We start from the raw sequence: 121,896 nt of genomic DNA on the forward strand, positions 1-121,896 counted from the left end.
GAAGCAGGCCTTGTTTTCCCCACGTCTTTAAATGGGAAGGGAGCTGTGTACATCTGCACTTTAATCACTTAAAGCTGGACTATCTGCTGGCAATCCTATGCATTTTCTCGGGCTATTCAAAGCAGTGTATGATATCCTCCAAAATCGCTGTCCTCAGGGGTGTCTTAAGACAATACATCTGCCGTGAACATGTGGACTGCTTGCCTGGGAACCAGCTCTCGAGCAGTGAGGTGCCTACGAGAATGTTCAGCAAACTGACCAAACAGTGACCCTGAAGTGCTTGTCAGAAATAAAGCCGCACTTGGCCTTTGCATAGGAAGAGCTCTCCCTCAGTTTACATCTTTCTGTGTGAATCGCACTCAAGCACAAGCGCACTCTGTCTCCCCCCCCCCCCCCCACTCCCACTCAGCTCTCTTACTGGTCTTTATTTTCCCCATGTCACCATGTCCCTGTCTTTCTTTCCTCCTCTATCTGTCCCACTCTTCCTATCTCCTCTCTCTTTTTTTTCTCTCCACCCTGTCTGTCTCCTCCTCCTCCGGCTCTGAGTAAGAGATGGGAAGGGGAACTTGTAGTGTGGGAAAGTGAGGAGGAGAATGTTTTGTGGGCCCAAGGGTCTCCCTGGTCCCTCTCGGGCTTTTTTTTCCCAAACTCCATCAAAGACCATGTCATTTCTGAAGAGGGACCAGCTGGTCCAAATTATACCAGTTGGAGTAAGAGCGGGGGACTGGACAAGAACGAGTCATCTGGTTATAACCTATTGTTACGTTTAAGGTGGTATGATCTCACTGTGGGAAGCTTGTGTTTATAGGACTCCTCTGTATTTATGTTGTACTCCGAGGGGTCTGATTAACCTTATTATCTAATTACCAAATTCGAGCTAAACTGACAGCTGGTCTGTGTTTCAACTCTCCTGTGGTTTGGTTTTGGAGCATGAATTCAGTCTTACACTTGTGTCTCGCTGTGAATGTAAAGGTGGATTAACCATTTTGTGGCTGTAGTAATTGTATGACTCCGGTTGGACCACCCAGAGAGGACAAAATGCAGGGCTCCTCTCCCAGTCTCCCTCATTTCCCTGTGATAAAGCCATTGTGAGCTGTTGATCCTTGCCACTGAGCGCTTTCTAGGGGGAACCCACTTAATTGCTTTGTTGTAGTAAAGGGGAGCTGCAGTGCTGCTTCATTTGTTAGCATACAAGGACATGTTCATTTGATGGAGGAAACCAGCCTTTAAGCACCCAGTGGTCACCTGGCCAATCCCCCAATGGATAATGACTTCCCCTTCCCCCTTCTCTGCTGTGGTGATTGTGGTTGGATTTTTGTCATAAACTCCTGAGAACAGATCACGCTGTCAGGAAGTGGTGTTGTTGTTGTTCTCTGATTTCTGGGTGTGGATGTTCAGAGTAGATGGGATTCCATGCAAACCATTGTAGGATGTCGCACAGTATTGTCTGGAAGTGTCTTTCTGGATAGTGTCTTGTCTTGAGTTAAGTTACGTACTTATGTACTAGTGTATTATTTGGATCACTCTTTTTTTCTTCTAGTAATAGCAGGATTCCCACGGCTTTGGAAAACCTGGAAAAGTCATGGAATTCTGGCATTCCATTTCCTAGGCCTGGAGAAATCACGGAATTCAGTAAATTCACTGAATGTTATCAAATTTAATTTGGTCATAGGTAGGAGGTAGCGTAGGCTACATCATGTCACAGACCGTGATTGCTTCCTTCCTACTAGATATAGAATGGTGGGGATGGTTGTCGTCAAGCCATGTTGTCAAGATTTCAGTCTCAAATGTTTTAATGTAAGTGTTTTAAGTTAGACTATTGAGTCGTCAGAATAATGGGGTGTCGGACAGAATGAGTAGCCTCCACTGAGGTGACTACCTCATGTAGGTTCACGGGTTGTTTAAGGAGAGGGCTTCATCTAGCTAGTCAAGCTCTGTGATTGATTCGTAAGAAGGCACTCTAAAGCAAGAATATCCTAGGCACACCTTTACAAAATATGACAGCTATGTAAATAATCATAAATAATGCTAACTCTAATGCACATCTGGCTCTTGCCCAAGAACAATGTGTGCAATGCCATAGTTTAAGAACCACTGCTTCCACTTGATGAAGGGAAGACTAATAACAATGCATGTGGGCCTACCTTTGCTGTAAATAAATGTCTGTGTTTTTCCAACTGCATTTATTGATGTTTGCAGGTGGTGTTGCAACTGTTCTCTTTTGATTTTGTCCCCTGTAGTCGCAGATTGGCCTGACATTTCTTCTGTTTGGGGAAACGTTAGTGAATTATCGTGTCCTAGACTAGTATCTCCCTGAAAGGAGATCCAGAATGGGCAGGGCTTGGCTAGGATAATACATAATGTTCAGGAGTCGCGAGATGAATCATGCATGCGTGTTGTAGGCCCTACTGTGTCAAAGTGCACTGAAATTGTGCATTTTCTTAACAGTATTTTTACATCTTTCGCCACAACGTTCTGGCCTGGGATTGGTGACGTAATGTAAGCAGTTATGTATTTATAGGCTGTGAGAAGTCATGGAAATTTCATTCAAGGTCATTGAAAAGTCATGGAAAGGTTTTGGCCATGAAAAAGTGTGGGAACCCTGTACTATGCTAGTTAGTAAGAATCAGAACGTTTGTCTTCCTGTTGGATATTGATGGGCGCCCCATGCTGACCTGTTGAGGCCTTTTAGCTCATAAATTGACATGGATGTGGTTACAGCAAACTTGTTGACTGTATTCAGTAAATCTAAAAATACCTTCTCTCACCACCATACCCATTCCCACAACCACAAAATGTTGTCATGAAGTCACCCTCGCAATATAGCTACTGCTTACATTACCTGCAACAATGTTTCAAGTTAGGTTAGGTACTGTAGCTATCGCTATTTAGACCGAGTAGGGGGCCCAGAAATCTGTAGTCAAAACATGCAATTTTTTACTGTAGATTCATACACTGAAGAAAGGTGAACCTTTAGCAGACATGACATGGCAAAACTGGAATACTTTCTAGAGACAAATGCGCACATATGTATCCATGTTGAATGAATGCAGACATTTACTTATGCCTACAGCAACCTCAAAACGTCGATGCGTATGTGCACATTTATGGGAACACCTTGAGTAATCGTTTTCGAGACTCTTTCTCTAACCTTATCCCTCTGGCTACGTTCAATTAGTGGCCCTTATCTTGTTTGCGTTCAGCCCTCCTAACAGCAAAGTATCCGTGATTGGGCATTCAGACCTCTGTTTATCCCGAGGGCATATCATTTGGGCCTTGAGAAAAATTCTAGTTAACTGCCAATGAATGAATGTTCATAGTCAGACCTTAGGGTCTTTCTTTCTTTGAGTGAGTGAGGGAGAGCCTGACCTTTTGATTATGAAATGTCTTCTTAACAGTTCTACCAACCTTGGCCATTAGATTCAGCAGCACACACTTTAAACGGTCAGATGGTCTCCTCCTGAAGTAGGTTTCTTCTCATGAGTGAGACTGGGTACATGATCATGTGCTGTTCTTTTTGTTAGGGCAAGTTGTGTCCTTTGTAGTTTGTACGCTTCATTAAACTACACTGCAGATGTTATACAGTGTAATTTACTTGCATCTCTGTTTTCAAGGTGTTGTTTTAAAGCGTATCTAATATCAAGACTGTTTCTTTTTTCCAACAAACTCTTCAAAGGCTTCAAAGAGGAGTTTAGAAGTGTAAAAAGGACACCCTTTATCCTCCCCTCTCTTGCAGCCTTTGGCCAAATACAGCTGTTCCCACATGTAAACACATTTTCGCATGACACCACAGTCAAAAATTTGATGACTTCAGTGGGACATCGTCTGCAGTTGGATCTCTCCCTTGAGTGACATGAAGTGTCTGTCTTCTGTGCTTAATGAAGAATTTTGTTTTGATCACAGCCCCTGCTCTCACATGACTTTGTGTTTTCATTTTGGTTTCATTGTTAACTGTCAACTGTTGTTTACTGTTTTGAAATGATAGAAGTTAGATGGACAAAAGCCTGGGGTACAAGACAGCAAAGTAACTAGGCCTATGTGTTCCAAAGCCTTAGTTACTCTGTGAACATGATAAAGTAAACCAAAATGGTCTTTCACGCAATTCCTTTTTGAAAACCTTGCCTAAGATAATGGTATGTTTTTTTGTTATCATTATTATTGTACCATTAACATTATTTGTTTTTTTACAAAGCACATTTATAAATGGCTGTTCTCCTGGGTCACTGTCCACTGGACTTCCCCAGTGGGGCGTAGGTGCAGGGGTCTGTCTAAATGTGCAGTGCATTACTAACTGAAAGGCATGCTGCTTTGAGGGAAGATCATGTTCTTAAAATGGCAGTGGGGTGCTTTTTACCCCTCTGGAGCATGGACAACATAGAACATGGGGTCATTTTTTCCCAATTGGATACCAATGGAGTTTCAGGCTGTATGAACAAATTCTCAACATGATGATTTCCTTTGTTATTATGAAGTGAAGTGGTAGAAATAACAAATAGTATCCGATCTTGGCCCAGTTTGGCCTTTTTTATTTGGAAGACCACAGAGAAACAAACCCTCATAGATTATTATTTTTAGTGAAAGAAGTACTGAATGGTATTTGGCTTCTCAAGACTGTTTTGTCTGAGATTTGTATGACTATAACCCAGCCCCCTGAGCCCAAATAGCTGTCCTATCTTTGTAGAGTTGTGTCATTGTTATACTTGTAATGGCATAATCAAGATATTTGTTTTTGAAAGATCCCTTCCTCCATGTATTTGTTTTGGCAAGTGTTCATGTCCCAAAAGACAGACAACACAAATAAATGTACCACACAGCATAATCTCTTCAGAGCAGTTCAGGATACTGGCTGCATTTTTCAGAGAGTCATCGGCTCATCCTTGTAGAAATACAGTATGTCATTGTCAAGATACATAGGTTATAGAATGGACTCTTGGCAAGTGGCAACTAGTGAGATGCACCCCAGGTGTCTGCCCAAAAACTTCAGATTTAGCTAAATGTCCTTTCAAATTATGTCCCTTTGTAGCCTAACGATTGCCTTTGTATAAAGTGTGCAGATGTTGACTTCATGTGAAACATTTGACAGTCTTGTCTCTGTTGCTATACAGTGTTAAATCAGAAGGGCAGTGCAAAAAAAAAAGAAAATTTGTTGCAAACTTAACGAGGACAACTTGCATTTTCTTTTCCAGTTCTTAGTTATGCCAATAATATGTCAAATTCATTACCCCCCATGCCACATTGAACATGTCTGTTGGAACATTTTTTAAAGGCCTGTGGTTACAGCAAGCTGGTATGTCACTTGTTCTGTATATAATTTCAGATAAAAAAAATAGAAATACCATTCTCACCATTGCACAATATTTGTGATTGCATCACAAAATATTGCTATGAAGTCAATATTTTCATTTTCAACACAAACCGAGAAAGAATGAATACGGGTTCTCCATGTAATTGCACATTCAATGTATCAAAATCACATAAACAGGTCATGGGGTGACATAACAAACTTGATTGTCTTGTATGGTATTTATTGCAGCAAAGGGAAAATCATCACACTGTGATCTTCAGATCAGTATTATTTTGCAATGTGTCACAATATTTATAATGTTTGAATTACACAGTTGATGCAAAGTGGAAGGAAGTCTAGTTCTTAAGTATTGGGATGTGGCCCAGATTTACTGGCTATTTGCCAAGCAAACACATTGTTTGTTCACTGCCCTTCCTGTGTTTTATTGGAGTCCAGTTGTATTTATTGAATTTTGTAAGGGTCACTTCATTTTTCCGGTCCGGAGAAGGAATCGGGCTATGGCTGTAATCGGATTCTTAACATCCTTTGTCTGTTCTAGCTAAACATGATCTCCTCCTGTGGAACAACAAAGCAAATTCTTCACTATGTTGTGACATTCCTTCTTTTCTGTAAAGGTGACTGTGTAGAGTATCGTTACTTCATTACTGATCAGACTATGCAGGTAGAGACACCTAACTATGTTAGATGTGCTCTAAGATGCAAATGGCCAAAAAGAAAAAAAGAATTGTGCTATATAGCAATGTATTATGGTTGGAAATAGGTCGTTGAAGTCAAGGTGTTCAATCACACAGGTAAAATATTACGCGCTGCTCTGGTGATTCACTCTTGAGACTTTCCTTTTTGTTGTTTCTATATGGTTTCTAGCTTTTGTTGCTTACAGTACTTCAGTAGGTCAGAATCTTTCATTTCATTTGGGTCATGAGGCCATGCCATAGCAGCTTTCCTTTTCCTGCATAGAGAACTGTGAGGGGACCACCTCCATCAAATTGCGTCGTCATTTTGTCAATGCTGTCCCCAAACGTTTGCTTTAAGAAAAAACCCTGCCGTATACTGAAAATGGATGCCCTGCTTTAATCTTTGTGTTACGCAGTCTGGAAGCTGAAATAGCAGAGAATAGAATGTTAGTCCAACCCTCATATCCTTGTTCATGCGTATTACTCCGTCACATCATGTTGGTCAGTTGGGTGTTCATCTCTGTTCAGGAACAAACTGATAATGCCTTCCGCTGGAAAGGGAAACTGTTATCACTTGCTTTTCTTAGTGTGCAGTCACGTTGAGTGTAGTTTGGTTGAAACTGCATATTGCTATCTGTAGGAAAGAAACCGTGCTGGCAGAGTTTGTAAGCTATTCACCTGGCTCAAAGCAGGTATGAGCCAAACCTCAGGTCGAAGAGAAGATAACTTTTTTTTTTTTTTGGATGGAACATTGTGTTTTCAGGGACCATTTTGGATGACCTCATTGATGAGAAGTGGCCTATTTTCAAAAAACACTTCCTGTTGTCATTAGAGGAATCCTGTTTAGTCTTACCATTAACATGAACATATTTTTTCTTGGATGTTTTTTTCTTCTTATGTGACCTTATAAAGGTTGTTCTCTTCTTAAATAACTTTGCCACTTCATATGAAATGTTTTAGACTTTTGTTTCTAAAGAGAAACCAGCATGTAGATTAACTTGTATAATTTGGTGCAGGAGATTCACCAGTTATGATGGCAACAGCAGAAACAATGTGGTTTTTTTTTATTTTCAGGAAGGTAAAATTATGTTATCAGTTTAGTGTGATCATTGGATTAGAAGCTTTTTTGTGAAAGCAGATTTGGTTATCAGTTCATTGCGGAGGCTTAGGCTTGAAGAACTTGAGTCCCTCAAGGATTTTTAAAACACACCAGGACCTTTGCCAGGACCTTATTAAAGCAAAAAAATGTAGGAATGTCTTCAGTGGCGGCTCCTAACTCCTAAGTCCTTTGAATAGAAACTCGTCGCTTGAAAGAAGGCTGTGGCCTCTGTGAGACAACGTCAGGGTCCTATCTTTAGATCTGAGGCATGGCCCAGCTCCCCCCTCCCAACCTATCCCCCACTCCAATCTCCTGCCCACCCTCTCCAAGTTCTACAACCTCACAAAACCCCTTTGTCTTTTTTCTTTACATGGGGGAGGGGTTATCCAGTCACTGGATTAGTCTTTTTGTTTGTCATTCCTACTAGTTCAACTATAGACCCCCCCCCCCCAACCCATTTCTCCTGTCTCTATCCTCTCTCTTTACTTTTCCACTCTAGAGCAACAATCTTTTTCCTCTCTTTTCTTCTCTCTTTGATAGTTCTCCTCTGCTCTTCTACTTGCCTGCTCGCTCGCCTGCTCCCGACCCCGTTGCATGCAGAGCTGTTGTGTTGTGCCTGGTGACGGACGCTCCTCTTGATTTGCACTCTACAGGCCTCAGTAGAAGAGCTTAAACACAGCCTCTGTTTGCTGTCCATTCATCAGTGTTTACTTTGAAGTCGAAACTTAACATTCTTGCTGTTGTAGGCTAATTGAAAGGCTAGTGACAGGTTGAGGCTGGTGGTGGTGGGGGGGGGGGGTTGGGTAACTGGGGCCTGGGAGCCTTGAGACTCACCCGTTCGCTGGTCCAGGGCCTCCCTTGTCACCCGATTGCCGCTCTCAAAGCTCTCTCCACCCCAATATCCCCTGTGTGGACATTGGGGGGGAAATAGTGTGTTCCGTGTGTGGGTCAGTTGGGAGCATACCTGTGAAGATGCCTACTCTCCCTGAACCTGCAGTGAGCCGTGAAACCAACGTTTTGACCGCATGAGAGGTGACCGTGTGCACGCCTGCCTGAATCCTCTACCTTTCGCATGAGTTTGTTTTCTCTTCCTGTTGGGACTGTGGGTTTTTGGCCGCACAGGCCCACTTTGAGAAGGAATGATCCTTAAGACGAACGGCCGACCTCCGCTTGACCCGTAAGATTTCATTAGCCAGCGCCCTGCTCGTCTGATACGTGTCTAAACAGGCCGCGGCTCCTCCACGCACGGTGCCCCCAATTTTCCATGTTTAATGGCTCGCAACTAACTCATGACCCCTCTTAACACTCCCTGTGTCCCTCCACCCCTCGAGCTGTGATTAGGGTATTTACAGTCCTATTTACTCAATTTCTCTCTTTGTTTTTCTTAAGCCCAGAAATGTAGAGGCTATTATGAAGAAGTAGACCCCTGCTAATATTCTGTGAGTGGGGTCTTTGTGTAGCCTAAGGATTTGTTCAAGGTCTACTCTCCATTTCAAAAAGCCCCAATGTACATATTTTCCCCTGTGATGTATTTCTTACAACACTTGTCATTATGACCTCTGTGATGGAAGCAAACTTCCTGAGGTTGCTGAACAGAAGCCTTAATTGCATGGCAGGGTTTGCGCAGAGTTTATGGGATTCCTGCAGCGTGCCTCCCTCGGTACACTCTGCTCTTTGAGGCCGGAAATTTAAACTGATACTCAGGAGTAAACTGCAGTTATGCTGAGGGAAACCTGCCAACTCCGCTTCCTCTTGGACCTGACCTTACAAGCCGGGCAGGAAACGTCAAAGTGAAGGGGACCCGTAACGTAGATGGCAAACTGACACTTGTGGAAAAAGGTTGTCAGCTCTCAGCCCTCACATGCTCGTTTGCTGGTATAAAGAAATGTGTGGGCAGGGTTGATAATCCCTAAAGACATGTTTGATATGTTTCTATTTATTTATTTTTTATGTATTGGTTTATAGACTCATGACTGCACTGAGGGGAAAGCACTTTAAATTGAGATCTTAGTGTGCCCTACGTTAAGTCCGTATTCACCTCTCTGCAATATCTTTAGTTTAACGTGCCAAAGTGTATGACTCCGCTTTGTCAAAAGATAGTTACAGTTCAGTTAGATACAGTTATAGTTCAGTTATGCACAGTTTGTACATGACCATGTGACTGATCCATGCATCAATGTGTCGGCATCACATTTCAGGATGAGTGGGAGACAGTAGCCATTGTTCTTTATAGAGAACTGACATCTGGATGAAGCACTCAACTCCCATTCTATTGTGCCTCTGGCAGTGCAGGAAGTCACTCAAAGTGAAGTAATCAGCCATATTTTATCTACAAAATGAAAAGGAAGTGTAGCTAGCTTGGCCTCAACAACTGTAATTACTACTCTATAGGTTGCAGTCTAGTCGCATTGCATGGAGACTCAAGGTGGTAGGCACTGTATTATTATCTGTTTGCCCTTTAGACGTTATGAATCATGCTGTAGTCTGTGCATAAATTTCCCTCACTGCCCACCCCAAGATCAGTTTTAGCCAAAGCAGCTGTCCATAGGCCTTCTTTCCATTTATTTATTCTGTGGCTGTATTTAACTTTGGCTGAGCAACAACCTCTTGTGGGTTAAGTGATGTTCTTTCTTTTTCTGTCTAGTGAGTGAATTGTCTTGTGGGCTCCATGTGCACGCTGTTCCAGGCAGCTACATACGCAGCTTCATACTAATAAGCAAGCTTTGCATACTTTTCTAAGCTTCAAGTAAGCTCACTTAACTCGGACCTTGTCATCGTTATTGCAATCTGCTACATGAAGTAGTCCTCTGAAAAAACTCATTGAAATATGTGTGTGTGCGACTGCGTGTGTGTGTGTGCGCGACTGCGTGTGTGTGTGTTTGGAAGATGTGTATATATAGCCTAGGCCTGGTTTGTGCTGTGAAAGCTGCTGATGGTGACTCAGTATGCAGTTGGGCTGGGCTCTGGTGGTGTATCCCACAAGTAGTCACAGTGTAGAATCACAAATGCCTGGGTTGTTCACCAGTGAACCAAGAATGAAAGTGAAAATCTAAACATTTTTCAGACACTTCATAGTTTTTGAAGTGTTTATTTCAAAGTATCCTGTATATGAAATTGATATTGGAACATCAAAGTATTAAATTGGTCAACACAAGGTTCACAAGTGCATTGACAAAATGTTCTACATGTACCTTTATGTAAAATCTATTGCCGCTTAGCGTTTCATCCTTTCAAAACATAAATACCATCTCCTAGCTGCTTCTTCCAAACTTATGCGGGTTTAGACTAAACAAAGCACAATTCAAAAGCTCCTTAGATATTCATCTTACCCGCTCAAAAGTCAACATGTTCAACAGCAATAAAAGTACAGCTTTTGGCTGAGGGGTTTTCGCTTTTGATTTGTCTATTAGAATAAAACGTTTTCTTTATGGCTCTTATCTGTCTTTCAAAGTGACTGCAGGTGGTATGGGCAATATCTCTTGTCTTTAGAAAGCTGCTATCACCAGAGTCAGCAATTTGTTGTTTGGTTGCCCTACTTTGCAGCAAATCCTTAAACCAGCCTGTAGAATGTTGCAGAAGAACGTTGCCGAAATACTACTATTCCCCTCATACATCCAGGAGACGTCTACTGTCCAGAAACCTTATCGGGGCCTCTTTACTCTTCTCTGTCAGTTCACACTTTCTCGATTGTTTTCTGAAGCCTCTTGATTGCTGTTATCTTCTGTCGCAGTAAGCCATTAAATCAGTTCGTACTGCCTGATGAGCTTGTTCTATCTTAGAACACTCGCGCATACTGGGTGAACTGATTCAATCTTTTTCCGCCCCAAAATCCCATGATGTCTTCAGGGCTTGTTGCACAACAAAATGGCATTTTGCTCAGCGTGTGTCTCGGTAATCAGTGTCTTCACTACCCCACCTGCTCTTCTGTGAGTCCTGGAATGACCAAATGTGGAGTCGGCGGGGACTTCCAGACGCCGACTTGTGGGAAAAGATGTGTTGACCGGGTGGACGGAGAGCATCCCCTGACCCCTTCTGCAAGTGCGGAGGAAGTAGACTCTCTCACTCCACGGGAGGCCTTGAGTTCTGTGGCCTCCTGCTCCTCTTCTTTGTCTCACACTAGAGATGTTGACTCGCCTTGCATTCAGGAAATGATTAAATGCCCGAGGGACAGGACTTTCCTTATTATAGAGATGCCGAATGTGCGTCTGTGGAACATCGACAGAGAAAGACGGTGGGGAGGGGGGAGATGCATTACTAGGACGTGCAGATGCTTGCAGTGTAATTTTAGCCTGTTTTGAGTAAGGAATGATCTTCTTGTGGTCAGAGGGGGGTGCAGGGAATGGGCTGAAAAGGCTGTCTGCAGTAAGAGTAATAAACATAATTATGGAGAGTGTGTCTGACATGGAGACTGATTTACACACCATCACCACCCGCACCCGGCCTGAAACTCTGAAAGTTTGATCCCTTTGTTTGGGCTCCTTTGGTTGCTCCTGTCATTGGTGCTTCAGTGGTTACCTCACCTATACCGTAATTTCCTGACTATTAGCCGCGGCCTCTAAATTGATTTTGTTAAATTTCTTCCGCTATGAGGTTAATACAGGGGGAGCAGTTAATATGGTGTTAATATGGTTTTGTTTCTTTTAACTTGCATAAAACACTGTCCTGTGGCTTATACACAATGCGGCTTATATGTGGGAAATTACTGTATTGCCACATTACAGCAGTTTTGTTTTTTAATTATAGATGGTATAGAACATCACTTGAACAGGCATGAGTGTTCAAGCTCATTAGTAGGCCTATTTCAGATCATGTGTGTCTGCCGCCCCCATTTAAGACTGTGTATTAAACTCTTACAAAGCCAGTGTTTCAACTGTCAAAATAACTTCATTCTTTTTACATTTTCAAGACTGTATACATGACATCAGGTTTATGATAGCTGTTGATGTAAATAACTGTACAATTAATCTTTCAATAATGCCCTTTGTCATTTACCAAAAATAAATCCTACAAATGATGAGGTTTAAAAAAAGGATGTAACGCATAAGCCTGGGATTAGCCTGCACCTCTACCCAGGCCAAAGACACTGATATGAGCCTAGTGCAAGGGGTCCTTTAAATGCAGCCCCCATCCTGCAGGTCCAAGTATGCTATTTGAGGAGGTGGCCCGGACGTCAAGCTTTGGCACCACTACAGTAACTGTTTATGCAGCTGTTCCATGTCTAGCATCCGTGTTAAATCATGCATACATGGCTGCGCTGACTAGAGAAGAACTATCCCTTGCACAATACATTGTTTATTAGTCATGCTTTGTCATGTATTTAACCATAATTATTCCCACGTGCACCTTTCGTCTTCCACCACAGTTAGCTGTGAACTGTTCACTGTGTTCTAAATACATTTCTAGCAGTGGAGTTTCAGATCTCTGACACTAGTAAGCCAGTTAACATGAATACAAGATACAAGCTTCAGATGTGTTTTAGGATTTGCCCTAACTTGGTTTACCATTAACTCTGCACTACAGATGCTATGTTCTGGCCTGTTGGCAACCCATGAGCCGTTGAAGTTAATTGATTTTTTTTCTCATTAAGAGATAAAATGATATCCCGGCAACCTTCTGTTCTGCTAATCAGATTTTTATTAAAGTGTTATTACTTTACTGAGAAAAGTGGATGTTTCCTATTTTTTTTACTTATAATATACTGGACTGTACATTTAGTCATCTATTTTAGATGGCCTACAGGAAAAAAAGTTATACGCTTCGAATCAAACTCGACCTCATCAGATTATCAAATGCCAATATCCTAAGGCTGTCTGCCTCTCAACACACCACCAGCATGCATGTTGTTACTCAGAGCAGAAAAGCCCATTGTTATGACTAGTCAACCACAAAGACTTGTCTGTGAATTACCTCTGATGTGGTTCCTTGGAGACTAGAATGTGTGACCAGTGTTGTGAGTATGTCTGGCCTGCTGTGTGGTATACTGAATGCCAGTGCCCCGAAGCATCCCTTTCATGCTGTCTCAACCTTTTGCGAGAGGGTTTTTTTCAAGAGAGCTCGAGTTAACCTCTGCTATGCATTGTGTTGCCTTTGTGGCTAATTATTGGCAATGGTACTGGTACCAGTCCCTTGCTCATTGACCTGTGACAAACATTTTAAGTTGCTAAAACCCATCAGTCGTCAACCATGAAATATTTCCCAGCTAACCTCTCCACTCCCCTGAGTTCTTGCCTAACCCTCACCTCCCTCTTAAGGCCGGCAAATCAGCCATACATCATGGCCACTCCTCTGGCATTCCAGTGATACTGTAAGACCTTTATAAGATAGGACCCCTCTAACAAGACATCTCTCTGATTGACTTTGTGCTTTGCAAACACGAAGCTTCTCTGTTGGCTTCAAGATGAATGCAAGTTGATCATGAATAGTGGTCCTTTTAAGACTAGAGGTTGACTATTTGCCATTTGTTGTTCTGTGTGGATGTGCTTTGTGTCAATATCAGCTAGTGTAAGAAAGAGCAGGTGTTTTAGCATAGCGGCAGGGGGGGATCCTGCACAGACAGGCAGGAACACACAGTGCTATCTGACCTGGCTGGTTGTCCCACTGACTTCCTCTGTCTCTGAACTAAACACTGGGTGGTCTCTTATGGGTCTTTTTTACTGCCTGTTTTGTCGTTACTTTTCCCACATTGTAACATCTATTTGTAAGAGAAGTGTAGCCAAATAGGGTCATTAAATAGTCTTGTGTTTAGCAACCCACACAAGTTACGTTTTGACGAGAGTGGTACTATTTTCATAGCTGAAAATATTAGAGTTGCAGTAGACTATGAGTCACGCTGGAATTACATGTAAATAAAATATGTTTAATGTTAAGTGTTTATTAATGTTTTATGTGCCTGCTTTATTTTGATCATCCATATTTGAGTTGTGTACCATTCATTTGGGCAGTGAACAGCACTTCACTTCAGCTAGATTCCACATTTTTTCATATCTATCTGCAAAGTGAGAGTTGTGTTGGTTCATGCGCAACATTCAGTTTCTTCGCAAGTGAGAGTGGTGTTAGTTCTTTTGTCACATTCTTGAAACAGTCTTTCAAACCTTTGACCTCTCTTATTTGCCAGTCATTGGAAATCAATTTGCCATTGATTTTCAGTCATTTCATATTCTTCCCCAGGGGTGAATGCCTCAGTGTTACCCAACATAGCCCATTGTCACATCTCACAGCTCTGGGTTTGTATACGCTTTCTTAAGTAACGACTTTGGGGCCCTGGACATTAAACTCAATCATTACCCTCCCACCCCTCTTCCCAGATCTCTATCCCACCCCCTACATGCAGTCTGTGGTCTCACACCCCACAGGGTTCTCCCCAAACAACCCCCATTGAGCAACACCCACTGCACCTACCCCACTGTTGACTCGTCTCCCCTGTGTACACATATAAATACAGTGCCAGTTAAATAAAGAACCAGTAGCCTTACGAATTTGTATTTTGGTGTTTTCCTGAGACCATTTGAATATGCAATATAGCATGTAGGAGTTGAAAAGCAGCATTACTCTTTGGAAGATCAGAGTGTCAAGAGTTGATCTCTCTCTCAGAACTTCTGGGTGTCTCAGCAGGGCGCTAGGACCTTGTTTGCTTCTCTCACTTGGTGGTGTGGGTTACAGGACGTCTGCTTTATGTTGAGGCCTTGTGTGTGTGTGAATTTTAAAGCCCTGCCTGGAAGGCCACTCAGCTGTTTATCTTTACACAAGGCAGGGGTCAGATGGCCTGATAGGCCATACAAAAAACCGCGAGTCTGTGTCTCTGTGTGAATGCCTGTGTGTGTGTGTGTATATGCCACCCTAGGCCTTCTCTGTTTAATGACAGACTCTTGAGTTCCCAACAAGCACCTAAGCCCCCTGCAGACTTGCTGAACTTCCTCTAATGCCTTCACTGTAATTAGTGGGGCATGTGTTACTGAGGTACTGTATCCAGCTCTGCCTGAGGAGGTTGGTACAGGCATAGGCCAACTATTCAACCTAAATAGTTCAGAGCTTAAAAAGCCCAGTAATGCGTAACTAGCGCTGGGTGTCAGTGACCGTTCTGTGGCTGGCAGACACACAAATTCGGTAACGTGACTTTGACCAGTCGTGGGGTTGGGCTGAGAGAGGCGTTCTTGAGGCTTAGACACTCCAGCTGGAGGCGGAACTGCACCACTTAGAGTTAGAAGGGGGGAGGGGCTTGCTCTCATTTTTCCAAATCTTCTTCCCACTTCACATATTTTAGACCCCATTTGACAGACTGTCAGCCCATGATGTTTCGTAAGCAGCCATCAGCCTCCCTCTCTCTCTCTCTCTCTCTCTCTTTCTCTCTCTCTCTCTCTCTCTCTCTCTCTCTCTCTCTCTCTCTCTCTGACGACAAGCCTCGGCGCATTCCTCACATTCCCCCATTGTAATGTGTGCCTCACTCTGCCCCCCCCTCACACTCACTAAATAAATCTCTCAATTTGCTTTGGATTTCATATGTGTCAGGTTATCATAAAATGTCACCTCCAAAATCCCTCGCAGACTCTAAGACACACCATTGCTCTTTGTGCAGTGTGCTTTTGCACTACCTGTTTAATCAGAGGCGAGTGACTCACCCTCAGCTTAGACGTGTTTTTAGGAGGCATCAGCCTTGCTTGGCTGCCTTGTCAGGCACGTCTGTTGCTTGGAGGCTGTATTTTTAACTGGCTAATGAGAGAAGGTGAAAAGACTACCATGCCAAAACTTCGTGCCAAATGTGGGTTTGCTGTAATTGGCCCTAAAAATGCTTATGTGAATGCACTATGCAAGCAATTTTAACTGTGATTTATGTCTGTTGAAAAGCGACGAAATCAATTGGGCAGCAACAAAGAGGATTTCATCCATTAGTAATACATCACTAGTTGGCTTGCATTAATTCTCACAGACTGTTTGGATCGGTTTACAGTTCATCAGCCTATAAAGTAAACCAAGGCGAAGTGCACGATTACTAGAAATATTTGGTTCATGGTATTCCTTCCACACCACCTGATGTCTCGGTATGCTCTCCCTGTCAGCATGCTGTGGGAGTGAGTGGTCAAACAGATGTTCTTTATATCTCCCAGAAGACACTGGGGCAGATGGTGAAAACTGTACTGTAGGGGGGGAGGGGAGGGGGGGTGAAAAATGGTCATACCCACACGTTAAAAAGTCAAAGCCAGCATTGTTCATCCCCCTAGGGAAGAATGTGATGAAGTCATGGGAGGAAATTTTAATTGGGCAGCAGCTTTGGGTCGAGGCCTTCCCCTGGACATTAACCCCCCCACCCCCCATTCCTGCTCCCTCCCCTCCATCCCTTGTCCCACGGCACCCCCTAATCCTCCGCTTTCCTGGGTGACTCCTCTGTCAGTCCCAAGGCCAAAAGGGAAGAACAGAGAGGAAGGAATGCAGCTTGAGGCCCTAAGCAAGTTGCTTCAGCCTATGCACAGCCCTCTGTGAAGAGGCAAACATGGACATACCTTAAAGAGTTGCAACAGCGGGGCAGAGTACAAGTGTCTCAGTAGAGCTTTCTTCTGAGCAGATAACAGCCCTAAATTGCTCTTGTCCTTTTGGAGTTTACGTTAAGAAACTTCATCATGTTTACCACAGAAGAAATCTTTTTTTTTTGTTTTGTTTCAATGACTTTGTCGTCACCAAGGCAGTGTGAATCCAGTGTGTCTCTTCACTTTCCCTCTCCCAGAGGGCATAACTCTATGCTTCACATTTGTGTTTAATTAAGAAGAGCTATTCTTGGAACAACAAAGAGTAATGCGGCCGCATTGCACAGCAGTGAGGGGGTTGCTTGGGTGGTAAATAAATGGGGCTCGTCACCTGTGTGCGTACTTAATGACAGAGCTGGGAAGTGGAGGATTCCTGGGGAGAGGGGCCATAGGGTGGGGGGTTGGGTCGATACGGGGATGGAAGGGTGGGGGTTGGGGGGTGGGAGAGGGGTCCTCAGGACAGAGCCCGGAGAAGTTCTCGTGGGAGAGACAGACACACCACAGATCTTGCGCCCGATCAGAATGGGTGGCCTCAGGTCCCTAAAACCTGTTGATTTCTCACCTGTTCCCAAAGGAGTACAGCAAACAGCCTGCGGCAGTATATTTGGCCATTATCCAAATGTTTGAGTGAAAATGTTTAATGTTTTGGGGGTTTTTTTATTTATAAAGGACTCAAGACCAATTTATTGTTGAAGTTAAGAACTTCCCATTTCCAGAACTGAAGTGCAGATCTGGGTTTGTTTTATGTGTACCCCTATCTGTTAATATTTTTCCACGTCAAAGATGTCGCCCTAAGGCTGGATCTTGTTGATCCTCAGGTAACTGAGATAAAGTGAATGTAGCTTGTAGTTAATTACTTATCACTGCAAATAATCTTCAAGAGAAATCAAAGGTTGTAGAACAGTGTAAATTCAGCTAATAGCTAACAGTTTCAAGCTCGGGAATGTCAGTGTTCAAAGGAATTTTAAAGTCAAAGTACTGGACCTCACCTTTAAACTGTGGCCTGAATTCCTTTCTCAGTCTCCCGTGCTACTTCGGCACTTTGTAATGGGGACACACGTCCGGGCGCAGTCCATCAATAGTTAAGTTGATAGCTGCATCATAAACAAGCTTGTCTTTAAAGTCCTGCAACTTCACAAGAGAAGGGTATTTAGAAATAATTTAGAGCTGAATTGATTAATCTATTTACAAATTCTGAACCTTTGTCCAACCCCCATTTCAGCCATAAAAAATAAAACGTCTGCACACAAAATTTTTCAACGTTTTTTTTTTTTTTTTTTTTTTTTTTTTTTTTTAAGTCACCTAACTCACCTTATGTAGAGGCACCTTGATAAATATTTTGAAAATGGAAGGAATTGTATTAAAGCTCTTGGAAATGGCCTCTATTCCACACTGACAGTTCCCTACACCTCCTTGTTCTCATGTTTGTCTTTTAAGGGCTGCAAAATCCTTTAATCAGTGACTGGTAGCAGTGTCGTGGTGGAACACAATGGACACAGTAATCTGGCAATGAACATGTCAGAGGGAGTTTATCAGTCAGGTCACACATAAAAAGGCTCAAGGACAAGCCTGTCTCTGTTGACTGGTCAGGGGGGCCTCACTCACACTTCAAATTCTCAGGTTGGACATGTGGGCGGTAGCCTCCCTCTTGGCCGAGTCCTAATCAGTTTTCTTCTCAAGGCTGTTTCCTCTCTCTCTCTCTTTCTCTTTCCCTCTCCCTCTCCCTCTCCCTCTCTCCTTCACCTCTCTCAGCAAAGAACGACCTGTGTCTGGAGAGCAATGTGTACAGACTGTTTTACTCTCTCGTTCACTCAACATATTGAGAACGATTGGGGATTGTTTGGATGAAAAGTAGTCCGAGTGGCTGCCACTGCTCTCTCCCTCTGTGGCTCACAAATGATCAGTTTATGTTCTGGAGACAACTCGTCGAGGCCACCGTGATTCGCTCTGAAGTGACGAAGGGTAACAAGAGACCAGAAATGTGCATCTGAAACCCCTTGAGTGAAACGTCTCCAAATGCCTTCACTCGACAGCTCTTTCTCCCTGCCTTGTTTAAAGGACCAGAGAGAGATGTGGTTGGTTTGAGAGACCCTGTGTTTATGGGAACCACACATGCCCTGGCATGCAGCGCGAACACACAACTTGGGTTCCGTAATGACCAGTTAAGCTGAGAAAAACCACAATGTGGTGCTTAGGAGGGGGGGGGGACACTTGGTTGAAATAGGGACATGTATGGATTCTCCCGTTACCTCAAGCATATATTTTGTATTAAAAGACCAGGCAATCAAAAGAAATGATTTTTTTTTTTTAAAAAAGGCCCCTCTGGAGCCATAGCCTGGAGAATAGTGAAGGTGGATTGGAGTTGGGAGTGTTAAGCAGGTCTTAACGCTCCCAGCTTCTCTCCCTCTCCTGCAGTGCCCCTCTCATTAGCTGACCCTTTGTTCCTTTTCTTGCCCGCTGTCTGCCGACGTCCCCCTGGCTTTTGTAGTCTCACTTCTTCACTCGCCCCTCGCTTGTCTGTCTTCAGTCTGTCTTTTGCCTCTCCTACCATTCTTTGAAGTTACCTCCACCTCGCCATCTCTCTCTCTCCCTCTCTTCTCCCTCTCTCTCTCTACCTCTCTCTCCCTCCCTTCCCTCTCCTACTCCTTTCTTTCTTTCTTTCTTTCTTTCTTTCTCCCTCCCTCTCTTCCTCTGGCCACCCCCCACCCCCACTGGCGTCACTGTGCTGTATGGAAAGGCATTCCAGCCAGTTTACCCCATCCCCCACTGTCACCCCCCACTTCTTTTCTTGTCCTGTTCTTCAGAGAGTGCCTGAAGTTGGCAGGTGCTCAACTGTGGACACACACACACACACACACACACACACACACACACACAGAGAGGATCTCGCTTTAGGGAATCCTTGTCTCAAATGCGGTTGAATTACAGAGGGCGGGCGTGGTGTCGTGTGTGCACCAGTGTGTCATTTTAGCCAACAACACAACAACCTGACTTTAAAGCTTTGATAAGAAATCCGTGTGGGAGGTTTTGGCAAATGTGAAGGATTTTTGTATGTTAAGTATTGTATTCATGTGAGCTGGATTGCAGTCAGTGTACTGAGTGAATGCAGCTTATATGTGACGTTCATATTTAATTCGATGAAAGACCATAACGTTGACTCAAATGTGGCTTCTGTGTGAGCAGTCACTCTCAGTATTTGGACAGTCCATACAGCTTTTTCTGACATGAATTGGTAAATTCTTTGTCTCATCAATGTGGTTGATTGTTCTGGAAGGAGTGACTGAATTCCTTTTGGCTGTGGTGCTCTGTGGCTGCCCAGGACTTGAAGGCTAAAGCCATGGATTACGATGCTTCATGGGGCTCAAAACAGACCCGCTCTCAATTGACTTCTTTGAGTTTTCACAATGGGCTTTAAATTGGAAATAAATTGGCATCAACAGATTGGAAGTTTTTTTCCCCCTTCCACCCTTTCCCACCCTCTCAACCCGAGACTGTCTGGATTATCTACCTCAACTTCCAACTGTGAACGTTCTCATGTGGCAAAACTGTGATGTTATTGAAGGAAACTCCTGCTGCTCGGGTCTCATACAGCTGTTGTCCTTTTCTGCCAGCCCCGTAGCCTACAAACCTCCCAAACCCCCCACCCTTACAAATCTGTGCTTGCCGTAATTGGGTTAAGTTCTCACAGCGGTCTTGCATGTGGCCTGAGTGAATTTGGTCATTTACAGTGAAATGCAGATGCCTCTCTGGAGAAGATGCCGTGAGACCAGGCTGATGTAATTGCAAGCCGGGTTCTCATGGCCTGTTCCATGTACGACTTTGTCGGTCTTCGGGACACCTGTGGCTGCTTTTCTCGCAGCTGCAGGAACACAAACTGCGTCGCTTCCCATACTTTAGCTAACCCGACTCTGAGGTCACTCGGTTGACCCAAAGGAAGTTGTTCTGGCGCATACAGGATGTCCATTGCTCTCGCTGGATGACCAGACGGCGAAGACAGTCACAAATCCCCCAGCTGATGAGTTTTGGCAGAGTGTGGCGTTCCCTTTCGCATGCATCACTCACCATACTGTTAAAGTATGTCCCCACGGGCTATAGATACTGAAGCAGTTTCAAATCCTCCACTAATTCCTCCAACTCTTGCACAATCCTCTCTCTCTCTCTCTCTCTCCCTCCTCCCCTCCCCCCACTCATCTCACCATTACAAACTCGATGTCCACAGTGACCACATTGCAGTTCCAATATGTGCCCTCTCCACTTCCATGTTATTTTTTTCCCCCTCTAGCCTGTTAAAGTGGAGCGAGGATCCCATGACTGCCGTGCCTCCGAGGTGGCCCAGTGTTTCCACTGGCCCCTGACCCGTGGCTCCGTGCTGTCACTAGCACAGGCTCAGACATGGCATTGAACTCGTGATGCTCCACTGAGCACCTGTATTCAGCGCTTCAAGTGCTCTTTGTGTGCTTTTCCTCAGAACTCTCCACCATGTTCCAGCCATGAAGGGACTGTGTGTGTGTGTGTGTGTGTGTGTGTGTGTGTGTGTGTGTGTGTGTGTGTGTGTGTGTGTGTGTGTGTGTGTGTGTGTGTGTGTTTCGGCTTGCCCTGCTCTCCTCATCGTCGTGCCAACAGATGCTGTTTGTCTTGTTTTGTGAGGATGCGGGGGCGGCCTCTGAAATGAAATATCAATGACAGAGTCTGTTCCCAAAGGATAGCCCCTTCAGTAGACAGACACCCTCTGCCTTTGGCAAGCACGCATTCCAACTGAAGCCTCTTCAGCTGGTTAGCGGAGCACTTTGTTTTAGCGAGCCATTTGAATGGTTGGTGTCGACCCGCAGGTACTGCAGTGCTGACTGAACTAACCAATGAGAACATGGCGTAGTCTAGCAGTTGTCCAGTGATGTCATCATTGTTATCACTTGTAATTGCAGAGGGTTGTCTGTGTAGCAGACGGGATGTAGGAGGCGTGACCCAGTCAAATTAATTGTGCTGTGAAATTGGATGGCTGTAAGAAATTGCTTTAAACACCTGTTAGAGTTGAAATCACAACCCTCCATTTGCCCCTGTTCTGAAACATTGTCAGTAAAGAAAACACCCTTGCACGTTATATTTGCCCCATCCTGTGGTTTGACTGAAATCGTCGGTCTGCTTCGTGGTATGTGCACTCTCTCTGTATCATGCTCTGTGCACAACTTTGTCCTCCACACCCCAGTCTCCAGACAGACGTTGACTCACAGGCTAAACAAGGTGACTGCATATCCATCTCAGCTTGCTTTAAAAGATAGTGGTGGTTGCACACCCATTCTGTCATCATAGACTTTCAATAGCCTAAAACATTTTTTTTGTGCTTTAGATGAAGTCATTGGGAACTTGGTATTATTTGTTCTTCTCAAAGTGTTTATGTTGCTCTGCAGCCAACAGTCATGGTCTTCCAAACAGAAGACTGTCTGAAGCAGTGTCCCTTAACACAAAACGTTCACCGTGTGTATTTTCTTTCTTTCTCTCTTTTTCTGTTCGGGTCGGAGCAGGTCTCTCTGACCTCTTGTTCTGGAATACCGTTTGAGATATATTTTGCATGACACGACGGTGAACTCACATTTTAGGGCCATGTGTAATCTCCCTACCTCCCGCTGTCTGAATTAGCTTGAGGCTAAAGCCATTACTGTCTGGAGAAACTGGAAAGAAGAATAGGGGATATTTTGGGATTGTTTTGAGGCCCCTTTTCTTTAAGCAGATTTAATAAGCTCATCAGATTTGTTTGCCTTTGATTTGTACCTTCACTCAAGCATGCTGTTTGCTCTGTCTCTGGGTTGAAATCCACCCACACCCTGTTGTAAAAAGAATTCTCTTCCTTTAGTTGAACTTTGACCTTGACGGCTAGATGTTTCAGGCTCTCAAGAGCCGGCAAGTTCACTACCATGGCAACATCGAACCCCACACAGAAAAGATTGTTTGGAGGCAACAAACTTTGCACAGCAATTCACTCACTTTGCTCAGACTGTTTGGTGTCTAAGTAGCCTACAAGCTTTGACCATAGCTAACCATAGGGCTTCACAGTTTGTCTATGTTATCTGAACTTAACCATAACTGTGGGCTCTGCTCACAATGGGGCCACTTTAGCTTTTCTCCTGATCTGTTTAGAGAGGAAATTCTTTGCTTAAGCAAACAACTGTCCCCTTGTCGCCCCGTTGAAAGATGGTGTCATTTTCTTTTCACGAAATATATGACGTGTCTTGGTAAGATTTCCCGGGGCCTATGCAGATATGGTCTGCTGTTCCTGCCCCCCCACCCCCCCTGGCCTCCAAGCACACCTAGCCTGCTCAGGCTTGCAAAATATGTTTGGACAAGCACAGTATTCTTACCGCAGGACCGTGGAAAACCTTCAGAAACTCGTGTCTTAGTGCCAAAACGATTCACTCTTCACGTCCGCAGTTCTTCCCTTCCACCGCCTGGGCCACCCCACCCACCTCGGAGAAAAATACAGCCTTTCATAATTTTTTAATTATTGCATTGTAAGCTATGTCAAATATGTGTTTATTCTCTATTGTTTCAAAATTCTTCTGTTGTGGGTGGTTTCGTACTTAGAGGGAGTTATGTGGGGGATTGAGCAAAATGTTCATGCCATAAATCTTTAAGTGATTTCTGGCATCTCGGCATGAGTGTGAAGTGCCTCTCCGTCATGTCTTGTCTAGTGAGCTTCCTCCTTCTCCCCTTCCTTTGTGTAATCTTTACTGCATGCACAAGTTAGTATGGTTTACAGAGGTGTGCAAATGCATGTCCATCTGATCTTCTATACCACCCTATGTCTGCGTCCCTATTTTATCTCGCATATGCCCCAGCCTCCTCTGTATAGACAGCTCGATCTTATCCCACAACATACCAGGGTCACAGAAAGTTTGCGTCTGATTATCTGGAAGGTGTCTGCTATTTTCATATATTTCTCATATATATGAACATCCTTTGACTAGATCCTACCAAAAGTTCGTACCACCATCAGCATACTATTTCTATATTAAATAGTGTCCTGTTATGCTAATGAACACACATTTAAAATGTCTTTTTAGATATATCATGTCTATGTAGAATGAATGGTGTGAGCGAGCTCCATGGCTCAGTGGAGGAAACTCCTCTTTGCCTTGTGCAGCGTTTCCAAAAGCCAGGACTCATTGACTTCCACTGTGTGCGCTTAGTGACGGTGAAGAAGATGAAACTTGCTCTTCCCCTGCATGTATGTGCTATTGTCTCATATCTGGCTATCTTGTGTCTCCAGGCAAGTCCTTTGACATCACCTACGTGCGCCTCAAGTTCCACACCAGCCGCCCGGAGAGCTTCGCCATCTACAAGCGCACCAGCGAGGACGGCCCCTGGGTGCCCTACCAGTACTACAGCGGCTCCTGCCAGAAGACCTACAGCAAGATGAACCGCGGCTTCATCCGCACCGGCGAGGACGAGCAGCAGGCCCTCTGCACGGACGAGTTCAGCGACATCTCCCCCCTCACCGGGGGCAACGTGGCCTTCTCCACACTCGAGGGACGCCCCAGCGCATACAACTTCGATAACAGCCCCACCCTGCAGGTGAATAAAAAAAAATCAATTATAAACTCTTAAGTAAAGCGACCACCTATATCCCAATATCATGTTCTCTATCATTCTCTTTCCACTGCCTCTTTTTCTCTCTCTCTCTCTCCCTTCCTCCCTCCCTCCCTCCGCTCCAGTCTGGCTCTCTCGTGTTTGCATGTTTGGTGAATTCTTGGCAGCGTTTTCCACTCTCTCTACATGTGCCTTGTCCAAGCGCGCTGTCAGACTGGGGCTGAATTTACAGCTTCAAGATGGCGAGAGACATACCTTGGACTGAGATTCTGCACACGCAGGTGTACGCCGTGACCTGTCTCCAGATGTGTCGCCCCATGTGTTTCCCATAGTGCTGTTTTTTTCTCAGCTGACTTGCCAGAACCGACATTAAGATGATTTAAGCCTGTGGGGAACTGTAGCATGGGAATGTGGCAGCATTTCAGCAAATAAACAGTCAAGTGTCTCAGACCTGCGAAAGTGAAACGGTCCGTGATTATTCATTATCCGTGGATGGTGTCATGACTGATAAACTGTCGTAGTAGTATTTCATTTGAGTTTGCACTTGTCCATACTAGTGTTATTAGAAGTGAGCAAAAAGACTTTCTGTGGGTGTGCTCTAAGAGGGCTCTTAGACGGCCAGTGCTCAGTACAGTATGGTTTAAAATGCTTTGTTTTGGTTGGTGGGGGAGTTAAGGGATTTCCAAGGGCCAGAGGTGGGCCGGGTGGTGGAGTCAGACGGAGGCTGGTCTCTTGTTGCACCGGTCACGGCGCACAGGAAAGCCGGGTCGGACGGGGGGTGGGGTGGAGGGGGGGCTGGGAGTCGAACGAATGGCTGAGGGGCGCGGGTGCCGGTGCGGGGGAAGTTGAGGCAGGCCAGGTGGTCAGGAGCGCAGGAGGAGCTGGACTCTGCCAAGAGTTGCAACATGTTGCTAGGTGACGCCCCCAGATTTCCCACTCCGGCACTGATTGCGTTTGGCAGCAGCGACCAGATGCACAGCTGGAGACACGTGCTGCGCTATGCTATGCTGCGCTGCGCTGTCCTGTACTGTGTGTGTGTGTGTGCTGCTCCTCTGTTTGCTTGAGCACAGGCACCAGCAAACGTGAGCGAGTATTCCTGTGCGAATGGGGAAATCGGACATTAACGGGGAGAGCATGATGGTTGTTATACCATTAGACAGCCACGTGTGTTGTACAGTTTGGAACGGGCCTGAGAGGATTGTATCCATCTGCTACGTCCTATAGCTTCCAGGGAAAAAACTGTTTCCACATCTGTGAGGCCTGGTCTGCTGGGTATGTTCTGCACTCTGCAGACTGAAAGCTTGTCCCCGTGGCATAATGTAGAAATGCTCCGCTAACCGGATATAGATTGTGACTAGTGATGCGCGGGTGGGCTTTTTTTAAAACCCGCCCCAACCCGACTTTTCAGGAGATCCAAACCGCCCCGCCCAATCCGCAAAAATATGTTCGAATTGTGACCCAAATCCGACCCGACCCGCGGAAAGGAAAAAACGCATTTAACGTCTTTCCTAGCCTAATTAGCCCACATGAGGACAACAGCGGGTTACAATGATCGGTCATTTTGACAATCTGCGCTCCTCCACACCATTCATAATCTGCAGCCTAGACATAGCTAGTGTTAAATCTCATCTTCATAACAAGTTTCCATTCATATTTCCCCTTGCGACTTCATAGGCTAGCCTACTTTTGCGTTTAACACTGCCAAGCATTTAACAAGCACAGCTGTTTATTCGTGTAGCCTATGACAGAAGCGAGGTGTTCTCGCATTGTGCACAACCTTCGATATCCCAGATCATTAGGCTCCATGTCCATAAAGTAGCGAATGCGCGATTGACTTTTTCAGTCAGTCACGCATGGCGCAATTGGGTGCTGAATTTAGGAGAAATTATGTTTTGCGCTCGACCACACCTCCTGTATTGCAGGCGCATCGCCACCTAATATGTCGGAAGTTAACAAGTGAGAAATGTGCATTTTTACTTTTTTGACCCGACCCACCCGCAATATTTAGAAAAAACTATTAGGCCTACCCAAATCCGCCCGACCCGCGGGTAAACCCGCGGATATCCGCGGGTAATGGGCTGAACCGCGCATCACTAATTGTGACACTTGAAATCCCCAGTGCAGGGCTTTGAATTCACTTGGGACCTCACTTGTGGTTTAGAAGTTTGTCCAGTCTTTAGGCTTGTGTGTATCTTGGAACGGGCTTTGTCCGTGTACTAGTACGTTGGAGTAGGAGTAGGAAACGGACATATAATCTCAGTTGACTCGTTCCCACCGAATTCAGTGCAGTGTGTTTTGTTGGTCATCTCTGTGTGTGTTCCCTTTTTTTTCCTGCCAGCATGTAGTCTGCCGGTCACAGTTGGCAGGCCCCAGACTTTGTCCTCGTGGTCTTCCCCTTCTCCGACATGAATATAACTGGACTTTTTGTTCCGTGTAACGCTCTACCTCCACCAAACGGACAGATTTAGCCCTGCTGCCAGATACTTCCATATTAGACTTTACTCATGTGGCATAACGCTATTTATACCGAAAGCCCAGACCTCTTTTTTTAGGAATGGATACCTTTTCTTTGGCGTCATATGGCTGTAATGCCTGCGCCATAATGGCGGCATTAGGTGAGTGAAGACAGGACTCTTTTTACACGAGGAATTTAGAGCAGAGCAATTCTGGGCAGAGCGACCGCTCGGAAGCGGTGTCTCTTGCGGTCGACTCTGAACCTCGGCCTAGGACACGCACACGAGTATCACTAGGTCACCCCAGCCACACGTCCCAATCGTAGTAACCACGAGTCAGCGGTGTTGCTAAGTGGAAAGGACGTCGTTTGCTGGGCTATCTGCTGCTTAACTCTGTGTTCTGACAGAGTATGATCTCTTGAGGTGTCCTAGTCGGAGGTGCGGTTGTACAGCCCACGTGTGCTCTGTGCACATGTGCCTGTCCTGCCCTGCTCCTGCGGTCTGTGACGGGCGCAGACTGGTGGCAGGGCACGATAAACAACACCAGGGCAGATTTCAGCAGGGGCCCCAGGAGAAGGCCCTCATGCCCGGTGATAAACGAGATGGTGAAGAGTGTGATTGTGTGTGTACGGCACATGCTAACACTCAGCTGGTGTGTGTCCAGTGTGTGTGTTGTTGGAGACTGACAGATGGAGAGCACAGCCCAGAGGTGCGGGCCCCTTATCCTCGGCCTGCTTTTCTTCGGAAGCATCCCTCCTGCGTCTCTTCCTCTCCCACACACACACACACACACACACACACTGTCCCCCACAGTCCGTATCTCTCTCTGTCCATCTCTCTTCTTATGTTCTTATGTTTTTTCTGGCTTGTTTTTGCTGCTTTTCTTCTTTTCCTCTTTCTCTGTCTCTTTCACTCTGTTTTTTTGTGCCCGTCTTTTTTTTAGCTCACATGATCAGTTCTTTCCTAGGTGCTATCTGTTATTCTCTGAAAGAATCTCCTTCTTTCATAACATTTATCTCCTGGGTAGACTCAGTTTATTTTTGCAATGACATTTTTTGTGTATGACTGGAGAGACTTTGGAAGCTGGTTTCGGTTGAGCGGAGTGGCCAGTGTGAGGTGGTTGGAGGGGTGGGGTGGCGGCGGTGGTGGTGGTGGTGGTGCTGCCCAAATGGGAACATGCCCTGAATCACTGCCGCCCGCCTGCCTGCCTGCCTGCCACAGAGGAGGTGTCAGAATGACTCAGTTACTCAGCAGCCTGAGTTCGCACTGTGCCGCAGTGTGGGGACCAGCCTGCTGGCAACAAGTGAAAGATTCTAAAAGTAGCCGTCGAGCTTGTTTTGGTTTTGTTTACTGGCATTTCTGTAGCTACCTCGGCATGTATGAAATGCTTCTCACTCAGAGCCGCAGGTATTGAGTCCTCTTTCACAATGTTCTCTGTCTTTTTCCCACTAAAATCCCTGCTGTGCTTGTGCATGTTGTTTCCATGTGTTTTTTGTTTTTTCAGTAGACACAAAATATCATTTTGTTCCTTCTGGTTTATTGCTATATAATCAAAGCTTGGCTCCGTATTGCTCATAAGTCTGCAGGCTAGAGCTACCCTCCACGTGATGCTAATAGGTTTGGTTTAGATTAGTGGGCGGTATTTATTTTTCTTTAAACAGCTGCAGAGAGAGACCAGATGGAGTGGAGCTACCCTTTGTCAAAGTCTAGCCTCTCGTTTACCCCAGTAAAAAACTCCCAAAGACTCAGCGTGTTTAAACAAACTTATCCTGTTGTTAACCTCTGTCACATTCATTTTTCTCTCCTGCCATATCAGTACATTTACAGATTAGGCAACTGTTGAAAATTCCCTTTATCCAAGTGTGTTTGAGGGTTATTGGGCATTTCTCATTCTCCCCGTCTGGTAATCTCCGCAGGAATGGGTGACCGCCACAGACATCCGGGTGACCCTGAACAGGCTCAACACGTTCGGAGACGAGGTGTTCAACGACCCCAAGGTCCTCAAGTCCTACTACTACGCCATCTCGGACTTTGCCGTGGGCGGAAGGTGAGTGGTCGTCCCCTCTCTGGTGTCCCGCTTCACGTCCACCGGCGCAGCTGCTCCCGCGGCGGCGTCTGGTAATGAGAATTGCCGGCGGATTACTGGAACAGACGGTGTCTGATTGCCAAAAGAAAAAAAAAAGAAAAAAAGAGCTCGCTTCAAACACTCCCGCACCCGGTCCTGTTTTCCTGTCAAAAATACACACGGCACATTGCAGTCCACCGCCACTTTGGAGCTGGCATGAAAAGCAAGGGCCAGGTTCATTAGTCACAGGGCCTGTTAGTTTAGGCCACATTCACTGGGTGCAGACAGGGGCTGGGCCTGAACCTGGATGGACGGAGGGGTGGACGTGCGGGCGGGCGGGCGGGTGGGTGTGGTGGGCGGCCCGGATGGATGACACTTCATGTCTCCCTCACCCCTCGGCCCCTGGCGAGGCTCCGCCCCCCTGGCACAGTGTGCCCGTGAGCCTGTGCATGTGTGATGACTGTGTACAGTGAGTGTTGTGGGGAGGGATACGCGGGGATGAGCCCTGCCAATGGGGGCGCGGGCCGCTCCGCCGCGCTCCGCTCTACGCTCTACGCCGCGTCTCTCCACCTTAATCTGTTTGAAATGTGGAGCAGATTTCCATTACACAGCCCACATTCCCGGCATTCCTGCCTGGGAGTGCTGGATTACAGAGCGCGGAGGAAGCGGAACGAGGGGCGGGGGGGGGGGGTGGGGGGGCGGTCCGGTCTAGAACGGCGGCGGCGGCAGGGACAGAGATGAGCGATGACCAGAGGAGCGATACGCCCACCTGCCGGCTCTCACGCCCAGGCCCACTGCCCCGGAGACACGGAAGTGCAGCGAAAGTAGAGCGGTCAAAGTGCAAGCGCAGCGCGCAGAAACTGGGTCGTCTGCACTCACTCCAAACCCGTTTACCTGAAACGCACGGAGAGGGAGAGCGTGAACAGGATCAATAGAAATAAAAGTAAGAAAGACTGAGTGAGTGAGAGAGTGGGGGAGAGAGAGAGCACAGCACTAGAGAGGGAGGAGGAGTGAGAGACCGAGAGTGAGTGAGTGCATTGAAGGGTAATGGAAACGAAGGGCGTTTAGAGGAAGATAAACACAAGGTCGACGTAAGGAAACTTTGATATAAGCGCCGGAGTGATCCTATGGAGCCGAGGTGTGGAGTTGCGTTGTGTTGTGTTGTGTTGTGTTGTGGAGCCGTATAGGAGCCCATCAGGTTTTCCAGGCGGCGCTGCCAAGGCACACCTGAGACAATACGGACGAGGCCACGGCACAGCCACGCAAGTCCTCTCTTGTTCAGAGGGGCCCCTGTCAAAGTGTCTGCAGCCGAGAATGTTCCCTCAACCTCTCTTTCTCTCTCACACACACACACACACACATACACACACACAGAGAGAGAGAGAGAGAGAGAGAGAGCAGGAGACGCCAGGACAAACAGGGCATTGTGCGGGCCATCAGCCTGTTGCCGTGATTGGGGAACGGTTTGTGACGAGCGGTAAAATTGATTCAGTAATCTGAAGGCGCACGGCCAGCACACACTGAATGGCGTCTAGTTAGCTTTTTTTTCTTTCTTCCCCCCCCCCCTTTTTTTCTTTTCTTACATCACTCTTTTAATTTGACCTGAATACTGATAGTGAAATGTGTGAAATGAAGTACGGAATGTGGATTAGTATTACAGTTCATGACACTGTGTATTGTCTCAGTGTTTAAAGTTTAGTCTGAGAATTTAGGCTCTGGCTAGCTCTTTATGTTCGCAAATATAGGTCCGCTCAGGCTCGTATGGCTGTCATGCACTAATATTTACACGTGTGGGCCTATGAATGGCTGACCGAACATTTTTATCTCGCTCACATGTCCGTTTTATTTGGCCCTCACGTTTTCATGCTGGCGTCGCTATACAGTTGGACGGCACGAAGAATGTACTTCCTCTTCATATCGGTCGACAGAAACTCAGTGACCTTGATCACCTGGGTGTGTCAACAGCCTGAGATAGGTTATACACACAGACACACACACACATACAGTATTGTTTGCTTTCTTGGTGGAGATTTGTCCGCCTTTTTAGGAATGTATGCGCTGAAAGGTTTGTAAACCTTTTAGATGGATGCCAAACACCTGGCTAGTGCAGCACAAACTGGCAAAAGCCCACGCGCGCCATCCATCACGAGCATACAGCATTCTGTGGAACACCCGTGACTGCAGAGGTTTAGAAACTCAGCCAGTCGTCGGCCATAAGCATGCTTGGCCCATGAACGGCTCTCCCACTCCTGTAACTACAGTAATTTCCCGCATATAAGCCGCATTGTGTATAAGCCGCAGGACACAGCGTTGCAAGTTAAAGTGAAATGCAAGTTAAAAGAAACAAAACCATATTAACTTGCCCCCCTGTATTAACCTCATAGCTGAAGAAATTTAGCAAAATCAATGTATAAGCTGTGGCTAATAGTCGGGAAATTGCGGTAACTATGCTGTAATCCCGTCTCATTTCCAGGTGCAAGTGCAATGGCCATGCCAGCGAGTGTGTGAAGACGACGTACAACAGCAAGCCGTTGTGCAACTGCAAGCACAACACGGAGGGAGACGACTGCGAACGATGCCAGCCCTTCTACAATGACCGCCCCTGGAGGAGAGGAACGGCCGAAAACCCCAACGAGTGCTTGCGTAAGTCCCTGTCAGCCCCTCCCCACCCTACTCTGACCTGCTGCAGGCCTCCAAGAACCCCCCCCCCCCCACACACACACACACACACACACACACACTCCATCTGTTAAGTACAGAATGTCACTCCGAGCTCTTAGTTGCGTGTGTAGCCCCACATTCCTCCCACAGCCACACTGTTCAGCTCTGTTGACACCCTCCCCGCCCCCCAGGAGAAGATGGGTGTACCAGATTCTGAATCCTCTGAGCGGCCATCAGTCTCATCCCGCTTTTAGTGGCCCGACTGAGACGGCTGTGGGAGCGTAGGCTCGTTGGCCCGAGAGGGCTTTATCTCTGCTCCTTTCGAGCAACACCACTTCCTGGAAAGGCATGACTAATCAGCCCATCAGATACAAGACTGTGGAAAACACACACACACACACACACACACACACACACACACACACACACACATGCTCACAGAGTTCTCACAACCTTGCAGTACTGGGAGCCTGTGCTCTCACATTTCACCATTTCATTCCCTTAACTCGGCGCCTGCCAAAATATTTTTCCAGAAGCTGCCCTACCATAACGTCTGATGCGTAAGAGGCATCTGTGTGTGCTCTGCAATATTTCCCTGAGGACCCCAGTTTCCCAGTACTCTTTAGCAACCACTTCTGACGTCTGAAATAGTGTGCCGTTGTCTTGGCCAAGCTCGTTCCTTTGCCCCCTCCTCAGCCCTGTGCGACTGTTAATGTTCCCATCAACTCTTGTGTAACACTTGGATCTGTCCATCTGTCATCACTTATGTTTTTATTTTATCGTTGTTTCTCTCTCTCTCTCTCTCAGCTTGTAACTGCAATGGCAAGAGTTCCGAGTGCTACTTCGACTCGGAGCTGTACCGCGCCACCGGCCACGGAGGCCACTGCCGCAACTGCGCCGACAACTTCGACGGGCCCAACTGCGAGCGCTGCCTGGACAACTACTACCGGGAGGCGACTGGCAGCCGGTGCCTGCAGTGCGGCTGTAACTCCGTGGGTGAGTGGCCCTCGCCGTCCCCACCTGCCACGCCGGCCCATTCCTCTCATGGTCACAAATCCCTCGCCCCTCGTCCCTCGAGTGGCACGGCCCGTGGGCGTTGCTTTTTTTGGGTCTCTGGACGTGTCTGTACTTGTGAAGCACTATAAATGGTCCCTCTTAATCCGATTTCTTTCCCTCTGTTTTTTTTTTCTTCTTTTCTTTCTCTCCTCTCTCTCTCTCTCTCTCTCATCCCCCCCTCCCTCTAAAGGTTCGCTGAGCACCCAGTGTGACCCCACCGGTCGCTGCAGCTGCAAGCCAGGGGTGATGGGGGATAAGTGCGACCGCTGCCAGCCGGGATTCCATACCCTGACCGAGGCAGGCTGCAGGTACTCGCGGTCACTCCGCCACTTCTGTCTAGTGGGCACTGTCTGGACAGACAGCGACAACTGACACTGTTGCATGGCACTATTCGACAACAGTAAAGCGTAGCAACACAGTCCGTGAACAAGTTGCAGTGGACTTTAGCATCTAGAAGCAGCATAGCTTGAAAACAACTTTTTTTTGGAAGTATTGTAGCACTAAGGGTTTCATCCTGAGCATTGCAGATTAAAGTGATTTATTTCTAAGCTCTGTAGCTTAAGCCATTTCATCTATAAGCGCTTTGGCTGAACGCTTTACAGCTCTCAATGTAGTTAGCTAACTGTGTAGCCTGTTCCACAGAAGTGTACTTGCGTCTTTTTTTCTATTGCAGAGGCATATTACTTTACTGAATGTAAGTTTGCAGTGTTTTTGTGAAGTAGTTTTTATTGTTGCCCTAAGGTTTCCTTTGCAATGTAGCTTGAATGTTAATCTTCGTTTTGTAAGAAACCCAACCAGATTTTGAACGAAAGCTCCGTAAAGGAGAGGAGAATTGTATATCCACATGCTCTTTTGATATGAAATGAAAAGGCCTCTAGCATACATGCCTAGTGGGTTTGCCTAGAACACAAGATTATAATATTTATTTTTTTGCATAGTTTTTGACCTAAAGCTATCTGAACCTGCTTGAACTCTTGAGAAAAAGGGAATGACTGTGTACAGTATATGTTACAAAAGGACAACTTAAAGTGTGTTTCGCACACCTCCAAACTCAACTCAAATTCCACAAAATTGTGTTTGTCTTCTATTACTTAAGATTCAACAATAATGTTTTAGTTTAAGCTATATATTGTATCAATACATATTACCGCACACTGTATTGCAAACTCTAGTATACACTTAAATAATACCATAAATTATATTATACATGTGGCAGGCTTCATTTCACTGTTGATTTAGTGTTTCGGTCATCCCATTGCTACAGCATCCATGATATTGACTTAAAAACCTCAACAAACTCCGTATTCCAAGAACACAAAACTCTGTGCAACTCTCACAGAACTTCTGTGGTATCTCCTTTACATTTGTCTGCGATGAGGTATTTAAAGACCTGTTAGTCAGCGGGTGTGAATTTCTACGATGTTAAACATCCCGCCTCCCCCCCCCCCCCCCCCCCCCCCCCCTCTCCTCCCCTCTCTGTGCAGACCCTGCTCCTGTAACCCTTCCGGAAGCACACAGGAGTGTGATGTGCAGACAGGACGCTGCCAGTGCAAGGACAATGTGGAGGGCTTCAGCTGTGACAGGTCAGACACTCCGGGGGTCTACAACAGACACACAGGCACATACCACACACACACACACTCTCACTCACACACTCACACTCACACTCACACTCACACACACACACAAACACACACTGAACGTGGGACCTTGCCTTACATGACCCCTTTTCTGTAAAAAAAAAAAAAAATCCCCTTTAGTTTTTTTTCTCTCTCCTGTTGGTGTTGATGGGCGTCATTTCATGTTATATGTGGATGAGATGAGATTAACAGCCTGTCTATAAAACTGGAATTCGAGTTGGGTGGGGGACGCAGCCAAACACTCACCCAGTTCTCCCCTGCAACTAGTCCTCTGTTTTTAGATCTAATTATGACCGCTGACATACATACCATTTTCTTCACTGAAAGGATTACTTGGTGTGGGTGGGTGTGTGTGTGTGTGTGTGTGTGTGTGTGTGTGTCCGTGTATGTGTGTGTCCGTCTGTCAGAATTAGGTGCATGGTTCCCTCAGCGCCAGTCAGGGGAGAAAATAGCCCATAGATAGCTCAGGCCTCCCCACTGACACACACACACACACACACACACACACACACACACACACACACACACACACAGACACTTGTCTGGCCATCTAGGGCCTCTAAACCCCCCAACAGTCACTGGTGACTAACTGTGGGAGACTTTTGCGTTGTGCTTGGCTATTGTAAAACAGCTATCCACATCACATGCTCTAACCACCACCCACCCAGATCAGCAACAATAACGTTTCTGTGAACTTTACTGTACAACAATGTAATTTTGTCATCATTGCCAAATTACTAGCGACTTTTATTATTATTGACTTGGCCTCTTCACATTTTATTAAAAACCTTAACATTTAGTTTAACATGGTGTTGGCAATCATCAATGCTAACATTTACAAAGTGTGTGCGTGTGTGCGTGTGTGCGTGTGTGTGTGTGTGCGTGTGTGCGTGTGTGTGTGTATGTGTGTACGAGTGCTTTCCCTTTCCTTTTCACCCTGTCCAATCCTCGACCCCCTCCTGTCTTCCCGTCACCTCCACCCCTCTCCTCTTTTCTGCTCACCTAGACACACACACACACACACACACACACACACACACACACACACACACACACACACACACACACACACACACACACACACACACACACACACACACAGGTTGGGTGCCACATTCCTCCAAGTCACCCAGCTGGGCCACACATGGACAGGATTAACCCCCTCGGTGTGTCCCCAGAGGAGGCCCAGTCACCAAGTAGGAAAGAGAAAAGGGGGGAATAGGAGCCCAGGCTGAAAGAGGCAGGGAACAAAAAGCAGAAAGAGAGAGATACAAGCATGAAATCCATCAGTCCTTTATTATCCACCAAACAGAATGATCACAACAAAGGAAGACTATGGAAATGAATTGTTTATATTTGACTATGTAGAACTGGAAATAAAATGTGTTGATAAATAGAGCTATTGTATGTTCATATTGTGTTTGAAGGGAGTTGTATTATGATGACATGATAATTGAAGTGGTGTTTACTAAGTGGTGGAACCGTGTGGTCCGCAGGTGTAAGCTGGGCTTCTTCAACCTGGACCCCCAGAACCCACAGGGCTGCACACCTTGCTTCTGCTTCCAGCACTCGTCGGTGTGCGACAGCGCCGAAGGCTACAGCATCGACACCATCACCTCCACCTTCGACCGCGGTGAGGCTCTGGGAAGGCTTGCCGTGACCGTGCAGAATTTAGTCTTTGAAGGCTGTAGTTGACTTGTTCTGATCGTGTTGGGTTTTTTTTTTTTTCTGGGAATGGGTTTGTGTTTCCTGTTATTATGGTCTTTGAGTGGTCTTGGAAGCCTGTCAAACACATGGCCGTCTTGGCCTGGTTCCTGCCCAAGACATCACACAGAAATGTGGCTCTAGCGTGTGCATTCCTCAGCGTCCCTAATCCCAATTCTTCCTCTTTCTCTCTTCTCCCTCTCCTCCTTCCCCTCCTCTGTTTTTCGCGGTTGTAGGTGACGAGCAGTGGACAGCCCAGCGCAGGGACGCCTCTAGCGCTGACGTCCAGTGGTCTCCCAGCACGCAGGACATCTCTCTCATCTCAGAGGACTACTTCCCCATTTATTTTGTGGCTCCAGGTATGGCTTGTGAAAGGCGATGCTGCTGCTTTTGTCATAACCGGTGCACAGCAGACAAAGGAAATGCATGCATCCATGAGAAGCGATTCACACGCTTGGCTCATATTTTTCCACTCATAGATTCAGTTCAGATTGCCTTGTTTGACTGTTGCAAGCAAATAATGTCGGCAAAAACATTGTGTGCTTTTTCTTCCTACCTCTGATCTAGTTCTATTATGTAGTTAGCCTAGGACAGAAATCTTTTTTAAAGGGTTTATCACTGGTCCCATCTAACTTCTCTGACAGAGCTAACATATACTCTGACGTCCCTACAGAAAAGTTCCTGGGTAGTCAGCTGCTGAGCTTTGCCCAGAACCTAACATTCAACTTCCGGTCGGACCGCCGTGACACCCGCCTCTCAGCAGAGGATGTCGTGCTGGAGGGAGCCGGACTTCGCGTCACTGTGCCACTCATCGCCCAGGGCAACGCCTACCCCGAGGAGACCTACAAGACTTATGTGTTCAGGTGGGTTTTGATTGGACCCAAAGGACGACTGTGTTGTCATACAGAACACCTTTAGTTTGCCACTAATGACTGGGTTAGTTGGCTTGTTTTTAAGGAAAATTATATATTTAAAGTTGGTCACAAGTTAAGACCTAAGTCTTCAGCAGAAATGCTATCCGTAAGGTCTCATAAGCATAGCAATGCAGAAGCTTGGTGTCCTTGTGTCCTCAAAAAGTCATGATTACCAAGATTGATGGCACGAGTTTTCCAAAAGTGTTCAATGACTGGTCAGTGGGTTGGGTGTGGCTGTGTCCTAATGTGCGCTGTGTTGACTCCCCAGGCTCCATGACACCACTGACTACCCCTGGAGGCCCAACCTTGGACCCGGTGACTTCCAGAAGCTCCTGCACAACCTGACTGCCATCAAAGTCCGAGGCACCTACAGCGAGAGAAGTATGTCTGGGCAGAGCTATAGCCCATATACAGAGGTCAAAACGTGCTATAGGCTACACCTAAAGTATACTTACTTTACTATTCTAATTTGGTTGTGGTTTGTGTGTGAATGTGTGTTTGTTGGGACTGGGTCACTGTTGGAAGTCTAAATAACTGATCCATGATTGGCATAATTTGACACGTATTTTGTTTTTTGCTTATGAAAAAGATAATCTATCCATATAGCATTAGTTGGTCAGCTGCATCTCTTTTGAATTTCCGCACAAGGTTACAGTGTAGGTTAGCATCTCATGATTCTTGCCAGCAGCCCTACTGTATCTTTAGACTACTTAACCATAGGATCCACTTCTGTTAGCTTTCCCTTTCATGTCATTTTTATTCAGGTGAATACGCCACATCAGATGGAAATTAACATAATTTGTTTGTTTTGAACAATAGTGGAATATCAAAGTTTATGTGAGCTGTGAGACTCAGACTACATTGCGTTCGTTAAATAGTTTAGGCCTCTGTTTCATAAATAGAACACACGCCGCGATTTCGATCTAACATTTAGGTGCTCTTGTTTTGAGAAGTCCATCACATGACGCTGTATTAGTGCAGGGATATTTGGGCTGGGACATTTGTCTGGTCAGCTTCATTTCACTTAATAAATGAAACAAGCCTGAAGAAAAGAACACCAAGGACATGACCGGGTGAGGTGTCCTCAGTGGTGGAAACGCGCATGTGTCTGGGATGATGTTTTTCCCATCTGATACTACAGCTACCTTGAGTCTGCAAGTAATGCTTCAGGGGTATTAGTAACAATTTTATTTTATTCATAAGAACAACCTAACAAGTAACATAGTTAAAAATCAATTTATTTTCGTAATTGAAACAGGGTGAAGTGGATTTTGTGTAAACAAGAAGCAATTTGAACTGAAACCATTAAGACCAGACAAACCTTGGCGCTCTCACTTGAAGGTTTTGAGACGGGATTAAAAGCAGACAGTCAAAACAGAACACAGAGGATAAGAGATTTAGCTTAAAGCTCTCGTACTTCTCTTAAGACAAAACATGCCTGGGTGTGCCTATGTGTGTTACGGCTCAAAATCATCCGTTTCAGTCATATACTGATAAGCATGTGGACAAAATCTGTTCTTAGTAGACATGAATTCTCAGGAAGTGCCATGGAACATGTTTTTTAGTATGGTGCCACCACACACAGTTCTGTGTGTAATATAGTCAAATGTAGATATCTTATTAAATTATTTGTCTTTTTTTGTTTTAATCTGTATTTATTATATTTAATGTATAGTTGTATTATATATGTTGCCATGATATAGCTATAGATGCTGATGTGGTATTTACAGTGCTGTGAAAAAGTATTGCCCCCTATGCTTAAGTTGACTAAAAAGAGGAATATAAAATCATCTTTTGGAAATGTATCTCAATTTAAAAAAATTAGCTGTATATTCCTCTTTTTAGTCAACTTTAGAAAGGGGGCACATACTTTTTCACAGCACTGTAACTACTACTGCTACTGATGAGCAGACCCAACAAATGGCAAATCGTTGCATGTGGCGTGCATGTATACCCTCTCTTCACTCAAGGCCTCAGGGGATGGAGAATGAATCATACGGTCATGTTCAAGGCCAATACTTTTTCTCCCTCGCCTTCTTGTTTTTAAAAATGTAACCGTTTCTCCAACAGGTGCTGGCTACCTTGATAGTGTTGCTCTGACGACCGCCCGCCGAGGCCCTGGCACCCCTGCCCGCTGGGTCGAGAAGTGCACCTGTCCCCAGGGCTACGTGGGGCAGCACTGCGAGCAATGCGCTCTGGGATACCGGAGGGCCAACCCTGAGCTGGGCCTTTTCAGCCCTTGCGAACGCTGCAATTGCAATGGCCACAGTGATAGCTGTGACCCAGTGACTGGTCAGTCCCATTACGGTTCTTTTCTGGTTGTCTGTTGCTGTTAGTCTTTTGTCAGCTAGGTTTTGCTGCTTTATGTGATTGTTGTTTAATACTTCACCAGTAACTTGTTTACGTGGCAGTATGACTAATGTCACAAAATGGTATGATGAAGCGCATATGTCTTGGGAGAGTCATCAAGCCTCTACCCAGCATTGATGTGAGACTGCCCCCTTGTGGTCGGTGGTGGAAATGACACATGTGCCTGTTCGCAGGAATGTGCGAGTGCCAGCACAACACAGCTGGATTGAGCTGCGAGAGATGCCAGGACGGTTTCTATGGCGACTCCACCGTGGGCACCTCCACCGACTGCACGCCCTGCCCGTGCCCGGGAGGCGCCACCTGTGCCGTCGTGCCCAAGACCAGAGAGGTGGTGTGCACCAACTGCCCCGCCGGCACCACCGGTAAGCACACGTCCTGTAGAACATAGCACTTCACTTGGCGCTGCTGTTTTATTTGGTGTTGTAGCTATTGAGTTGCTGTCTAAAATGACTCCATTGCCAGCAGTAGTTGTACGGTAAATGTCATCAGCATTCGGCTTTGTGGTCACTTCTCCACCTCTGTCCACCCCCCCTGCGCAGGCAAGCGCTGTGAGCTGTGTGACGACGGTTTCTTCGGGGACCCCCTGGGCCAGGACGGGCCCGTGAGGGCATGCCGCGCCTGCACCTGCAGCGACAACATCGACCCCAACGCCGTGGGCAACTGTAACCGGGAGACCGGCGAGTGCCTCAAGTGCATCTACAACACCGACGGGTTCTTCTGCGACCGCTGCAAAGAGGGTTTCTTTGGCAACGCTCTGGCCACCAACCCTGCTGAGAAGTGCAGAGGTGAGTACTCAAGACCCACCTTCACCCAGATGATACTATGCAGGTGCCAGGATAGAGTTAGCAATAGATCATCAGTGCAGATTCAAATAGGGTAATGGAATGGAGGTACTGACATGTGAATCGTACTGTAGATGTAAAGAATCTTGTTTTATCTATGTAATTGTATATGTTTGTTTTAACCTTGAACTTATATACTGTGGCCATACTAAGGCCATAGATGCTGATATGGGCATTAAGTGAAATTGATGGTATGACTGCTACTGACCCGCGTGTTCCTCCTGCCCCCAGCCTGCGCCTGCTCCCCCTACGGCACTGTGGATCAGCAGACCTCCTGTCTGCAGGTCACCGGCCAGTGCCAGTGTCTCCCCCACGTCACCAACCGCGACTGCAGCGCCTGCGATCCCGGCTTCTACAACCTGCAGAGCGGCAAGGGCTGCGACAGGTAACCCCATCTCTACCACCCAACACCCCACAAAATCAGCTCCGTGACCTCGGGGTTTAGCCTGGGGCTTTTGATCACATGGCATCTCCACTCTGCTCTGGTAGAATTTTAGTTAGTAAATCCAGTGGCAGTAGAGAATGTTGTAGAGCTTCTTAAGTCTTGTCACTGTAATGAAGTTAATAGCGTTTGATTTGATGTTTGTAGTATTATTGAGTCTTATGCAGTTTTGCGTATTGATGTGTGCTTTCTGATCTTGCTCCACTCAGGTGCAATTGCAGCCCGATTGGCTCGACCAGCGGCCAGTGTGACATATTGAGCGGCCAGTGTGAGTGCCAGCCAGGGGTCACAGGTCAACAGTGTGACCGCTGTGAGGTCAACTTCTTTGGATTTGGCTCGTCCGGCTGCAAACGTAAGAGTTCTGAGCTTCTGACACCCCTCTCTCCTCCTCCCACCCCTCTTGGGGAGATTCATGTTTATCTTTGGAGTTTATGTTTTTCTCTCTTCTACCTGTCTGCCCTGCCTTAACACTTGACCATCTGACCTCCCTGGCAGCCTGCGACTGTGACCCAGAGGGATCCCAAACGGCACAGTGCAAGGAAGACGGCCGCTGTGAGTGCCGCCCCGGCTTCGTGGGCGCTCGCTGTGACATGTGCGAGGAGAACTACTTCTACAACCGCTCCACCCCTGGCTGCCAGCAGTGCCCCAGCTGCTACAGCCTGGTCAGGGACAAGGTAAACACCTCCGCTCTCGAACGCTGCCAACGGGCCTTCAGGCTGATTAAACGGAAGGCTTAAAGTACAGGTGGCTCTGTGCCTAACAACGGCTGTGATTCCCACCCTCAGGTGAACCAGCAGAGACAGAAGCTGCACGACCTGCAGACTCTGATCGACAACCTCGGCTCGAGTACGGAAACTGTCAGTGATAAGGCGTTTGAGGCACGGCTCAAGGAAGCAGAGAAGGCCATCATGGACCTGTTGGAGGAGGCCCAGAGCAGCAAAGGTAGAATCACTGGCACATTTTATATACTGTGCATGCATGGATGGCTGAATATGTGAAATGATTCATTCCTTGTATGTAATCACTCATTTTCTGAGTTAGTCCTGAAACATTTGATTTAATTCTCATATGATGAAAACTAACATGCTATATCTAAGCCATCCTCTAGATGGCGACAGATTTGCAGTTTATCAGCTCACAAGCCACGCCAATCATCTTCACTTACACCTAGATTAAGTTCTAATCTGTATTTGCAGTACCCAGTTGCAACACTTCAAAAAGCACCTTTTAAGCTGATGCAATCCTATTTGCTCATGTCTCATTCTGCTGTGACCTCATTCAGATGTGGACGAAGGCCTGTTGGAACGTCTCAACAACATCAACAACACCCTGTCTACCCAGTGGAACCGGCTGCAGAACATCCGCACCACGGTGGACAACACCGGCACGCAGGCGGAGCAGGCCCAGAAGCGCGTCCAGGATGCCGAGAGCCTCATCGACAGGGCTCGCCAGGAGCTGGACAAGGCCAAGGATGCCATCAGTAAAGTGGTGCGTGTGAACTCATTCATGATCCTTTAGCTCAAGTAGAGCATGGTGTTATCAACAACATTATGTGTTCGAAGAGTTTGTGTGCAGGAAGCGCACTAACAGAAACAATCATTTGTGTCCATTGTTGTGTAAGCAAATGTTTAAATGAAATAAGGGTGAATGTAACTATGAGAGTGGTACATCCATAAAATTGACGGTGGGGAGCTGCAAGTGATTTATGACTATCTCAAACACAAATGTGATGTGACGTTTTTTTTTGGTTTATTCTAGGACATCAAACCACTCACAACCACTGGAGGTCCAAACAACATGACCCTTCTGGCAGAGGAGGCCCGCAACCTGGCTGACAAGTAAGAGCAGCCTGCTAAGCACACTGACCAGAACTAACTGACCCCGACTCACAACTTGACCCTTACAGTATCTCTCACAATTCACACTATGGTTGAAAAGAAGAACTAACATTGTGGGTGTTTCTGCACAGACATAAAATGGATGCAGATCAGATCGAGAAGATCGCCAAAGACGCTAACGACACATCTACCAAGGCGTACAATCTGCTGAAGAAGACCCTGGATAGCGAGGGGAAGACCAGCAATGACATAGATGAGCTCAACAGGAAGTGCGTTGCTGAAAGACACCTAGACAAAACTTTCTTGCGAAGTCCACCTGTATTAGTCGTCATCAAAAACATTTTTGTTGTGTCTGCACAGGTATACTGAGGCCAAGGACCTGGCAAAGAATTTGGAGAAGCAGTCTAACAAGGTGTTGGCTGAGGCAGAGGAGGCAGGAGACAAAGCCAACAAGATTCTGGCCAACGTCACAAGCATACCACCCTTCGACACCAAATCACTGGAGGTGAGGCAACAGACATCAGTAACGCATTCAAAGCCACAAGCGCTGATGACTGCGTCAACACATTTGCTGATGCTACCTTAAAGCTACCTTTGCTGATGCTGCCTGTGTGTTGCTGATGGTTGTGCTGTCTCTGTTCAGGATGAAGCCAGCAAGATCAAGAAGGAGGCGTCAGACCTGGACAAGCTCATCGACAAGACCGAGAAGGAGTACAACGACCTGAGGGAAGACCTTCGAGGCAAGGAGTCAGAGGTCCGAAAACTGCTGGACAAGGGCAAGACCGAACAGCAGGTGAGTGATTTAAGAACCTGTGTCAAAACAGACAATGGCCTCTCATGGCAATTATAAATGTACAATATTTATACAACTATGTATGTTGTTTGTTTGTATGGCACATTATGCACCGTTCAATACATTGATACAATGTAAAACCACACTGCACGCAATAGGTCACACCATTTCCAAGAAACACAAGAACATATTCTCATTTAAAGTTGACGTCCTCTAGAAGTTAGAAAAATCAAATGACTGAACTGATTTCTTCTTTTCTGAACCCTGCATGTGTCAATAATTGGCTAATATTGGTGATCGTGGTTCCCAGAACACGGTCGCCTTATGATGTACAAACTGCAGCTCCAAATGAGCCATTGTTGTTTACAACTACACCAACCCAAGGCGTCATAAACAGACTCTCAGTTACCACATCAGATCCACAGCTGACGAACCAAAGCTGGGTTGGAATCCTGTTCTCTGCCTAACTCCTTGCTCTGTGGTGTTTGATTCTCTGACAGACGGCGGACCAGTTGCTTGCCCGTGCAGATGCTGCCAAGGCGCTGGCGGAGGAGGCTGCCAAGAAAGGCAGGACCACGTATCAGGAAGCTCAGGACATCCTCACCAACCTCAGAGGTGAGCTCGCTGTGTAGGATGCAGATAAGATATAACACTTTGTATGAATGTAACATCACCCTTGCCTTATCCATTACTATAATGTCTGATTACAATGGCAAGTACCAGCAAATCAGTGGTACATCGCTGTTATGTATTTCTGTTAACACTGCCACTATTAGTTCAATTGTGCTGTAACGAGGGCTTCGACTACACACTCACAATGGGTCTCTCTCTCTCTCTCATGACTAGATTTCGATAAGAGGGTGAACGACAACAAGACAGCGGCAGAGGAGGCCATGAAGCGTATCCCAGCCATCAATGAAACCATCATTGCAGCCAACGCAAAGACCAAGCAGGCTGAATCGGCACTGGGCAATGCAGCATCCGATGCCAAGGAAGCCAAGGCTAAAGCGGAGGAGGCGGAGAAGATAGCTAGTGCCGTGCAGAAGGTGGGTGTCTGCAACAATAGAGGGAATGGAGCATGATTACTGCTCTAGGCCGCCTTGGTCTTGGTGATCTATCTGATGTGGTGGCCCAGTAGAGGCTGCAAAAAAACAGTCTAGTCCAGTGTTTCTCAAACTATGGGCCGCGGACCGGTACCGGGCCGCGAGAAGATTACCATCGGGCCGCCGGCCGACCCTCTCTGCCGCCTTCAAGATGCACCATGCGGCCGCGGCCGCACCCGTTCTTCTCGGTCATATTGGTGCGAGATATTTTCACACAGAAATAACAGGCATATCATATGAAACAGCATAACCTGACCTTTCTAATGACACTAGCCACTAGTTTCTACGACGAACGGTTCGCGAGATAATTAGCGTTGAAAATTACATACAAAAATAAAATGTCACACTCAGTTCTGCGTCATACAGATTCTTCTCTGTGAAATATCTCATGATTTCGGAACTGCCCTATGGCAAACTGCATATCAAAACTAGAGATGTAATTCCAAGGAAATTACGAGTGCATGAAAATGCAAAAATGGTGAGGACTTTTATTTTGAAACAGTTGTGGGTAGAGGAAACAGTTGAACAGGATATGTACTCTTTAAGAGAGCCAGAAAGCCTGAGACAGAGAGTTGCTGCCAGGTGGCTTTGAACACCTGGCTTAAGATTCTAATTGCTTAACGACTTCATTGTGATGTCATAATCCAATGTTAAGTCTATGGGAGAAAAAATGTTTTTAAAAATTCATATAAAATAAACGATAAAGTTTTCAAAGATGAAATTTACATAGCTGAAGTCACCTAAGTAAGACCTACGCAGCGCAGTTTGAATGAAGTCTCTACGTCGAACGGTTGAAGCTGAATTGAACGCACAAAAAGTGTGGAAGAAGAATAATATCGATAACTAGAAATGCAATTCCAAGGAATTACCAGTGCATGAAAATGCAAAAATAGATAGATAATGTAGATATGGCTACTAAGGTGTAGCTAGGGTAAACGTGGTGGTTGCATAGTTTACAGAGAGTTGATAGTGTGAAGGTAGACAGTTTAAAGATGAAACATTCCAGTTCTAACTTAATTAATGATTTCTATTCATGTTAAAATGTTGATTAGCTAACTTAGCTAATGATTTCTAGCAGTTATGCTAAAAATGCTAATTATGCTAGCAATGCTAACTTTACTAACAATGCTAACCAGGTTGATTAGCTAACTTAACCGATGATTTCTAGCAGTAATGCTAAAAATGCTAACCATGCTAAATATGCTAACAATGCTAACCAGGTTGATAAGCTAACTTAGTTGATGATTTTTTGCAGTTATGCTAAAAATGCTAACTATGCTAACTAGCTAACTTGCTAGTGAGGACTTTTATTTTGAAACATTTGTTGCTAGGGTATCCATGGTGGCCACTATCAGGAAACAAGAAGTTACTGCAGTATAATCATGTTGGTTGCTATGGAAACGGTCATAAACACTTAATTTTAATGGTTGCTATGTTGGTTGCTAGGTACATGGAGGTTTCATGTAGTTGACTGGAGGCATAGTGGATGATAACTGACAGTTGGAATGGTTGAACAGTTCAATAGTTGAGTAGTTTCAATGGTTAAATGATTTAATAGTGTATTATTGCAGTGAGGACTTTTATTTTGAAACAGTTGTGGACAGAGGAAACAGTTACCAGGATATGTAGTCTTCTGAGAGACTGTATGCTTAAAGCCAGAGAAACTGACAGTTGGTGCCCAGGTGGCCGGCCACCTGGCGTAAGATTCTAATTGCTGCCATGATGTCATAATGAGCAATGTTAAGTCTATGGGGGAAATTGTAATAGTTTTTAACTAATAGTTTAAAAAGTATAAAAGTTACAAAGTTGAAAAATACAAAGCACACATGGCATAAGCAAGACCTACGCAACAAAGTTTGAATGAAGTTTATACGTTAAACGGTTCAAGCTGAATTGCGTGCGTTAGAAGAAGAATAATAAAAAGTTGAAGAAGCCTAGGAAGAACAGTACAGTGCATTTTCATGCACTGTAATAAGAATAAACAGTATAACAGTAGAGTGCATTTTCATGCACTCTAATAAGCAGGAGATCCTACTGATTCCAATGGCATATAGAATGTATCTGTATAATTAGCGGTAATCACGAGAAATCCCTTTTTGAAATCACATTAAATTTCTGCCTTTTTTCATACCTCCCCATTTCCCCCACTTCAAAATAATGTATTTTTCATAACAGAAGTTTTCAGACCCCTGTTTATGATATGGCAGATGCTTGATATGCCATTTCAGGACCCAACGTGGCAATAGATTGAAATGTTATACGTAGGCCTACTAATAATAATAGCCTAATAATAATGATAAATTATCTATCTATCTATCAGGCTTGTGCAAAATTCAGAATTGAATTGAGAATGACTCCTAAATTCCAATTCAATTCTAGGGTTTGGATTTAATTGAATTGAGGTCAAAAACAGGATGTAGAATTACAATTCAAATTTGAATTAAAGAAGAATTGAAATTCAAAGAAATTCATATACATAATTTAAGGGTAGTGTTGAACAATTAAGTTTCACAAAATGTCAGATATGATCGCAACAAACACACAATTTATTGAAAACAGTAATCAATTACATTTCCAAAGTAACCTTCCCAAAACTGAATGCAGATTCAACACATTCTTCCTGTTATGTGACTGTGGAATTGTCTTGAATTGCCATGAATTGAATTCCACTTCCTGTCATTCCAATTCAAGTTAAAATTCAACTTCCTGTGGGGTGGGGCCAATTCAATTCAAATTCCAATTCATGAATTGAATTCTAAAATTCGGAATTGTGCACAAGCCTGCTATCTAAAGGCGTACATGGTGGCGGGCGGTGGAAGTTGGGGGCATGGGCGGGTGTTCAGAGGGTGTGCAGACGCCTATGCAGGGCCTTGGAACACCAAGGCCTAACATCACAGGGGCCCAGAGCAAAGAAGTTTGAGAAACCCTGGTCTAGTCCATATGTAGCAAAATATATGTCCATCACAGAATGGTTGTGTAAATAGGTGTGTAAATGTTTTGAGTAATAGTCACCAAAAAAGCACAGGAAGTCATGCAGAATCCTTCTTTCACAGGGATCAGCAAAGACCAAGACAGAGGCAGAAAAGGCCTTTGAGGACACCAAGAAACTGGACGATGACGTGGACGGCATGTTGAACCAGCTGTCGGCTGCTGAGAAGGAGCTTGACAAGAAGAAGGCCGAGGCCGACCAGGACATGATGATGGCCGGCATGGTGAGAGAAGCGTCTCCTGGCGGTCACTGCGGTCACACAGGGCAACTCTTCACATCTATTTCACATCCAAAATGATAGAGAGTATTAAGTCAATGTTCTTGTTTTCACAGGCATCAGACAATGCTAAAGAAGCTGAGGTCAATGCCCGTAAAGCCAAGAGTGCGGTCAGGATGGTTCTCAACACAATCAATGACTTACTGAAGCAGCTAGGTAAGCTTGGGATCCTGTACAAACAAAAAAGAGTGGTCATAGTGTGTGTGTGTATGTATGTGTGTGTGTGTGTGTGTGTGTGTGCCTTTCTGTGTAACTCTAAGACTAATCGTGATCAATTTTGCATGTTCTTTTAGGCAACATTGACAAAGTAGACCTGAGCAAGCTGGAGCAGATTGACGGCTCCCTGAAGCAGGCCAAGGACAAGATGAACAGCAGCGAACTGGACAAGAAGCTGAAGGAGCTGGACAGCGTGGCCAAGACGCAGGAGGAGATGATCAGTGACTACGACCGGCAGATCCAAGAGATCCACGCAGACATCGCCAACCTCAACGATATCAAGAACACGCTACCTGACGGCTGCTTCAACACCCCGTCGATTGAGAAGCCTTAACTTCTTCTCCCGGCCTCCCCCTTCTCTCCTCTTCCTCCTCCTTTCTCCATGCCCCTCTGTTCTTGTTTTTACCACTCCTTCCACCACCTGTCTTGGGCAAAAAAAATCGCCACGTTTTACCAAAATAGGTTTTATTTTGTATTTTTGTGTTTTTTTTTTTTTTTTTTGGTTATGTGTCTTACTTGTCTTTCTTTTTCAAGAGAGAAGCCAGCGTTTCAGACTGATGATGTTCACGGTCAAAAGAGGAGACCAGCAGCTTTTTCTCTGTAAAAATTCTGCCATTTTAAGCACAGGAGACGTGAAGGTGACTAAAACGAAAAGGTCACCGCCGCCCGTGCCACCCCGTACCTCCTGGCAGGCTGGCGCTGAGGGGGTGGGGTTGAGAGGGAGGGTAGGGTAGGGCCCCTCGGAGCTGAACAGACACCCACATGACTGCACCACTTCCAGACTCTTCCACACTCCACCCATGGTTCGCTACCCCTCGCCCCCAGCAAACCCCTCCATCTCCGAAGGAATGTCCTGTCGTTTAGCCCATCACTCCAGACAGAAGGACATGCTGGGTTTGGTTGGGATTTTGGGGGAGGGGAAGTCAGTGTTTTTTTTGTTTTGGTTTTCTTTTCTTTTTCTTTTGTATTTTATTTCTAAGACCTGCAGTACAGTATGTGCCATGCCATTGTCTGTGTTACCCCTGCCTCATTTCAGAACTAGCAGTGAAGGAATCGTCTTTCGCTTTTCTGCTGTCAGATATGCCTCCGGTCTGTCCCACGGGAGACCGGCGAAGTGTGTGATGACTGTGGAGAACGTACATCTGGCTTACACCTAGCTCACTGAACAACAGTATTCCACCTGTCCTTTCCGCACCGCCCGCTCCCACACTCTGGAGAGCCTTGTGACTGGGCGGCTACTCCTGCTCTCTTGCTTTTCACGCATGTTCGTACGTGTCGACGATCCACTACGGTTTGAAATTGTCATGTAATTACTTGTTTTTAACACTACAAAAGCATATTTTATTTGTGTTGTTCTTTTTTTGCCGAAGCTGCTGCTTAATACAGGTGTACTGCAAATCACACATTAACAAAAGGCAAAATCCCACACTATGCAACTTTGTACATTTGCGTAGCAAGACTTTATCTGATACACTGGTGCTAATTATTATTTCAAATGTTATATTTTTGTGTGAATGTTTTTTTTATTATGATATAGAGTGAGGACTTGTTATTTGTGTAAATAAGTGCGTAAATGATTCAGGACTGGCTGATTTTACAACCCAAGACCCAACCAGCCACCTCGTATAGATTCACAAAGAAAAATCAGCGGAAACCTCCACGTAATATATAAATATCTAATAAGGTCTGTGGTATAATATGCTTGCTTGTATACATGGCTCAGTGTTGTTGCCTCATAGCTCTGCCATTTTATTTTATTTTTGTGTTAAAAAAAAATTCAGTGGGTGGTTGATAATTATTGAAAAGAGTCTTTGGTAAGCAGAACCTCTTCTATAAACATTGACTGACAAACCCAGCCTCACCTTTGAGTTAGCGTGGTCTTTCCCTACATCCACTGTATGCCTAACATTTCATTTTACTGAATTATATGCTTGAATTAAGACAAATAAGCTTGGTCATGTTGCTAGTTAACCATTTTTATTAGTGTTTTGTGCCTTAATCTTCGGACGTATACTTCACTGAGTCCTAACGTTTTGTGTTCTTGACAAAGGCATCAAATCTAAATTGTACACGTTAAAACCTACATTGTCCTTGATGTCCTCAGATTTCAATCTAAAAGCAGGGAACTTGCTGAGAGGTCCATACCAACAACATACATCCACATGTTTTTCCCCCCCATCACAAAAGGATTTAGTATTTCAGTGTTTTTAGTGAACATTTGTCTTGCAGAATACCCCCCCCCCCCCTCCCATCAGCCCTCACTGCTTAAGTTACAAACCTCTTATGTTAAATAGTGATTTTTTTCTTTTTTTTGAGTTTGAGTTTGCAAAAGACGAGCTCTTCAGTACCACTTTGACTTCCCTTGTCTTGATGAGGTCTCCCAGCCACTGGTGAAAAGATTTGTAACACATACAATTTTTATGTATAAAACAGTATTTCTAATTTATAATGTACCAAGTATTTGTAATCTGTCGTTGTTAAGTATGTGTGTGTGATGCAGTCTTTTTGTGGTCCTTACCTATGGAGGATACTACTGTATTTATCAGCCTCTGTGTATGTCAAGGTAGTCTTTTTACACAAACCCAAAAGGACCCGAGAACACCCTGCTTGTTACCCCATTTGCCTGTAAATCAAATCGTAACATTTGAATAATAAACAATTGTTATTACCGGATTTTGGTATCGTGATTTTATACTGTGTGTGTTTTTTCACAATCACTTTAGATCACTATTCAGTTTTGTCTGTTGTAGTGGCTGACCAGTCCAGGGCCACTTAATTTCAGAGCTCTTGTGCTACAAGTGTGGTTGAATAGTTCCACCCCTGCATTCAATTTAGTGTGAAAGCATTTGAGTGTTACCGATGACCAACCTTCATAGTGATCATGTTTTTAACGTTTTAAAGTCGTCACATGACTGCTCATTCTGTGGGTTGTGGAAATGCATGAAGAGATGAATCCCCTTTGCCCGTCCTTGGTCATAATGTGTTTTCCCAAGTAATTTACATGCCATAAATGCAGTGCTTTCACTGAGGTCATGTGCTCATCTCAAAATATGGATAAAGATGTCCTTGTTTAAAACTCAAGAGGTCACAGCATACTGGACTCGTCACATAATAAGTCATAAGCCAGGCTGTCTCGTGTCACTAAAATTAGACTGACCACAATTTGGACTTTTTGATTATTAATGCGAGTCATTTTTTTCTGTTGCAGAAAACTACTAAGACTACAACTTCACATTTATTGCAGAGATGCCTAAGAGATGTGGACCCTTTTGTCAGACGATCTGATGATTATTGTTGCTTTCCTTTATGTTTAGGGGCATGTTATAGAAATGGGTGTAGTAGACTGGACTAGAAACTCTAAAAGGCTTCAAAAAGCAGACTTAGACTTTTATGTTGTGTCCTGCTCAGGTTCCAGCATACTCTAGGAAACGAGAGAGTGCTTATAATTTAGTTAAAAGTTTATCTAGAAGTGTGCCCTTTAATTTACTGCTCACTGCAGCATTTATTGTAAGCCTGGCACTTCTTCCTCTGAAATGTGCTCACCTGGATAAATGTATCTACTTGCAGAGCATGACATGGCTTGGCTTGCCACTAGGGGATCATTAACTATAATAGTGCTATTTTCTCAACTTGATAAGCCACTTTTAAATTCTACCATTCACCCAAATAGTCCTTTAAAGGAGCTGGAAAATACTGTTTCCATTTATTTTGCAATTGTTATTTCAATGCCCCTAAGGCTCTAGTAGTTAAGGCCTATGTTTGGGTGTATGTGTGATATGGGGTGTGGCGTTGGCAAGGGGAGCTTCATGGTAGACAAGGTGTGTCCAGAGCAGGGCGTGTTTGTGTGTGTGTGTGTGTCTTGCTGGGGCTGCTGATGTCTACGTGAGTGTTCACGCGGTAGGGTGGGGCTCTGTGTGTGTTCGTGTGTCACGGCATTCAAGCACTGAGCAAACGTGATTCAGTTCCTCACCCCTGTAGCACAGCTTCCAAAGCACTGAAGGGTGTGTCTGCTTACCTCTGTGAAATCACTGCCCCGCGGCATTACATTTTTCCCTTAGCTGAAATGCACTCAGGGGCCAATATGACTGTCTGGCTGTCTTTTGTCATTACAGGGTGTGACAGTAAAAAATTACTGAAAAACCTCAGCTATGTCGGCAATAAAAATGCTGAGAATCACATGTAGCAGTTTGAAATGAAACACAGCAAAACAGATAGCCTACAGTAGTTATTCTGAATACGTCTGTTATCTGTCTGGTTAGGAAATGATTCAGTGAGGCGTGAATCAAGGTGTATAAGACCAGATAAATGGCCCCGCTGAGCAAATATGATAAAAGTTCCAGACTCCAGTCTCCAAATAAAGCTCCATGTGTGTTACACCACCCTTACCTTGTCTTTAAAGGGCTCAACCTTGGGCCTCTTGACGATAGAACTAGCACTACAGTTCCTCATATCTTTGTACAGTAGGTACTGTTTGCTCTCCTACATGTGTCCTGCGAATGTTTTCCCAAGGTGTTCACAAGGGAAGTCCTGTCCTTGCATGAATTCCATCAAGTGTGCCCTGCTGTGAAAAGAGATGTTGACTGATAACTGCTTTTGACATTTGTTTTATATTTGTAGGCTGCATACAGGCTAAAAAGGATGAGTTTATCCCAAAACGTTCAAATGCATTTTCTACCTTATGCTATCCTAAATCGAGACATTTTTGTCTTTTTTATTGAGTAACTTTAATTAGGCAACTAGCAACAGGCCTTCAACAGGCTACATCACTGTCAAATTAGTAGCCTATAGGCCTAGTCTAATCTTTAATCACGTCCTGTCAAATTTACAGCTAGCAGAGGGGAAAAAATAATCTAATTAATCCTATCAACCAATTTTTGGAAAAAAATATTTTTTGGAAAAAATTGTTATTCCGATAGCGTGACAATAAAACAGTGTTCGTTACTGTGTTTAACAGAGGGTCGTTGACGACTCTGATATGAAACATTTCCTGTTGGGCACGCACATGCTGATTCATGGATGAGTAAAAGCCTCAGCTGGGACTTGGGGCGCGTGGCGTGTCGGTACATGTCGCGGGAAAGGTGTTATAAGCGAGCATCAGGGACGCACCCGGCATAATCAAGTGTCCGTTGAATTGGAGACGGACAAACCATAGAGTTCAGTTTTGAGATTTATTTCAGTAATATTCATTCGATTTGATTCATATAGTAGCCTTAATATAACTGGCATTGTTCTGGAATATGAGGAGTGTTGGGATATTTCTCTGCATCGTATTTGTCTCCTTCCCTGTCCATGGAACGTATCGACACGGCCAAAGTGAGTACACTACAAAGTTAAAGGAAAAGTAATGTGTGGAGATGTTGTGATGCTGATGAAGCGAACACCCTGGTTTCAGGGTGATACGCATGCTAGTTGACTGGGGACCATTTGAGCGCTAAATCTCAAGGATGACAACTGCTGTTCATTATGCTCATGATAACCTGGTAGTTTCAAACATAGAATAAAATAGGAATTAACAGAACAAAATATAAACAGTAACAGTAACATTTTAATTGTTATTCTTATTTCTATTATCATCTTATTTTTGCAAAGAAAGTGGATAAGATTATTAAATTGCTCTCATGGATTTATGTATATAAGCAAGTGTAAATATTTATTTGTTTTAATATATTAAATTCTACAAAGTAGGCTACTGACCTTTTGCTGAGTCTCTCAACCAACTTTAGCCTATATAGTCAGCTGAAATGGAAATCCAACAATCTTGGTATCTCCCTATGGATTTCCCATAGCTTGAGTGCTGCCTGCTGCTTGTCCTTCACTGATTTTAATTGAATGAAGTTGGGTTTAATAATGTTATTATAGAATGAAGAAACAGTGAAGATAATGGAATTCATATTTTGATTGCATGAAAATGGGCTAATATAATTCGAGACATTTTGTCCTAGTTCTATCTGACATTGCATGGTTAAAATTGAGCTATTGACATTCTTATACTGTGACAACTTCATAAGGTGAGGTGAGATGTTTCTTGAAGTTGTGTTTTTGGACATGCTTGTTCCAATTCAATATACTGTAACTCTGGAGTTCTAAAAATTTGAAGCTCAGGATCTCAGAACTGCATAGAATGTAGAACCTTATCGTTTCAAGGGGACGCTTAGTCTTCTGTTATACATTGAACATTGTAGGTATTATTGTACAGTGTAGGAAAAAATAAATAAAGGGAATAAATATGAATAAGTGTGTCCAAACCTTTGACTGCCTTTGTATCAGTACAGGGCATACAATTTTGTGTCAAGTCTAAACATTCTAAATTCTAAATGCTCAAGTGTCATGTTTGTCATGTTTATGTTCTCCCCCAACAAATACACGTTTACTTTGACTTCAGATCCATTGTTTCCCCTTTTGCTCTTCTGTACTTTTAGTTTTACAATTCTTAGCCCTGAGGGTAGGGGTGAGTTTGGATCGTAGGCGTGTTTTGGGAGGGCAGGCCCAAGCCCAAGCCCCTGCCTGTAGGATGTTTCTGTCCAGTCACCTTTGTGGGTAAAATGAGCGTGTCTGATCCAAGCGCATGGAGGCTGTTAGGGTGGTGCAGACTTTGTATCATCTTTTATCATCAAACTGACTTCATAGCTTTCCTTACCTGTGGGGACCTGTTCAGACCACAGGGACATTGTCATCCGACCATAGTGTTACATAATAGGAAAGAAAGGTAAAAGACATTTGAAAAACAGATTCAAAAAGAAAGTTGAAGGACTCAGTAGTGGGTGAGATCTTGCTGTGTACTGATGGAACTATAGGCCACTTGGCATTCAGTGGTAGCTTTGATAGGCTACTGATGGACTGTGGGCATTCATTGGTAGACTTGTTAGAAATGGGCATGACTTGGTGTTACAGTAAACCTGTATGTGTTTCCCAAGAGATTGCTCAGAAACCACCATGCATGGCTGACGAAGTACTCAGGAAAGTTTATCACATAAATCTCACCACATTGGTGTAAATGGGTGTGGTGTAAGAAGACTTGTGGCAGATGCAAGTAAATATTATTGAAGAATGCCAAGCTGAGTTTGAGGTTTTCAGGACTCTTGCCTACAGGGAGTTTTTATTCCCTGCCCAGAAATCATGTACCACAATCTCACAGTCTTATATAATTTAACACCAAGTGTTTGAATATTTCCCAACACTGGAGTCTCATAACCTGATGATGTGCAGGATATTGCTTTCTGCTGACAAGTAGCATCTTTTCTTCTTTCAACCACAGCTCGCTGCCAGTGCAATGGGAAGGCCCTGTACTGTGTCAAGGACGCAGAGGGGCTGCGCTGTCTGAAGTGCACGGGGAACACTGAGGGGCGGCACTGTGAGAGTTGCAAGGAGGGCTTCTACCACCAGAGGGCAGGCCAGAGCTGCATCTCCTGCAACTGCAGCCCTACAGGTGAGGAGGATGCATTGGAATGATGCTGGAGGATCTCTCCTTATCCTTTGTACTGCACACTCAAATATATTCTGTCAGATCTAGCAAACAAAGCAGGCATACAACATCTTTCTCCATTTCACTCTCCCTTTAATGCGCCAACATTTAGACTAATGTGTTGTTGATATTTAGGCTATTTCTGGGTGAGCCTTTCTGATGAACAGTACCAGTCCTTTAAAAAAAAAAGGTGTTTCTCTTTTCAGGTTCGCTGGGTCCACAGTGTGACAGCGAGGGTCGCTGTAGCTGCAAAGCGGGCTTTACGGGGGAGAAGTGTGACCGCACGCCTTCCAAGTAAGTGTGAGAGCCAAAGAAAAGGCATGATCTGTTAGTCTGTGATATACATGTAGGCTGTGTGCTGTAATTAAGCTTCTTCACTGCTCTTACTGTTGTAGAATGGTTTTTGAGAGTCTGACAACGTTTTTGGTCGCTAGATTCCCACTGTTAATAAAGGCCTTGCAGTTGTTCTAACTCATTGATGTTTTTTCTTTTCAGTTTGAAATGTGACAGTCAGGACTGCTTGCCTTGCTTCTGTAATGGACACTCAAATGACTGTTCTAAAGCAGCTGGTTATTCTGTCCATAACATCACCTCATCATTTCAACAAGGTAAAACATAAATACTGTAGTGACGACTGTGTAAAGGTATCTCTTCATTTAATGAATTATGATTATTCATAAGACTCCCTGATCCATTTAAGGGATAAGATGACAATGGGTTCTAGCATCAATGTAATGAATAGAATCTGTGTGTCCATAGATGATGAGGGGTGGCATGTCGCTACTGCCCAGGGTGTTACCCCACCGAACGTTCATTTCCGCTGGTCGCGTACTCATGGAGACCTAGAGGCCATCTCCAAGGACATCTTACCCATCTATTTCTATGCCCCATGTAAGTGCTCATTCCCCTCGCTTAATGCACATGGAAGTAAATGGAGACATTTGCACTTGTCTCCAACACTTCTACAGGTGTCGGTCCTCCATGTACTGTACGTGGCTATAAATGATTATAAATGATGTCTTTTGTTTCCTCATCCAGCCTCATACCTGGGCAATCAGGCCCTCAGCTATGGCCAGACCCTGTCTTTCTCCCTCCGTCTGGACAGAGGGACACGCCGTCCCTCCGTGTCTGATGTGGTACTGCAGGGGGCTGGACTGAAGGTGTCTGCCTCTCTGGGTGACTTGAGGACGGTGTTGGCTTGTGCCAAGAAAATCACCTACACTTTCAGGTATGGAAAGTTATGACAATTCAGCCAATAAAGAATAAAGAATAAAGAACTGTTTTAGATCATGAACCACATGAACTGCATCATATCTTTCATATCATATCAGTAGTCCCACACAGACAATTAACTCAACTACAGACAGCTGGTAGCAGCAAGCCTCGCCCCACTGAGTCTCCAAGCAATAATAGATTATGTGAACAGCCACAATATTGTGGTTACATTAATTAAACCCTTTCTGCTTTGTCTGCATTTCTTTGTCTGCATTAACCGCTAAGGTGATTAATCCTGTTCTAACTCACTCTCTCTATGATTACAGACTGGATGAGAAGCCTGGCAGCAAATGGCAGCCTGAGCTTTCATCCCTCCAGTTCCAGAAACTCTTGAGCAACTTAACCGCCATCATGATCAGGGGGACGTTTGGGGAAAATGGTGTGTGCTTTTTATTGATGTTGAATAGAATATCAAACAATTGCCTCTGGAAGTTGTTCTCTGAAAGTATTTTTTTTCTCCTCTCCCAAAGGACGTGGTTATTTGGACAATGTGAGTCTTGTGTCTGCTCGTAAGGGCACTGGCGCCCCCGCAGGCTGGGTTGAGAAGTGCAACTGCCCCACAGGGTATGAAGGGCAATTCTGTGAGAGCTGTGCCCCAGGGTACAAGAGACATTCCTCTGACAGCAGCCCACTCAACACCTGTGTGCCCTGTGCCTGCCAGGCAGGAAGCTGCGATCCAGAGACTGGTGAGTGGTCAAAAAAAACGAACATCGTGTTTAATTAAACCTCTCTCACCGACTGATCAAAAAACACACACAGTGACGGAGAAAAGATACATGCGCTCTACTTCACTCTCTGATCTCCAACCGGTGTTTCTCAACAGGAGAGTGCCTCTCATCTGATGACGAGTCCCTCGGGCAGCCCTGCCCGACTGGCTCCTACAACGACCCGCAGAGGCCCAGTACCTGCCTGACGTGCCCTTGCCCTGGTGGCAGCGCGTGCTCAGTGATACCTGGAACCCAGGAAGTGAAGTGTGACCGCTGCCCACGGGGGACCACAGGTTAGTGACTCCAGAGAGAGGAGGAAGTGACCAGGTCTCAGACAGACAGACTACGTGCTGATCTTATGCCAACATTATGGAATCCAGATAGTGATCTTTTGCATTAAGTATTTCATCTTATTTGTGTTATATATAGCAAATGTATGATGCCATTCTTCTCTCCCAACCAGGTTCTCGTTGCCAAGTCTGTGATAATGGGTTTTATGGTGATCCCCTTGGCGAGAGAGGTATCGTGAGACCATGCCAGCGATGCCAGTGTAACGGGCACGTGAACCTCCGCCTGATGGGGGGTTGCCACAGCATCACGGGAGAGTGTTTGAGGTGCATGAACAATACCAGCGGTCCTTCTTGCGAAAACTGCCTGCCAGGCTTCCACCACAGCAACCCCAGAGACACATGCAAAGGTATGAAGTCCATTGTAATGACATGTAGTATATCTGAGGGATAACTTGCCCCTTCATGTTCCGTGCATGTTGATGCTTTAATTGGCGATAGTTTCATTGTTCAAACATTGTTCATTGTTTCAAAGTTTATGTAAAAAATTTAGATTGCCCAGATATCCAAAGAGATGCATAAAACAGTATTAAAATGAGTAATGTAGTGCATATTGGGGAACTCTGTTTATGTAGCATATTCATTCACAAACACCATCATTGTAAGTCCAGAAACATTTTCATGAATTGTCAATGTCATAGTGCAACTCACCAGACATTAGAAGCCTGCTTTAAGACTTTGCGTTGTCTTCTCCTCTCCTGTAGCCTGTGGCTGTGATGCCGTTGGCTCCTACGCTCATGAATGTAGCGATGCCGGCCAGTGCGACTGCAGGCCCGGTTACGAAGGCCTCAGATGCCTTCAATCATCATGCCCATCCTGCTTTGACCCGCTCAAGAGCAAGGTAAGACAGCAGCACTGTGACTCCAGACACAACCCCATATGCATCCCCAACTTATTTTCTTTTAGCAACATCTTCTTGACTTAGAGAAGTCCAAAAAACTTGTTTTTTGGACCAAGAATGACAGACACTGTATGTCATGGCCAAAGTGATAACAAGACCCACCCACTCTCAACAAATAAATAAATCACCTAGTGCTGTTCTCATGGTTGTAATCCCTTCTAGGGTAGTGACCTTGCTTGGTTGTTTAATAGAGTGCAGCCAGAGCCAGATGCAACAGCAATGATGTTTGCTATGCTGGACTCAATTGCCCTGGGAGATTAGTTGACCCCATCGCAAGCGTCCTTGCCAATTGTAGTTGAGTTAGTGTGTCACCTAAAATCTGAAAAACCTCTCGGCACTAAGCCACGGCACGGTCAAAGTTTTAATCCTCTAGTGGGATCAGCCTAATTGCACTGCACGGAACGTTTTCCTCACACCCACAGAGGTATGTATCTGGGACTGTGTGGTCTCCCTCGTAATCACTGACGTTAAGCTGTCAGAACGAGCGGTGCCGATCTGTGAACGCCCACGCTGTGCCCGCGCTGTGCGTACGCTGTGCGTGTGTTCAGCCCAGGGGAGCAGCGACGCTGCAGCGGCCGCTTCTGCTGCCAGACCGTGTGCAGTGTCCTCTTGACCTTGGCAGTGGCTGTGGTGGTAGATATCAGCTATGGTGATAAGATTAATCTGGACGCTTGGCCAGGTGTCCCCAGCACAGGCCTCGCCTTAATCCCTAATGGACCTCTCTTATTCTCATGGATTAAAGTTTTCCGTCGCTACGACGGATTTCCGTCAACCGGAGGCGCTAGATGTCAATGCGCTAAATAAATAAATAAAAAATAAATATATGTGCGTTGGTGCACCTGCGTTGATGAACATTAGGCTGCTACTACTACTACCACTATTAGGCTGCTACTACTATTACTACTATTACTAATAATAATAATCATCATCATCATAATCATAATGATACAATAATAAACGAAAGAAAGGCCTATTGAAACAGAATAAGAACAGTCCTGATTTATAGCCTACATTGGAGCCGCAGCCTATTAGGTTTTTGTAGGTTAAACAAGCAATGCAGAAGTTCAGGAAAGCTGTTGTTTTTTCAGTTTAATTAGTCTATGATTTGGGCTAATTGTTCTTCATAAAAGTAAAATTAAAATAAACAGTTGTTTCGCCAGTTGTAATTGTAGGCTATAGAATAGCATCAGGACAGACATCCACGCACTAGCTGGTCTGCGTTGTTTGCGATGACTTCTTGTCCGCACTTGCTGTGTAGTTCCCCGATCTCATCAAATTAGGCTACTTAGAGGTCGGCAGTGTTGGGGAGCTTAAAGATGAATTGTCAAAAAGAACATGGCTATAGCCTACCTTCGGTCATTATTAATATTAATAGAGTCGGGTGTGCCCGAAACGCAGAGACAGACTACCGGAAAGTGTGTGTCTGCGCCACGCCACTATTAGGCTAGGCCTATCCTACTGTTTAAGTTTAACTGCGAATTTCTCTAAAAATAATTATAATAAGCTAACAAGGTTAACTTATACAATTCAAAATGATCCAGTAGCTTAGGCTGTCTATAGCCTAAAGTTTGCCTAATTTGTCTTCTTCAAAGAGAAAGTCGTAGGTCCGTTTCCATAACGAAACTTATCTAATAGGAGTCCTATTACTGACGCGTGTTCTTATAAAAACGTCTTGTCTTCCAGTTAATGTTCTTGAATGTTTATTGTAACGAACAGCACAAAATATAATTGACACGACCAACATGGTCAGAAAAACCATGGAACATTCATGCCGTGCATCACGTTCTTACCCAAAAACTAAAACCTCTTAAAGTGACATGCACCTAATTAAACAACATGTCACCTAGGGCCTAATCACACTAAGTAAAGTTACACCAAATTATATCCTGACATCAGAAAACATCAGAATTCTTTACCATATTACATTTCAAATCAATTATTCCAAATCTTCAATAACAGAGGCCTATCTGACGGTAAATAACCTATGGCTGTGAGTTTTAATTGTTTTCATGCATGTCTGATAACAGATGAGGAATGTTTTGGAGACATACATGTAGTTTAGGTATAATGCTGGCCCTAATCTCCCCAATTTTCTCCTCCAACTCCCTTAAAACTTTTTGAGAAAATTGGGCTATGGCCGGCCCTGGGAGCGCTCTTAATAAGCAACAGTCTGCAGTATTGAATAGCTAGGCCTACTTTAAAATGTGTTACTTGTAAACGGAGTGTACAATTAGTCTGTATGGCCCTATTTTACGTAGGTCTACGCTAAGGCCCTTTGATTTGTATCACTTGCGTGTGTCAAATTTTTTTTTTTTTGGACAAAAAATTTTCAGTCAGATGATTTTTTTTTCACTTTAATCCATGTATTCTGCTGCCTCACACGACACAAAACCATCACAGTTACCGCATTCAACATCACATGTTATAAACTCTGATGTTTGTGTGCCGGCTACCACTGTGCAGTATAACAATTGTTTTTTATATTTGGGTGTAATGTAGCGATGAATGACAACCTTGATATCGCCATCTGTTTCTTGTGGTTAATGGTGTTTTTTTCCTGTCTCACAGATAGATAACTATGCTGGTAAGGTCCGTGAGATTGAGGTCCTGTTCAATAGTATTGAGAACGGTGGGGTGCCTGTGAATGATGCTCAGATGGAGACAACCGTCCGTGCATTAGAGGAGGTGGTGGAAGGCATGAAGAGGAATGCAGATAAACTCTCAGGTATGGCACACACACACACACACACACACACTGTCACACACAAACACACACACACACAGGCACATACACGCACACACACATTTTCTATCGTTGTTTGTAATCATGCCTAAAATGTCTTTAACTTTAAACCATTTTAGAGATGGAGAAGAGTCTTGAGGAGAGGCTAAATATAGTCAGTGGGACCCAGCTGGAAGAGGACAGAGAGATTCAGTCTTTGGCTAAAACCATTGACGACATCAAACTACAGGAGCAGCAGTACAGGAAACAAGTTTCTACCATTCAGCAACTCGTTGAGAGTACAAAGCTAAAACTACAGCAAGCCAAACAGAATCTTCGGGAAGCAGTAAGTCAACGCATCATGATGTTCAATTATGGCCTGTAGCCTTTCATTTCACCCTTTTATTGTTTGCAGTTGCTTAGAATGTTGGCACAATATTTTTCTGCTCTCTGTATATTCCAAAATATGTTTGTAAGTGATATCATTGTCTCCTCTCCCCTTATTAGGAGTTCCCCTCAGGTGATGCTGCTGCTGGTTCGGACTCTTTGACTGGATTAGTCCAGAAGGCCACTACACTTGCAGACAAGTAAGTCAACATAGCTTTACTATACTATATTATACTATACTATACTATACTATGCTATGCCATACATATAGAGTGCTGTAGTGTACTGTGGTGCTCTGTAGTGTACTATGGAGAACTGTACTTTGCTGTACTGTAATGAAATTGACATATGATCTTTGTTGTTTTCTACAGGCACCAGGGGAGAGCAGATTACATTGAAAAGACTGCCAACAGTGCCCTGTCTGATGCAGAGAAAGCCTTGAACATGATGCGAACAGCTATGACAGGAGAGAACAAAGTGAAGGAACAGATTGTCAACCTGAAGGCTCTGTAAGTCTGTCTTTCTTAATTATGGTAATAAAATAGTGACACAGTGAGACTATGACTTGTTAGAGGCCATCAGATCATTAATATTCTTGATTCTTTGACTCTAACAATGCTAAAAACTATCAGCATATAAAGCAAAAAGAGATGATTGTTGAACTTTGCCAAATGGAAAAAGTGTACCCAAGGCTAACGATCATTTTCCTTTGTAAGATACGAGAAGAAGAGCTCTGAAGTGAAGGCTATGCAGAACGAGGCATCCGGCGTGACCACTACGGCTACGGTGGAGAGTGACATTGCAGCCGACGCTCTGAAGCAGATCTCCTCTCTGGTGATCCCACAGCCTCCCACGGTATGCACCTCTAGTCACTCACACTTGCCTGTGTCATGCCTGACACAGATCAGTACGTTACAGCACTGAGGATTAGGAAGCAGCATACAGTTGGGTTTGTGGCTCCTTAATGCTTTCAAAGTACTATCTGATCGGGGGGTTCTTTTTGAAGTAGTGTTTTGGGCGTTTTAAATCAAAGGGTCCATTCAATGACGTTATAAAATGATGAAATAAATTAAATTATAAAGTTTGGAATGATTCAAGGGCATGAGTCAGCAAATGTATGTGGGGATGAAACAGCATCTCATTAATGGTCCCAGTAACAGACTGAGAAATCTGGGACAGGTCTCCGTGGAGTCCTGTGTGTGTGTGTGTGTGTGTGTGTGTGTGTGTGTGTCTGTCTGTCTGCGTGTGTCTGTGTGTGTGTGTGTGTGTGTGTGTGTGTGTGTGTGTCTGTGTGTCTGTGTGTCTGTGTGTGTGTGTGTGTGTGTGTGTGTGTGTGTGTGTGTGTCTGTTATTTGTTTGTATCTCCTGGTTGTAGTGTGCTCATTTGGTTTCTCCTCTTGTTACAGGAGGACGTGACTAAGCTGGCAGGCAGTCTGAACGTCCTGAAGAAATGGATGGAGGGGAACATGACCGCATATGAGGACCTGCAGAAGGATGTCGATGCTGACCAGAGCAAAGCTGAGAGCCTCCTGGCCAAGGCCAAAGCCGCCCAGCAGGTATAGAAACTCAACTTCAGCATTCTACAATGATGATTTTATTATGGTGTCTGATGGACCCTGGCAAAGGTGGGAAACATGGTTTAGTGGGAAAGTACAGTAAATAGAAATGTAAAAGTCCTACCATATATTTGCTCCACCCATTCACTAAACAAGGAGATTCTAAGTAGCACAATTGGCAAGATGAGTTAATTATTGATAACACCTATTTTAAGGACGTAGGTAGAAACTACATGGTAGCACTTTCATTGCTGAAGCCAGGGTTTGGCACCTCTGGTCCCATGGCATGTGTGGGATTTGTTTTTTTTATCTCTTTGACAGGCACAACAAAGCAAGTGTTGTTTCCACTCTGACACTGTTTCTATGTTCCCCTGCAGGAATATGACAAGCTGCTTGGGAGGGCGGACGCTGCCAAAGCTGTGACCGACCAGGCTCTGGAGGACATCAACGACAACATGAGTGGCGTGGAGGAAGCCCTGGAGAATCTACGAGGTACGTCAGTTACGCTCCTGATCGTTATCTACATTGTGCGTGATGAAGTCCATGAAATCTAGTCATGTTAAGAGGTATTACTGTAACAGAACACACACCTTCTTATTCAGAAATCCAGGGGAATAGTTTGCATTACAGGCACCTTGTTATGTTGTAATTACACCTTTAATTACATTGTAATACACTAATTACGTTCCAATTTAGTGCCCTGATTCACTGTGCAAGTATCTTAACCCTAACTGTTTACCTTACCCTTATATATATATATATATATATATATATATATATATATATATGTGTGAATGGAGAGTGTAGTGTTATTCAAATGATTCATTGTGTTGCATTGCTGGCACCATTATGAAATGTGACTTGGAAAAGATGCCAGTCCGTCAGTTTAAGAGTTTATGTTTGTATTTTCAGGCTATGATGACAAAATCAGTGAGAACAAAGCACTGGCAGAGGATGCCATCTCTAAGCTGCCAGGTATCAGTGCCACCATCAAAGACGCCGTTGACACCAATACCCAGACATTGTCAGTCCTGGACAGTGTGGACACGCCATACAACGGAGCCTTGGGTACCATCAGCACACTGGGGGAAATAGTGACCCGTCTGGAGGTATGAGGAAACAGACTGGGCTCTGCACACATTAACACACTCCAGTTCATATGCAAATATACAGCTTGTGCCAGGGTCACAAGACAGGAAGGAATGGCCACCGGGCCACAATGGACTCAGTGTGTAGAGTCAGCCAGGCCAGGGAACAGTGTCTCATCATCTCAGACATAACTTTTCCATATGGGGAATGCACTTTATTTAAATGGAAAACGGACTTCTCTTTCTGTCCATTGTCCATTAAGTCCATTGTCTACAACTGAGCTGTGGCAAATTTAGAGGAAGGATTTTCCTTCGGCTGTTGTGGGATGGTTGAAGACAAGTCAGAGTCACAGTCGGAGCTAAATGTGTTGATCTGTGGATGACGTGTGGTTCTCTGCAGGGAATGCCTGATGTGGTCACTCTGTCCACGGAGCTGGAGAGAGACGCTGGTGTCCTCAGAGGGGATGTGGACGACCTTCAGGACCGGGCGGACAACGTGCTGGACACGATCAAAGAGGATAGAAAAACAGCAGAGGATGAGAGGGACACAGTGGTACAGGTGAGCAGCTCTCTCTCTCTCTCTCTCTCTCTCTCTCTCTCTCACACACACACACACACACACACACACACACACACACACACACGTGGCAAAACATGTTAACATAATCACACCAACATTCTCTATTTTCTAAATTCCTTAGGTTGCAAACGATGCCAAAACTGCCTTAGACAATGCACAGGGCACCAGAAGTGCTATTGGAGAGACATTCAAGACGGTCACCGACCTTCTAAATGCTTTTGGTAAGTGCATCTGTACCTAAAACAGACTTGTGTATGTACAAATAAGTATAGGGCTCCATTACTGAAGGAAAACATGGCAAGGGATTATAGAACTTGAAATCAACTGTAATGTCTTGAAAACTATTTCTGCAAGTCAGAATGACACTTTCCCATCGGACTGTTGGCCAACCCCAAACTACAAAAGAACTGAATGATGTGGAGAGACAACAAGCTCCAAATGTCAATTTGAGAAGAAATATCTTATCAGATAAAGACTAGAGAATGGAGCTGTGTGGCTGTGCACTAACCTCTCATCCTCTCACCTTCTTTCAGGGTCTACAAGTGGACCTGTGGATCAGGAAAAGTTGGATGAGCTCCAGAAGGCCGTCAACACTGCTACCACCACCGTGAACGGGCAGCTTCGGCCCCGGCTGAAGGAACTGGAGGAAATTGAGGAGCGCCAGAAGAACAACCTCTCCAACATGAGTGCAAGCATCGACGCCATCATGGCCGACATCAAGAACCTGGAGGAGATCCGTGCCAGCATCCCCAAAGGCTGCTTCAACGCGCCGCCCATCGAGAGGCCCTGAGGATCCTCAACCCCATCCTCGCTACGGAGAGGCCTTCGGGAATGTCCACCTGCTGCGTCAGCATGTTACAAATGCCTGGAGAGGGCAGAGTTATTTATATGCACTATATTTTTATTTTCTTTTATACACTTTATATTTTTTGTTTTGTTTAACTTCTGTTGCTTTGTCGTGTAAGTCTGTGGATGTGTAGTGTGTGTGGATGTTAAGTTTCTGTGTGTGCCTGTGTGTGTGTGTGTGTGTGTGTGTGTGTGTCTGCGCTCCAAATTCAGTGCCATGTCGTAGGAAGGCCAACTGTGAAGTTCTGTGAAATGTGCATTATCTAAAATGACCATCTTCACCTACTGTAAAACCAAATCAATTTTAATCACTGTTTGCTTGTGTTGCCACTGTTGTTTTGCAAAACCACTCAGTATTTATTTTGCGTATCATTAAAGTGCGGACTTCTGGGAGAAGATGCATTTCTCATTTCTCTTCTTTTTTTATTTATGGGAACAATTTTAAATATAGCAATTGAGTTCCTTCTTGGTGGTATTTACCCAACCCGACACATTTTGAGACATAAACAGGATAGGTGTCAAATCTTGTGCTATAAGGTAGGGGATTACCCAGTGGCAGAATAACCAAGCCTATTTCACATTACACAGCATTATGCGAAATTCAACATCAAGAATACAAATAAACATTAATAAAACATTTAAAAAGGTGGCTCAGTTATTTTGATGAATTCCTAAGCCATGTCCATACCATTGAATTGGAGTTTGCACTGGCTAGGTGGTCTTGATTGTCCATCATTTTAAGGGATAATGCCAATCCCAATTCATCTGCTTTGTAGGAAGGAGACTGGAGCACACTGATCTTACTTGCAGTCTTTATTGGTGCAAACCAATAATGACTGCAAGTAAGATCAGTGTGCTCCAGTCTCCTTCCTACTTGATTCTCCTGAAAGTCCTACTGAGAAGCACCTGAAACAGCAGACGATTTTGGGTTGATAGAATAGAATAGAATAGAATATATACTTTTTTGATCCCGTGAGGGAAATTCAGTTCTCTGCATTTAACCCAATTTAACCGAATTAGTGAACACACAGCACACAGTGAACACACCGTGAGGTGAATCACACAACCCAGAGCAGTGAGCTGCCTGCCCAACCAGCGGCGCTCGGGGAGCAGTGAGGTGTTAGAGTGAGTGAGCAGTTAGGTGCCTTGCTCAAGGGCACTTCAGCCGTGGTGGACTGGTCGGGGATCGAACCGGCAACCCTCCGGTTACAAGCCCGATGCGCTAACCAGTACACCACGGCTGCCCATGATGCGCAGAGTTCTTCATTTGAACAAGACTCATCTGTTTTGTATTTTGCAATTTTGCCCTAATAAGACTACAATTATACTAATATAATTGTACTAAATTCAAACATTGATAAATAGTCCATGTTGTCGTATCTATGCAGAGACTGGCTAAGAAACCAAGGACCTGTTCAACTGCAGTGGCTGGCAGATTTGGCCAAAGTGGCAGAGAGGAGTCGTCACCCCCTTCGTCTTGAAGGGTATCATGACAATGAGGCAATATGGTGGTTTATGAGGTACTGATGAGCAAAAGCCATGCTCTGAAGATTTTATTATGTTACCACACGCTTTATTGATCATTTCATACATGTTGCTCGGAATGTTGATGCCATTTCATGTTTTCTTGTAAATGTGGGAATGTAGGGATTCCTTTCAACATGTACCTACAAATTTCATGCAAGTTTAAAAATATTACTGAATGTGTGTAGCATTGGTCACAGTTCTATGAAATTCAAGTACTGTATGTCATTTGCAGACTACTCTTTTCCACATTTTCCACTCCACAACCCAACAAAGTTCATCTGTGAAATAAAATTCATGTTACCCAAAACATCAGATACCATCTGATGCCTACCATACTGTAAGTCTATATGTAAAGGACAAATGTGCATAACCTAAATGACACTTGTTGGTGTCAAAGGCAAAGCAGTGAGAGAACATGTTAACATTATTTTCATTGTTAAGGAAATCATTTACTATTATATGGATTTAGACCCTGTTTCTTTTTTACATTCTTCTCTTTCTTAGAGCGTACTGTATTTACAACACTCTAGCATAGGTCGGAATTATTATTATTTTGTGTAACATATTTATCATTTATCATCTGCTACATCCTTCTAGCAGTACACAAACAGATGGATGCAGATTGGTTGGGATAATCTCTCATTTTAAACTGTAACAGGCTAATCCTGGTGTCCAGGGGAACATGACACACTGAAAACCGTACACTCTCATGTTTTTCTTTCTTTTATCACTGCCTGCCTTGCTTCCCTTCCCAGAAGATGGGCTCCCTTTCCGCTGGCGACAGCTGCCCCCCTTCAGTCGGTTTTAATCTTCGCTCTGAATCACAGACCTGTCTGAACGGCCCCTTCCTCCCCGTCCTCCCTGGCCTGTCAGCTAGACACGCTGCTCAGAACAAGGCCTTTTTTTTGTTGTTTTCACGTGTTTGTGTACGCGTCCTTGCAGCGTCCTCTCTGGGGATTCCAATGCTCTCGGAAAGTGGGTGGCTGTGACGATTCCGACCGGCATACGCCAGCCTGGACTTCTCGTCCAGTCGCTTTGTACTCCTCTAGTACGCACAGCCGAGGAATGCCACAAGTGACATGTTCATCTCTTTACTAAGCATCGGAGACATTATCTGAGGATTTGTGGTAGCATTTAAGCAAGCAAACAACAGCGTTGTGTGAAATGATATTTTCATAAAGAGAAAGACGTGTACAGAGGTGGGCAAAACAATGTACATGTATGCATGACGGCACACTGCAGACAGAGCACTGCAGTCGTAAGTGTGCGACAGCAACACCACAGCAATCCAGTTTTCCTATATACAATGACGGTAGATAATAGAAAATGGGGACAGAGATGGAATGCGTCTACGCACAGAGCTCCTCAGCACACACTGCCACAACAGACTACAGTCTACATAAGCAAGGTAAGATCTCATGCGCAAAATAAAATGAAAAAAAATCCATGCATGCACTTGAGGAAAGTATCAATATGAAATTAAAACGGCAGAGCCCAACATTACAGCAGGTAATGCTTCATTACTCCTTCTCACTTTCTTGCCACAAGACCGATCACTTTCTGTCCCCATCCCCTTTCTCTCTCTCTCTTTCTCTCTCTCTCTGTCTCACCCATTGGCCCCTTCCCCAACCACAGTCCAAAGAATCCCGTTGGTGGAGGAAGTCCGTAGAGACAGAGCTCTCTCAGGCACAATACTGTACACTCTCAGGCCCAGTGAGTCACGATGAGACAGTAAGAAAAGCACATGGATACTTAATGCTCCTCTATATGGAAAAGCGACGGCGCAGGAGGAGTATACTGTAAGACCGACACACAGAGACAGACGAGAACTACGGCTGGAAAGGACGCTGCTGCACCCCTCCTATCCTGAGGCGTTGATGTAGAGCTGACTCTGCAGGATGTAGTCGATGACGGGCTGGGAGAGGTAGTCCACCACGTGGCCGTCACCATGCTGGAGGGCCAGTCTGCCGAGAGGAAGACAGCACATTGACATGGGCACTGCAGGACATTGTAGTGGACAATAAGTCAGACTCTAATCTGTATGACTCGACACACAGGCCGCAATGCGGTCAGGCTGTCTTTGCATGGAAAGCTCATTTCATTATTGGGCAAAATCCTTTCGCTATCATGACACCGTGCACATGACCTTAAAATCAAACATGGGTGGGTCAGGGTAACAAAGAGTGTGAATGTAAAAAGAAGGAAGTGCTCTGTAAATGAATGATTTAGGATATTTCCGTGAAAAATCCTAAATCAGAAATCACATTTAAAATCAACCTTTGTCATGTTCCACTTGAGCTTGGCGTCAAAGTGTAAAATAGACCCTAGACTCTGCATTATATGCAATAATATTACTACTATCACTACTTACTCAACCTGTTTCTGCTCGACTGTCTCAAGATGTGCAACTATCACCACGTGTACACACTGCATGCCTGCCACAACACCAAGGCAAGTTAGTGGTGTGCCCTGCCATTTCAAATTAGAGCCCTATGATAGATTCATGATGAACATCACAAGGTAAAAAATGAAGAGGACTCTGGGAGCCAGGATGCAATGGAGCACTTAAAAATCTGTGGCAATCACTATACCAACCTGCTTTTGGTCGAACTGACAATAGACATCGGGTGGTTGATGTCATCTTTTACCACAAGTATGTTCTCCTGTAAAAGTGAAAACAGAATAAATAAGATTCATAAGTAAATAACGTAACACCAGAATAACAAAAAAATATTATATGAATGACATTTGAGCTTAAAATAATATTTCCCTTTCCCTTACATACTAATTCACCTCTGATACAGTAACAGTAACAGTCTGCAAGGCACCTCAATGCACTTGTAGATGTTCCTACTTAATATACAGTAGGTTCGGTGTTTACCTTGTGCTTGCGCAGGACAGACGAATGATTCATTATCCTCTCTGTGTCGGTTCCATCCCGAGGCACCACCACTATCCCAAAGTCTCCCACAATCACCTCCATCTGTAAAACAAAGGCAGCTCAATTCAGTACAGTGTGTGAATGATCAATTGTATCTGATGTGCTGCTGATTCACACTACCACTGAAGCTAAAGAACAAAAGGGCTCTGTTGTTGACACAGTCAACTGTTCTACCCAGTTTCTGGGCTTTCTGTCTCATTGTTCTGGTTTTTGATGGAAAAAGGAACCCCCCCCCCCCCCCCCCCCCCCCCCCATGAAAAAATGTTTTAAATAATCCAATTGTGTAACCGTTCTGTCCGATAAAGAAGAGAAGGACAAGGTCTCCTCAGCTTACATCACTCTCTTTCCACAGGCCCGGGATGCAGAAGGACTCCAGCAAATCACTTCCACACAGCAGAAGGATGCGCAGCTCTGAAAACAGGAACAGTGATCAACCGCAAGATTACACAACAGGCAGGTCAAACCAAAAAACCCTGCAACACTAGAACATCAAAACATTGCAAAAGGGGCACGCACAGTATCAACAGAGAGTAACAAGCAGTAATTGATTGATTTAAACCAGCACAAAGGCACTCTGAAACATCCCTATTTGAAGCCACATAAAAAGCCAGATGTCAAATTTCCGAGACGGCAAGAATCACTTGATTTAATGAGCAGGACTGAGCAGCAGGGGTCACGTCAATATTTCCATCAATTCTAAAGTCTGTCAGGGCATGTAGATCAACGACTGAAAAAAATCTGCTTAGTTCATCTCATGAAGATTAACGCACAAATAACAGTAAACAGTGATTACATGAGTTGAAAAATCCCTTCAAAATACAATGCTGACAATTGAATGATCCCAGCGGGGAGTTTGTGCTTGGAATGACTAGGAACGAGTGACTGTAAATTGTTTTCCTTGAATTTGAAGCATAAAAAACACAAACTCACCAATTTCCTCATATCTCATGGCAGTCCCCAGGTTGGCATTCTCATCTGTTTGAACAAAGGGAGGCCAAGTTTCAGAGATGACTGTGGTTTAGTAGAGAAGACTGCTCATGTTAAATGCATGCTTTTCCTGTTCGACGTGGCCATGAATAATGCACAGCAATTATGAGCTAGATTTTCAGACACTGTATGAGAAGAACAGTATTCATATTCCACCCCATATCAAGATCATACTGATAACATCCTTAGTATTCATCCACATTGAACAGGAATTGCTTCATGTTTAACATATGTATGAGAATGTAAGGGAATATTAATAATATGTGGCTTTAATGGTGAAACCATATACTTGCCCACAAAGGTGAAGCGGTCCATGTTTGGGCGAACACAACAGATTTTGCCAAAGCTTTCACTCATCTTTCCCCACAGTTTAACTGGAAATAAGAGAAGTCAGGTCAAACTAGTGCCAGAGAAGAGTGTTACCACAACACCATGCACATAAAAGCTAAGTGCAAAGCCCTGGACTGAGGGCCAGATGTACTAACGTTTTGCGCCCATTTCAGGCGTAACGTGCGCGTATAAACATGTTGATGGTATGTACAAACACGCCGCAATGAGAGAAACGCGCAGACTGCCTGCCGTGGGAGCTGAGAATGGCTATTTGCGCTTTTCCGTGTCATGCATATTAATTCCTGGGCGGATCAGCTGAAAATGGGTGTAACGCGCAAGTACAGGGGAGGAGAGGTGCTAATAGCGATTGATTAAGTATTCCGCCTTATGTATGAAAACAGCGCACGTCTACTTTGCGTTGAAAAACTTCCGCCTTCTGAAAGCAGGTGTAATCCCAATTGCGGTTAAATGCGTCTATTAGAAAAACGTTTAGAGTCAGCTGAATCAATATTCAGTGCATCAGTTTTCTTCATTATACTATGTCAAAAGCAACCTTAACTTTTGTTTGCCTCTCTAAAATCGTATTTTCTCCTTCACGACATAGCCTACACTTCCCAATCTGTTAGACAGGCATTACTGTAAGTCATATCCGTATAGTCTACCTGCAGTAAATAGTGGACAAGTATTTTTTTTTAAGTGGATTAGTAGAACGTCTAGGCCTACTCTGTCTGTCGCTGCTCATTGACATCTCTTTGTATCATGTATGATCGCTAAACTTGGATTCTTTTTAATATTGCAATATTCAACTGCGCTTGTGGTTCAGCAGCTCTGCACATGCAACTAGCGTTGTGGGGGCGGGAACGGGCGGGGATGATGCGTTTACAAAAACTCGCTGTTAGCGCTGTGTTAGTACATCTGGCTGAGTGTGGTGTAGACTGCTGATGCATCCAAAGCACCTAAAATGCTGACGGAGGCGTCACTTAGGCCTACAGGGGCATTGTTGTTGTCAGGGAGCTAACATCGTAACTACCTCTGAAGTCATATTTGTCAAATCTAACAAAAGTGACAACAATGACAATTCTGCAAATTAATTTCCTGTGTTTCTCTGTGAAAACCTACAGTTCAAGCACTTGTCCTACCAACTCAGACACAAAATGCAATTGGTGTTTTAAAAGACACACAAGCAAGTTAGTCCAAACACAGCACAGTGTAGAAACCCTGGCCAATTGGAGAAGTGCCTTACCAACTGTGGGTTTGTTAGCTGTGTTTCGATTCTGGTAGATGGTTGAGGTCTCATTCTGTGGCTGGCCAATCACGGGAGTTGTAGAGGGTGTGTTCACATTGGAGAGAATACACCCGGTCACTCTCTGTTGAGAAAATACATAGGGTTTGAAATCTTAACAAATTTCCAAATTCATTGTTGTCAGATCACATCCTGGAAAAAATACAAAATTTTACAAAATTACACAGTTCTACATGAATGTCTAGATGCCAGTGTTACATAGGTGTGATGCATGGCTGGTGCAAAGTGACAGATCAACTATAGCTCCCAGTGACAGTTTAGAGTTGCTTAATTGATGTTGAGTGTTGTCTTTAGGCTAATACACAAAGTAAACCTAATTTCCATAGAAAGAAGCTGGTCCTACATTAGCAAGATGTATGTATACTACCTAGATTACAGTTAGCTACCACCACTAAAGGTCATCCCCCCACACACACATCTCTGATACAATACTAATCCCAAAAGGCAAATATATCTAAAACAAGCTATTTCAAGCACCTTGCTTTCACACACACAAATAAACTGGTCTAGGCTACATAATCAGTATAATTTTCATCAGCATCTGGTCAAACAGTTGTTCTGTCTGGTGCAGACTCTGGCTATCACAGCTGAGGATTCATTCATAAGGACTTCCCAGCGATGAATGGCACAGTTGGATCTGCCACCAGATTTATGCAACATTACTGCTTGGACGGAATCTCTCTGTTTCCATGGAAACATACGCTGAATGATGGCACTGCTTAAATAGCCTACAGAACATAAAATGTACATAGGCCTACTGAAGAAAGCTAAAATGAGTCCTTGAAAACATAAAACTATGGAAAACCTAAATCTAGGCTACTGTACTACTAAAAAAACACTGAGTGCTGCTGTAACGCATAATGGTTAAAGAGTAGCCTAATTGATATTACTCATTAGAATATGAAAAGGATTAACAGGGGAATATGATCAGTTGTAGTCATAACTGCTTGATGTTATTACATCAAAAATATATCAGCAACAACAACACACAAAAAAACACTTGCACTGGTACTAATCACCAAATATATGAGGAATTCTGAAACCTACCTAATATGCAAAATTGTTTCAAATATTTACGCTGCGAAACATTTCTTTGATCTATGTGTTTGATCTGTGGTGTCTGCACTCAGACGTTGTTTGATGTTGTGTTACCTTCATGAGGTCTCGGTGGTGCTCCAGCACACTGCAGGTAGTTTGCCATTTGTCCTGGTAACACTCCCAAGGGTCCACCCTGCGCACATGCCAACATGGCATCAGCAAATCATCAACATCACTGAAACTATTCATGAACTTGAAAGATGGCTGGTGATCTACTTCACTGCTGGTAACCATGGTGCTACTGCCTCTCACTTCAAAGGAAGAAGAAGAACATTTACCTGATCCAATCAGAAGACTGGACTGCCAGCTGACACATGGTGAGACGATGTCTGCTCGGGACCAGACCCTGCAAAAGCACAGGCACTTAGCAATTCAGGTGCTATGCAAAGTAAACGAATATACAGTAATATACTACTGTGATTCACAACTCTTTTCAAAGTCATCAAAATCTGACAGTCAAATGCAAAATGTTGATAAAATGTTGACCATGAATTGCACATCATATTTCAAATATCATTAATGTAATGAAATAGCACTGAAACTGAAAAGAGATGTTACAACCTGTGTTGTATAGTCTTGAAAATGTGTTAAATACAACTGTAGATACTTTTCTGTCAAGGCATTTTAACAACCCATACATGAAGCAAACACCAGTGTAATAATAAAAGAAGCACCACCATGAAATACACAAGAAACAGCACTTTATGTACATGTATTATTCATGTTTTTGTTAGCCTTAGATAGGAAAACTAGGACAAGCTTTTCATTAATTCCAGAAAAAAAGGCTCACAAGTGCATCTGATAGATAGCATCTAATTAGAGGGAAGTGCATTATAATGAATATACGTACCACCATTTTATATTTACAGTACATCTAAATATATTAATGTAACATATTTTATCCAAATGTAGGCTGGTATCCCTCTTGCACATCATAATCAAAAGCGCATCAATAATTCCTGCAAGCCCATTTATTTCAAATGTATAATCACTACATTCACATGTGGTGATTTGTTCAGGCAAAGTCAGTCCTGAGCACCTTAAGGGGCATGGCTGAGGCAACACTGGCAAGAAAAAAAGTTATCTTACCGGTTTTCCATAGGAGTCATGAACTGGAGAAATAATTCCACCAATCACTATAAAGCGCCCAGTCTTGTGAAGATGCTCTCTGGCTTTCTCTGCAATTTGGAGACAGAGTAATCATCATGTTTATCCTGTTTATACAGGTCTATTATGTTTAGACTTGTGCCATATGATAACAACCAGAAGTGTGAATAGTTAATAACAAAAAATCTTATTTATTGAAGTGTCAACTTGTTTATTTCAGTCACTGCAATATGTTACTCTAATGTTAACAAATGTTTATTACTTAGACGTGCTTGAAGAAACTCTTTGAATATTGCTAGCAGTTGGACACATAAGCTCAAGGCTTAAAATATAGAGGCATTCAAGAGGACACTATCACAGATGCACAAAAAGAAAATGGCCAGTTGAAACATAAGTGGGGTTTGCAACTTGTACAGCCAACTTGATCTATATGTTTTCAGCTATGTGTTTGTTTTATAGGCTTAACAGAAAGAAATTCAGTTCTGAAAGCCATAGGGTTCTCCAAAGTTGACTCATGGTTTCTTATTTGAAAATGGTTGCACACATCTATGCCAACTCCCTCTGAGACTGCCTGCATTGCTCCCACTGACTAAGGCTAGTGCATCACATGTGACATGCCTGACATTTAGCAACACTCGTTGAAACTCTGATGACAGGCCAAGTATCCAGACTGCCTGAGATGCATATCTCTTGCTACATGAAGTCCAGAGCAAAAATGTTTTTCAGGTCAGATGAACAGTCCACAAGTGATAAATAATGTATTTCTTGTAACTGGAAATTAACACATTGGCATAGCTTGCAACACATGTTGAGACATTGTTGTATGTGTATGTACAATGACATTTGTTGCATGTGAATCTTGAATAAACAGATAAAAATTCATTGTTCAATTAATTAGTGAAATATACTTTGTGTTCCCATAATCTGGCCTACAAGTCAATTCAGAGAACTGATCTCAACTACCTTGTAAAAGCTGGATAGGCCTAGGCTACTATGAAACCTGTCTTTTCCCACTCTGCTTTGAGGTAGACAGAGAAAGAGGAGGATTTGAAAAATAGGTCACAGAAAATATGAAACCCCCCCCCCCCTCCCTCCCTCCCCCGCTTGGGGAAACTCCAGATCCAGCTGCATTTATAGGCATGATATACATAATTTTCGCAGCAACCCTGCCCCTAACAGTTTTCTTTAGCAAACGGAATAATCAATCCAATCAATCCTTTTCTAACAGCATATAATAAGCCAGTGGCATCCTTCCAGTGTCATTTCAGAAGACTAACATGACTGGTTTCTGGACGCCTGACAACCTGACATAGGCCTACATAATGTAATTATCGACGACATATGAACTAATTCCATTAAGTATTCAGGATGTTTTGTTTGTTTTAAAATGAATACTAAAAACATACATTTCTGGGTTCAGAGCACCTGAGGCAAGATCTTCTCAAAAGTAGACTGCCTATTCAAGCCCACTCGTTTTCCAAACAGGCCACCCTTACAAAATGTTAGGCCTATTTGTTAGATAGCCTAACCAAAACCCAAAAAGGACAAAAAGGTATTTAACGGATGTTTTGCGGTTGGAATGGTTGCATCTTCAACGTTGGTCCACGCCTATTGAGGCACTTTACAGTAGCCTAAGTTATCATTTCCTCATTGACGCAGTAAATTAGATGCTTAATACCGACATCAGAAATAATCTTCGATGTTGCTTTTGTGATCAGCGTATAGGCTAAATATAGATAGGCCTATATGCTTTTTAAGCAAACAGTTGGCAACACTAGCCCAAAGCCATCGATATCGATGGCTTTGCACTAGCCCATAGCCTACTCCTCGCCCCCTTTCCACGGGCGTTTTGGTAACTAACAGGCCATGCCGCACTTAAGCTACAATAAACGCCATGTGAAACGGTAGGATTTAAAGAGATGGCTCTGGTCTGTAAGACAATGTTTAGAAACAACACGTAAAAGGCCATTTTGGTTAACGTTAAAGCATGTCAACGACACACAAAGCACAATATTATTCCTTACACGTAGCCAGTTAACGGTGACATATACGGCCCGTCGCCCATTTCAGCACCACACTTAGGACAGCGATTTAGGCTACAAACGCCAACAACAAAAATTGCGCAATACCAAAAATTAACTTAAGCCCAAATTAATCTACGTATAGGCTACGATTGTTGTAGACTGTAGACACTCACAAAGGTGGTGCGCAATAAACTAGGCTACCGATTAAAAAACAGACCCACAAGCTTACCAAACATATGAATATGTCCTTTAGTGATGGGGTTAAAACTTCCGCATGACAGCAGAATAACGTGCGTTTTAGTAGACTCTGTCATTATCCGAGTATTTAAAGCCACTATTAGTTAAGTGGCCGATGTTTTGTCTTTGTTCCTTCCCGACCGCAGCGATAGGCGAGGTTCATTCGGATGCGGCAGTAGGCTATATCCCCGTCTCTTCGACAAGATGCAGGGCGTCACAGTGTATTTCTCAACTGTCCAATTTTTAAAGGCGCCGATCCGCTGTAAGGAGAAACTAGAGTGCAATGATTATTCCACTGCTTAGCCTACATACTGTAGATCTATAGGCTATATTGATAGGCTATATTATAGGCCAGGATTTTCACTGCATGTCTTCATGGATTTACAGCATTTTCGGGTGGTTAATCTCAAGCTCTTTAAGTGTTCTTCGTCTTTATTTGGGGGCCACATTTATTGGTAACCTTCCAATTGGCATATTAGTTTTTCCTCTGAAATAATTTGGAAATGCATCAATGTTTATTCTTTATTCACCAGAATATTTCAGAATTCAGATAATAAATAAAAGGACACTGGCATGATGGTATACCAAATAGGCCTATGTAACAACTTTTGGAGGCTATCACATTCACTGCCAAAAAGCATAGAACCTAGTCTAAATTAAACTGCATCTGTAATAATAATAATAATAATAATAATAATAGGCCTGTAAGTGCCCTACAGAGGGATCTTAACATGAGACAAATGTTTCAGTTCCCTCTATAGTGCCAATTCAAACAATATGTTTGAAGAACATGTCTATAATAGTGCCCTTCTAACGCCGTTCCCTTTGTGTGCCACTCCATTGGAAAAGGGTGCCATTATGGAGTGTTCCAAAGGGTGTCATTTCCAGTACAGAAAGCAGTGGAATGCAGTCATTTATATTACTGCATGTGAGAAAACATAAAGAAGTGCCAACGTAGGTGCTCCTCGTGGATAAAATGATGCAGTGAATTAATGGGTGCACCTAATTGTGTTGATTTAGGGAAGTTTAATGGATGTCCCTGCAGTGGAAAATAGCCTATGCAATAAATATGTGCCTTTACAATGGGATAACTCTGATGTAGGTGCCTTTTTGATGGAAGAATAAAAAAGCATGAAGTGTCCTGTCAGATAGCACTGAGTCACAAAGTGCCCTTGCAATGGCAAGGAACAAATCCCAGTCAAATGAGATGTCCAGGTTGATTACTGCACAGCGTACCAGGTCCAGGCCGATGGGCCCTTACAGTAAGTTTCAGTGAAATAAAGTTGTCTACTCTTTACTGACTACTTCATGTGGTTCTACTTAGGCAGACAGCTGACAAATAATTGTCCAAAAAAATGTCAAACCATATTTTGAAGAACACTCAATGAATGAACATTATGCTACTTGAGATGCTCACGCATCACCGTCATGCCATGAAAAGCCAAGCTCCCCCCATAACACCAGAAAATCTCTGGTGCCACCACTGGCCACAATATTAAACCCAACGTGTGCGGGGGACCTGCAGCTGGCACAGTGGGTTAGTCATACTGTAAATCACATATTAGCCATAACAGAGTACACTGTAGGCTATCAAGGCTTCATGGTCGGTATTGGACCCCGATAGTTGTCGTTTCCGGCTATATGCTTATTATTATTATTGTTATTATATACCATAATTTCCCGACTATTATAGCCGCGGCTTATACATTGATTTTGCAACATTTCTTCAGCTATGAGGATACAGGGGGGCAGTTAATATGGTGTTGATATGGTTTTGTTTCTTTTAACTTGCACAAAACACTGTCCTGCGGCTTATACAATGCGGCTTTTATGCGGGAAATTACTGTATGTGCCTCACTCAAAAGTCCTTACACAGGCTTCAACTCCAAAACTCTGTTGCCAGGCTCCTATATAAAACTAAACGGTATGAACACATGACTCCCGTTCTAGCATCACTACACTGGCTCCCAATATGCTGGAGAATTGATTTCAATGTGTTGCTTGTTACATTTACGGCTCTTCATGACCTTTCCCCTGGTTACATTTCTGATATGCTAGGGCCCTATAGCCCTACATGCGCATTAAGGTCTGCAGGCAAAGGTTATTAACCATTCCTGAGTGACGGCTTGCAACTAAAGGGGACAGATTTTTTTCAGTGTTTTTTTCATGAATGCAATACGCTTCCGTACATCTTTACCGTAAAGCTTTTAAGGAGTTTATTTAAGCTTTTTTTTGTTTTTTTTTTGTCTTGTTTTGTTTTTGTTTTGCTTTGTGTAGTGTTTTGAGTAGGCCTATTGCAGTTTTTTTTATACATTTTCTTTATTCTTGCTAATGTTGATATAATATGGTCTTTTTTTAAAATTGTTTTTAGACATTTCATTTTTGTGCTATTTTTGTTCTGCTTATTCTTTTAATATGCAAAGCACTTTGAAACTAGGCCTATGTTTAGAAAAGCGCTCTATATTAAAGATTATTATTATTAGGCTATCATTCACCTCCTTCGCGTTTCTTGTTGTCTCTAAATATGACGTATGGAGTGTTTTCATTTAACTTCATAGGTTCCACTGATTTCAGAACAGTTAGTCACGACGGACGGGCAGCGGACAGTAGGCCTATGAGATAGACTAGCACTGCTATATTAGTTTTTTAAAGGTTGATCATGAATGCATTAGTTAGGATATATTTCTATTAAGAGGTTGTAGGAAAACAGGTTAGGCCTATAGCAATCATGACGGAAAACCCTAGATTTAATTTCCGGCAATTTCTCACACTGCCTGAAATAAACAAGACTACAGTTAACATCTATGGCAGCACCAATGCCTTAAATACAGCAGTAGAGAAGGCCCGTGAAGAAAAGACATTGGTTATACACCCTTATAGTCCATTCAGGTGAGTAAAACCACAATGACCTTTTGCTATGAATCTTGTTTCTCAAGTGAGATAGTGCTACTGTATCTCTAGCAGCTGGACGCTTGTGTGCTAATATTCATGTTAGCTACGTTACGATAAGTAGCAGCTAGCTGCTAAGCTTTATCCACACATAATGCTCTAGTCTAGAAACAGGAATTGTCCAAGTAAAACAACAAGGTTTTTTGGGGTTTCGAACATGAGTCTTGCATAATGTTCCTTGTGTCAAGCACTTTGGATACAGCTGGGCACGCCAGAGCCTAATGTCATTTCCGCAAAAAAGGTCACGATATTTGCGCCGCTGAAACAGTTCTGAAGAGTGCTAGTCGAGTCACCTCACAGGTTCTATAATCTTTTAGTTATTCACTTCTACTTATTTTCTCATTCTACTCACCTCATGGCCTTTTACACACAAAATAAAAGTTAATCGAAATACATATTTTGTTGTATTGTTTTTACTTAGCAAGAGTGAAAAGCAAGAGCAAGAACAAATAGGGCACTTTTGAACATGTTCAACCTAACTTTGACCGTGTCTTTTTAACTAGTCCTACTGTCAGGTGTGGCGGCGTTTCTGATTTCTTCATAGATCTGTAGCAGCGGGCCTTCACTGTTATCTTGCCAGCCCAATTTTTGCCTGATACTTCCACCAGCATTACAAACACGTGAACAGATAGGCATTTAGTTACAAACTGAACCAGCTTTAGTTCGTGGCAAACATTTAACAGATGCAGCCTAACATAAACGTTAGTAGTGTAGACCAGAGACAATAAGGGCTGCCAAGTTTAACCCCTAAACATGAGTTCTAGCCAGGTTCTAGCCAGGTTGTCAGCTTAGATTTTTTTGTCCATTTTAACACTAGCCTATATTCTTAAAAATGGAAAAAGTTACTTATTACTTACTTATTGCATTTGAGATTCAATTTTAGTCAAGATTAATATGTGATAAATAATGTGTTAAGAATACTATGGACAGTGGCATTCTGGGAAATGTGAGGTGGTCAGCCATTTTTTATTGTGAACATAATTCTTGCCATGATTACTTAATTGAGTGGCATATACTGTACATGGCTGAAAGTGTTGGCACCCCATGCTAAAAGTGACTAAAAAGAGGGATATAAAATCATCTTTTGGAAATGAATCTTAATGCCTTAAGTAATAAAATGAGGATATATCCAACCTTTAAATTTACAATTACTGTCGGGCCCTCCACATCTTTGTTATTGTAGGAAGATTGTAGTAGGATGATTGTATTAGACAGTATTGACTAATGTCATATACTCATACCCATTGTTACTTCTTCTAGGAAATACTGGCTGGTCATCGTGATGCTGGTAACTTTTGTAAATGTGATTGCTGTTCCTTTGAGTGTAAGCTTTTTCACTCAAAAGCATTTTAGTCCTGCATGGATTGCATTAAATGCAATCGTGGATGTGTTGTTCATCATGGATTTATGCCTAAACTTCCGCATTGGGTACCGGAGTGAGGAAATTAATGTAAGTAATGTTAACCACATGATTATAGCGTAGTAGTGAAACAGTGTTGAAGTTACGAAACAGAAGTAACCATCTAAATTTAAAATGAAGGCTACTATTTTACATTATGTACATTTTGCTTTCAAGGATGTTGTTTTGGAAACCGACAAAATAAGGAATCATTATCTGAAAACATGGTTCTTCCCAGACTTAATAGCTGTGTTGCCAGTTGACTATCTAATTCTAATTATTGAGGTGGGTGCAAATCATTTCTCCATAAATCTGACACTGAATTCAGAGTCTTCTTTGCTGAATGGAGTGTTTTTTTTTCCTTCAGACTTTGGGACCTCACCCAGATGCATTTGGAATGGCAGGTGTACGAATGGTGAAACTGATCAAATTAACAAGATTATTCAGCTTGTTACGCCTACTAAGATTCTCCAGGCTGCTACGATATGCTCGGAGATGGGAAGAGGCAAGTGCATCTCATATATTTCCTATTGTTATCGTTACTTTCACTTTTATCTCTGCACAAGTGACCCACTTCTGTGATGTAAGATGACAACAGCATTTCCCAGTTTGATTTCATTTATCCACTCTTCTCTTCAAAGCTTGCAACATGTTGTCTTCCACTTGTTCCACTGTTACAAATAGATGCATCTAACTTGTGCATCGAAAAAGAGATGCACCAAGATAGAATGGGCTGATAACGCTAACCAATATTTATTAGTTTGTTGTAGCCAGCATTAAGGGGACAGCATTTACAGTTTTTCTCAGTCACTTTGGTGCTTTTCTCAGATCAGAATGAAACTTCTCATAACATTACAACATTAGTTCAACCTCCACAACATTTAGTCATTTGTGCACATAGTTAGCCTGGCTAGCGCCTACCACTTCTCAAATGAGACGTGGTCTGGCAACCAGACGTTCATTTTCTCGTATTTGAAAAAATGCCACCCGTTCAATGGGCGCCACGGATGTCTATCAAATGCGTCTGTACATACTGTAGCTCATCATGGTCTTGCTTCCCCCCCTGTTCTGTGATTGGTCCCCTATCTCAGTCAAAAATTAGGGCGGTAGTTTCCAGACTGCCTTAGCAGCGTGAATGAAATCACCGCGCAAGGCAGGATGGGAACACCCTTGTGTCAAGCACACAAGCATTTGAACGGGATGGAACATGCCATCAACAGTTTCAGAATTAATAAGCAATAGATTGACTGTGACGTGATCCCGCACAAAGGTCAAATGTCACCAAGTTATTTGTGCATCATCATCAGGATGGGGGTCTTAAGACTATGTGCCAAGTTTGGTTTGGATGAATAAAAACCTTGCAGAGATATGAGCTAATTTCCTGTTCAACATCCCCCAGAGGTCAAATGTGTTGGGTGTCCTTTTGGGGTGCCTTTTAAAGGTTATGGATCAAATCAAAGATGGCAGGAAATCCAATATGGCTGAAAAAGATATTAAGGATGTTTTAAACTCGGCTTGGCCCAAGGGTTCCAGATACATTGTGAAAAACGGATGAACAGGTCAAATGTTAAAGGGATAGTTCAGGTTTTAAGACACGAAGTTATATGGGTTCCCTGTCAGCAACGTTATGCATCAGCACTGACTTACCCCCCGACAGCGTCCTGTGAGCCGAGATCCAGCCGGTTTTTGATGCTGAAGAAAGTAGTCCGGCAAGTTGCTGGGGTCACGAAAGTAAAGTGTTTTTCTTCTCAAAACCATATGCGTTCCAAAGAGTGATATATTTGCACCACAAAAACGTTGTCCAGGAAAAATTCAAACCTCGTTATCACTTGGCACTATTTTTCTCGATTCCTATCACTGCGCGTGGACAACATTTTTGTAAGCAAATGTGTCACTGTTTTTACCACATTGTTTTGAGGAAAAAAACGCTTTATTTTCGTAACCCCACTCACCCCAGCCAACTGGCCAGACTACTTTCGTCAGCAACAAATTTGGACAGAAACTCGGCCCACAGGACGCTGTCGAGGGTAAGTCAGTGTTGATGTACAGTACTACACTGGTGGTGGGGATGCCATAGAGTTTGATGTGTAAAAACCCAAACTATCCCTTTAATGAACGTTCATGCATGTCCAACTTTGACCTGTTGGTGGTGCTAGAGCTCTCGAGTTTGTGTTGCTTACACAGTATCACCACTTGAACCCAATAAAGAGGTGCTCTGCTGTTAAATTATCACAATATTGACAATATTGGGGAATTATTACATTACACAGGTACACAGGCTTTTCAATGGAAATTTACCACATTGCCTAGGATAGAAGCGCAGCACGTCATTACGCAATAAAGTAACTAAACACAGTAACGTGCAGTGACACATTACCCACAACAGTTGACAGGCCTAGCTGAAAATCAAACCTTCAACTTTTCTGCCTACCTGTACTGCAAATTGACCCAGCACCTTAGCCACTACACTACCAGCATCCTGACAGCTTATTTGTCTTTCATTGATCTATCTTCCTAAATATTAGGTCCATGGCTGGAATGTAGGAGCCGTTGCTACTTTCCTTCAGTTTCTGCATATGGTTGTAATCATCATTTTTATATGCCATTGGAGCGCCTGCTTCCACTTCCTGGTGGCGGTAATCGAAGAATTTCCAGAAAATAGCTGGATCACTCAGGAAGGACTTCAGGTTGGTCTTACATAATACACAATTTCCTTCTTTCTTAGAGAACTTAAAAAAGTGCAATGTGCAAATATAAAACTATTTTATTTTTTTTCTGTTGAACATAGAACAAATCTATGACTTTGCAATACACAAGATGCATGTTTCGTTCACTTTGCCACATGATGACCCTGAACTATGGATCTATTGGAGCTCCTAAGGGTGAGAAAATCTGTACATTCTCATTGTTTGCACACATGTTGCTTGAGATCTCATCACACCACAACTGCCGTCGACCCTGCCTGCCTTTACGGGTAACACCAAGGTTTTTAATATGCTGTAACTGTAAGAAATCCTTTCGTTCAGGGTTTATTATATTTACCTCCACCAAGGAGGTTGTGTTTTCATCAGGGCCTGTCTGTTTGTTTGTCTGTCTGTTTGTTAGCTAGGTAACTCAAAAAGTAATGGATGGATTTTGATGAAATTTTCAGGGAAGGTCTGAAATGACCCAAGGAAGAAACGATTACATTTTTGGAGTGATCCGTATCGTTCCGGAGCCGTTTATGTGTTTCGCTAAGTGGTGTAATGGCATGGTATGGCCATGTGGTGGCGATCTGAATAGTTTAGGTTCAAATGTATGACAACCTAGGAAGAACAATACAATACTCTCTGAGTGCTTTTCTAGTTACTGTATGTTGTGTGGTGTGGTGTGGTGTGGTGTGGTGTGGTGTGGTGTGGTGTGGTGTGTGTGTGTGTGTGTGTGTGTGTGTGTGTGAAAATGTGTGTGTGTGTGTGTGTCTCATACCTGTCTCTCTGGACTTGTCAGTCTCTGTACTGCTGTCCTGTTGCTAGCCCCTTGCCCTTCCAGCGAAATAGATGTTTTTCAAGCATCGTTTTGCTGGCGACCTTAGAGCGATATTAGCCTATTTAAGATGACGCCGTGGTTGTGAAAGCACGATTTTGATGGCAATCTGTTAGAAAAGTCATGTTAGACACACTATGTGCATGAATAGTGTGGTGGACATGTGGAGTGTGAGAGAAGTAATGGAGTAAGTGATGGAGATATTGTAGCTCAGGATAGTGGAGAGTCTCGGCTACTGTGGTCCATTTTCAACTGATGGCTCTCTTAGATGTAACATTGGATTAGATGAGCTGAAGGAGGAGTGGTAGGGGTGGTCGTGAGTCAAGTTGTTAGACATGTGTGGTGAAAATCATGTAGGTCTGGGAGTGTCGTTGAAAGGATATTTCAGAGTTTTGCACATTCAAACAGAATGTGGAAAGGTTATTGGTGCAGTAGGCAGATATCAATGTGTCACTATGCGTACACAATCTTCCCACATATGTAGAATATGTTTTATTAATTTGAAACCTTATCCTTTCAGGTGTCCTACATCTGTGGGTTGATATAATAAGCATGATGGTGGGAACAGTCATGTATGCCTTGCTTCTGGCTCGTATAACAGCCCTGGTGACTAACTCCAGGGCAAGTGAGAATGTCTACAATCAAAAGGTGAGGTGTGCATTATTTCTGTGTACCAGATAGTTTGAGAAATGCAAAATCCTACCATGTAAGGAACTTAGGTTTGCCTTTGTAGTGCCGTACTTTCACATCATCCACTGCCCAATCTGCTAGACTATCTAGGGTATTAAATATGTCATTGCTTACGTACACAAGTATTTTTTTCTTTTTTTTTTAAAGTTGAGTAGAACTGCTACTCTGCATTATATAGCTGCTTGCTGACATTTTATCATCATGTATGGTCGCTAAAGTTTTGATTCTTTTTAATTTTGCCATTAGTTAACGCCATTCAGCTGCGCTTGTACTTGTACTAATTATACTGTTCAATTACGGGCACCGCAAATTGCGTTGGAGGGCGGTGACAGGCGGTGATGAGCCCTGTTTAGCTAATGAAGTATTTCCACGCAAAATAGCAAAACTCACTATTTTGTCTTTGTCTTTGTCTTTATACATTGACACCTTTTGTGTCTATGACTGATTTAATGAGATATGAAAAAGACAAAATTGCAAATCAACAGTACATTTCCATATCTCTCATTTAGCCTACTGCACAGCCATCTTGGGAATTCGACCTCAACTTCCCTCTTGAAAATATAACTTACAAGTACAATCGGAATGTACTAGTACATCTTCTGCGCCATTTTCTAAAACAGTCAGGAAGACAGTATTTAGAACTGTTTACCGTTGTTTATGAGTGATGCAGTGTATGCACTATATGGGAAACTATGTTAGCTTACTCCTTTCTAAAATGGCCATAGACGCTTTCTCAGTGGAAATACTCTCTGAAGTTCTCTTCTAGGCCAATACTACTGTAGGTTTAATCCATGTCCAGGATACTGACCCCAAAGATGTATGCTCCTTAAGCTTGTCATTGTCAGTTTGTAGGAATGATTAGATTTGTCATAACATAGTGTGTCTTGTTGCAAGATGTGTTATATCTGTTAGCTATAAATCATCTAGGGGATGTTGCTGCAATTGACTGTTAGACTGATTTCATTTCAAACCTAATCACAAAATGTGTTTTGTGTTTCCCAGAAAAATGAGTTGAGACAGTATATGCAATTGAGTCGCATACCACTTAACCTGCGCCTGAGAGCCCTTGATCATTTATATAGCCGATACCAGGGAATGTGGTTTGATGAGCGTGATATTCTGATGGACCTCAATGAACCTCTAAGACGGGTAACTTGGAAATTTTGTTCATTTCAGTCTACATAGATTGCTGTGTACCTTACCTGATAAAGTCACATACAGTATATCAGTAAGGCCCAGTTTACTTTAATTTTTATATGTTTTAGGGGATCTGATCACAAGTGGTCAGCAAAGACACATCACCATTTACACATCCTAGATGTACAGCTAGAGATGTTGCTGTGTTAGATTCTGTTACAAATGTCACGTCTGCTACCAGATTCTGTTACGAATGTCACATTTACAGTAATAAAGAACTTAGCACTATATTCTTTCTTTCTTCAATGTTTGTTCTAATGAGCCATACTCTTCTCTTAAACAGGAACTTATACACTACAATTGCTCCCCTCTGATCCAAAGACACCCAGTCTTCCAAGATGCCGACCCTATCTTTCTGTCAGAGGTGCTGGAAATGTTGGAGTTTGAATACTTTCTTGAAGGAGAGCTCATCATTCGAAGTGGGGCAGTGGGTGACTGCATGTTTTTCATAGAGAGGGGCCAAGTACAAGTGGAGACGCCTGAATTCACGAAGATACTGACAGATGGCTCTTTCTTTGGAGGTAACAGATGTCAACTGTCCAGGGGTGCGTTCCCCGAAAGCATCGTAAGCCTAAGATGATCGTAAAGTCCCTCTTACGAACGTCTTAAAGGGATAATCCGGAGTGAAATGCACTTTAGATCAATTTTTCGGACTATTGGGAGTACATACGTTGAGTTGACACCAAAATCATGTCATTCGGATGTATTTTGAGAAAGTTCGAGTTCACCGTTTTTAGTCAAAACTCGTTAGCCTGGAAGTGACCGGGGCAGGTCCTTTCGCCACTACAAAACGCTATTTTTATACCTCTTCTACTGTTCCAAACAACACTACACTTACGTGGTAGTGAGTAGAGGGTCCCTAAAGCCAAACCGAAGTATCCCCACGTCTTTATGTGGTCGGATAGAGAGTCCAGAATGAATTTAATCGAGTCAGTACCTTTCCGGAAATGTTAGTAAAGTGTTGTTGAAGCGTTGCGCTGCTGCCGCCGCGACATTTCCGAGGAGCATCGTGAAAACACTCGTAGATCTACGAGTGCTCCAGAGTTCTCGTTACTGACTAAAGCCCGGCGCCCACCGGACACGTACGCGGCACGCCGCGACAATAAACAAATTAGAACTTCATTGTTTTCAAAGGAGCAAAGCCCACTGGAAACGTCTGCCGCGCAGCAGCCGCACAGAGATAGAAAACTATTCTAAAATCCTGCGCGTCAAGCCCAGACCGCCGAATACCGCTGAACGGCGTGTCCGGTGGGCGCCGGGCTTAAGAGCATCTTAACGCGTAGCAGTGCTAAGCCTATGCCTCAGTGGAGTCACCAGCAGGATATACAGGGGGATTACAGCTAAGAGTATAATTATCCAACTTACATTACCATTATTTATTGTATTTACTTGTGATGATTCAGAGCGTGCAAAATAGCATTCATTCAATGGACATAATGATGTGATTAAAGCGGACAAAAGTAGCCTACAAACAAGTTATAAACGAGACGTTGCCAGAAAAGCCATTATCTTTGTGTAGGCTATCTTATATTAGGCCTAAGTAAAAACATCTAGCTACTTAATTGAATGTGATTATGTCTGTTGCCAGAAAGTTGACGGTGTCATATTATATCGATAGCTGCCATTTTCCCAAACATTAACGACAAGAAGACCTGTGGAGAGGGTTTCATGTGGCTGTTTTGTAAAAGTACAGTTACCTTTTTGTCCAGTTCTCTTTCCAGTCGAGAGGAAACTACATTCGTTGTAGGACCTGCTCGCTTCGAACTGATTGTAGAGTACGTTATAAAGCACACTGAGTGGTCGCAGGTGACGTAGGCTACAGTAGATTACCGCAATTTTGATATTGTGGTAATTTACCACACATTTAAAAAACCTGGTGACTTACCACACTTATCAGGCATAAATCCCCATATTTACAGTAACTTACTGGAATAATCATTTCAAGTATTTTACTGTAAGATATGAAGTAAAGTACTGTAGAAATTGCTGAAAAGTCTAACAGTGTAGGCTACTGTATCGATCCGAAGTTCAGACGGTAGGCCTCGGCCTAGTTGTGACGTGCAGTCACGTGACATCACCATCAAATTAGGGGATATTTCAGAACCATTAACGTGGACAGCTCCCCTTAAGAGCATCTTAAGATCAGTGCACACGCGTTCACGCTACGAGCAGGTTAGGGTTAGGGTTAAACAGTCGAAAAAATCAAACGATCGATCTTAAGATGAATCGTAGAAAACCCTCGTTAAGTGCGTCTTCGTTATCGGGAAACGCACGCCAGCTTTTTTTCTCAGGTCCTTATCTCAGTTTATGTCCTCTGCAAATCATCCACACAAGAATACAGTGTCTGCGGCTTTGACATTTTGACATTTTATTATGACCGCCGCTAGCATAGCTAGCGAAGCGGTCATATAGTTGATGTCAAAGTTTTTTTTTTTTTTTATTTCATTTTTCGTCAACGATTCCCGGGACACCATAACACCGGAGCACATGAAACTTGATGGGCATGTAGCCCCAGTAGACTTCTGTGGAAAAATTTTGTTTCGTCCCCGGGGGTCACTCCACCCCCGCGCTGCCCCCGCCCGAAGCCCAACAATGACAGTTTTTCCTACATAACTACCTGAACCGTGGCACCGAGGATGACAAAATGTTTATGGTATGTTGGTCTCAAGAGCTTGCATCAACTTAGCTTATAACCAGTCATTTGTGATTTGCACCCCCAAGGTAAAAATTGAAAATGCAATGTAATATTGCTTTAATTGCCCCTATCTTCAGATGAGATGTTATGAACTGCACCAAATTTCATGTGTATGATTAACCTGACACCCCCTGGGAATATGCCAAGTTTTGTGGAATTTCATCCATGGGGGGCTATAAAATAAATGGATTTATGTGTACATTCAGGACTGTATTACAAATCGGCCTGTAGATGGTGGTCCCCCGCTGGGGATTTGAAAAACTGTTCCAAACACACATCACAATCTCTGCTAGTTTTTGTCCTAGAAACATATAAGTGACACCATTAGAAACCTTTAATGAACTAGTTTCCAAATATATACGTTTTAAAAGAGAATGGTTGCTCTGGGTGCTGGATGCTACGGTCATACAGACACACACACACACAAACATGCAGGAACAAACACACACACACACACACACACACACAAACACAGACAAGCACAGGCACATACACACACACACACACACACACACACACATAAATACACACACACAGACACATACCTACACACACACGCACCAGCACACACATGTACATAACACATGCACAAATACGCCCACACGCATGCACACACACACACACACACACACACACACACACACACACACACACACAGATGCACAGTACACACACACACACTTCACACACACACACACACACACACACACAGATGCACAGTGTGCACACACACACTCACACACACACAGATGCACAGTGCACACACACACACACACATACATCTTTGAGTATGTTTTGTGAGACCACCGGAGCTGAGAAGTGAGTGTGTGTGTAATGTACTATAGCCTGTGTGTGTGTGTGTGTGTGTGTGTGTGTATGGGTGCGTTTCTGTGTGCCCATGTGTGTATATGTGTGTGTGCTGTGTGTATTCTGTGTGTGTTCTCTTTCTTTCTCGCTCTCTCTCTGTGTCTGTGTGTGTTCTGTGTTATCTGTGTGTATTCTGTGTGTGTTCTCTCTTTCTCTCTCTCTGTGGGTGTATCTCTGTGTGTGCCTGTGTGTGTGTGTGTGTGTGTGTGTGTGTGTGTGTGTATGTGTGCGTGTGTTTGAGTGTGTGCCTGCATATGTGTGTGTGTGTGCACTCGCGCGCATACGTGTGTGTGTGTGTGTGTGTGCCTGCGTGTGTGTGTGTGTGATCTGATATTGAAGTGACAGTGACAGCAGAGAACACAGTGAACATATACACATAGAAACACATACAGTAAAACACACACAAGCAGACACACACACACACACACACACACACACACACACTCATAGACAGAGAAGCACTCATACACAAAAGCAAGCGCACACATGCACACACTCATTTACATACATAAAAGTTACAATAGGGGATGGAGTAGGCGATGGAAACAAAAGCGTGATTGCTATTTGCGGAGAGAATGTGCAAGACTGAGCGGCGGTCATATTGTGTATCGCTTTGTGGTACATCAAGTTGTTGCTGTAAGAGGATAACCCCTTGAGATGAAGCATCTTGTTTTCGAGGGGGTCCTCTAGACATTAGACACACAATACAGCACATGTACATTCACACTCACTCAAGCTCACCCTTATCCCACCTCACCCACCCCACCGATTCCTAGAGTACGAGTCCAGAGGTGCGTTCAAGTTCACCGAACTTAGGTGAACATAGGCGAACGTTCGCAAACAGTATTCCGTTAGCCTTGAGTTTTTGGCGAACGTTTGCTAACAATCGCAAACAGTCTGAGGAGGTGGTGCGTCGCGAACAGGACGTGAGTTTGACGAACACAACAATGCAATTACTGTTAGAATGGAATGTTACAGTTTTTTCCAATCGTTTACACACAATTTTGAAAACAGGGCTCTTTTTGTCTAAACATATCACACAATTAGCCAAACACCACACCCAATCAGCAGAACATAACAGATTGTTAGCAAAATGGAATATTTCTGTCAAAACAATAAACACATTGATAAAACCTTATACTGTTCTCATATCACTAACACATTATTTGAATGATTCTACACTGTGTCCATCTTATACACACCAACACAATAAATTCAAAACACATCTGTAAAAACCCTCTTCCAATATATGGATCTTATTCAGACATATTGTTTGAGAGCATTAGGATAATTTAGATGACAAAAATATTTTGATGAACCCTCATCAAGCAATGCACAAAACTGATGCTGCAGGCAATATTTCTATCTTTCACTGTACCATACTGTATGTTCAGTTACAGTGACAAGTCAATCAACAGAACATGGCAAAATTATAGTTCTTGCTACTGTAAAGTGTAGAAAAATAAAAATCTGTACACTAACAAAAAGTACTAGTACTGTACACTTACAGTCACTAAAGAAAAACTAAAGCAGCAATACAAACAAGTAACAACAATACATAATACTGTAATCATCTCTCTGTCTCTGGATCAGGCCATAAGAGTTCACCACATCACAGGCTATGGGTGCCTCTCATTTGGGCTTTTATACGTCCTGCCTCGCTCCTCTGGCCTCGATCCTCACTGATCGACATAAAGAATGATGGGGCGAAAACAATGGGAGAGTCTATCCAGTGTTAGTTATAGATCAGTGGGAATGCCCCTCGAGGATCGAGCATAACACACCTGAGTGCTGCGTTTTCAATTTTGCACATGTGTGCTTACACACCTGGTGGATGTGATTATTACAGTGCATGCAAATGCACTGTTCTGTTCTTCCTAGGCATCTTCTTCTTCTTCTTCTTCTTCTTCTTCTCCTAACCAGGTCCTAATTCGCTTCAACCGTTTAACGTAGAAACTTGGTTCAAACTTTGTTACGTAGGTCTTGAAAATAAGACTAAGTCTATGTATATTTCAGTTCTGTAAACTTGATACTTTTTGAGATATTAGCAAAATATTTTTCCCCATTGACTTTTCATAGACCTCTGAAGCTGCCCTCTGCCCATATAAGGAGATCCGGGAGTTAATTGAAGCCAACTGCCCATATATGGCAAGCTTTTTTGTAGGCGAACTTCAGAGGTCTATCGCACTGCACTGCTGATTAAGCTGATTTGCACCTGTATCAAGAGCCAGATGCTCAAGGGCCTATCAAGTTTAATTGACAGCCAGTTAAATTGAACCTGCATTATCAGTTCTCTCTGTCTACCCATTCACTCATACACACACACACACACACACCTGACTGCAGTACTTCATATATACCACACTTCTCCATGCACTCCACAACATTCTCACCTTAACCTAACATTTCACTGCATCATAGAAAGCCACGCTCCTTTCATCCACTTAAATCCACTCACACACGCACGCACGCACGCACGCACGCACGCACACACACACACACACGCACTCACACTCAGAGGTGGAAAAGTCAAGCTTCAGAGAGTAAAAGTCCAATCACGTATTGGTTCTATCTGTGCACTTAAACACAGGTGATCTCACCAATTAGCTGCTCTGCCTGGCTGAAGAGTTGTACTACTTAGAATCAGCTGGTTGGTTGGACTTTTCCACCTCTGTCCCTAAGCCACATACAACACACTGCCCCCCCCCCCCCTTCCCTCACCTTCCTCTGTCCATACCTGTTTGTAAATTTAAGTTTGTTTCACATTTTATCTTATGTCTTGCTTTTGCATGCACTGGTAATTTCCTCGAAATTACGTTTTCTAGTTCAATTTGTTCATTAGTGTGGTCATTGGCAAGCCAGGGCTTTATAATGAGAAGGAAGTACCTAACAATCTTTATCTGTGTCTAAGGTGTGAAAATGTGTTTTACGTTTTGACATTCACTGTGTGTAATGTTTCGCAAAAAGTGTGAAGCTGAATTTGTGCTTACTGTTGTACTACTCTGCGCAGGCGTTTTGCTTCTTAAGTGTTAAGTATTGTTAACTGTCTGTTAATCTTAATTTTAGTGTGTAAACGATTGGAAAAAACTGTAACACCAAATCATTCAAAGAAAACATGTGTTGCCAGAGGCGCCTATGTATTTTGCTTAGTGGTGTAATGGCATGGTATGGCCACGTGGTGGCGATCTAAATAGTTTGATTCAAATGTATGACAACCTGAAGAGCAATGCAGGCGGAGGTCTGCGCTCTCTGAGTGCTTTTCTAGTTATGTTCTGCAACCACAGTGTGTTGTTTGCAAAGAGGTGCTTGCAAATTACAGCATCACATTGAGACCAAGCACCCTGTTTTTTTTTTTTTTAGAAAGCTGGATAAACTGTGTCCACAAAAGAAAGCAATTTAAAGTTTTGGTACTGTCTGCAGTTGCTGTAGAACATCTGATTTATTAGCATGTTAGAGGTTCATTCAGAGGAGAATGTTTGCTACTGGTACTGGTTGCTCTATTGTAAATACAGAATGCATACTTGTCGATGTAGTTTTTTTTTTACAATAGGGTCATGCCTCTGTGTACATGCATAATGTCATTATTCCTTTACAGAAGGGTAATGCCTCTATGTTCATGTCAGTCAGAGCACAACATTGATTTTGCGATGATTACAGAAGAAGACATCACATTTTGTAAGCTTATTTTTTCCACTTCTTTCTCCAAATGGATGTACTCCATGGGGAAGACTCTGTGGCCTGCCTGAACTAACACTATGTTCCATTTTAGTCAGGACCACTTTGTCAAACAAACAGTTTTTATTTACCATTTGGTATATTCAATGTCCAATGTGCTTGTTGAACAATGCTGGCAAGTGTGTCCCGGCTCGTTTCCTCGTTGTTCCTCAATGTCTCTTGTCTCGTTGACTCATGTTGTAATCTCAGTTACTGCAGCTGACTTGATGTCATGAACAAAAAGTGTCTGAGATGGCATAAACAGAAAATGAGAGTAGGCAGCATTACTTTTGGGAAATTCTAACTGCCAATCAGATTGTAGGATTCTGGGAGCCAATCAGATTGCAGAATTCCAACAGCCAATCAAATTGCAGGATTCTTACAACCTATCAGATTGTAGGATTCTAGGAGCAAATCAGATTGCTGGATTCTAGGAGCCAACCAGATTGCAGAATTCAAACAGCCAATCAAATTGCAGATTCTGGGAGCCAAAGATGGGAGGACTCCCATATTCCGATCAGATTGCTGGTTTCTGGGAGCCAATCAGATAGCAGAATTCAAACAGCCAATCAAATTGCAGAATTCTGGTAGCCGATCAGATTGGAGAATTCTGGGAGCCAATCAGGTTACAGTATTCCTACAGCCAATGAAATTGCAGGACTCTAAGAGCCGATCAGATTGCAGGATTCTCACAGCCAATAAAATTGCAGGATTCTGGGAGCCAATCAGATAGCAGGATTCCAACAGCCAATCAAATCATGCACATCTTAAGGCTGGCATGAATATCTTTACTTCAGAGCATTGAATTCACAAAACCTGTTGCTGTATTACATAAGTTTGTGTGTGTGTGTGTGTGTGTGTGTGTGTGTTTGTCTCTGTGTGTGTCTTGACGTAAGCAAAACTTAATTAGTAAATCATGATCCACCTATCTACTAATCACAGGAAAAGTCAGTGAACAACACTCTTGCATATGAGCCTTTGCTTGGTGCATCCAGATGTTTTGACATCAGATGCATGAGCATGGCCAGCACATCCTCTGTATTCCTCTTCTGTTTGTATGCAAACTGATAGGGATCCAATTTATCCTGCGTTGACTGTGTAAGTAAGGGTGTAATGATTTAAAGTGACTTAATTAAGGCTGATATCAAAGCCACAGGTCGGTAATCATTACATTCTGTAGGACAGGCTTTCTTTGAGAGTGGAATTACCTGTGATATTTTCCAGGCTGTTGGGACAGCATGCATGTCCAGTGATTGCTGAAATATAGGCTGCCATGCAATAGCCAGCTCCTCACTGAAAGTCTTTAAAACAAAACCACTAATGTTGTCTGGTCCAAGCCTTCCGTGCATTGAGATGTCTAAAAGTTCTGGCTACTTGTGTCACTGAGATTATTACTGTGTCCTCAGGCTGTACTGGGACGGAGCTCAGCTCTTTCTGCCCCCCGTGGTTTCAAAGCGAGAGAAAAAGGTGTTGAGTTCTTCTGCGGTAGCCAACTAATCCATGTACGACGAGCGATCGTGGTTTCTCTGACATCCCAGCCAAGGTTTTCATAGTACTCCACAGTCTCCTGGGGTCTTTTGATCTGGCCAGCTCCTCCAAGTGTTTTCTGTGGGCCTCTTTTGACTTCCTTATTTGCTTTCTCAACTCTTTGTTTATTCCTTTGAACTGTGCTGTGTCCTGTGCTGTAAACTTATGATCAAACTTGACACTTGACTGGTGCATTCGACGGCGGCATTCCGCACTCAGGTTTTTAGCCGCACAATCCAGGGAATACCAATGCACTTGGGGTAATTGGTAATGGTAATTGAACACACAATTTTCACTAGCCCAGCTCCTTATCCACTTTGCTAATTATGATATGATTGAATGTACTGTAGGACACATGGATATGTTGTTGTATTTCCCCTACTAAGTGGATATTAAAATAATCACTTTTCACAATATAGTATTCTTTTTTTTTTAAAGTATATTTTTTGGCCTTTTTGCCTTTATTATGATAGGACAGTGAAGAGGTAGACAGGAAATAAGTGGGAGAGAGAGATGGGGTGGGATTGGGATATGACCGCAGGCCGGATTTGAACCTGGGTCCCCGTGGGCACTCGGACCCGCAAATGGTATAGACGCTGTAGCCTGCTGCGCCACAGCGCCCCCACAATATAGTATTCTTGTCAGTGAATATCTGATTGTGTTTGTTGCTCTTTCAGAGTTATGCATGGTAACAGAAATGAGCAAGCGCCAAGCTACTGTGAGGGCACTGACTGCATGCCGTCTGTACAGCCTTAGTGCTTGTAAATACAAGAAGATATTGGAGCATTTCCCTGACGGGCTGCGAAAGGTTGCCTCTGAGGCAGAGAAACGACAGGAAATCCTCAATGGTTAAAGGTAAGGATGTAAATTGCCTTCATTGTGACATGCACCCTTTGTGTACATCATAATTAATTAGCTATCTATGTTATTTACTAGGGGTGTCACAATTTCAGTCTTAAGTCGGAAACTGATAGAAATTACATTTCGAACTTCTAAATCAGTAATTCATGTCAATGCCCCAATGTCACAACCATAAGGCTTTGTGATCGTGCATCATATTACTAATGTTATTGACAACATTCAAGTAAAAAAATGAATAGACAAGGTATACATTTGAATATTTGCTTTCTTTGCATATCCTGACATTTTGTACTGTACATATTGTGATGGAGAGAGAGAGAGAGAATTTATTTGTTTTCTCCTGTTGTGAATTTCTTTTTCAGTGCATGATCAAAACCTTGAAGAAGAATGATCACAGGCTTTTTAAACCGTGATCCCAATTTCTATTGCCTCATAATAAAGTTTCTTTTTCAAACAATGTATATTTTAATTTATGTTTATTCAATGCATATTTCCCAGGTTATTTGGAGCAATGAAAGGTATCGGGGAAATCTTTGTTTGGAAGATTTGACTTAACATCTGAAATGAACTCTGGGACACTGTGAAACAGACAGCTGTCTCGGGCTGCCACATTTCACCAGACACAACGTTTGTTGGAAAATGTGCTGGTTTCTGGATTTCTGAAAGTACAGACGTTGTGGCCAGTGGAGCCATTGCACGTCCTGACGGGATTGATTTTACATTTACAGTTTTTTCCAATTGTTAACACACAATTTTGAAAACAGGGCTTTTTTTTTCTAAACACTTCACACAATTAACCAAACACCACACCAAATTAGCAGAACGCAACAGGTTGTTAGCATGGAAATTTGAATATTTCTGTCAAAACAATAAACAAATTGATAAAAACCTATACTGTTCTCATATCACTAACACATTCTTTGAATGATTCTACACTGTCTCCATCTTATCTTAACACAATACATTCAAAACACATCTGTAAAAACCCTCTTCCAATATATGGATCTTATTCAGACATATTGTTTGAGAGCATTATAGGATAATTTAGATGACAAAAATATTTTGATGAACCCTCATCAAGCAATGTACAAAACTGATGCTGCAGACAATATTTCTTTCTTTCACTGTACCATATGTTCAGTCACAGTGACAAGTCAATCAACAGAAAATGGCAAAAATATAGTTCTTACTACTGTAAAGTGTAGAAAAAGAAAAATCTGTACACAAATAAAAAGTACTGTACACTTACAGTCACTGAAGAAAAACTAAAGCTACAAACAAGTAACAACAATACGTAATACTCAAATAGTCTATCCAGTGTTAGTTAGATCAGTGGGAATGCCCCTCGAGGATCTAGGATCGAGGAGGCATGTTGTGAAGCACCTTATGGGTGCGTCTCATGCAGCGTTTATACGTCCTCCCTCGCTCCTCGATGCCTCGATCCTCACTGATCTACATAAAGAATGATGGGGGGGAAACAATGGGATAGTCTATCCAGTGTTAGTTATAGATCAGTGGGAACGCCCCTCGAGGATCGAGCATCGAGGATCGAGGAGGCATGATGAGAGGCACCCAATGTCTTCGTTGGCAAGGCAAGACTGCATAACACACCTGAGTGCTGCGTTTTCAATTTTGCACATGTGTGCTTACACACCTGGTGGATGTGATTATTCAATTTGTTCATTAGTGTGGTCATTGGCAAGCCAGGGCTTTGTAATGAGAAGGAAGTACCTTACAATCTTTATCTGTGTCTAAGGTGGGAAAATGTGTTTTACGTTTTGACATTCACTGTGTGTAATGTTTTGCAAAAAAGTGTGAAGCTGAATTTGTGCTTACTGTTGTACTACTCTGCGCAGATGTTTTGCTTCTTAAGTGTTAAGTTTTGTTAACTGTCTGATAATCTTTAGATTTAGTGTGTAAACGATTGGAAAAAACTGTAAGAAATTGGCTGCATATTACGGGATGGCCTGGGTCGCTTCCAGCAGCATGGGCTACGCTGTATGGTCTTTGGCCTAGTACCTACGGCCCAATTACAGCTGCAGGGATATCCTTTACCAACCCCTCTCCCACACGTGTCCTGGGGAGTTTATGTTTGTGTACTTGAAATATGGATATCAGTTGCGTAAAAGACGTTTGGATATTTTGTGTAGCTTGCAGCAATCTCCTCGTTGAGGAGGCCCTAACGCTGTAGAACATAAGACAGAGAAAGCATGCTCTGCGAAGAGAACACAGTTGCATGTCCAGTGTATTCATGCGTCTTTCTTCACAGAAAATAAAGTTTCTTGATGCATTTAAATATTTTTAGATTAGTTAAACCATTATTTTCTTGGGGGTTCTACAGGGGTCCTATGGCCAATCCAGGGGGAGCTGTAGCACCCCCTAGCTCCCACCTGTCACCGGCCCTGCCTAAAATGGTCTCCCCACATTGACACTATCCAGAAAAAGGCCCAACAGAGGTTATACTTCCTGAAGGCTGGCTTACATTGCACGATTTTGGTCTGTTTTAACAGTCGGCGACTAAATTTCCAAAATCGGGCGGAAATCTTGGGAGTTGTACTGAAATCGCAGCGCGCTCCCGTCATCTAAATCGTTTAGTGTAAGGTGCCAATCTTAGCGGTTTTAAGTCCGTCGGAGGCAGTCTTTTTCTAGTTTTGCCGTTACGACAATATCAAACATGTTTGATATTATCGGAAGTCTTTTCAGTCGTGGCTCATGCAAATAGTGACGTGAACATTAAAAACCAATAGTAACCTTGCGCGAACATGAAACAGGAAGGGGCAAAATAGGCGACAGCTGTAGCCTTTATGATTATTTGTTATTTCATTTCTTATAATTTATTAGTCGGTTGTTCTACGTGACAGAACAGCTCTATATCTGTTAGTGATGTCACACATCAAACAATGCTGCAGAAACGCGAAAAAATTACTTTGATATGAGTAGGCTATCATGTGATTTCCTGTGAATGATGACGTGTAGCCTATTGCACGATGGAAATAATTTGAAGGAATCTAGCAGCAGTCTTGTAAATAGTGACCCACAGTCTTTGCAAAATCCTAATCTGAGACTGGCCTGTGACTAGACTGTGACTAAAACCTCAATGAATTGTCTTTAGATGTGAGAGGGTCTGAGACTGTAGTTTTTCAAAAATCTTTTCCAAATCTTTGCAAAGTCTGGCAATGTAAGGTAGGCTTGAGACAACTAAGGAAGTTTAATCTGCCTAAGGAGCTGCTGACCACTTTCTACTCAGCGATCATTCAGTCTGTCTGGTTTGGGTCAGCCACCAAACGAGACAGGGACAGACTGCAACGGACAATTAGGGCTGCAGAGAGGATTATTGGAGCTGAACTCCATTCCGTCCAGGACCTATACCAGTCCAGGGGCAGGAAAAAGGGCAGCAAAAATTTCTACAGACCCCTCACATCCTTGCCACAAACTGTTCAACCTCCTTCCCTCTGATAAAGATACAGGGCACTGTTTGCCAATACCAGATGACACAAAGACAGCTTCCCCCAAGCAGTCACTCTGTCGAACGCTCAGAAATAGCACCCATCCTTACACCTAACAGTCAATCAATCTGTTCTGCTCATCTACCTCATGTGCTCTTCAATCTTAGCCACAGTACTGCTATTAAGACATTATCATTGAACTGAACTGCCTTGCACTATATTGGTTTAATCCTATACCTCAGTCTACTGATGTTGCACTATTGCACTATTCCCACCCTCTTCATTTGTATATTGCATCTTGCTTGTGCCTGTTGAGGTGTCCACGACCATGGCAACCTGACAGGAACAACAAAGAAGGTGGACATTCCCAGCCGCACTCCCCCTCTGGACAATTAGGCCATATTCCCACCCATAGTGTATTTTTATTGCAAATGTACATAGCCTACTGTATTTATTGTTATAGCCTTATTCTACTGCCATTCATTCTATTCTGTGTTTTTATTCTTGTTATGTTATTGTTGAGTGTTGTACTTTGAGAGCAAAGATTAACCAGAGTCAAATTCCTTGATTCTGATTCTGAGATAAGGTAAACATGAGTATTTAGAAGATCCCAACAACAGCTATCACTAGAAAGAAGAGCAAAATGAATCATCCCACCAACAATTGCTGACAGAAAGAGTATCTTAATGTTGATAGAAGGGTGAGTGACAAACCACATTTCAGAGATCTCTGCCTAATTTAATCAGGATTTAGGGGTCTCTTTAAGGATGGCATGTCCCATGATCAATCTAGCACTGAGTTCATTCTAAAATTCTATTAATTGAGCACATAGTATGGAGGTTATTTGACTGACCAGGCTATAGCCTACATTAACACCATAGACCACCATCTCCGATTGGCAAATGGGTCCATGATGGAAAAAAATGATATTGCATCCCTCTTGTGGGCTGGGATTCAAAAACTTGTGCGCATCTTTTGTCAGGAACGTGTAGCGTCAAACCAACAGGGGAAAATATAGGCTATTATAAAATTTTGTTCACAAAATGCGTGATGTGATGATATACAGCGTATGAGACAGTAGGCCTACATTTGTATCAGAAAACATTGCTGTCAATCATTTTGGCAATGTGGGACGACTTCTCAGAAAGCATGCTGATGGTCTGCGACGCGCCTGACTTTGTATTCAAGCTTGGTACCCTCCCCTCTTTGGTCGCTCGAGCTAGTAGTGAGTGACTAGGAACAATATGGCGCCGGGAGTAACTCTAGCTTTTGAACTAGTCGTTGTCTAAAGACCGGCGATCGGGCAGGATGAACCTCTGCGCCCAATATTTACGGTATGTGTGGATGGTGTTTATATATCTGTATCGCAGTGATCAATTGTATGGCTGATTTAACGTATAAACTAAGTAAGTTAGCAACACTGTCGGAAGACAGTATGGTAGCTAACGCTAGTTAGCTAACTGAACATCCTAAGCGGCTAGCATGCTAAATTCTTAGCTGGATACTGTATGTAGGCTGTAGCAACAGTCAGTTGACAGTTCTGGAGTGATGTGGATGAAATGCAGGCTCTACAGTCACCTATAGATGTATTCAATGGATATCAAACATCGAAGAGATCAACTCAATCGTTTACGTTTTATTTTTCGATACTGCGAAAGCAATCAATTGCGTAGAGCTAAGCAGCTAACACCAGGTACCAATGTTAGCGTTTCATGGAAAACTGAAGTGATGGCAATGTTTTTATCCAGCGGTGTAACGTTAGTGGTGGCAGCATTTTAACGGCCGAACAAATAACTAATAGTTACATCCTCCTGGCATGATTTTTGTTTAAACTTGGACTAAATACACGTATATTTGTCGATTCCCTCGGCAAGCAAAATATGTAGACATATCAGTTACATTAGTACAGCACATCTGTCATGTCAACCTGGAGTCAGACATTGCTGTTGTGTTCGTTAACAAGCGCTAACGTTGTATAGCTGCTAGCCATTTGTTTTGAGACGGCTGACTTAAAACTAGCTCGCAAATGACCACCCTGAATTGACCTGTGTTCATAACAAACAAACCAAACAAAATTGGGACAGTCATGTTCAGTAAATGTAAAGTCGCCGCTATGTTGATCTAAGTAAATGTTAGCTCGAGCTCAATGCTAATTAAGGTACCTAGCATATAGCTAATGTTATGAAGACAACGATGCTATGTTACGTTAGTTAGCTCAACGTTACTGATTTCAACGTCTCTGATGTAAATTTACACGAACTCGGGGTACTTGACTAACGCTGTCCAATTGAATGCTTAAAATATCATAAGTTGTGGTGTGCCCACTTGGCTTAACAGTGGTTGTGAGATTGTTTTTAGTCTGAGCATCTTTGTGGCAAGGACTCTGGCTAATGTTAGCTGAATCTATGCCATGTCGTAGTAGACGCTATGCCAATTGACTGTACATTTGTCGCTAAGTTGAGCTCTCCGAGGATTGAGAGACTTGTGTGTAATACATAATGGCGCTAACGAACGTTCAATTAGACCTTTAGTGTTGTTTGTTATGGTATCGCTTTCGGTTGTGAGCTGTACGGTTAGCTTGTGTTAGGAGTGTGACAGCCCTGAATGCTATTCTGCTAGCATAATAGTTTAGCTCGGTAACCTTGAGGTTAACCATGGTAACGTTAACCATTGCCAACATTGTTGGTGTTTTTAGCAGTCGGTAGAGGATTTAATAGTGTAATATACACGATTGTATGTTGGTGTTCATAGGTGAACGTCGGAACACTGTAAAATGAATCTAATGCTGCTGATATTCCATCGTGTGTCATCAGCAGTACATTAGCTGAATAGACGGCTAACTAGATGCCTTGACTGCCCACAACCAGTCTGATGTGGAGGAATGAGCTGCGTTGGATGTATGACAACCGATATAGCATGCAGGTGGCAGTGGTTGAAGTGTTTTATCTTTCTTTACTCTGTATCTGTATGTGATCAAAGTTGTTATTAACCAGAATGCCCTGAATTGCGGGTCGCAGAACTAGACTGGTATCAAAATGTAGATCAAATGTAGATCAACATAAGTGACCGGGAGAATGAAAACTAAATTGTGTGGTTGATTGGTGTTGGCATGTTGACATAGTATGATGTGAAATAACAAGCTGTAAGCAATGTAAGCAGTGCATTTAAGTCAATATCAATATTGTCTATGATCTTATTTAAATCATAAGCGTAAGGGGCCTGTTAATGTCACTGTATCTGCAACGTTTCGCTGGGCCAACTGGAACTAGTAAAGTTGTTTCCAGTAAAACCGGTATAGATGTAACACCAACACGCTGGGTTAAAAAGGTTCGGAACCGTCTTTGGGAGTAGACATAAGTATGCTTAAAACTAACTCTCCAAACTCACGTCCCAAAGTTAAGATACACCTGTCTGATAAGGCCCTTCAAAACATAATGCCCGTCAGTAAACTATGCCTAATTGCTGGAGGGATAACACAATATGCACACTTTCATTTTATAAGTTATTTAGTTTTAAACAGCTTCAGCACTCACTGGCCATACATGAAAAGCTAAAGGCACGACCACTAGTACCCAGACAATTGTGTCATTGCATTGTTAATTATTGCCGTATGATATCCATCATCCATAGTTGACAGACTGTTGTGAATGTGTAGCCTATTCATTTTATTGGTCAAGATTTTGAGGAACAGTATTGTTTTTTCTGCACAAAGATAACGAATTCTAGAACAAACTGAGATCTTTGTATCTGGCTCTACACATTGGAGATATTTTGTTCAATAACCTATGTGTCATAATAACACGATAACCCAACTAAAACACCCTGTTTTCACCGATTAGATTGGTGCTCTTACATGGGAGTAAATGTCTCTGTGTTCATGTATTTAGAATGAGCTGGTTACCTCTGCAGGTTACACTTGTTGTGCTACAGGTGATATCACAGTCTGGGACTGTTTTTTAAGCTCAGTGTGTGGTGTTTGTTGCATAGATCAGCATTTTGCAAATCAGTGTTCAGAGAACTGTCTGGGAGTGTAATGATGGGAAACTGTTAAAATATCAGCATAGGCCCTGATATTGGGTCATCTTGCTCAATTCTCACTGTGACACCATTGGGAAAAACACAGGTGCTAGACAGTATTATGTTCTCCTTGTTTTTCTCCCTGAGATGTGTTGTTGAACATTTAAACAGAATTAAAAAGTTTACAGCTAGACCTATTTCATTTAAAAACAGACTCTTGAGTGCTGGCTTTTTAAATCAAACAAATATAGACTACTGCTAATTTCCACCCTCACACTATTTTTTATTTAATATAATTAAACAGCCATACATTTTTCAGCAGTGAGAAGTAGGAAGATGTTGATAAAATTGGTTTGGCTTTTACCAGAAGCATTTATTGCCTGTTTCCTCACTCAGTTCCTGAAGTGCTACGAGCGACATTAAAATGTGGTGCTGAATTTAAATCCAAATTCAGACAAATTTCTATCTAGGTATTCAGTGCATTAGCTCAGATCAATGGAGAACTACTACAGCAAACGTTACAAATTAACATTAGACTGATAATTCTCGTCACTAAATCAGAACTCCACTTGTAGCTCCATGCATTGTTTGTTATTACAACACTGTTTACAGCGGTACAAAGATAATTTAGATACCCTTTTGAGGCAAGAGCTGTTGTTTCTTACGGAATGCACTGTCCTGGTTTGCATTGAAGTGATTATTAAATGACTCATATGTGAGGTGGTGATAATATGGGATGGGTGGAAATGGATGACTGTACTATACCAAATAAATGCTCTTGCATTAGGCTATTTTCTTAATGGGGTTTTCGTCATTAACACTGCTTTCATGTGTTTGTTGGAGCAGACAGGCAGAAGCCCTGAAGGCTGACATGACCGGTAAGTTTCACTCCAAACACTGATATGCTGTTCATTTTGTGTGGTCTGTAGTGGCCGAGACTGCTTTGCTATTTCTGTGCGTTTTGCCTAGTGATCATCCTCAAGAACATCTGAACATTTTTGGTAACCATGGTGTTACATGTCGTTAACAAACGATCTTGGAAAAGCAGACATTGCATGCTAACTGGATTCTATGTTGTAGATAAATCATACACGCAAAGTATAGCCAAGCAAAAGGAGACCTTTAGTGTTCATTTGATATTATTATTATTATTATTATTCATGCAGATTCAAAGCTTGGTGCCGCCGAGGTCTGGACGTCACGACAGGCACTTCAGGATTTGTACCAGAAAATGCTGGTGACAGACCTGGAGTATGCACTGGATAAAAAAGTGGAACAAGATCTGTATGTGGTTTCATTTGTAATATTTTCATATTCAAATGTGATATGTGTTTTAACCCCTTCTGCATGAAGAATGACAATGGGTTGGTTAATGTGTTCAGGAGATCAATGTCAGAGCGAGAGAGAGTTTGTGCAACTGGGCCTGTTTACTTTTGCATGCTTTGTTCTCTTAGTTCAAGATTTCAACAAGCTTTATTGTCTAATATGTTGCTATGTTAGAAAAAAATATTTTGATTGAAGGCAAAGTGGTGTGATGTGTCAGTAGCATGAGTTTTGTATGTGTATTGCATTGGTAATTAAGGATTTGTAGTGTAACAACTTTTTAGCCAGAGGCACTCTGAACCTGTTGGTAATAGTTCAAAGATTTGGTGGAGGGGGTGGGAGACATCCTGGATGATGAAGTTGGATTTTCATTCCACTGCTTGTATGTAAAGATCAGAAGTCTGTGTTTGTGGAATGTAGTTAGTGTAGAAGTGAACTTTCTCATCAGATGAAGTGGAGTCTAATGGGGATGCTTTTCCCCCTTGCAGCTGGAACCATGCTTTTAAGAACCAGATAACCACACTCCAGAGTCAAGCCAAGAACAGAGCCAACCCCAACCGGAGTGAAGTGCAAGCAAACCTCTCGCTGTTTCTTGAGGCAGCTAGTGGATTCTACACACAGGCAAGTCCTAAGGATTTTCACCGGTGGGGTGGTCCATTCTGTTTGAGCAAGAACAAAAAAAATGTCACTATTTCAGAATAAGCACTGAAGCACATAGGGCTTTGTGATGGGATAAAGACTCAGGTTTAGTTAATGGAAAGACAAGCTTGGATGGGTTTCGTTTAAAGCATGGTCAGTATCCCAGGGGTTTCCCTACAATATGAGTTTTAAGGCGCTTAAGTGTGTTTGTCGAGCATCCAAACCAAATGAATATCCTGTTAATCAACAAGAGTGGATTACCATTTCTGTGATTGATGTGTGACCGATGCACTCATTACCTGGTGGTCATATATGAAAAAAAATGAAGGAATATGTTACAAAATGTAGGCTATTTTAGAGCATCTAGGCCCCCTGAATTCCTAGGGAGAACGGTGCCTTTTAAAGGGAGAAAGTAGTCAAAGTCTTTCTGTTTTTTCCTCCTTCTCTCTCACAGTTGTTGCAAGAGCTCTGCACAGTTTTCAATGTGGACTTGCCATGTCGTGTTAAATCATCTCAGCTGGGTATCATCAGCAATAAACAGAGCAGCACCAGCAGCATCGTGAAGCCCCAACCCAGCTCCTGCTCCTACATCTGCCAGCACTGTCTTGTTCATCTGGGAGACATTGGTGAGGCCATCAACGTGTGTGTGTGTGTGTGTGTGTGTGTGTGTGTGTGTGTGTGTGTGTGTGTGTGTGTGTGTGTGTGTGTGTGTGTGTGTGTGTGTGTGTGTGTGTGTGTGTGTGTGTGTGTGTGTGTGTGTGTGTGTGTGTGTGTGTGTGTGTGTGTGTGTGTGTGTGTGTGTGTGTGTGTGTGTGTGTGTGTGTGTGTGTGTGTGTGTGTGTGTGTGTGTGTGTGTGTGTGTGTGTGTGTGTGTGTGTGTGTGTGTGTTAGGATTATTGAGTAACTGTTGTTTTTTAGGAGGAGGGGTCTTATTAAATCTTGTATGTCACCCATTGACATACAATAAGAGTACACTGTTTTTAGGGTTACGCTATGGTTATGCTATGGCAGATGCCTTTGTCCAAAGCGACATACAAATAAAACAATACTATATTTAATAATAACAATAAAAAACTTTTTACAGCACCATTTATATTGCAGTTGTTGTAGCTATTTACAGTCTCATAGAGAAAAAATGTTCTGTAAGTCACTTCAATGAAGCTTGCAGGTCTGTATTGACTCTTCCTTTGCTTCCCCTTCAGCACGCTACCGCAATCAAACCAGCCAGGCAGAATCCTACTACAGACATGCAGCCCAGCTCGTTCCCTCAAATGGCAAGTGTGGAATTACTTTTTTTTTTATAAACAGGTTTATGACTTACACTTTTCAGTTTCTCTAGGTAATTTATCTCTTCTTGGTTAATCCAACTAAGCATATATGCATTGTAATGAACACAATAGCAGCACTCGCACGTGTGATTTTATCATTGCAATTTGCTTCTGATTTATACTTGTGATGGCATCAGGAGGATAAAGTGGGTTCTCGTTTTTGTTGGGGAGGGAAAAGCATGTTAACATTTGTTAGTTGGAAGTTTAAAATTGCTGTGAGAAGCATCTCACTTCTGTGTTCTGTCCTCATGCAGGCCAGCCCTACAATCAGCTCGCCATCCTGGCCTCCTCCAAAGGAGACCACCTCACCACCATCTTCTACTACTGCCGGAGCATCGCTGTGAAGTTCCCTTTCCCTGCAGCATCCACCAACCTGCAGAAAGCGCTCTCCAAAGCTCTCGAGAGGTAACGCCTGGCGGCAGGATCAGCATTTTAATGTGTAGAATTGTATTGTGTTGTTATTCAATATTGACATTATGTTTTTGAGAGTGATATCCATCGAGCATACATACAGAAATTGGTATTTGCTCTGCACTATTGGCTGCATGGAAAGTGTCAGCTAAATGAATTGGTAGAAACTATTGGACAAAATCTAATGTGATGTCTTTATGTGCAATATGCCTTTAAACCAATTACTGTACACATTGATCAGGTGAGTTTGTTTGGAGGAATTTTAAACCATTCCCTGACTTTTTTTCTTTTCTTCCGCCCTTCATTCCACAGTCGTGATGAGGTGAAGACCAAGTGGAGCGTCTCCGATTTCATTAAGGCTTTCATCAAGTTCCACGGTCATGTGTACCTTAGCAAGAGTCTGGACAAGCTCAACACCCTGAGGGAGAAGCTGGAGGAGCAGTTTCAGGTACCCTTAGGCTGCGTTTAGACTGCAGATCGGATATGCTCAATTCCGATTTTGTGCTCATATCCGATTTTTTTGATTGCATGTTTACATCTACTTTCGCCAGTGACCCAAATCCGATCATGTGTGTTTACATTTGCCAGACACTTGAAATGGCCCGCATGCGCATGGGCTAAAAGTTTCTTGTAGGAGAGTACCAGCACAATCGTAACACTTTTTTATTTTCTCAGTTCAAACTAGCTTTACACAAAGACGATAGACTTGAGAGCAGTGAAACTTGACCAGAACAGAGTCATACATCTCTACTCCATGAAAGTTGAAACAGAATGTAACAAATATGTTGCAGTTTGTTAATAACTTAACTTAACAGTGACATGTACCTTTGTTCCAACCTACGCAGCCATAAAAAAGGACGGTAGGCTACAGTTGTAACAGTGCTAAAAAATCGTGAATCCTATAACATATTTTAACACAAAACACTGCTGGCTTAAACAAAGAACATCTGTTTTCATATATAATCAACAAAAAAAGGTCCAAATGTATGTTAAGCTAGTTGTATGATTAGCCATTGCAAACCATACGGTATTATGCTAGCTCACAATAACCTTTAAATAATATATATATATATTTTGGTCATATCGACTTAATAAAACCTGTTAATATAGTTGATGAACTGCTGATTTCTTACATGTCTGAAGCAATTGGTCCAACACTGATATTTGAAGTTGCTGTGTTAACTTGGGTGTGATCGCGGCACATAAAAATAATCCATAACTCGCAATCATAATTGCTCGCACATGCGCGATAAAATCAGTTAATTTTGCCAGAGACGGGTGTTACAACTAACTCTTTTACTGTCTATGCAACTAACCCGCACAGGTCTAGGTCATGTTTTTTATTTTCATTTCATTGCATTTGCTGTGACTATATACATCAAATGGCACTCATGTTACATTAAAACAGATCGAGGGACTGACGAAATGAATGACATGTGATTGAAGTCTACACGTTCAAATTTCACGAAAACAAACAGAACTGCAGTTGCAATTTTAAAAATAGGTTAATCTACAAATCGCGATGCTTGAATTTGGCACTTTTTTGCTTAATATCTCAGGTTGTAGGCTATTTACAGTAGACCATTCATATTTGGATGGCTATAGGCCTACGATTGTAGATAATTAGGTAGGCTACAAATGTTTTATTCTCAATACATGGTCTACGGAAACGTAATAGTCTATCAAAGTATCAATAGGGCAACTTTTAACACGCTCCGCCAGCGCGCCCACTTGGAATTGTAACCTAACGTCACCAGGCGCAAAATTGTCACAGATTAATGACGTGTGGGACGCATTGCACTGGAATATCCGATATGTCTGTTTAGACTGTAGACACATGCACACAAATCCGATCCATATCTGATTTAAAACCACATACGAAAGGGGCCTGTATCCGATCTGAGGAGATCGGAATTCATGTGTTTTTTTTCTGTTTACACTGTCGTGGCACAGATCGGATGCGTGCCACATGAGAGCAAAAAATCGGATTTGGGCCACTTCAAACTGGCAGTCTAAACGCAGCCTTAGTTCAGTGTTACAGCAACTGTCATAGCAGCTTTATCATCAAACTGAAGAAACTGTTTTCCTCCTCAAGCTACAGATTTTATATTTCTTTGCTGTTTACTCTTGCTCTGTGGCTGTTTTAAGTTGATAAAGAAATTGCCATGTTTAAGGTCCTCAAGTGCTAACTTCATCTGCTCTGAATGGCAGCCCTCAGAATCTTGACACACGATACATATGCTTAAATGAAATGAGAATCCCATGAAGATAAAGATAAAGATTTCTTTGACTATTTATTCTTAGCTTGGGTTGTTTTTCTGAATGGATGATTGTAGTGCATTTTCTAAACATAATTATTTGATAAATACTCAGTTATACAGTCATGAGTATGTCGTCACATTTTCTATTTTGTGTGCTTGTCCCTGGCAGCGATTGATTCTCCAGAAAGCGTTCAGCTCCCAACAGCTGGTCCACATCACAGTGATTAACCTGTTTGAGCTGCACCACCTGCGGGACTTCGCCAACGAGCCGGACGAGCAGAGCTACAGCTCAGACGAGCAGATCAGCTGGTTCCAGCTCCTGGGCCTCTTCAGTGAGTTGTGCCACCTCGTTGGCTCATTAATTTATAGAAGAATAAACATGTTTGTTGTTTGTTTTTTTGTTGTTGTGATGTTTGGCTTGAAAGAGCTGCCGATAAAATGTGTGTGTGCTCTGTGCTGCTCTAACCCACGCCTGTGTTGTTGTTTACCTCCAGTGTCTTTCCTGGGAGTGATGTGCAGCCGCGTGTTACTCAACAAGAGCAGAGAGGAGATCATGGGCGAGTGTCCTCTGCCGGCCATCAAAGTGTCCCTGGACTGGCTCAAGCTGCGCCCCACTGTCTTCACAGAGAGCGTCGTGGACAAGAGACAGTAGTACGTCCATAATGCATTATAATAATATTACATAATGCAACATAATATTATAAATAATAAGTTGCAGAACAATGTGGGAGAAGTAGGTTTTATCAGTGGGATTGACCGACAGTAGCTGTGTTTCCGTTCAGCTGTTCTATATTCTATGCGCATTCATAAAAACAGACTTATGATCTTTTCTCGACCCTCCCCCAGCATCTGGCCGTGGCTTGTGTCTATTCTCAACAGCTTCCAGCTCAAGGAAGATGAATTATCCTGTGTATCAGGTAGTGCCCTTTACCCATCATATGGTTTATCAGTCATGGCATAACATGGCAATATTGAACTGACATTGGTGGTATCATTCTGATAATGTTGTCTTTCGAAATGATCTGTTTGTCCTGTTCAGCCACCCCTCTCCCTGAAGAGTTCGAGCTGCAAGGCTTTTTGGCCCTCCGTCCTGCCTTAAGGTGAGTAGCAAAGGCAAAGGTCATAAAAGGTGTCTTTGTAATGATGAATGTCTCATCCGTATCTGACATATGGTATGCATGCCCTCCAGGACACTGGACTTCTCCAAAGGGCACCAGGGCATTGCAGTCGGAAAGGATGGCCTAGTGGTGCGCTCTCGCCATCAGCGCCTCATCAACCTGGGCAAGTGGGTAGCAGACAACCAGCCTGGGTGAGCAGTCTCGTCCTTTGGGCCACATTCCTCTCCTCATCACATTTACACTGTGGTGTGATTTACACTAAAGACCTTGGAAGTTTGCCCTGGTGAAAGCAGAAAATGAAAGAATACTTACTGAGTAGTTTCCATGGTCTGAGAATATGTAGTCCATGCATTCCAACTGCTACGCAAGTGGTCAGCATCTCTCAGTCAGTGTTTTGATAATGAAATTAGATTTTGAATTTGCCTACCGCTCTGCCTACCACTCCAGTTGTAAACAAACGGTCACATGACATTATGACGTAGGTGCAAAACCTTAATTTACAGTGAAGTAAAATGTGATTCTAAGACAGATTCTAAGAGTGCAATTGATTGAGTCTTTTGATGACTGCTGAGGTGACACTGGGCTTCCCTTCTCTGTCTGTCAGGCTTATCCAGTACAGTGTGAGCGATGAACTGCTGCTCTTCATCACCGACATCCCAGAGAGAGTGATCGAGGAGCCCCAGGAGAAGGACATGCCCGTCCTGCAGGAGTCGTCCAACGGCGAGCAGATGTCCCACGAGGGCTCTCTGGGCCTCCGGTCGGTCCTGTCGGCCGGGAAGACCCAGAACAGCACGCTGGACGGCAGCGACAGGCCTGTGGTCACCTTCAAGGAGAACATCAAGCCCCGTGAGCAGAGTCGGGAGCAGGGCCAGGGGCAGGGGCAGGGGCAGGGCCGTGGCCAGCACCAGAGGGACGGCGGTGGCGGCGGCGGCAAGGAGCGCCCCGGCTACGGCAAGGGCAACGGCGCCGCCGGCAAGAACGAGCAGAAGAAGGAAGGCAAGCGGAAGAGCGAGGTGAAGAAGAACAGCCACGACAAAGCGCCCGATGCTGGGAAACAGGTACGCAACAGCGAGGTGACGGCTGAAGTGGATTAGTCCAGACTTTTGGCTGTTGAAAGCTCCTATTATTCCGTTAGATTGGCTTTAGACAACATTCAATTTTAAATGATGCTTGCATAGCATTTCAGTAATCGATGCAATTGCTTTGTGTGTGTTGCAAAGGTGAAGACGCAGGCTGAAGTGAGGAAGACTCCAGTGTCCGAGGCGAGGAAGACCCCCGTCACCCAGAGCCAGACCAGCGGCTCCTCACAGTTCATCCCCATCCATCACCCAGGGGCCTTCCCACCGCTGCCCAGCCGAGCAGGTACAGACCACCAGCAAACACATTCTCACACAGGCAACATCACCGCCTGTATTTCAGAATTAATCAGCTTAGGAATTTATGGTGCCGTTCACTGCGTTCTTAATTAAAACAGGCGCATGAATGCATGCTAGTCATTTATCAGGAATTTATCAGTCCGAAGCATTTATCAGCTGTAGGTGTGACAGATTATAATTGGAAAGATGTTGATGACTGATGACCGACTCTGTGTGTGTGTGTGTGCGTCCCCAGGTTTCCCTCCCCCTCCGTACGTCATCCCTCCACCCGTGGCCTTCTCCATGAGCCCCGGCTTCACTTTCCCCACCAGTGTCTCTGTGCCTGCGCCTTTCCTCCAGCCTGCCACTCACGCCCAAACGGCCAGCCAGGTGCAGTCGGGGAAACCCTCACACATTCCCTACAGCCAGCAGCGGCCCTCGGGCCCCGGGGCCATGAGCCAGGGGCCGCCCCAGGCCCCGCAGACCCAGCCGCCTCCACAGCAGCCTTCCCAGCAGGCCTTGCAGCAGCAGTCCGTGCAGCTCCAGGTGCAGCAGCAACAGCAGCAGCAGCAGTCGCCCACCAAGCAGGCTGCCCAGCTGGGCAAGAGCCCACCGCACCACCCCGGCATGCAGCAGGTCAGACCTCACCCCCAGGACTTATTTAGTGTGTTCATTTATATATCCTTTACCTCATTTATTTCCTGTTTGTTTGTTTTTTTTCTCTCAGAGGAGTGTGTGTGCGTGCATGTGTGTGTGTGTGTGTGTGCGTGTGCGTGTGCGTGTGAGAGAGATGTCTGGCTTCCAGTCAATACGCTGCCATTTCTCCTTGACTTGCTCTTGGCCTTGGCCTTAGTGGGTCAATATTCCTTCTCGTGTTCTTTTAGGAGGTTGTTTTATGATGATGCTAAAAGCCCTGTCGGGCTGGTCAGTGAGCTGTGCTCTAACCCCCCCACCCCCCCTCCCTCTCTCTGTGCCACAGTACATGTCGGTGGCGGAGCAGAGCGGGCAGATGTGGAGCCAGGCGCCGGCGCAGCCTCAGGGCCCCATGCCCAAGATGCCCATGCAGATGCCGGTCAAGCAGCCGCCGCCGCCGTCCTTCTTCATGCCCCCCCAGGACCCGCTCAAGCTCTTTGAGCACTCCATGTCCCCCAACGTCCCCATGCAGCCTCCCAGCGCCGTCATGGACAAGAAGCCCAAGTTCCCCGAGGTCAAGGTGCAGCCGGACTTCTACTGGGAGTCGCTGTACCGCTCCGGCATGGCCGAACGCATGGCCAAGCGCCAGCCGGGGATGTTCTGCCCCGACCAGGAGAACGTCTCCAGGGGCCCACCGTATGAGGTGAGGATAGATAGATAGATAGATAGATAGATAGATAGATAGATACTTTATTGATCCCCAAGGGGAAATTCAAGAAGGAGGAGAGCATGGACACTGTGCATGGGGACGCAAACCCCATGCCGTCGTTAGCACTCGGCCATCACAATTTGATCGCTTTCAGTATTGCTGAAAACTAAAGACAGGACGTGACTCAAAAGAATAGCAAACTTAAAAAAACACAAAAACCGGTGCAGAGGGTTGACTTGTTGCTGTCCTTTTTTTTCCTAGCCTAAAAAAGGTGCTTTGTTTCTGTTTCCCTCTCTATTTCAGCTCTTTCCCCTAATTGTCCACAGCATGCTGGGCTCTTTCAACACATAATGTGCAGAACTGCAGGATTTGTTCAGAATGTTCCAGTTTTGAACACTAGCCAGTGAAAGACAAATCAGCTTAGTCTATCAGAGCATATTTGTATCCTCCAGCTGCCTGCCTTTGCTGTTCCTCTCTTCCTTTTTCTTATGGGCTTTCTCTCTTTCTCTCTCTTTCCTCTTTCCTTCGCTCTGCACTTCATCTCTTCCACTAGGACAACAAGAGCTCCCCTCTTCTTCCTCCCGACCTGCTAAAAACACTGGTGGACTTTGAGGAGGAAGAGGAGCTGGTCTTTGCTAAGCCTCCTGGCTTCTACCAGGCCGTGGCTGGCCCTCTTAGCTCTGCTCCTGGGAGAAACATGTTTGTACGTAGCTTCCTCTTTGTCACTCCTGGGCTTGTTGTGGAGGCCTTGCTGTGGGACATTTTGACCTGTGATGGAAGGAGTATTTGTAACATTATGACTTCCACTGGAGATAAATGATAGGAGAGTACTGAATAAAATGGCTCAAGAGTATTTAGATGATTTGATGTCAGTGGAGTGAAGGCGTTGAAGGTGATGTGGTTACTGTGGTGGTGATTGATGGATGGCTGTCTTGTGTTTTTCAGTTGCCAAATCAGTCTAGGATGGAGAGTGCTGAGGTGATGGGCCAATCCTCCTTACTGCTAACTCGTGCTGGGTTTCCCATCCAGGTCAGGCTGCCACACACACACAGGCTATGTTTTCACTGAAATTCAGCTCAATGTTACACGAAGACTGATGTTTACAGAGCATGGCAATGTGTTTTTATTATTTGTATTTATTTATTTTTTAAATATCTTAGCACTGTCACCATAAGTTCTCATGGTGATATAGAAGGCCCTCCCAGAATATTGTTTGGGTGACATGGGGCGCCTGGTTCACCGAGGTGAATGGCTAGACTAATGTGAAATGGCAAGGTGTTTAGTAGGCCTACACCTAGACAGGCTTTGTGGTTAAAACTATGAAAACTATTAGGCCTAGTCTGCCACAGGTAACTTCAAGCACAGCAGATCAAGCCTGTACAGTACATGGCAGAAATTAAATTCAGTATCAGCAGCATCATGAGATTGTTATCATTATCCTATCGGAAAATTCTGACAGTGCAAACCTGACGCGAAGCCAAAGCGAGATAAAACAACTACATCCATTATGTGTTTTTAAATTGATTTGTTGGCCTTTAACTGTTTGCCACACACAACACTGAGCTTGAATCAAACATTCCTTATAGTGCAGCTGATCCACCCATCTGCTTTATCTTTCAATGAAACCCATTGCCAGTGACAACGGTGTGTTGCACATAGCGAAGGATCTCTGCAATATGAATGGGAATTTATTTATTTATTTAAAAAAAAAAAAGATTGGCACACCTTGAACCCTTAAGATGATGCACGGAGCAACATTTTGAGCAATGTTGCTGGGCAACGATATTACCAGTTCCATTTATTCTGATTGGATGATCATGATGGTTTGCCTGCTGATTAAAGTTCTCCAGAAAATAAATTGTTGCCCAGTATCAAAGGGAACAAGCCAGAACCACAACAATGAGGGACACTGTCCAGCAACATTGCTTAAAAAAACGTTGCCCCATTTATCGTCAGCTTTACTCTCTCTCTCACACACACACACACACACACACACACACACACACACACACACACACACACAGCCTTGCCCCTGCTCCCTACACACTTCACACGTCTGTCAGCTCCATGCCTGAGTGGGCTGCTGACACCGGCTTTTGAGGAAGCTTTTGAGGTGCCCTACTCCTGATCAGCAGACGCGGCCTCCTCTGACTGTCCCCGGCTACACAAATGTGTGTTGAAGTGTTGTGGAGATGTCGCACATCCACTGAAGTGTAGACAGTTGCTGTTCCCACCCCTCGGGCTGGTGAACTAAGGTGAACACTGCCATGGCAGCACGGAGAGTCGTGTGTCGGAGTGGCGGGAGTACAGGCCACCAGAGTATTTGACGTGTGGGTGTTTATGGTGTGCCATTCCTATGAGTGTCGGGATGCCACTAATGACTTGTCCCTTGCTGTGTCCTCAGGAGAACTCCTATCAGAACAACAGCATTTTCAGCGAGGCCTACGGGAAGCACCCACACCCACCCACACCCAAGCCTGACGTTCCCATGATGCACCAGGAGCACTCGCTCTATTCCCTGTTTGAAGGAACTCCCTGGTCCCCCTCCCTGCCTGCTAGCTCTGGTACGTCCAACCTCTTTGTCTAATATTTAATCTATACGGGATATCATTTGATAATTAAATAGATGACCAGCAATGAAATTAGAGCATATTTTAGTTTGTTATTTTATCTTTGAGAGGGCAAGTGATCACTCCAATCCAAAATGTAGCTCAGCTGGTAGTGCGGATACTAAAACCAAGGGCATGGGTTTGATTCCTATGGAGTACACATACTCAGGAAACATTTCTTTTTGAGCTGTACTTAGTTAACTTAAGTTTATCTGTTAAATTTCATGGCTCATGTACAGTACAGTACCTGTGTTTTGTTTTTGACTGAAAGAATTGCCATTTGACTGACATTTGCATCTTTTCCTCTGGCCAGACCACTCAACGCCTGCCAGCCAGTCCCCCCACTCCTCCAACCCCAGCAGCCTGCCCTCCTCCCCACCCACACACAGCCACCCCTCGCTGCCCTTCTCCAACTTTGGGCCAATCGGCACGCCCGACAGCCGAGACCGGAGAGCCACCGACCGCTGGAAGGCAGAGAAGACTGGTACGCCGGGTTCCCGGTTTTATTCACTACGCCAAATTTACTTGGCATGGTTGGCCTTACAGTCTTACCACTCATGATCTGTCATGTCAACTCTCGTCGTGGGTTTTGTGTTACTATCTGGAGTCATGTAGTCATTGTGGGTTTTGTGTTACTATCTGGAGTCATGTAGTCATTGTGGGTATTCTGTCAGACGGAGTTGAAGTGGGCAAAGTGGGCTGACAGTGCTCTGTACTCTTTCTTTCTTTCTTTCTTTCTTCTCTCTCTCTCTCTCTCTCTCTCTCTCTCTCTCTCTCTCTCTCTCTCTCTCTCTGTGTGCAGGCGTGAGTGGCTTTGGGCTGGACTACCTGCCCACAGCCTCGTCCTCCACAGCCCCCGAAACCAGCTGGCACCAGGGCGGTCCTACTAGCAGCTGGGCCACCCAGGACATGCCCATGGAGGATTCCTCCACTAACCTGCTGGACAGCCTCAAGGTAACCCCCACACACCATCACTGCATCTCATCTCTCTTGCTGCGGCCTGGTACAGTAAAAACTCCTTGCTTCAGAGAAGACCTGCTGTCCTCTGTAAAGAACATCTGGAAATGCACATCTAAGCAACAGTTATCAGTCGTAAACTTGGCAATGTTTATTTGTAGCAACCCTAAGTTTAAGATATTTGGTCTTTACAAATATGTACGATCTTAAACATTTTAAGGTGGTACATATTTGTGATGAGTGCGAGGCTGTGTTGGTAACGCTGTGTGTCTGCGTGTGTGTGTGTGTGTGCGGTCCTCAGTCCATCTGGTCGAGCTCCATGATGCAGCCCGGGCCGTCTGCGCTGGAGCAGCTGCTGATGCAGCAGAAGCAGAAGCAGCAGCGCGGCCACGGCCCCATGAACCCGCCGCACTGAGGGGGGCCGCCGGAGCCCTGCGCCCGACTCACACCTCGTACTCAACACGAAGAGGAAGAAGAGGATGATGATGAAGATGAAGAAGAAGAAGAAGAAGAAGCTGAAGAAGAAGAGATGAAAAAAAATGACACGAGCTCCAATCGGAAATTACCGGCGCTAAGTAGCGGCGTATGGAGGCTGGAGACGGCGAACGATGCGTAGCGACAGGCTCCAACACCAAACCGCTCGCCTGACCGAAATGAGGGAGGTGCAGCCCTCTCCTCTCCTCTGTCTCTCTCTCTCTCTCTCTCTATCTGTCTCTAGGTCTCTCACCCTGTGCCCATTTGGGGCAGTGAGGGCATGCAAGCACCTGACCCATCACGCTGCTCAGCACGTAGCCGCAGCAGAAACTCTCTCTGACACAGAGGAAGTGAAACACTAGACTTCCTCTTTGACTAGACCCCTCCCATCCCCACCTTCCGCCATGCTTCCCTGGTTTGGGGATGGGGTTTGGTTCAAGGCTACCCTCCTGTCTCTCCTGGGTCTTGGGATTCTGGAAGACTCCACCCGACCCAAACTCTGCTGACTCGCACTCTGTTATCGGCTTCCCCTTATGATGTGCACGATTCACTCTGTGTGTGACTGGCACACTGCACATGTAAGAGGAGATGTGTGTATGGGAGTGTGCCACGTGTGGGAGGGGGAGGTGGTGAAAGTGATGTTTTAAGGGAAAAGGAAAAACACATTTAAAAAAAAAAAATGTTGAAGGTTCAGAGGAAAATGAGAGAGGACTTTTTGAGTTTTTTCGAGAGGTCTGGATTTGTTTTCTTAATGCTAGCGGAGGGCAGTGTGGATCTAGGGAATGGAAGCAGGAAGAGGAAAGAGTGAACGAACGAACGAAGGGAAAGAATTGAATTCTTGGCCAACTGTTCTGTTGGAACCTTGAGCGTGTCTTGTGTTGTGACTGCACCGAACAGAGTTAGACATCAGAAGTAGATGAGGACTATGATGTCATTGTGACCATCCACTCTGCTGATGAGTGGAAAGGCTTTTTCAGTAAGGTGCATCCCCACTGCACTCTCTCGCCTGGGATTACTTCATAAGCTTACATGACATTATAGCTCATCAAAGGAAAAGATAACTAAAAAATACAACCGAATCAAAAGGAAATAGGGGTTAGATCATAGCGTATAGGGTGTAGTATTATTAGCTCCAATTGAGATTGCAATTATTAACAATACTGTATTTTGTGACTTGTTCTGTAGAGTTTTAGCTTTCTGAAATATTATTGCGTAAATATGTTCAATAGTTTACTGCAAACTGGGGGAGGTCTTTATATTTAATATGACTCTCCCCCACTTCCTCCTCCGTCTCCCCTTTGTTCTTTAAGTATGTCTTTGCTCTAGCTTACCTACATAACTGACAAACTCTTTTGTTCATGTTCTTCTGCCTTTTACTAGTTTTAAGCAGCTTTATCAACTCTTGTGCCTGTTCAATGTTTCTTTTTTTTTTTCTTTTCCTTTTTTTAAAAACACACACAAACACAAACACACACACACACACACACACATACACATACACACACAAAACGATTCTATCCATCATGGTTGGCACTGCTGTAGAGTTAAGACGAGCAAACGGGTCCAGCAACAGTGCTGCTGGTTCAGCAATATGGGGCACACAAGCCAGCGGTGACTTTTGGACGGGACAAGTGAGCACTTTGCAAACCACTAGCTGTCCTTGGATCAGTGAAAGAACGAACGTCTCACTGTCCTGGCTCGCAGGCTGTTGTCACGAGTGAAGTCGGAGACGAAACGAGGGGGGAAAGGGGGGCACCTGGCGGTGCCTCCATCTCTCTCTTTGGCGTCTTTAGTTGGATAGGAGAAGGAATGGCTTGCGAGGCAACATAACAATAGCCAGCACTGCTCTACACAAATCAGCACAAAAAAATGGAACAAGTCACACCACTACCAACAACAGCATCCCTCTACTGTCTGTATTCCGAGGTCCTTAGGTGGTCTGTTTTGTATGTCAGGCGGTGTCAGAATAGGTGCAGCAGATGTGAATTTGTGTTGATTCTATTGGCTGGTTTATCTATAGTGATCGATCGAAGTGTTAGGATTGAGCTTTTGTAGACCAGGCAGGATGATCTCCAGGACCATGAGGTTGGCCTATCTCTGTTTTAAGGACAGCAGTTTGAAGCTAGAGGTCGCTGTTGCATAGGCTTAGAGTTCTATGAAATATATCCACAACGGTAATTTCTTTATGGTTCAGACAGTAAATGCATTTTGTACGGAAAAGGGTTCTAAGAGAGATACAGTATCTTGTATGAGGGAAAAGTGTGTTTTTATTTTCATGTAGAGATCATTTTATTAAAGACAACTTAATGATGTGTCTATTTGCCGTGTGATTGTGCTACTCTTGTTGCATTTAAAAAATGTACTTAAATTTAAATAAAATTAAAAATTTAATCATATTGAACTTTTGGGGACAATTTAGGCCAGAGGCTGTGGTTTGACAAAATAAGCTCATGAAATATTTGATCTGTGTTGGACTATTTGGCCTTTTTTGTATTTTTTTTTCCCTTTGATTTTTTTTCTATCACTGTGGGGTTTTCAGTACCTGCACCAGTGCTCTTTAACTGATTTCCAAGTAGATTAAAATCTCTTGGCCAGACGCCAATCGTGATTGCAGTCTGTGTGGACGTGTGCTGTCCATGTACAAGCAACCCCTGGCAACCCATCTGAAAATGATCTTGTTGCTGAACTGCCATTGTTTCTGTGTACTTCCCTGTGCAGAAAGCATTTCTCCCCCAAAATATGACTTTCTCTTCTGTGATGTACACTTCACTATTTAGTATACGAGATCGACCCAGCACCTGCGGGCAGTTCAAACATTCCATTCTGAAGTCCCAAAGGGGTGTTTCAGCTGAGTTTCAGCTTTTTTTTCTTTTTTTTTTTACAGTAGCATAGCACAGGTTAAAAAAACCCAGTGGTTCATGTGCCCCCATCTGAGTTTGGCTTGCCAGGAGAGAATGACCTCCTTACTTCTGCATGACAATATGGCCTTCAGAATACATTGTTTCTGGTGGAGGAGACGTTGAGTTTTCTGTGAGAGGGTTTTTAAATCCCTCTAGAAGGGTCGGCTAGCGGAGAGTAGATGTCTCCTGTTGTTTTGGGCCTGTGTTCTGAATTTTTGTGTTCGTCTTTCTGTAGACATTTGGAAACGCTGGAATCAGCTATGCCTTTAATAAAGTAAACCATGTCCTCAATCTGTGAAGTTGTCATTGATTTATTTTTCCAAGCCCTAAAATTGAGGTAATTCACACAAAGATGAAAAATGAGCTACAACAAAAATGAAGATTGGCAAGAACAGGTCAAGGTTTTTCAATCTCAAATTCAGATATATTTTTTAATCAAACCTTTTAGCCTGGATATCTCAAGTAGCTCATTTCTCTTTCCCTAGTTGTTGATATTGATAGCCTAAATGAGAACACTCAGGAAATGTAAAATTGACCATTTCACTGCATTCTTTACATTAGTAAACATCTTTGTATCCTTGTATTTGTTTGACAATAAAGTGTATATGCAGCCAGCATGTTTTAGGCCAGTAGGTTCCTATTCATTGACCGTGTTCTGCAACAAATGCATAGGCTGTAACCTCACATTGTGCTGTTAGAATTCACTTTAAAAAAAACATGTTTCGGATTTGGCTGTCTTTCAGCCGATGTGCAGACGAAACATCTCTGTTATAGGTTCTTTGACACAGTGATGTTAACAGTGTTTCAGCTTATATATCAATCCATCCTCACTGTGAAGCAGGTTGGGTTGTTGTTGACATTAGCTATGGGTCTTACAACTTCACAACACTATTTTATTCACTGCTAATAAAATATAGTACAATGTTGATGTAATCCAAAGCAAAGATTCTAGAGCGGAGCACTATGATCTTTGATCGAAAGTATTCAGAATGGATGACTCACTTTGAGTAGCCTAATCTATCAGAATATGTTACAAATGACATTTTAGGGCAGTTATTTAGTGCAGAAACATTAGTGTTGTGAGAGTGTACATGTGTTCCCAAAAATGACATGTGCCCTCAATGGTCAGATTAGACAGAATGATGAATTTACGGACAACTTGCACATCCTCTGCATTGTTGCATAATTTGCAAGAAAGTATGCTTCACCATCTGCATGGATATAATTCCTACAGAAGTATTTATATTTATAAACACATGCCAGTTAGGAGAGCTCATAAATAATCTGCTGCTCTTGTATTTCATAGTGGCAGTCGTTCCTAGAATGTGAGTTT

General features: G+C 43.6%; 5 protein-coding genes across 6 annotated transcripts in view; 4 read left to right on the forward strand and 1 right to left on the reverse strand.

Annotated features, from left to right (window-relative positions):
• The window catches only part of lamc1 (laminin, gamma 1), a 54,359-nt gene extending 4,149 nt beyond the window's left edge, over positions 1–50,210 (forward strand). The window contains exons 2-28 of the mRNA XM_062527795.1: positions 23,855–24,159; positions 28,544–28,674; positions 31,166–31,335; positions 32,161–32,349; positions 32,600–32,717; positions 33,894–33,992; positions 35,546–35,682; positions 35,990–36,112; positions 36,427–36,616; positions 36,936–37,048; positions 38,738–38,959; positions 39,211–39,399; positions 39,577–39,822; positions 40,111–40,264; positions 40,531–40,673; positions 40,817–40,995; positions 41,107–41,263; positions 41,604–41,809; positions 42,080–42,159; positions 42,291–42,428; positions 42,520–42,664; positions 42,803–42,952; positions 43,453–43,567; positions 43,799–43,998; positions 47,109–47,267; positions 47,378–47,477; positions 47,615–50,210. Coding sequence (XP_062383779.1) covers positions 23,855–24,159; positions 28,544–28,674; positions 31,166–31,335; positions 32,161–32,349; positions 32,600–32,717; positions 33,894–33,992; positions 35,546–35,682; positions 35,990–36,112; positions 36,427–36,616; positions 36,936–37,048; positions 38,738–38,959; positions 39,211–39,399; positions 39,577–39,822; positions 40,111–40,264; positions 40,531–40,673; positions 40,817–40,995; positions 41,107–41,263; positions 41,604–41,809; positions 42,080–42,159; positions 42,291–42,428; positions 42,520–42,664; positions 42,803–42,952; positions 43,453–43,567; positions 43,799–43,998; positions 47,109–47,267; positions 47,378–47,477; positions 47,615–47,871 — 4,415 coding nt within the window. The 3' untranslated portion in view covers positions 47,872–50,210. The remainder of the gene's footprint in view (positions 1–23,854; positions 24,160–28,543; positions 28,675–31,165; positions 31,336–32,160; positions 32,350–32,599; positions 32,718–33,893; positions 33,993–35,545; positions 35,683–35,989; positions 36,113–36,426; positions 36,617–36,935; positions 37,049–38,737; positions 38,960–39,210; positions 39,400–39,576; positions 39,823–40,110; positions 40,265–40,530; positions 40,674–40,816; positions 40,996–41,106; positions 41,264–41,603; positions 41,810–42,079; positions 42,160–42,290; positions 42,429–42,519; positions 42,665–42,802; positions 42,953–43,452; positions 43,568–43,798; positions 43,999–47,108; positions 47,268–47,377; positions 47,478–47,614) is intronic.
• A 2,461-nt stretch (positions 50,211–52,671) lies between these two features.
• Positions 52,672–66,008, forward strand: lamc2 (laminin, gamma 2). Its single transcript, XM_062527807.1, has 22 exons — positions 52,672–52,850; positions 54,793–54,963; positions 55,206–55,293; positions 55,495–55,607; positions 55,759–55,890; positions 56,038–56,227; positions 56,541–56,653; positions 56,745–56,960; positions 57,098–57,274; positions 57,445–57,678; positions 58,033–58,169; positions 60,798–60,954; positions 61,092–61,297; positions 61,459–61,538; positions 61,710–61,847; positions 62,055–62,193; positions 62,745–62,894; positions 63,272–63,386; positions 63,807–64,003; positions 64,383–64,541; positions 64,684–64,783; positions 65,096–66,008. Exons 1-22 carry the CDS (start codon positions 52,775–52,777, stop codon positions 65,350–65,352), a joined length of 3,345 nt encoding a protein of 1,114 aa, XP_062383791.1. The 5' UTR covers positions 52,672–52,774; the 3' UTR covers positions 65,353–66,008.
• Positions 66,009–68,090: 2,082 nt separating this feature from the next.
• nmnat2 (nicotinamide nucleotide adenylyltransferase 2) lies at positions 68,091–77,132 on the reverse strand. Its single transcript, XM_062527815.1, has 11 exons — positions 76,955–77,132; positions 74,684–74,772; positions 73,873–73,940; positions 73,649–73,727; positions 72,437–72,560; positions 71,157–71,237; positions 70,807–70,851; positions 70,211–70,287; positions 69,817–69,918; positions 69,531–69,598; positions 68,091–68,899 (listed from the first exon to the last, which is right to left on the reverse strand). The coding sequence occupies exons 1-11, from the start codon at positions 77,037–77,039 to the stop codon at positions 68,797–68,799; spliced, it is 921 nt and encodes a 306-aa protein (XP_062383799.1). The 5' UTR covers positions 77,040–77,132; the 3' UTR covers positions 68,091–68,796.
• Positions 77,133–79,535: 2,403 nt separating this feature from the next.
• On the forward strand, positions 79,536–96,842 carry LOC134102264 (potassium/sodium hyperpolarization-activated cyclic nucleotide-gated channel 3-like). Its single transcript, XM_062556317.1, has 11 exons — positions 79,536–79,851; positions 81,172–81,361; positions 81,488–81,595; positions 81,678–81,815; positions 83,836–83,997; positions 84,099–84,192; positions 85,353–85,480; positions 86,525–86,671; positions 87,003–87,240; positions 96,200–96,377; positions 96,746–96,842. Exons 1-10 carry the CDS (start codon positions 79,691–79,693, stop codon positions 96,373–96,375), a joined length of 1,542 nt encoding a protein of 513 aa, XP_062412301.1. The 5' UTR covers positions 79,536–79,690; the 3' UTR covers positions 96,376–96,377; positions 96,746–96,842.
• Positions 96,843–101,054: 4,212 nt separating this feature from the next.
• On the forward strand, positions 101,055–120,854 carry smg7 (SMG7 nonsense mediated mRNA decay factor). 2 transcript variants are annotated; one of them, XM_062527827.1, is made up of 23 exons: positions 101,055–101,163; positions 104,693–104,724; positions 105,013–105,130; positions 105,658–105,790; positions 106,263–106,434; positions 107,011–107,082; positions 107,391–107,541; positions 107,860–107,995; positions 109,978–110,140; positions 110,303–110,459; positions 110,655–110,725; positions 110,848–110,908; positions 110,998–111,117; positions 111,531–111,984; positions 112,147–112,288; positions 112,538–112,917; positions 113,261–113,617; positions 114,177–114,326; positions 114,569–114,652; positions 116,028–116,187; positions 116,546–116,716; positions 117,035–117,186; positions 117,491–120,854. In XM_062527827.1, the coding sequence occupies exons 1-23, from the start codon at positions 101,138–101,140 to the stop codon at positions 117,602–117,604; spliced, it is 3,576 nt and encodes a 1,191-aa protein (XP_062383811.1). In that variant the 5' UTR covers positions 101,055–101,137; the 3' UTR covers positions 117,605–120,854. The 2 variants fall into 2 exon arrangements, with proteins under 2 accessions (XP_062383811.1, XP_062383818.1); XM_062527834.1 differs by lacking the exon at positions 114,177–114,326 and having other exon boundaries at positions 101,068–101,163.
• The last annotated feature ends 1,042 nt before the right edge of the window (positions 120,855–121,896 follow it).

Source organism: Sardina pilchardus, chromosome 2 (assembly GCF_963854185.1).
Source record: "Sardina pilchardus chromosome 2, fSarPil1.1, whole genome shotgun sequence".
Taxonomy (NCBI): domain Eukaryota; kingdom Metazoa; phylum Chordata; class Actinopteri; order Clupeiformes; family Clupeidae; genus Sardina; species Sardina pilchardus.

Excerpts from the sequence above, each read along its gene's own strand:
- lamc2 (XM_062527807.1), top strand. The coding sequence starts at position 52,775 with ATGAGGAGTGTTGGGATATTTCTCTGCATCGTATTTGTCTCCTTCCCT. Across the intron at positions 58,170-60,797 it reads TTGACCCGCTCAAGAGCAAG|ATAGATAACTATGCTGGTAA; the intron begins GTAAGACAGCAG and ends CCTGTCTCACAG. Across the intron at positions 61,298-61,458 it reads AACAGAATCTTCGGGAAGCA|GAGTTCCCCTCAGGTGATGC; the intron begins GTAAGTCAACGC and ends TCCCCTTATTAG.
- nmnat2 (XM_062527815.1), bottom strand. The coding sequence starts at position 77,039 with ATGACAGAGTCTACTAAAACGCACGTTATTCTGCTGTCATGCGGAAGT. Across the intron at positions 73,728-73,872 it reads CAGTCTTCTGATTGGATCAG|GGTGGACCCTTGGGAGTGTT; the intron begins GTAAATGTTCTT and ends GCATGTGCGCAG. Across the intron at positions 68,900-69,530 it reads GTCAGTTCGACCAAAAGCAG|ACTGGCCCTCCAGCATGGTG; the intron begins GTTGGTATAGTG and ends TCCTCTCGGCAG.
- LOC134102264 (XM_062556317.1), top strand. The coding sequence starts at position 79,691 with ATGACGGAAAACCCTAGATTTAATTTCCGGCAATTTCTCACACTGCCT. Across the intron at positions 83,998-84,098 it reads TCACTCAGGAAGGACTTCAG|AACAAATCTATGACTTTGCA; the intron begins GTTGGTCTTACA and ends TGTTGAACATAG. Across the intron at positions 86,672-87,002 it reads TCAATGAACCTCTAAGACGG|GAACTTATACACTACAATTG; the intron begins GTAACTTGGAAA and ends TCTCTTAAACAG.
- smg7 (XM_062527827.1), top strand. The coding sequence starts at position 101,138 with ATGAACCTCTGCGCCCAATATTTACG. Across the intron at positions 105,791-106,262 it reads CTAGTGGATTCTACACACAG|TTGTTGCAAGAGCTCTGCAC; the intron begins GCAAGTCCTAAG and ends TCTCTCTCACAG. Across the intron at positions 114,327-114,568 it reads CTCCTGGGAGAAACATGTTT|TTGCCAAATCAGTCTAGGAT; the intron begins GTACGTAGCTTC and ends TGTGTTTTTCAG.